This window comes from Rhinichthys klamathensis, unplaced genomic scaffold (assembly GCF_029890125.1).
Source record: "Rhinichthys klamathensis goyatoka isolate OS25496 unplaced genomic scaffold, OSU_Roscu_1.1 h1tg000279l_1, whole genome shotgun sequence".
In the NCBI taxonomy this organism is placed as follows: Eukaryota; Metazoa; Chordata; class Actinopteri; order Cypriniformes; family Leuciscidae; genus Rhinichthys; species Rhinichthys klamathensis.
Window position 1 is genome coordinate 583,878 of NW_026606798.1, and position 144,179 is coordinate 728,056.

The window sequence follows — 144,179 nt, forward strand, 5'->3', positions numbered from 1 at the left end:
TATTTTAAATTAATAATTACTTTGCAACCTCTAAAAAGTACTTTCTATATAGTAGACTATGAATGTGTGAATGAAACTACATTTGCCATGTTGTAATTATCATATGACCTACCAGTGCCAATTACGTCGCTTCACAGCCATTCATAAATCCTCTTTGTAGGTGTGGGTGATCGGGGGAATGTTTGTCTACTCTTTTATAGGGGACAAAATATCGATAGGGCAAAATATAATTGTCCTTCTCCATGCGATATGAGAATCCATACACTGGCGCCAAATATCGAATATTTGAATGAATAAAATAAGGCACTCTGAATAGCTTTCCCTCCTCCCAGCATCACTACTTAATGGCTCCTCGAGGTGGCGCTCAACACATGAATAAGGAAAATGTAAACACAAGTTAACTAGCCTAATAAAGAGAGGTTTTTAACGGGATGGCGGACAGCTATGTGAGTAAAATAATTAGGGATGCACCGATTTAACATTTTGGCCAATACCGATAATTCTTTAAATTTGAAAGCCAAGAACCGATATATTGTCCGATAAATCTAAATCCAAATCTTTATATCATTTTTTAAAGCCTGATTACAAAACCGATTTAAAAGCCATCATTCTCATTATAATTGTATGGAGCATATGACAGAATATTTTGCAATTTTCCTTTTTTGAAGGGATTCCAATCATATTTCAAGCAATTCTAAAATCATCGTGGCGAACAGTTCGCATCTGAAGTGTCTCAGCTGAAGGAAATAATCCATTATTTATCAGCTCAAATATATTGGCCAAATATTCTTAGCGGGCGGATAACGATAATGTTACTAACGAACATATATTGGCCGATACCGATATGGTGGCCGATATATCGTGCATCCTGAAAAATAATAGATGCCCAAGCCAAGTTTAAGTCCAAAGTCTGGAAAACCTGCACTTAACCTTTTCACTGGCATTTTGTTTTAATAGGTAGACAGATATCGTGATGTATCATTATAGGATTATCTAGCGATATATCGGTTATCGCTGAATTGCTGTATCGTGATGTTATCGGTATCGTGAGCCATGTATCGTGTATCGTATCGCGAGGTACCCTGTGTCTCGCACCCCTACTCTTTTATGAGTACAATGCAAGTAATAATGCAAATTATTTCAAATTTTGGATATTATTTCCTCCTAATTTTGCTCATAGATAGGGCAGCTAGTGAGAAAGTGTTGCTCTGTCTCAACATCTTCTTGGCTACAGTACGGGCAGATCCGGCGTTCTGACAATATATGCTTCCTGCTATATTTGCATGGCTCTAAGGATAGTATAAGGGCTTGGAGGCAAATAACTTTCAAGTTTACTTTGTTTTTCTGTTTTCTGTTGTTTGCGGCTTCAAAACCTTCTGAATGAGGGTACTTTTTTCAATGGTTATTTCATGTCTCTCTCTCTCTCTCTCTCTCTCTCTCTCTCTCTCTCTCTCTCAGGCTGGTGTTGATAATAACATCCTCATGCGTGTGGCCGTATTTCAAGTCTTTCCACTGGAGCTTGTAGGAATGCTGGAGATAAATAAAAAAGTAATATCTGCATAAATACATTCATATAAATCTATTTTTGTTTTAATGGAATGCCATACATTTTTATAATTGATCTTTTTTAATTAATTTATTTCAATTTAGCTCCACTTAAGCTACATATTTTAGTGAAACCTGTGTATTTCAGAACGAGATATTAGTTTCGATAAATAGTATTTTTTATTGTCTATTTTTATTATTTAAATATATTCAAATGAGCGTTGTCAAATGAATGAGTCAATATAAAATGTTACGTTACGTTACGTTATGTTATGTTATGTTACCTTACATTACGTTACGTTACGTTATGTTATGTTACGTTACGTTATGTTACGCTATGTTACGCTGTTACGTTATGTTACGCTATGTTACGCTGTTACGTTATGTTACGTTACGTTACGCTACGTTACGTTATGTTACGTTATGTTACGTTATGTTACGTTATGTTATGTTACGTTATGTTACGTTACGTTACGCTATGTTACGTTATGTTACATTATGTTACGTTATGTTATGTTATGTTACGTTATGTTACGTTACGTTACGCTATGTTACGTTATGTTACGTTATGTTACGTTACGTTATGTTACGTTATGTTACGTTATGTTACGTTATGTTACGTTATGTTACGTTATGTTACGTTACGCTATGTTACGCTATGTTACGTTATGTTACGTTATGTTACGTTGTGTTACGTTATGTTACGCTATGTTACGATATGTTACGTTATGTTATGTTATGTTATGTTACGTTACGTTACGTTACGTTACGTTACGTTATGTTATGTTATGTTATGTTATGTTACGTTACGCTATGTTACGTTATGTTACGTTATGTTACGTTACATTATGTTACGTTACGTTATGTTATGTTACGTTACGCTATGTTACGCTATGTTACGTTATGTTACGTTATGTTACGTTACGTTACGTTACGTTACGTTATGTTACGTTATGTTACGTTACGTTACGTTACGTTACGTTATGTTACGTTATGTTATGTTACGTTACGCTATGTTACGTTATGTTACGTTACGTTATGTTACGTTATGTTACGTTATGTTACGTTATGTTACGTTATGTTACGTTACGCTATGTTGCGCTATGTTACGCTATGTTACGCTATGTTACGTTATGTTATGTTATGTTATGTTATGTTATGTTACGTTATGTTATGTTATGTTACGTTACGCTACGCTATGTTATGTTACGTTATGTTATGTTCAGGTCTTTGGTAAGACGGCGGTGGATGTGCTGCTGTCACAGGGAGTCTTAGCTGTATCACACAGCTCAAAACATGTCAAACTTTACAGTTTTGAGTACATAGTTAATAAGGTAATTGAAACATAATTCCTTTTTGTGATTGTTTGGTTTATTGGCTCTGTTTGTTTTATCGTCATGCCATATGTGTTCTTTTCTCTTCAGTTTAGAATTGAGAAATTGGCTCTGGGACAGCAGTGTGAGATTAATGGTGGAAAAGGAATTGTGGGAGATGCTCCATATGGTATTCCCGTCAACATTCGTATTCATGGTGGGTGACTGATATTTTATTATATACAGTAAAAAAAAAAAAAAGTTAAACAACTGCCTTATTTCCCTCAATTTTTGCTCCAAAAAGTCTTAAAAATGTGTGGATAAAGTGTTGATTCAGTATTTATTTTTTAAACAAAATGTATCTAACCTTAAATGGGGGATTTTAAATTTGGTCAAATAAATGTGTCAATTAAAATGGCATAATCTATTTAGGTGAAACTGTCAAAGTTATGCAGTTATTTCCACCATTAGTTATTTTACATTCAGGACCTCGTGCCTGATGTGTGATGGAATATTTTGTTCCCGTTATGTTGAAAACACAGAGCAATCTCTCACTCTGACAGTCCAGGGTCATAACATGAGCCTACGAAACACCTTTTCTTCCCACTGAGCTTATTATTACATAGAACATATCTAATCTACAGTCATGTGAAAAAGATAGGACACCCTTTTAAATTCTATAGTTTTATGGATCAGGACATAATAAAAATCATCTGGTCTTTAGCAGGTTTTAAAATTAGGTAAATACAACCTCAGATGAACGACAACACAGGACATATTACACTGTGTCATTGTTTTTTAACAACAATAAAGACAAAATGTAAAAACCATGTGTGACAAACTAACGATTCAATTGTTTGTAGAACCACCTTTAGCAGCAATAACTTGAAGTAATCATTTTTCTGTATGACTTTATCAGTCTCTCAGATCATTCTGGAGGAATTTTTGCCCGCTCTTCTGGACAATGTTGCTTAATTTCTCTGAGGTTTGTGGGCATTCACTCTTAAAGGGTCAGTTCACCCAAAAATGAAAATTATGTCAGTAATTACTCGCCCTCATGTTGTTCCAAACCCGTAAGACTTTCGTTCATCTTCGGAACACAAATTAAGATATTTTTGATTAAATCTGAGATCTGTCTCACTCCTCCATAGGCTTCTATTGTAATTTCATTCTGCCGGCCCAGAAAAGTTAGACATCGTTAAAATAGTCCAAGTGACTACAGTGGCTCAACCTTAAGTTTATCAAGTGACGAGAATACTTTTTGTGCGCAAAAACCTCTCGTGAACTCACTCAGAGGCCCACACGGAAGAAAATTAATAGTTGAATAAAGTCGTTATTTTAGTTTTTGTTTTGCGCACAAAAAGTATTCTCGTCGCTTGATAAACGATTGAGCCAATGTAGTCACTTGGACTATTTTAACGATATTTTTACTAACTTTTCTGGGCCGGCAGAATGAAATTACAATAGACCTTTAAGGTCCCGCCGCAACTTTTAATTCAGGTTGAGGTCTGGATTTTGACTGGATTCTATTGTAGATTTGCTGGTGTGTCATTGTCCTGTTGCATGACCCAATATCGGCCTGATTCAGCCAAGCTTTAGCTGTCGGACAGATGGCCTCACATTTGTCTCTTGAATACTTCTATGCAGAGGAGTTGATGGCTCACTCAATGACTGCAAGATTCCCAGGTCAGGTGGCTGCAAAACAAGCCCAAATCATCAGCCCTCCACCACCATGATGACCCTTGGGGAAAAGGACATTGTTCCAGAAGTCTTGTTGTTTGTTCAGATGCACCTTTGCAAACCTAAGCCATTCTGCCATGTTCTTTTTAGAGGGAAGAAGCTTTCTCCTTGCAACCCTTCAAAACATGCCATACTTGCCCTGTCTTTTTCTAATTGTACTGTCGTTAACTTGAACATTTAACATGTTAACTGAGGCCTGTAGAGTTTGAGATGTAGTTTGTGGGTGTTTTTTGTGATTTTTCTGAGCAGTGCACGCTCTGACCTTGGGGTGAATTTGCTGGGACGGCCACTCCTGGGAAGATTGGCAACTGTCTTGAATGTTTTCCACTTATGAATAATCTCCCTCGCTGTAGAATGACGGACTTCAAATTGTTTGGAAATGGCCGTATGACCCTTGTCAGATTGATGGCAGCAACAATTGCTTCTCGAAGATCATTGCTGATGTCTTCCCTCTTTGGCATTGTGTTAACACACACCTGAATGCTCCAGACTAGCAAACTGCCAAAACTTCTAATTTTATAGAGGTGGTCATGCTTGCTGATGATCAATTAATGATCAACGATGTTTGATTAGCAGTGTCTGACTGCTACTTACCATCTTAATTCCTATGGAAGCAATATGGGGGTACTTAGTTTGTCACACATGGCTTTTCGATTTTGGCCTAGTTTTTGTTAAATAAATAATGACACAGTGTAATATGTCCTGTGTTGTTGTTCATCTGAGGTTGTATTCACCTAATTTTAAGACCAGATTAATTTTTTATTTTGTCCTGATATGTAAAACCATATAATTCATGTTTCAATTCATTCAATTTTGCAGTAAAATGATCCAGTTAGTTTCTTAGGCTTTTCGGTGACCAATCATGGCCATTCCAATAAGAATTCAGCTTGAAAAGGCTGCTCTTCTTTTTTTTTTAAATATCCAATGATTTTTCTACTTATTTTTCATTAGCCACCGCTGTAATAACTATGAAACATTACGGAAAAGTTGCAGACAGTTGAAGTGTGTAAGCGTTTCTGAGGGAATCAGTTGAATTACTGATGATTGACTCTCTTTAATTAAGTTGAGAAAAATTTCCAGATGCAATGTGACAGTTAAAGTTATTTTGTTAAAGTACAATTAAAGCACAATGTTATTATTTCTTATGAGTTGTCAATAGTGTTAATTTCGTTAACGAAAACCGTGATGAAAAATGTTCGACGACACCGACGTCATTAAACACCAACTGTGATATAAACGTAATTTATATTAGCGTCATTTAGAATGATTGGAATTACTGTGAGGAATTTCACAGTTTTAGCTTTTGAGAGAAGCTTTTGAGTTTTACCTGTTTTCATAGTGTAGAAAGTATATGATAATATTGTAAATCAGGAAACTTGGAAATGGAAAGAGCTACAAGATACACGCATGAGGAAAAATGTACTCTCACTCGGCGCCACCTATCGTACAGGTGTGAATTAGCCGAATGCTATCAATTGTTTCAAGTTAGATGTGAAAGCACCGTTTGTCTGTGATTCGCTTCACTTTATAGCGTCGCTCTAAGTGTGAAAGCGCCTTAAGACTAAATAAAGAATAGAATTGCTTACAAAATGAACACCAGTTGTCAATACTTCTCTCTACAGAGTGTCCTCCCGTATTGTTTGAGATGTCATACTTTGAGAACGGGGTTCAGATCGGAGGTCATCCCTGGCACTACATCTACACCCCCAACCACAAGAGACACCGAGGAACCCATCATATCTGCTCCATCACTGACGGAGAGCTGGTGATTACTCTGATTCACACACACATGTTCTTAGTCCTACGGAAAAAATCCTGTACATGTAGTGAGAGTGAATGTGTGTAAGCGTTGTTGCATTTAGGTTGAAATTATTATCTATTATGGTGGACATGGTAAACTTTTAGGGCAAGACAAATAATATTAGGTTTATCTGATAATTATATTACTTATAGAATTACACAGTAAATTAAGACTTTGGTTCTAGGAAAAAGAACACTTATGTTCAATAATTGACACAAGTGTCTTTTAATTTAAGCTGTATGTGTCTATATAATCCAATGATCTGTCATCAGGCTGAGAACGGGGTTCAGGACATGAAATGCGACTCTCTGGAAGCAGACTCCATCTTTTTTCACCCAGATGATTCGGGCCGAATTGTTCATGCAGGACCCAGCGCAATAAAGTGAGCATGATTATTATATATGGCAAAAGAGAGACAAAATTGCACATGAAATATGCGTATGTAACAGTAATCTTATTATAAACAGTGTCCTTGGACAGTGATAAACAAGTGAATGAGGATCCGTGACTTTGAACATTGTACCATAGGAACAATGTGGATGAACCACTTTTCTCTATAATTGCTGTTTTTAATTTTCTCTGTTACAGTGTTCTGAAGATCATGGCTGAAACTGGATGTGACTGGAAGTGTGAGATAGTCACGGACTTCTCCATCACCGCTGCTCGTGACAATAGTGTAATTGTTGTCTCTGGGTTCATTACCAGCTGTAGTAGCAACAGAATATTATTGACATTTTGATACTATAGTTTTTTTAACCGACAATCGCAGAAATACCAGCTGATATTTATTGTAAATAAGATCAATACTGCATAGAAGGCTCTTTTTTGAGATGGTCCTCACTGCAGAACATGAAATCCACGGGGAGGAGTCGGATCCAGATCCAACTCTTCCCACCTTACTTATACCTAAACCTACCCATCTCCGCCCCCTGATCCCTAAACCCACCCCTAATCCTACCCATCTCCGCCCCCTGATCCCTAAACCCACCCCTAATCCCTAAACCCAGCCCTAATCCTACCCATCTCCGCCCCCTGATCCCTAAACCCACCCCTAATCCTTAAACCCACCCCTAATCCTACCCATCTCCGCCCCCTGATCCCTAAACCCACCCCTAATCCCTATACCCAGCCCTAATCCTACCCATCTCCGCCCCCTGAGCCCTAAACCCAGCCCTAATCCCTAAACCCAGCCCTAATCCCTAAACCCACCCCTAATCCTACCCATCTCCGCCCCCTGATCCTTAAACCCACCCCTAATCCCTAAACCCAGCCCTAATCCTACCCATCTCCGCCCCCTGATCCCTAAACCCACCCCTAATCCCTAACCCTAACCTAATCCCTAAACCCAGCCCTAATCCTACCCATCTCCGCCCCCTGATCCCTAAACCCACCCCTAATCCTACCCATATCCGCCCCCTGATCCATAAACCCACCCCCTGATCCATAAACCCACCCCTAATCCCTAAACCCAGCCCTAATCCCTAAACCCAGCCCTAATCCTACCCATCTCCGCCCCTGATCCCTAAACCCACCCCTAATCCCTAAACCCAGCCCTAATCCTACCCATCTCCGCCCCCTGATCTCTAAACCCACCCCTAATCCCTAAACCCACCCCTAATCCTACCCATCTCCGCCCCCTGATCCCTAAACCCACCCCTAATCCCTATACCCAGCCCTAATCCTACCCATCTCCGCCCCCTGATCCCTAAACCCACCCCTAATCCCTAACCCTAACCTAATCCCTAAACCCAGCCCTAATCCTACCCATCTCCGCCCCCTGATCCCTAAACCCACCCCTAATCCTTAAACCCACCCCTAATCCTACCCATATCCGCCCCTGATCCCTAAACCCACCCCTAATCCCTAAACCCAGCCCTAATCCCTAAACCCAGCCCTAATCCTACCCATCTCCGCCCCCTGATCCCTAAACCCACCCCTAATCCCTATACCCAGCCCTAATCCTATCCATCTCCACCCCCTGATCCCTAAACCCACCCCTAATCCCTAAACCCACCCCTAATCCTACCCATCTCCGCCCCTTGGATCTTGATCCGACTCCTCCCGTGGATCTCATGTACTGCATTGAGGTGCTACTGTCTTTTTTGGATGGTTTGTAAACAAGGTTCTTCGTGCCCACAGGCACCTCAGGTGATTGTGACCTCTTCCGGTCGTACAGTGAAAAGGAGATTCCAGTTGTTAGATGATGACCCAGCACAAGAGGTACAGCCGAGCACCAGCCCACACACACTCTAAGTACACACTTACACCTGGTATGAAGATGCGTTTTGGTTGATCGGATCACAAGTGGACGATGCTAAATGCAGGTGTAAACGGGGTCTAAAACGTTTGAGCTTGTCCACTTGCGACCACTTTTGCGTTTTGGTCAATCGGATCACAAGTAGACGAGGGAGACGCATTCCCATTTACACCTGCTGTTTTAATCCATTTTTTTTTGTCCACTTTCAAGCACTTGTAGCGAATTACATTTACATTTACATTTAGTCATTTAGCAGACGCTTTTATCCAAAGCGACTTACAACTGAGGACTAAACCAAGCGAGTCATCGTGAAGAGGCAAAAGCAACGCAAGAAGTGCTCAAAATACAAAGTTCAGACATAGCTCGGAGTAGCATAAGCCAGGCAAGCGAGGATTTAGAGGAAAGGATTTTTTTGATTTTTTTTTATTATGTTAAGTGCTCCCGGAAGAGATGAGTTTTCAGTTGTCTTTTGAATGTTGTCAGGGATTCTGCATTCCGGATGAGGGTGGGGAGATCATTTCACCAGCATGGAACCGTGAATGAGAATGTTCTGGAGAGTGATTTTGTGCCCCGCTGTGATGGTACCACGAGCCGTCGCTCATTGACCGATCGTAGGCTTCTGGTAGGGATGTAGACTTGTAGTAGTGAGTGGAAGTAGGAGGGAGCTGAACCTGTGGTCAATCTGTAAGCAAGCGTCAAAGCCTTGAACTTGATGCGAGCAGCGAGTGGTAGCCAGTGCAGAGAGATGAGCAGAGGAGTGACATGGGCCCTTTTGGGCTCGTTGAAGACTAGACGAGCTGCAGCATTCTGGATCATTTGTAGAGGTTTAGTTGCACATGATGGAAGTCCAGCCAGAAGAGCATTGCAGAATTAGCTCAAATGAGCGGAATCTATTTAATAATTAATCATGGTTAAATGATCAAGTATTGCATACATATTTTAAATTGCCCAAAAAGGGAATACATAGCGAAATCTCCTCCCATCCGTTGTCTGATTGGCCTTTCACAAGGATTCCTGGGTAGTTAAAGTGCGTGGAGCCTGCATCTATGCGGGCTTCGCGCAAGACCGCTTCAAGGGTACAAAGGGGGCGCTGCTGAGCACACTTCAGAGTGTTAAAATGCTAAATGGGACAGCCTACGGACTCGTAGACTCGGCGAGCACGCGCAATTTAAGTCCACGAGACCGAAAGTCCGCATGAAGTGCGCCATTTGGGACAGGGCCATAAAGCTTGTAGCTTCAGATCGAACATTCAAGGGACTTTATTAGGTGAGCAGCAGACAGAGACAATCAAGCGTATAATGGGTTTTAATAAATGAAAATATAAAAACATACGACTACATTTAAACAAAGACGTATAACAGAATAACGACAGTAAATAGAGAGAGAGAGAGAGAGAGAGAGAGAGAGAGAGAGAGCGCAGATCTCAGGAAATGGCAAATATCACAAACAGTTAACCTTTGAGAGCCAGCAAAGAATCAAATCACCTTAAAGCAGGGGCAAACAATCTTGAATGCATTTAAGTCTCGATAGAAATAATACTTGCATGGTTCTTTGTAGCTGAGCAAGAATGCGTGTGTGTGTGTGTGTGATGACCCTCGCTGTGTCCGTGAGTTTGAAGCGTTCTTTCGGTTCTTCCGGAGCGCGTACATTCGCGGGAAATTCATAGTCTCAATGGAGGAATTCGATGCAGACTCTTTGGCGCTTGACCTGTGATTTACATAAATGAGTCCAATAGGTTAAAAGCTTTCTGAAGCTCAAAATGAGTAAGTCATTGTGATTTCGTCCAGACGCTACACACTTCTGTCCTGATTTCTTCGAGGGAAGGAATCTATGGTAGGTAAATGTATGTTTTTTGTTGTTGTTTTTTCAGATCTTTCGATTTAATGGGCAAAATAAGCTCATGTAATTTACATATGAATGCGTCCGGAGACGACAGAAAAACATACAGAGAGAACTAGCTTTCTGCTCTGAGCCGCAAGACCAGCCGAACGCTGTGAGTGTGTGTTAGAAATCAGCAATGGTGAGAGAACATTGTGCTTGGTACATTTTTCATCTTCAAACCAAATTTGGTTCTTCAGCAGACAAAGTTTAGCTAGCGCGCTTCTTATAATGTTCGCTCATTAGGTCAGTAGACGAAGAGTAGATGGTCTTTTGTGGCTGTTTGAACACAGTCGATCACATGAGTGTTTACACTACGAAAGCAATCCGGTCGAATGTGTTTTCAACTATCTCTGGAAGTGGTCGAAAGTGGACAAACTCAAACGTTTTAGACTCCGTTTACACCTTTATTAATTGTCATCCACTTGTGATCCGATCGACCAAAATACATCTTAATACCAGCTGTAAACAGGATCTTAGTAAAAAAAAAACGGTTATTTTAAGAACTGTTGATTGAAAGGTTCTTGGGGAACGCAACATTGTTCTTCTGTGGCATCACTGTGAAAATCCCCTTTATTTTTAAGAGTGTATAAGGGTTTGAAACATGATGGGGGAGTAAATGACAGATTTCTCAATCCAATCATCTGATTGGAGCCTTAATTGTTAAATAATATGACAGAAGAATGAATGCTGATATACGCAGAGATGTAAAGTCCACGGGTCAGAAAGTAAAAGTCCTGCCATATGTTTCTTCCACCCTTAAACTCCGCCATCTCCTGGCTGAAACACTGTGCTAATTAGCAAATACAGGTGATTGGAGCAAGATACTGAGGAGGACTTTCACTTTCTGAACCTGGACTTTACACCTCTTCAAACATAAGACTCTTTTCCACCATCGGGCCAAATCGTTCATTTTGCTTAAGCGTGTCAATCCGGCTCAGCCAGTACGGATATGGTTTCATTTTCCACTGTGGGGCTGATAGTGATAACAGAGCATGTAGAGACTTGCCTCGCGAGATGTAAATAGCGAACGCATTATGGAGGACGATCTTTTAATTTTATCAAAAAATCGTCCCGTGCTCTTGTGGAAATATAACTGGAACCGTTCCTTACCCTTCGCCTAGTCGGTGGAACAGAGTTCACTCACTCTAGTGTGTGATAAAGTCTCTGAGACGGTCTGTTATTGTCTGTGCTTTGACGTAACTTGGAGGTCTTATCTAGACTTTCAGGATGGTGAAGTACGAAGATGAACTTGATCTGTTGGCGGTGATAGACACCACTCACGCTGAAGATGAAGGACAAGCCCATCTTCGTCTGCATGACAATAAGACAGGGATTTTAATGAAGAAAGTTCCTCTAAAAGAGCCATGGGATGTGGTATGACATTTAAATGAATATTTTTTTTAGATATCATTCTCTCCATTTGTCATAACCTAACACCCTCTGTGTTTGTTTTTCAGACCTACAGTCATGAAGTGTACTTTGATAGAGACACGATTATTCATACTGTCCAGGAGAAAAATAACACCTTCTGCTGCCATGTTTATAAAATGAAGAGAAGACCTTCAGATGAACCATAAGCACATTTCATATTCCTGGATATGTTGATTACTAATGGACTGTAGTGCAACTATGTATTTGTATATCTGGTATTGTATTATAATTTGTTTATTTGTGCATTTTTTGACATCATATAAGCAGAAAACATTTGTTTTTAAATAGATGGATATTGCACTCTATCATTTGGAGTGAAAAAAGGAGACTTTTCTACACTTTTTCTATTCAGTTATTTTATTAAAACATTTACATATAACTTTATAATTAAAAACCAGTTTGTGACAGATATGCTCTTGTCATCATTGTGAAACTTGATGTTGCATAACTTTTTAATGTGGTGAGTTACAAAAGTGTGTTGTCAAAAAAAAAAGGGGCTGGGAAATAATCCTCTGTCTGTGTCCAAAAACCTAGTGAGCTGCCTATCTGGACAGCATCATAGTCATTTTGAGCATGGATCATACTTAAGGCTGAAGTCTTTTTTGGATGGCAGTGAGCTTCCTACCTAGACAGCATGTTTAGGCATATCAGACACAATCCAAAGCAGCATTTTGACTCCCGGCAATGTTGCCCAGATAGGCAGCTTTTTAGTATTTGAGACACAGCCTCTTGTTTGGGTGAGAAAGTCAAAAGTGACCCAGCCCCCCCGTCCGAAGTGCCTCGTGTCCTTGCTGTGCTGTTCTTCACACTGCGAGGAGGATGGAGAACTACAAGCAGTTTCTTATTTTATTCCTTCTGGTGTTGGCGGTCGGTTTTGGGTCGATTGCGTTCGTTTTAACATGGGTTTTGCACTACCGAGAGGGGCTGGGGTGGGACGGAGGAGCGGCTGAGTTTAACTGGCACCCGTTGTTAATGGTGATCGGGTTTATTTTTCTTCAGGGAATCGGTAAGGAGTTTCAATGTTTGCATTTCATTCAACAACCAGAGGTTCACATTCCTGAGTCTTAATCTCGATTTAAAGTAACAGTAGGCTAGCTACAGAAGTCAGTCCCGTACAGCGTTAATCCACACAAAAAAATAACCAAAGTAACAATTTTAGTTATCTTTCTTTTAGTGATGCTTTTTCTCAGAGGATTTAGTGAAACAGACGACTAGTTTCGACTAATAGAAATTGCGTTCGCTATGCGGTAAAAAGAAGAAGCGAAAATAATGCGACTTTTTGGACACAGTTTTGAGATAAAGATCGAGAGTCTCAAAACATACTGAACTTTTGTTTAAATTCTAGAAACGGATGCAATACAAACACCTTCAGGAGAGCATTAAAGTAAATAAAAAACATTGTATGTAAAGTCAGATATCTAAATGAAATTTGAGGACAAATAAAAGACACAAAAGAAGGGAAAAAGAGGAACATAAAGGGTTAAGTAGCCTACCATACATTTTTAAAGGGAAACGATACTAGAGGCAGATAATTAGAAAAACAATATCAATCAATATATGAGAGAAAGCTGGTTAAACCTTAACATTAGACTCAGCGCCGTTACAAAGGAATCGTCAGTATTTTTCAGGAATTTATCATATTTTGTATTGCAAGTGAAACAAAAAGATTTAAGCAGAATGTAAGAGAGTAGGAAGTGAGCCTATAAAGTTCTGTTTATGGATGAAAAATTTGCCAAACAAAATTAAAAAGTTAAAAATATATTCATTAGATTTGTTGGAGACTGGAGTCAGTGTAATAACAAATAATATATTTCAAATTAAAATTTGATGTAGGTTCCAGTGTAGGCATATACACTCACCGGCCACTTTATTAGGTACCCCATGCTAGTAACGGGTTGGACCCCCTTTTGCCTTCAGAACTGCCTCAATTCTTCGTGGCATAGATTCAACAAGGTGCTGGAAGCATTCCTCAGGGAGTTTGGTCCATATTGACATGATGGCATCACACAGTTGCCGCAGATTTGTCGGCTGCACATCCATGATGCGAATCTCCCGTTCCACCACATCCCAAAGATGCTCTATTGGGTTGAGATCTGGTGACTGTGGAGGCCATTTTAGTACAGTGAACTCATTGTCATGTTCAAGAAACCAATTTGAAATGATTAGAGCTTTGTGACATGGTGGAAGTAGCCATCAGAGGATGGGTACATGGTGGCCATAAAGGGATGGACATGGTCAGAAACAATGCTCAGGTAGGCCGTGGCATTTAAACGATGCCCAATTGGCACTAAGGGGCCTAAAGTGTGCCAGGAAAACATCCCCCACACCATTACACCACCACCACCAGCCTGCACAGTGGTAACAAGGCATGATGGTTCCATGTTCTCATTCTGTTTACGCCAAATTCTGACTCTAACATCTGAATGTCTCAACAGAAATCGAGACTCATCAGACCAGGCAACATTTTTCCAGTCTTCAACTGTTCAATTTTGGTGAGCTCTTGCAAATTGTAGCCTCTTTTTCCTATTTGTAGTGGAGATGAGTGGTACCCGGTGGAGTCTTCTGCTGTTGTAGCCCATCCGCCTCAAGGTTGTGCGTGTTGTGGCTTCACAAATGCTTTGCTGCATACCTCGGTTGTAACGAGTGGTTATTTCAGTCACTGTTGCCCTTCTATCAGCTCGAACCAGTCTGGCCATTCTCCTCTGACCTCTGGCATCAACAAGGCATTTCCGCCCACAGAACTGCCGCTCACTGGATGTTTTTTCTTTTTCGGACCATTCTCTGTAAACCCTAGAGATGGTTGTGCGTGAAAATCCCAGTAGATTAGCAGTTTCTGAAATACTCAGACCAGCCCTTCTGGCACCAACAATCATGCCACGTTCAAAGTCACTCAAATCACCTTTCTTCCCCATACTGATGCTCGGTTTGAACTGCAGGAGATTGTCTTGACCATGTCTACATGCCTAAATGCACTGAGTTGCCGCCATGTGATTGGCTGCTTAGAAATTAAGTGTTAACGAGCAGTTGGACAGGTGTACCTAATAAAGTGGCCGGTGAGTGTATGTAGGTTTAATTTAAATGGGAATATAAGCTAGACCAACTTCTGAACCAATTTACAAGAATATAATGTATTAATATCTTTGTGACCACAAAACGTACTGAACTGCCTACCTAGGGGATGTAATGTATCTCACTTGTTTCTTTTTCTTTCTTTCTTTCAGCAATTATTGTGTACCGACTGCCATGGACCTGGAGGTGCAGCAAGCAGATGATGAAGTTTATCCACGCAGGGCTGCATGTTCTCGCCTTCATCTTAGCTGTCATTTCTGTGGTGGCTGTGTTTGATTTCCACAATGCAAAGGATATTCCCAATATGTACAGCCTGCACAGCTGGGTCGGCCTGGCTGCTGTCATACTCTACCCAGCACAGGTATGGTTTCACACACACACTGGTACATCTTCCGTTTTGTTATCATACACATTTGCAGCATCCAGTCCACTAACATCGAAAACAGTCATAATTACGCAATTTAGTTTAATTTAGACCTTTTTCCACCCACTTTTTGACTAGTAAAATGAAATGATACAGGCTGTTTTTGCTACAGTGTCTTTGAGACTTTAATAATAGTATGTAAATTACATTTGTTATGATTGGCTGACCCCCGTATATCAGCATAGATCAGAGCCCCAAATGGCAGCTATATATTTTCATATATATAGTCCAAGTTTATACTGTGATGTATTATATAATAAAAATGTGTATTTTGCATTACATTATGATTAGATGTTAGATGCATTATGTTTGCATGTATGTATGTATGTATTTATTCAAATTTATATTATATCAATTCATTTATTTTATCTATCTGTTTTTTTTATTAATTTAATCTTGGTTTGTTTTATTTATTATTATTATTATTTATTATTTGGGTTCCCACGGGTCCTTGAAATCCTTGAAAGTGTGTGAATCTGCAAAAAAAAAAAAAAAAAAAAAATCAAGGCCCTGGAAAGTTTTTGAAAATAATCATACATAGATGTATCTTACAAGGTAACATGACGTAACCGTGCTCTCACTTGAAATGTGTCCCCACATTAAGTCCTTGAATTTGAGGGTATTGGACCTGGAAAGTCCTTGAAATGTCCTTTCAATTTGAAGTTAACCAAGGTGTGGGAACCCGATTTTTTTCTCTTTGCCATGGATTCCCTAGCACTCCCTTGTGGCCCACTTCGGATCCCCAATTTGAATGTTCATCAGGACAATTTTTTTTTTCTGTAAATGTTCTGGATGGCCTTGGGAGGGAGTTTTGTATTGTGAATCTTATGTCTACTTAACACAACAAACTCTTTTACTTCAAAAGGACAGAAGATCCTGTTCTTTATACAGCCCTTTAAGGGTTAAATAGAAACGTAATTGTTTGTTAATCACATAGCGATGCATCAATATTTTATATTTGAATAAAACTTTGTAATCTTTATGTTGTCAGAGCTCTCTGAGGTGTGATGTGTTCTTCTCTCTCATGAATTAGATAGTTATGGGCATCGCCGTCTATCTGATACCTGCAACACCAGTGTATGTGCGTGCAGCTCTCATGCCTGTGCACATCTACAGTGGCTTGTTCATCTTCACCAGTGTAATTGCCACAGCTCTCATGGGCTTCACTGAGAAACTCATCTTTGGCCTGTAAGTACAGCTTCACACACAACACAAACCATACAAATGCAAATGCACATTGTGTCATAGCAAATTTGCATTTAGCAGAGGTCTTTCTAAGTGTTGTTTGTAATGTCTTCCAGGAAAAGCCCAGCTTATAAAGACTCTCCACCAGAAGCCGTTTTAGTAAATGTTCTTGGGCTGCTTGTTATTGCATTTGGAGGTCTTGTTCTCTGGATTGCAACTCGCCCCTCTTGGAAGAGGCCAAGAGAACAAGTCACACAATCTGTGAGCAGTAGCGGCACAGACCAAGAGGACTTCAAAGCGGACACTGCCACGACCACAAGAACACACCTAGACATCGAGACACGCAGACGTAACGGAAAAGCAGAAGAGTCTGGATGAAACAGCTTTTCTAAAGGAAGAGTTTACTATCCCTTTAATATAATCTCAAAGCAAACAAAATGCTGAAATCTCTGCTGTTGTGGAAGTCTTTGAAGGGCATTTTAAACTGACAACTCTGTTTGTGCTTATCGCGTTTAATCGCATCCAAAATAAAAGTTTGTTTACACAATATATGTGTGTGTACTGTGTATAAATATGTTGTATATATAAATACACACACATGCATAATATATTTATATTTAATAAATATCTGCATGTGTGTATATATATATATATATAATTTATATTAAAAATAAATATTTTATATACACATTACCCAAGAAACACATTTTCCTTAAATATATATCTGTATATATACATATAAAGATGCATGTGCATGTATTTATACAAATTAGCCTAATTATTCAATACAAAATAATTATACAAAGTACACACACATTTATTATGTAAACACAAACTTTTATTTTGGATGCGATTAATCGTTTCACAGCCCTATTATGCTGTAATATCTCTTCTGTGTGTAAAAAGAGATGCATGTAGCCTGCCTGCTGCTTTAAAAAAAAATATTTTTTTCGATATTTTAAAGTATATATTAACATTCAACACACTGTATACAGTAGTTAAGTTCAATGACATTATACTGCATTATTACAGTCATAAGTGTTTACTCCTGATTGGCCCATTTGTATATTTGTAAAGATTGTGCTTGAAATGCTCTGTTTTAAGATAATATGCTGTTTTAATATGCTATTGGTATAGACATAAAAAACAAGTAAATCTTACAATAACATTTCTGTATAATTGTTGGGACATAACATAACCAAGATTTGTATTTTTTATTATCAAAAGTATCACTTGATGGATGTTTTGTGTATGAAACACTCAAAATCATTAAATATTGTAGCATATTAGAATTTTTTTTCCCTTCTGAAATGAAAGTATGAGAGAAACTTCATACAATAAAACATGCCTTATTTAGGAAGCCAAAAGCATGGTTGGATGAGCGACCGATTAATTATCTTCAAAACATGCCTATTGTATGAATAAACATATTGTCTTTACCTGCAGCAAAATCGTTGAGGTGCGAGAAACCACTACAAATAAGTCTAATTCAGTTTAGTCCTTACCCGTTCAATCGATTAGTTCAAAAGATAGATTTATTCGCGAATAATAAACAGCTGATATTATAAAAAAAAAAAAAAAAAAAAACTCAAGTCATGTCGATATGATCTCCACCGTCAGACAAGAATGTATTCGTCACTGAGGTGGGGACCCTTGGTCTGCATAAGCAACACAATTTCCTCTATAAGTGTTCTCTGCTCATGTGAAGTGTAAAACTAATTCAAATAAAAACATTCTGCTCGTCTTCAGCTGATGAGGGTGAGGGAGAACGTTGACAGTAGCTTTAATGGTGCGTCACACAGGCCAACAGCTGTAAAAGAGCCAGAGAAACTGCAGGTGTAGTTGTGTTGATGTTCAGAATGGAGTTAGGTAAGTCACATCAACTCGAATTATTAAAGTACTTTTGACTGTTGGAAAAACAGGTAGATAGATAAACTCATCTTCCAGGCATTTGATCGACCAGGGGTGCGTTTCCCAAAAGCCAACTATGGTCGCAAGTTCCGTCGTTACCAATAGAGTTCAATGGAAATTGCGATAGTTGGATAACGATGTTTTCGGGAAACGCACTCGCAGGGTTGCCAGAAGCCAGCAAGGTTTTCCAGCCAAAAACCGCGAGAATGCACAAAAAACCGCCCAATTTTTTTTTTTTGGTTTGTTTTCTCGTTTAAACACAATGAAGTCGTGAACAACTTTAAAATGTGTAGCTTTTGCGTCCATTCGTTTTTCCTTAACCCATAATTGAAAAATGAACGTTTGTTGTAGCAGCTAAGCCCTACCCCAAATGCTGCGCAAAAAATATATAGCCTATGGACTAGGCTATTTCAGTTTTCTTTTTACTTTTTGCCCCTTTATTAAACATTTAAAATATTCACAAATTTCCTTCCCAGTTTAAACACGACATACATACCAGTTATGTAATTTATGGTAATTTGGCTTTTTGGTAATTAAACTTACTAATTGACAACAGCTACGACTTTGCATGCTCGTAATTTCATTTGCGTGTGCAGGCTATGTTTGCTTTTCTGAGGCAAGGCTAATTTTAACAAGTTACGAAAATAACGTTAAAATAATGACAACACCTGATCGATGATGATACAAAAGACAAGGCATTTTTATTGCATCTACAGAAGTGTAAACAGCTTTCACGCACGTCTTTTTTTTTTTTTGACTGCACACTCCGCGACCCGCCAGTTCAGAAACACTGTTCAAGTGACGGAGAGTGGTACCATAGTGAATTCAGGTTGATAGGAACACTTTTCCCCAGTCCTACCCCAAACATAATAAATAGCATATAAACAAAAAGACCAGTTTGTAAATCAATAGAGGGGTTTCACTGCTTTTTTCCCACGCTCGTCTGCGCCCGGTTTCAGAAATAACACTTTTCTGCTCGTCCGGCACTTTGCAATAACACAGCATTGTTTCGGCAGTGACTTTCAGCATGTTTCCTATAAATGACGTTTGCATTTTAAGACATACCACGCGAAATCCGATCGTTCAGACTGAGGCTCCCGGGCGAAGACTGTATGCCGAAATGCGTCGGAGTGTTTATTATGACCAAGCCATAGAAATAAAGGCTTTTATTTCTGATGATTTCCACATATGTAACTTGAAACGGATTTCATGTGCTTTTTTGGACTGACAATCTACGTATCCTATGTCGGGATAACAAATAGATGGAAGAATTGCAGTAATGTTACGTGCTAAAGAAGCTAACTCGTTCGGATCTTTACCACATATTAACTTTAGTTTGTCAAAATGTTGCGCTCTCTCCTGCTTCTCTATATGAGTCCTTCTCATAGACTGTAAAAAATAGGTCCTTCTCTATATGATTTCGCACCTACCATGTGTTTTTTCCGTGGTTTATTAGTGTAACAATGTGTTCAGTTAGTACATAAACAGTGCAATCCATGCTGTTGTTTACATCCGAGTGCCTCCATAATGGCCGCGCATCCGGGTTACGTTGGTGAACCCCCTCTATATAATACTAATTCAATATAATATTTTAATTATTGCATATCAGCGATTTAAAGTAAACATATAGCGTATAATAAGGAGACAAGGAAGCAGCTTCACGCAATACAAAGTCAATGGAGACTTGCAGGGCCGGAGTTGGGCCACTTTTCAGCCCGGGAGTTTCAGGCCCAAGACCGGCCCACTTTTTCCATGGAGGAAATTGGATAAATGAAGCAACAGTTCAGCTCTTTACTATTGTGTAGTTTTTATTAATACCATGGTTCAACAATAATGTAAAGGTTTAATAATTCACTTAAGCTGAGAAGTTAACAAAAAATATCATGGTCATTATTATTTTTCTGCATGGGTATCAAATTGTGGTAATTTCCTTTACTACACCCACTTCTGAACAAACAATACATTTTGGTTTATCATACCGTCATATACTGCTCTTTCTTAAAATAACAGAGGGATTTATGGATATCTAGCCTACTTTTGTTATCCTGTAAATCAGAATATACTGTCAATAGTCTTTAAAAAATGATTTTCACCATGTTTTTTGGAATAAAATGTTATATAAATCAGGCTAGGAATAATATATTTACAAATCCCTCTGTAAATGTATTAATATTATAACTAAATACAAGACTGGAAAGTGTGGTGTAAATAGCTACTGAAGTGGAGATGTCCGACTTGGAGTATGAGAGAAAGGTCATTTTGAGAAAATGGGCTTTAAAGATTTAGCATCAGCCAATGAGATTGCGCATTCAGAGTTAAATTCCCCCTTTTACTTTCACGATTGGTTGCTGATAAAAAGGAAATGACCATATTTGGATTCGACAGCATTGTACAGGAGAGAGCGAGCTTTCTAATGGCGTGTGTGATGACAGGGTGCAGAGTGCAGACAGCGATCGCGGAGTAGCGGGATGATTTATATCGCCAACTTTTGATGAATTTATGAGAAATCTACAGACGCAAACAGACAAAATGTTGTAAGATAAAGACCTAAATGTGTATTTCGGACTTTTTTCCACCACAAGTCTGAAAAAAAGACAAATAGGCCTACCCCAAAATCTCAAAATTGACCAGTAAAAAAATGATGTTTTTGCCTGCCGTGTCTCGCCTTAATTATCGGCCGGCCCAAAAGTGATGCGGCCCACCGGGAATTCTCCCGATTACCCACTCCGGGCCTGGAGACTTGGATTGTGTCCTCCCCGACCGTGCAGGTTTGGTTTTCAGATTATGACGCGTGGCGCTCTGTCTCTATTTTTTACAGTCTACGGTCTCTGTCTCTATGGCAGCGGAGAATGCAAGTGACGTCACGTGCAGCAAGTGTGCAGCCACGCACTATTGGCTGATCTCAACAACCAATCACATCGCGAAGAAATCGTCTTTGCGTCACATAACATTCTAAATTCCTCGTCATGACGTCACAAGCAGAACTTCTGTATAAAAGCAGGTGAAACTAGCCCAGTTCACACTACAAGCGACAAAGCGACACGATACCATTCATTTCAATGGGGAGCTGGCGATTTCCGGCGACACGCGCGACAACAGCGTTGGTGACCGGTGGGCCGTGTCTGGCGACACGAAGAAGTTGAGATCTGTTTATGCAAATGCAGAGCGACAACTAATAGTGAAGTCAGTGGAGCGCGTCACTCTTCAGTGCTGAGTCTGACCGAAGTTGAACGAGAAGGTAACTTTAGCAGTCAGAAACTGTCCTATAATTTATTATATTTAACATTATGCATTTTATGTATTGATTTCATTTATATTTAGACTTTTCCTTCCAAAATATTTGTTGGTAGCGGCAAGAAAATGTATTTGTTGTCTAATTGTTGTCTAATGTATTTGTTGTCTATCTGCTGCGTTCCAGGCAGGTTTTTGAGCACGTAAATCACGACTTCCAACCACGACTCACGACTTTGTAGCGTACCTGAGCGCAAGGAATTGTGGTAGCTAGATGTAAACAAACCATTGTTGTTTTGTATGGTTTCGAGGGCTATGTGATGTCAGAGCTCGTAACTGGGAGTACATCGATCTAGTACTGTCACAGTGTCTGGTTTGTGTTTCCCCGGGTGTCCACTAGAGGTCTCTTCCCCATACTGTCACCTTCACTCTGGAACTGCATTCCCCACAATCCTTGTCTGTTCATTGCACTCAGCTGTCTTCCGTCATCATTGATTATCGCACGCAGCTGTTTTCACTCACCCTGTTAGATCTGTGTTATATATTCCCTGTCTGTGTCAGTGTTTGTTACGGAGTCCTTGTTTGATGTCACACCACTTCCAGATCTGCGTCCTTGTTCTTGTTCCTGGTTTTGTACTTGTGTTTTGGATTTTTGAACGACTGCTATTGGATTCTCTGCTTCCTGTGTGTGACTCGTGACAGAAGGACTCCGTCACACTGAATCCAGCGGTATGTTTTATGACGTCTCTTCCCCAGCCACCGAGCGGGAGAGAAGGGAGTTGTTTAAGGGGACCCGGTTGGTAAAGTTCCCGCGGGACCCGTGGAGGTCGCCGTAGAGGAGGTGATAGAGAGATGTTTCACGTCCCGTCTGCCCAGCCAGAGACTGTTCACGTCACATCTGACCAGCCAGAGAAGGGTCACGTCCCGCATGCACAGTCAGAGACTATTCACGTCCCGTCTGCCCAGTCAGAGACTGTTCACGTTCCGTCTGCCTTCATGGACCTGGACTATCTTCATGGACCTGGACTAGCGTCTGGCTCGGATCCTGGACATGCCCGTGTCTGCTGTTCCAGAGCCGGAGCCAGTGTCTCCTGTTCCAGAGCCAGAGCCAGTGTCTCCTGTTCCAGAGACACAAACCAGACACTGTATGGGGAAGATGCACTGGACTATCTGGAGCGTCTGTATCGGATCCTGGACATGCCCGTGTCTGCTGTTCCAGAGCCAGTGCCTGTTCCAGCACCAGAGCCAGTGTTTGTTTCTGTGTTTGTGTCTGTTCTTGTGACTGTTACAGTTCTTGTGGCTGTTCCTGAGCCGGTGTCTGCTGTTCCTGAGCCGGTGTCTGCTGTTCCTGAGCCATCGCTCTGGCCGCCCGAGGGGTCTTCACCGCTCTGGCCACCCGAGTGGTCGTCTCCGCCCTGGTCGTCTCCACCCTGGTCGTCTCCGCCCTGGTCGTCTCCGCCCTGGTCATCTCCGCCATGGCCGCCCGAAGGACCTGGCCCCCCTTTCCGCCCCCTCAGCCTCCACCATTCCACCTCCCGCCTGGACTCTTGTTTTGTTTGTCTCCACGTCTTGGAGCGTCTGGTAGCCGCTCCGTAGAGGGGGGGTTATGTCACAGTGTCTGGTTTGTGTTTCCCCGCGTGTCCACTAGAGGTCTCTTCCCCACACTGTCACCTTCACTCTGGAACTGCATTCCCCACAATCCTTGTCTGTTCATTGCACTCAGCTGTCTTCCGTCATCATTGATTATCGCACGCAGCTGTTTTCACTCACCCTGTTAGATCTGTGTTATATATTCCCTGTCTGTGTCAGTGTTTGTTACGGAGTCCTTGTTTGATGTCACACCACTTCCAGATCTGCGTCCTTGTTTTTGTTCCTGGTTTTGTACTTGTGTTTTGGATTTTGGAACGACTGCTATTGGATTCTCTGCTTCCTGTGTGTGACTCGTGACAGAAGGACTCCGTCACACTGAATCCAGCGGTATGTTTTATGACATCTCTTCCCCAGCCACCGAGCGGGAGAGAAGGGAGTTGTTTAAGGGGACCCGGTTGGTAAAGTTCCCGCGGGACCCGTGGAGGTCGCCGTAGAGGAGGTGATAGAGAGATGTTTCACGTCCCGTCTGCCCAGCCAGAGACTGTTCACGTCACATCTGACCAGCCAGAGAAGGGTCACGTCCCGCATGCACAGTCAGAGACTATTCACGTCCCGTCTCGTCTGCCCAGTCAGAGACTGTTCACGTTCCGTCTGCCTTCATGGACCTGGACTATCTTCATGGACCTGGACTAGCGTCTGGCTCGGATCCTGGACATGCCCGTGTCTGCTGTTCCAGAGCCGGAGCCAGTGTCTCCTGTTCCAGAGCCAGAGCCAGTGTCTCCTGTTCCAGAGACACAAACCAGACACTGTATGGGGAAGATGCACTGGACTATCTGGAGCGTCTGTATCGGATCCTGGACATGCCCGTGTCTGCTGTTCCAGAGCCAGTGCCTGTTCCAGCACCAGAGCCAGTGTTTGTTTCTGTGTTTGTGTCTGTTCTTGTGACTGTTACAGTTCTTGTGGCTGTTCCTGAGCCGGTGTCTGCTGTTCCTGAGCCGGTGTCTGCTGTTCCTGAGCCATCGCTCTGGCCGCCCGAGGGGTCTTCACCGCTCTGGCCACCCGAGTGGTCGTCTCCGCCCTGGTCGTCTCCACCCTGGTCGTCTCCGCCCTGGTCGTCTCCGCCCTGGTCATCTCCGCCATGGCCGCCCGAAGGACCTGGCTCCCCTTTCCGCCCCCTCAGCCTCCACCATTCCACCTCCCGCCTGGACTCTTGTTTTGTTTGTCTCCACGTCTTGGAGCGTCTGGTAGCCGCTCCGTAGAGGGGGGGTTATGTCACAGTGTCTGGTTTGTGTTTCCCCGGGTGTCCACTAGAGGTCTCTTCCCCACACTGTCACCTTCACTCTGGAACTGCATTCCCCACAATCCTTGTCTGTTCATTGCACTCAGCTGTCTTCCGTCATCATTGATTATCGCACGCAGCTGTTTTCACTCACCCTGTTAGATCTGTGTTATATATTCCCTGTCTGTGTCAGTGTTTGTTACGGAGTCCTTGTTTGATGTCACACCACTTCCAGATCTGCGTCCTTGTTCTTGTTCCTGGTTTTGTACTTGTGTTTTGGATTTTGGAACGACTGCTATTGGATTCTCTGCTTCCTGTGTGTGACTCGTGACAGAAGGACTCCGTCACACTGAATCCAGCGGTATGTTTTATGACATCTCTTCCCCAGCCACCGAGCGGGAGAGAAGGGAGTTGTTTAAGGGGACCCGGTTGGTAAAGTTCCCGCGGGACCCGTGGAGGTCGCCGTAGAGGAGGTGATAGAGAGATGTTTCACGTCCCGTCTGCCCAGCCAGAGACTGTTCACGTCACATCTGACCAGCCAGAGAAGGGTCACGTCCCGCATGCACAGTCAGAGACTATTCACGTCCCGTCTGCCCAGTCAGAGACTGTTCACGTTCCGTCTGCCTTCATGGACCTGGACTATCTTCATGGACCTGGACTAGCGTCTGGCTCGGATCCTGGACATGCCCGTGTCTGCTGTTCCAGAGCCGGAGCCAGTGTCTCCTGTTCCAGAGCCAGAGCCAGTGTCTCCTGTTCCAGAGCCAGAGCCGGAGGCTCTGGAAACACAAACCAGACACTGTATGGGTAAGATGCACTGGACTATCTGGAGCGTCTGTATCGGATCCTGGACATGCCCGTGTCTGCTGTTCCAGAGCCAGTGCCTGTTCCAGCACCAGAGCCAGTGTTTGTTTCTGTGTTTGTGTCTGTTCTTGTGACTGTTACAGTTCTTGTGGCTGTTCCTGAGCCGGTGTCTGCTGTTCCTGAGCCATCGCCCTGGCCGCCCGAGGGGTCTTCACCGCTCTGGCCACCCGAGTGGTCGTCTCCGCCCTGGTCGTCTCCACCCTGGTCGTCTCCGCCCTGGTCATCTCCGCCATGGCCGCCCGAAGGACCTGGCCCCCCTTTCCGCCCCCTCAGCCTCCACCATTCCACCTCCCGCCTGGACTCTTGTTTTGTTTGTCTCCACGTCTTGGAGCGTCTGGTAGCCGCTCCGTAGAGGGGGGGTTATGTCACAGCGTCTGGTTTGTGTTTCCCCTGGTGTCCACTAGAGGTCTCTTCCCCACACTGTCACCTTCACTCTGGAACTGCATTCCCCACAATCCTTGTCTGTTCATTGCACTCAGCTGTCTTCCGTCATCATTGATTATCGCACGCAGCTGTTTTCACTCACCCTGTTAGATCTGTGTTATATATTCCCTGTCTGTGTCAGTGTTTGTTACGGAGTCCTTGTTTAATGTCACACCACTTCCAGATCTGCGTCCTTGTTCTTGTTCCTGGTTTTGTACTTGTGTTTTGGATTTTGACCCCTGCCTGCATGACTACGTTTCTGGATTGCCCTTTAATTAAACGACTGCTATTGGATTCTCTGCTTCCTGTGTGTGACTCGTGACAAGTACGAGTTCACGGGTGGGAAGTCACGGGTTTGACTGCCATTCCAGTGCACTTTCACGGGTATAAGGTTGGAAAAACACGGGTTACAGGTTGCCTGGAACGTGGCATAACATCCGTGAATGTCACTCACAAACATTACTAGGCAACCAGTAGTAGGAACGCCCTCCAGCGCAGCCACTGGCGACCTGCAGCGACAAAGTCGCTTGTAGAGTGCCACACTGGCAGTTTAGTTCGGTAACTAAAGCTCCTTTCACACAGCGCGTTGATCCCGGGAAATTGCCAGAAGCTGGTAGCAGACGCATCTCAACTCAACTCTCTGACTCAGAGTAAGTTTCACCAGAGTTTGAATTTGAACTTCGCGACCGTTAAAAAAAGTGCATTTTATGAAAATGACTGAAAATACGAAATTACAAAGACTACAAACCCAAAAGGCGCACATTTTCTTTCAATGAATGAAGCTAACTTTACTGAAGCTAACGTCTGTCATTTTTTCTATAATCCAACGTTATAATCGTAACGTTACGCCGTCATGCCTGGGTGTTTTGTACCAGACTGCACACATACGAGCAACGGATCTTGCTCGTTGTTTCGCTTCCCGGGAGATGTAGTTCATTGCATGATTTTCACATAAAACTAAATGTAACTCTTCTGTTTTATGACAAACTGCGACTTTCTTGACAAACATCATATGTGTAATTCAGGGCACAGTTCAGACGGAATAAAAAGATAAGTTGTCTCTCGCCATTGACTACCATACATATTTTTTCCGAAATAAGGTCCCATGAGCCGGAAGCGCATAGGAGGGACTTAGGCTCTCTATAGGTCAAGTCAAGTCATCTTCATTTATATTGCAATTTTAACAATGTAGATTGTTCCAAAGCTGCTTTATAGTGATAATAGGAAATTAAAGTAACAGAGATTGTTTTGGCTTTATATCAGCTCTAGAATAAAGTTATTTTACAGCTAAAGTTTTAATTGATTCACTACCGTCGCAACGATCATTAGTTATTAACTTAGGGGCCGCTAACACGACACCGATTTAACAGAAAACTCTTTAAGTTCTCTCTACGCCAACTTTAAAAACGCGAACCTGTGAGAACGCTGATGGCGTGCACCAGGGGCGTAGTGGCAATCGGGAGAGTCGGGAGTTTCCCTGGTGGGCCAGTAGGGTTTCGAGGCCCGCGAGGGCCGGTCTGATAATAGTTCTACCATGTTAAGTGTTATAGCCATGCGCACTTGAGGCCCAAGCGAGGGAAAAGAGAACTTTTTTTACATTTTTGATAACGGAGCGTATATTTGCACTAAGTGCCTGTCTTTTCAGCAAAAAGACACGCGTCACGAAATAGCTACAGTGGCGTAGGTCGTAGGGTGTGTAGTACTTAAATGCAGCTTTTGACGCATTCGACCCGAGTTCGAATCCGCCTTTTTCAGGGGTGCCGCCAAAAAATTACGTAGGCTAAAAATATATATATATATATATTTGAATTTACATAAATACATTCTTCTTCTTTTTAAACATATGAACGTATTGATAAAATTGTAAATTCATTTTAGATAAATATATATATATATAAAATTAACCATAAAAATCCGTCTCACAAGACCGAAGCAAGAAACACACACAGAACTTGACGCAAGTGACGCAACCCATAGCAACGCGTTATAGCAACAACACCGACCGCGCGAACGCGCGTCACACAGCAACTGCAGGCTCTGACAAACACACATACAAACTATACTATACTTCTGCATAACGTGTCTCTTTTTACAACAAAAATGTGAATTCTGCCGGTATTCAGACAGTCCCATGCATACAGATACAGATCCGGCCTACAATCGCCTATGTAGGCGAAATTTGTTTGACATTTCTAATCGTAAACACAGCCATGTTGAAGCCTGCAGTAATGTTTTTCATTGATGTTATGGCAGTCCACTCTGCTTATTGTTTTTCGAGAATCTTGCACTCCTGTTTGTCATTGTGCACGAAACTTCATGCCAATAAATCATCAGAAATATTGCTGACTTGTGCGCGTCTCAAGCGCATTCTTTACGCTCGTGCTAATGCCTGTTAGTTGTCCGTGGATTTGCCTATATTTGGCGCTGAAAATGGAAACGTCTTTAGACATGGAAAATCGATTTTACAATCGATTCAATGAACGTTTATGTCTCAAAAATCGATCAGGATTTTTTCACAAAAGTGATAGCCCTGTAAAGTTGTTATTATTATTGTTATTTACAGTTCGTATTATGCTCTGTTCATTACTGTTCTGTCTAAATAAACAGGACATTTGCATTTACATTTGGGTTATTTTTTAATTTATATTTTACACTGGGGTGCCTTGAGATTTTATGCACTTTTGAAAGGTGCCCCGACTGAAAAAAGTTTGAGAAAGGCTGCTATAGTGTAATGTTGGCTAAAATATGCACTAGGGAAGTGCAAGCTTGCATGCGGGCTCGGCATTTATCCGTGGCAGACCAGTCCTTTTTCTTGTTTGATCATTTGGAGGGGGAGGCACTCGAAGAGATTAAGTGCCGGCCCGTTAGTGAACGGGAAGATCCCAGTAAGATCATCTTCGCCTTAAAGGGGTCATATAATGCCATTTTTGTACAAGCTAATATGATTCTTTAGGGTCTAAATTAAAAGTTTGTAATATACTTTAATTAAAAATTCTCATTAGTATTGTAAGAAAACACTTATTTTACCTGGTCAAAAACAGCTCTGTTTTCAGCACGCCGTTTCAGTGCATATGACTTTAAATGATCATGAGCTTTGCTGACTCCGCCTCTCTGTTCTGTGCGTACACGTTTGTAACACAATAACCATAACGTGTTGTTCATTGTAAACGTGGGATTATGAATTATATGGAGAACGTCGTACATAGAAAACATGCAGTAATGTACCCTGAGTGTAAACCTTAGACTCATTCATCGTGAAGCGATTTGCAAAGATATAAATATTAATATAAAGTTTAATAAAACGTTACTCTCACTTCAGTTGTTCTAGAGGTTCAGCAGGAACACGAATATCTGGTACCGATTCTTTATTCAGGAGCAGCTGCTTAGCAAATCCAGCTTTACACTGATCCTCGTTTATAAAGCAGTCTGGTGAGAAATGATTCGCGCAAACATGAAAGCATTGACGTTGCTCGTGGGGAATATTCCCTTCGAAAACAAACTCAGCCACTGCGTCTTCAGCGGTTCGGATTCAGGAACATTAAAATGACTGCTGTGTTCGTTATTACACCCAAGAACAGAACACCACAATCGCTTAGACGCCATTCTGCTCATAGACAGTGCTCCAGCATATCAACAATGACCGCGCCGGTCCGCGCAGACTATGATTGACAGGACGAGCGAGCGAGGGCGGGTCTGTGTTGAAACGCGCCTATCAATCAACAATCGCGGGAGGGGCGTCCGACCGTGTGACGTCACACGGTCGAACGGCTTGATTTGAGGCAGGGGAAAACATATAAGGAGATTAAAACAAAACCACTGGATGGATTTTTATCATTATATGATGGTTGTGTACAGGCACTGCCAACACACATTTCAGTACAATCAACTTGAAAAAGTGCATGTACCATTATATGACCCCTTTAAAAGAAATCTATGGGTGTACCCAGTCGTATGTTGCCTTGCAGGAGGCCTTCTTCTCCAGAAGGCAACAGGAGGGTGAGACCTTGGTGGAAATTTCTCTTGCTCTCATGGGTCTCCTGGAGAAGGTAAGGCAGCAGTCACCAGTCGTGTTGCCAAATGCTGAAATACTGTTGCGTGATCAATTGGTGGAGCATGTTCTTGACAGTGCTCTTCGTCGTGAATTGAAGCAATTGGTGCGTCGTCAGCCCGCCTCTACACTGCTAGACATTCGTAGTGATGCTATTAGGTGGGAACTTGAGGGTATGCTTGGAGGGGCAAGAAATTCAATGGAAAATCTGTTCCATTGACTCATGGTTTTCAATATGGGGTGCAAGGAGGCGCGCGCCCGCAAGTAGATCGGAGTTTCTTAGCCTTCAGAGATGAGTGAGCTTAGGGAAATGTTAAAGCTACAGCAAGGGCAGTTAACTCAGCTTGCCCAGAGCGTCGCCCAATTGCAGAATCCACCTCGTAATGTTCGGCCGGCTCGTGCTGGTTACGTTATATGTAGGAGATGTCAAAAACCTGGCCATTTCGCAAGAGAGTGCAACGGAGAACGTATTCCTCCCCGCTCACCTTTGATCGACCGAACGGACACCAGGGCACTGAGAAACAGGCAGCCTTTTTCGGTGCGGCGTTGGGAAACTAGTTCCCGCCGAGTTGTTAAGCCAAAATGGTTGTGATAGTAACAGTTCTGTGTCGTATTTAATGTCGTCATGCCCACATTTGGTTGTGGTTATGGGAGGCGTATTCGTGTCCTGTCTGACTGACACTGGTTCAATGGTTTCTACCATTACTGAGGGCTGTTTTCGAGAACACTTTGAGCCATGGGGCCAAGACCGTCTTAAGACTTGTCAGTCTTGGGGTTGCGAATTGGCTGTCCATCCCTTATATAGGTTATTTGGAGTTAGACGTAGGGCTCTGTGGGAAGTCGTTTTCGAAATGTGGAGTGTTGGTAGCCGGGGTCTTCCTGGTGGTACCGGATCTCAAGCCCCTGGTGTGTTGGGAATGAATGTATTGGGCCGGTGCTACCAGGAGGTCTTTGTACAGCATGGGCCCTCCCTTTTTGATTCCCCAACTGCGTCAGGTGCACCTAATGTATTTGTCCAAGCATTGCAATGCTGCCATCAGGCGAGTATTCAACCCTCTTTGGAGAGCATAGGTAGGGTAAAGGTACGTGGTCCTCGAGCAGATCGGATCCCAGGTGGCACGATTAAATTTGTAGCTGCCACTTATTCAGAACAGTATTCTAGTGGCATTGCACTCTTTGAGCCTCCAGAGTTTGGGCTTCCTGTGGGGCTGTAAATTTCTCCATCTTTAGTTCGAGTAGTCAAGGGTACCGTTTATGTACCCATTGTGAATGTGGGAACTACCGATGCTTTGTTGTTCCCTCGTTGGGTGATAGGTTCCTTAACCAACGTGTCTGTGGTTAGTTTGCCCCCTGGAGTTTCTGAGGTCAGGCCAGGAATTGTTTGTTCAGTCTCTTCTCAAACAGGCGTTTCGATCGAGCAGGGACAGCTAGATGCAGTAGATCTATCTCATGTGCCGGCAGGGGACCAGAGTGAGGTTAAGGCCCTTCTCTGTAAGTATCAGTCTGTGTTTTCCACTTTTGAGGGAGATGTGGGGTGTACAGATTTGATCTCTCATGACATTCCCCTGCTTGATGATGCCCCTATTCGGCAGAGATATCGGCGTATACCTCCATCCGATTATGAAGCAGTTAGGGCACATATTAACCAATTATTAGAGACTCAAGTGATCCGAGAAAGCTGTAGCCCATATGCTTCGCCAATTGTGCTCGTCAAGAAGAAAGATGGCAGTATACGCATGTGTGTAGACTATCGACACCTGAACTCTAAGACGAGGAAAGATGCATTGCCTTTACCTCGTATTGAGGAGTCCCTGGATTCATTAACGGGTGCCCGCTGGTTCTCCACTTTGGATCTAACCAGCAGGTACAACCAGGTGCCTGTCACTGATAGGGACAAGCACATGCTGCCTTTTGCACCCCATTCGGTTTATTTGAGTGGAATAGAATGCTATTTGAGCTCTGCAATGCCCCCAGTACGTTTCAGCGACTCATGGAGCGCTTGTTTGGTGACCAGCAGTGTCATTCACTTCTTTTGTATTTGGGTGATGTTGTATTTTCTTCTTCTGTTGAGCAGCACTTGGAATCGCTAGAAGTTGTTTTGGGACGACTGGAGCGAGAGGGGCTTAAGGCTAAGTTGTAGAAATGTGTGTTCCTTCAGTCGGAGGTGAGGTTTTTGGGCCATGTAATTTCCTCGGACGGTGTCTCCACAGATCCCGGTAAAATCCAAGCAGTGGCCCAATGGAGGTGTCCATCTAATGGTATGGAGTTGCGTTCCTTCCTCGGCTTTGCTAGCTATTACCGCCGTTTTGTGGAGGGGTTTTCTAAGCTTGCAGCCCCTCTGCATAGGTTGGCAGCGGAATTTTCGGGTGGTAAGCCCAAGCCCAGGAAGCAAACAGGAGCAGGGTTTATGGCAGCTTGGAGTGAACAATGTCAGAAGAGCTTTGAGGAGTTGAAGTTAAAGCTCACTACCTCCCCTGTGCTCGCATATGCTGATTTCTCTCAGCCTTTCATCCTGGAGGTGGATTCGAGTCATGGTGGTTTGGGGGCAGTCATCTCCCAGGAACAGGAAGGGAAGATTCGTCCAATCGCATACGCTAGTCGCAGTCTTAGGCCCACTGAGCACAATATGTCCAACTACAGCTCCATGAAGCTGGAGTTCTTGGCGCTCAAGTGGGCCATGACTGAAAATTTTAGAGAATACTTGTTGGGCAGTCAGTGTGTGGTCTTTACGGACAATAATCCGCTGAGCCACCTGTCCACTGCAAAACTGGGAGCTACTGAGCAGCGTTGGGCCGCCCAGCTGTCCACATTTAACTTCCAGATCCGTTATAGGTCAGGGAAAAGTAATAAGAATGCTGATGCCCTTTCTCGACAGAATCCTCCGGGGAATGGAGGGCTGGGTGGACTAGTGCTGGAAACTGAAGTGCCGGCTGTGTTTCAGCAAGTGCTGGAACCCGAGCCAGTGGTCGAGGTACAACATTTGGCGATTACTACCTTGCCTAGTTATTTGGGTGCTGATTTTAGTCAACTACAGTTAACAGATCCGGTTATCTCTGAGATTTTGCCCTTTTGGAAGCGAAAAGCCCGTCCAGGGATGGATGAACGTCAGCAGATGTCTATGGAGGCCCGGAAGTTGCTTCATCAGTGGGATCGTTTCGTGGAGCGAGACCAGGTACTTTATCGTATAGTCTATTGTCCTAATGGTGGGGAGGATGTCTTACAGCTGTTATTGCCGGCTGTGCTGAAGTCAGACGTGCTCACGCAGTTACATCAGTGTCATGGACATCAGGGCATTGAGCAAACTGCCGAACTGGTCCGACAGCGGTGTTACTGGCCTGGTCTGGCCTCGGATGTTGCCCGTTGGTGCCAGGAATGTGAAAGGTGTCAAGCTGCTTAAGACAGCTTGTTTTAGACAGTTTTATGGGTCATCTTTTGGCGTCAAGGCCAACCGAAATTCTGGCCATTGACTTTACATTGCTGGAGCCATCTGGGTCAGGAGTAGAAAACGTGCTTATGACTGACGTTTTCAGTAAATACACTCTTGCTGTTCCTACTCGGGACCAACGGGCTGAAACCGTGGCTCAGCTCTTGGTTAATAAATGGTTTTATAAATTTGGCATTCCAGGTCGCTTGCATTCGGACCAGGGACGTAATTTTGAGTCTCTACTTATTCCCCAGCTTTGTGGACCATAGCTGTCAACATTGAACATTGAATATAAGGGAGATTTCCCGGAATCCATCCCCAAAATAAGGGAATTTTTTTACACGATTCTTACCCACCACAAACTTTAAAAATAAAGCACTAATCATTAAAAGTCTAAAGAGTTTATAACTACAAATGAGTGAGAGAGAAAGAGACAGTGTGTGTGTGTATTAGAGAAAGTGTGTCATTTTTTAAACATTTTTTATCAGAGAATGTTTAAATACTAATATCAGCTTACGAGGGAAACGGTACGTGGTGCTTCGGGGGCTGCTGGAGATGATTAGGGAGAGGTCTGTGCTCCTTTACCGATCAAAGCGCGCGCTGACATGGAGTATAATTGTTTATACTTGACGCGTCCGCACGAGCGTGGCAAAGATTACGCGTTGGGTGCGCAAGACTGGCAGGACCCCATTTTTTTGTAACAGCGCGCGCGGCGCCGCATCCGAGGATGAACGACTTCAAGCCGAATCTGCCCGAGCATGTACGTCTCACACAATCAGAGCGTAAAAATACGGGATATTTTACGGGAAAATAATAAAACGGGAAGACAGCGGGAAAAGAGCTAAAATACGTGAGAAACCCGGAAAAAACGGGAGGGTTGTGGACTGTATGGAGTGGAGAAGTCTCGCACGACCCCTTACCATCCAGCTGGAAACGGGCAGTGCGAGTGTTTTAACCGGACCCTGCATAATTTGTTGCGCACTCTGCCGGTATCTAGAAAGAGAGATTGCCTGTTTGCCCCAAGTCCTCTTTTATTATAACACCACTCCACATCAATCTACTGGTGAGTCACCCCATTTTTTATTGTTTGGACAGGAACCGCGATTGCCCGTGGATTTCCTGTTGGGTAGGGTACAGGAACCAGTTGCTGGCAGTGTGCACGAATGGGTTCGGGAACATCAAGCCAGGTTACAAGTGGCTTTCGAGAGTGCACAAGAGCGTTTACAAATAGCCGCAGGGAGACGTAAAGCAAGACATAATCAGCAGGTACCCTTGGTGGAGGAGCAGTCGGTTTACCTTCGAGAACAGGGATTCAGGAGATCGCCATAAGATTCAGGACCTGTGGACCCTGATTAAGTAGCAGGTGGTGGGGGCTCCTAAGGAAGGTGGTGGGGTCTATTCCATCGCACCGAGGGGTGACTTGAGTAAGGGAAAGAACGTACACCGTTCATTGCTTAAGGGGTGACCCCCAAGGGGTGTTTTGGAGGCGGCACCTTTGGGGGAACAGTTAGAGCCCTTAGTGTTAGAACAAGAAGAGGAGGAAGTGGACTTGGGCGTGATACCCGGAGGTCCAGTTGCATTGGTTGGGGAGTTGGGGATATCAGACCGGCCCATGGAAACTGGACTTCAGTCACCAGAGGGCGTTTTCGATTTGGCTCTGTCTGGACCAGTAAGTTCTCTTGGTGAATTAGGGATGGTAGCAGCCGGCCCCACTCCGGTTTTGGTTCCTGTAGTGGGTAGACAGCCGGAAGGGAGAGAGACTCTGGTACGACAAACAGGACGAGTAACGGCTGGTCACCATTCTAATCTTTATCACCTTCCTCGTACCGGGAGGATTGTACCCTCCACTGACTCTGCATCTAAATCTGTAGTTGCTATTTTTAGGCCTTGGAATTGAGGTGGGGTGGTTGTCCATCGTCGGGTCGGCGATGCAAAAGCGGGGGTAGATTGTGGTGAAGTGGCGCTTCAAGCATGACTCCGCCCCATGTATATTTACAGAGCCTTATTTAGAGTATATAAAGGGCATCCCAAGAGTAGCGGGATATTGCGTCATCATTGTGTCACCTGGGCGTCATGGTTGCCGGTGCTCGACAGCTCTGTGTGTGAGGTGGGTGTTTGATTGCCATAGCTATGGTTTGGCGACTAGATTGTGTGTTTACTGACTTTTTTTTGCTCAGCTGGTGTCTGTCCGGAGGTACTGATCGAACCGCTCGAGAGGGTGTTTCCTCTGCAACACTGCTGTAGTTCCAGTTTAGAATCAAACGCACGTAGAACACGGTGTGCTGTGAGTGACTGCTGCTCTTGTTGCTCTAGGAGACTATAAGTCTGAGTGGACGTCCATGACATGCGGAGTCCCTCAAGGCTCAATTCTTGCACCACTCCTGTTCAACCTATATATGCTCCCAATGAGCCAAATAATGAGAAAGAACCGAATCTCTTACCACAGCTATGCAGACGACACACAGCTCTACTTAGCCCTATCGCCTAACGATTACAGCCCCATTGACTCCCTGTGCCAATGCATTGATGAAGTAAACAGTTGGATGTGCCAAAACTTTCTTCAGTTAAACAAAGACAAAACTGAGGTCATTGCGTTTGGAAACAAAGATGAAGTTCTCAAGGTGAATGCATACCTTGGCGCTAGGGGTCTAACAACTAAAAATCAAGTCAGGAATCTTGGTGTGTCTCTAGAGTCAGATCTTAGTTTCAGTAGTCATGTCAAAGCAATAACTAAATCAGCATACTATCATCTGAAAAATATTGCAAGAATTAGATGCTTTGTTTCCAATCAAGACTTAGAGAAACTTGTGCATGCTTTATCACCAGCAGGGTGGATTATTGTAATGGACTCCTCACTGGCCTTCCTAAAAAGACCATAAGACAGTTGCAGCTCATACAGAACGCTGCTGCCAGGATCCTGAGCAGAACCAGAAAATATGAACATATCACACCAGTCCTCAGGTCTCTACACTGGCTCCCAGTTACATTTAGGATTGACTTTAAAGTATTATTACTGGTATATAAATCTTTTAATGGGCTAGGACCTCAATATATTGCAGATATGCTCACTGAATATAAACCTAACAGATCACTCAGATCATTAGGATCACATCAGCTAGAAATACCAAGGGTTCACTCTAACCAAGGAGAGTCTGCTTTTAGCTATTATGCCAGCCGCAGCTGGAACCAGCTTCCAGAAGAGATCAGATGTGCTCCTACAGTAGTCACATTCAAATCCAGACTCAAAACACATCTGTTTAGCTATGCATTTACTGAATGAGCACTGTGCCACTGTTCGTCCGACTGTTTTTACTGTACTTTATTTTTTATTCTAAACTGTTTTAATTATTCTTATTTGTTTTGTTATTTTAATTTCTTCTATGTAAAGCACTTTGAATTACCATTGTGTATGAAATGTGCTATATAAATAAACTTGCCTTGCCTTGCCTTGTGCTTGTAAATGGTATGAGAGAATGGTCTGCCGGATATTTGAACAGAAGTCCCGCTGATCGGCCGTGAAAGTGGAGGGCTGATTAGCCTTGACGCTGCTGTTTTGCTTAGGGGTGTTTTGCTTCTGGCTGTTTTGATTACGGCTGTTTTGCTCGTTGCTGTTTGTTTTTCTTATTGCAATATTTGGCTTATATTTGGAGATTAATTGATTATTCGTTTTTGTGGGGTTTTTTGCCTTTATTTTGGTAAGTGACAGTAAATTCTTTTCGTGTGTTTATTTTGTGTTAATTGTTTATGGCTGGTAACCTTAACAATTAATGCTGTTGTTTTTTGTACATTTTCTGTATCAATTGATTTTCTTTCTTTCTTTTCTAGGAGCAGGGGTGACCCAAAAGCGGGCAGGTTAGCCATCCTGTGCATGGTGAATGGAAACTCCTTTTAAGAGTGCCGTGTAGGTTTTCTTGCAGTGGATTTCACTGGTGTGTGTGTGTGTGTGCTTTGGAGGTTTTGGGCCGGGTGTACTTATTGCGGGCTGATTCGAAGTCCACTGCTCAGCCTGCCCAGCTAATGGTGCACCCCAGCTCTGTGATTAGAGCCTGCATTTGTTTCCTTGTTGGACCTAGTTGCTCATATACAAATCAGCTCAAAGATAAATCAGTAGCCTTGTCTTCCATATCAACTGTTTTACTGACCCTAGTGGTATTTTAAACTATTTATGATCATGAACGAACTTGGTATTTCCCCAGTTGGTTAAATGCTGGGGTGGCGTAGTCGTTATTTATTAGAGCTCTGTATTGGAGAGCGCAGCCCCTCTATAACGCCACACTTATAAGTGAAGAAGGTCATAAAGTCATTACTGTTGTGCTGCTTGGAAACTTCTGGGCTTGAATCTTTATTTTTCGTTAGGTGCTCATGCGGACGCGTCAAGTTTAAACAAGGCTTTACGCTTTAACCAGCTCAGCCACAGTAACAGCTCATATTAGCCAGCTAAACTTTTACTACCCTGTTAGAAAAAATATATAGTTGCATAGTTTCATGTGGTTCTTCTCCCTCGCTGTATTATGGGTTTGCTAGTATGTGGGGAGAAATGTGCTGGTGACGTTTGTGAGACAATCAGCTGATTACTATTATTATATTATATATTAAGACCCTTGATCCTCACCTGACTATGGCTTTGTAAACTTTATCCATGATGTGGTTTATAATGGACTGTGGTACAGAAACAGTGACAATGTTACACACTCTTGGCTTACTCTGGCTATTCTCTGCTGTCTCAGACAACGATATGTTTGTCCCGTTTTAGCCACCGTAGCTTCTTCGAAAGGGAGGGGTGAGCAGTGGGCTGAGCCCTTAGTGCAACTCGCAACCGAAACGCTAGATGGCGCTAAAAATCACACACTGCACCTTTAATGTAATGAACAGCAGCTACGCTAATTATTTTCCATTTGCTTCTCTGTTTTATCTTGGGATGCCCATCCTGAGGTAACTGAGCACGTCATCTCCAGTTTCGATCTGAAGACTTCAGATTCCCCAACACCTATGAAGAGACAGCGGCAACTCCTGCGAAGACTGGCAAGTTTGCTTCAGATGAAGCAAACTCTGAATTAACATGCACCAATGCCGAATTTTTCTAAAATTATTCATTGCTTCAATGAGCTCATTGTTTATGCCTTAAATTATTACATTGTTTAAATTAAAGGTTTAGTACGATTTACTCACCCTCAAGCCGTCCTAGGTGTATATGACATTCTTCTTCCAGACGAATACAATCGGAATTACATAAAAAAATGTCCTGGCTCACAAGCTTTATTATGGCAGTGAATGGCTGTTTCTGTTTTGAAGTCCATAAAAGTGCATCTATCCATCATAAAAGTGCATCTACCCATCATAAAAGTGCTCGACACTGCTATGTGAGGGTTAATAAATGCCTTCTGATGAGAAGCGATGTGTTTGTGTAAGAAAAATATCCATATTTAAAACGGCAGACGGCCTACGCAAGTCGACTTACACCAAAAGAGTATCACTTGACGATGTATGACGTAGGATATACAGTAGGAGTAGCGCCTCTCGTGGTTCAAACAAACAGGGCTGGAAGAGCCAGGACATTTTTTAAATATAACTCTGATTGTATTCGTCTGAAAGAAGAATGTCATATGGGATGGCTTAAGGGTGAGTAAATCATGGTCTAATTTTCATTTTTGGGTGAACTATCACTATAATACATTTTTAGCTAACTGTGATTTTGTATATGTACATTTCTGAAATACATAACTTACGACAGTTACCTCTAATAACAGATCACTCTAAATTGTGAAAAGCGCTATACAAATAAATGTTAATTGAATTGAATTATGCAAGTAGTCCATTGAGCTGAGCCATCACTCACAATGCACTCTTGCAGCCAGGCATACAGAATGTGTTGTGAATGTGACCGGTGTGTGAATGTGACAGGTGTGTGTTTTAGTGGGGAAATGTGTGCACTTTAGCATTTAAGTTGACTTTTGCTAAAAGTTGTCAAATAAATTTTAAAAGTAGCTAAATTTGTTGCTAAGTACTTTTTGAAAAATCAGTTGATAGTCTGAAAAGTTGCTAAATGTAACAAAATTGCTAAGTTGGCATCACTGCTTTCAGGTTTAACGCCAACCAGCAGGGGGCAACAAAGCTAAAACATGCTGATTAGCAAACAAATGGATGGTTTTGTGAGCATTCTAGAGTTGAGAAATAACACTATAATAGTCATCATCCCATGCTGATATGTTCTCATAAGTTTGTTTGTGTGTCTGCTCATATTTATAACTGCTCCAGTGGCATAACTGATATATTTGGTCATCAACATTTTTCAGTAGTAAATCGTTTATTTTCCCGCCTGAGATTCATCTGACAGACCTCAAAACATTGAATCTAATTTACAGTTAACGAAAGACATGAAAAATAATCTTTGGGCAGTTCATGCACAGTAGGCATCTTAGTACAAAATTACAAGACAAAATAAATAAACTGCATAGTAAAATATTTACAAAGAAAATCAAGACAATCCATTCTTGGCATCTCATGCATCTTCCAAAAATATACAAACATTTTAAAGGGGTGCCATTGCAAACAAAAAGCCCAGGCGTTAACAGTCAGCCTTTACCCTTTAGTTACCAGAAACACATGGATGTGTAAAGGCATCTTCATGTCAAACGTCTCACGGCTCCCAGACCGTACAGAGGTGGACTTCCTCTGAAACTTTTCACAACTGTAGACGCCTGATGGTGCGCATTGTCCACATCAGATGCAGAGACAGTCTCATGAGTAGCTTTCGTTCTCATCCCATGTGGTCATCCATTGCTTCTTCTCAAAGGGATCTAACATGACCTTTCCGTCTTTCAAGAGACGCGTCTCCTTACGAATCCTCACCGCATGATATTTCGGAACGCTGTCCTCATATTTGGAACGTTTGAAAAATCCACACTGACAGAGAAAGAAGAAAACCTCATTAAGCATCATTTTAAAAAACGGGCACATTTAAAAAAAAATATGTATATATATATCACTCTGTGTATGCTTTGGAGAACACTGAGAGACGGGACATGCTTGACAAAACAGGACATGTAGAAGCACATCCATCGACACAATACGAAACAAAACTGAGCTTCACACGGAAAGCAACATGAGTCTTTCCCTTCCTTTTGTCAGAGCAAAGGATGAGTTAGTGAGTTAGGTCACACGTCATGCAGACACCAATCTGCTGCAGCGATCGTGTTTTACCCTGGTAAGGAGAGCTAGGCCTCAGTGGACAGTTTGTCTGAGGGCTGAGTGTGAATCTCAGCTTTGTGAATTGCGGCATCATACTCGTCCTTCTGGGCCCGCTTGAAGAAACCGCACTACAGAGAGGGCAAATTCACGGGTCATTGCAAACATGTCATGAGAAGGCTTGTACTAAAGACAGTGGAATTCCACTAACACAAATTAATTCATAAGCAGTGGCCACAAAAAGCATTTAGGGCAGTAAAACCTGAATAAAAATGAGTGAATGTCATTGAATGAAAATAATAAAGCCGGTGTCATCTGCATCTCTCATCATTTGTCCTTCATGTCTTTAATCAGTTGGGGGTTTGGTGATTTTTAGTGGATGTATGAAGATAGTTCTCAAGTTTACACAGGTGTAGAGAATTAAACTAACTATCAACATGATCCACAACTAACCCTTCTGAAAAAGAAGTGCGCTTAATTGTTTTAAATTTGCACTTGTGAAGTACTTCAAATCCTAAAAGTAAAAAAAAAAAACGTGCAGATAATACAACATTAGTTAAATAAAAGCTCACTTAAATTTTAATAATGTCAAATTAAACCTTTTACTTTAAAAATATGTTTGTGTTTTAAAGAAGTACACTTATTTTGATGTGTTGATTAGCATACTAAAGCACACACATACATATATATATATTTGTTTAACTGTAGTGTGTTATTTGATGTTACATTTAAATTTAATATATTTTAAATGTACTACATTGCAACATCATCATTACAAATGTCTAACTGTAAATATATTCCAATATGACCAGTTTCAATAGAAAGGACATTAAAGTATGACATGCAAATAACATACAACTGTCAATAGAAATGGCAATAAAGTATATTTTAGTTTAAATGCTTGGCAGTACACTTCACCATATTTCAAAGACAGTATTATTATGTAAAGATGTCCTTTAAGAACTACTTAAGTGGCTCAAAAGCACTACATAGTTCAGCTAAATGCATCTAATATAAATTGAAACTATAACGCATTTTGATAATTGCAATTAACGTGCAATTAAGTGTCTGAAAACATTGCATTAATTTTGTACTTAAGTATATTATTTATGTAATAAGTAGCCTACTCTTAAAAGTATGCTACACTGTACTTCTTTTTCACAAAGGACACCTGATAAATCAATGTCACAATATGATTTATATCCATTGGTTTGGCATTTAAAACTTTATCTATCTCCTACCAACCTACCTATCTTGGAACATGACCATGACTATATATATATATATATATGATCAAAAACGGCAGTAAAAAATACATCTGCATTGTTTATCCTTTTGATCTTTCATTCAAATAATTTGCACAAATATAACCTTTCATTGAAGTAAAAGCATTGAAAGTGGGGGGTAAATCACATTATGAAATAAATGCTTTTCTCCAAAACACGCTGGTCACAATTTTATGTTTTTTTTCTTTGATTTTTGTTTTATTTAATGAAATGACATTCATTCAAGTGTACAGTACAGGCCCGTTCGCACCAAGAACGATAACTACAGAGATAACTATATTAGCGTCCACACCAGCGAACGATATCATTCTGTTTTTCTAAGCGTGTGCTTGACCGTCACTTTAAATGCTCGAGCTCATTACATCAGGATGGATTCTGATTGGCTGCCAATGTTTTTATAATTCATGAGCTGGGTAAAATCGTTCTGAAAGTGATTCCAACGATAGCGTTTCTCTGTGCAGTTATCATTATAGCTGTGGTGTGAACTCTGCTATTCTTTAATATTGAAGATATTTTTAGAACTATTTCTTTACCGTACTATTTATAGTTATCGTCCTTGGTGTGAACGGGTCTAAAGTCTCCAAATTCTTTTTAGGGCAGTAAATACCAGAATAAATAGTTTGTATTAGAAAACAAAAACACATTCAGAACAGAGAAGTCCACATGCAATATGAGCTTTCACAACTCTTATCCATGTGGCTGATGCCGTTGGGTTTTTTGTCAGCTTTGTGTTTGGGTGTGTGAGTGTTTTATTACCTTCCAGAGTAACAGAACTAGGAGAGCCAGCATCAGAATCCCAGCTAAAACAGCCACGAGAATGATCCACCAGGGAACTCCTCCGAACGGAGTCACTGTCGTCTCCGGGAACACGGTCAGCCTCACCTGGGAATCAGACGTACAGGTGTTCAACAAATGTCTTTAATGTCACAGGCTTAAATGTGTCACACTTTAGGAAACTGTGTTACCTGGGTCTCAGCATTTTTAAGGACAATGTTATTGGCGGAGACATCCAGACTTATGGAGGCTTTCACTATTATATCAAGGTAATTGTAGGACGCATAATCCTGTTGTTGAGAGGAAAACAAAACAGATTGCTTTAACAGCCTCAGGCACTGTTTCAAGGGAACTAAATAAGCCCTCGCCATTGTCCTTACTTCAAGGAAAGTGGAATTCCACAGCCGGGATTTTAAAACGATGACTGCAGTGCTGTCCAAGCCCTGTAGGGGGCATTTCATCTCCACGCATCTGGCATCACCACTGCACGACTGTGAGAAATAATAAAGTGTTGTTTTGGTCCCATTATTCCTAAAAATGAAAGTTCACTACAAATATAAATAACTAAATCTGATTACCAGAATCTTGTGCTTGCGTTTGTCAGTGAAGAGGGATGTTTTACTCCCGTCAGATGGTCTCCTCTCCTCCAGCTCACGCTTTCTCCTGGCTGACGTCGTCTCCTAAAAGAGTCACAGATGTGTCTACTATTTGTCCATGTTTTTAGCATCAATCTCAGCCAGAAAGGTTAACTCTTAAAAATGTTTCCTTGATCTAGCATTATTTTGACCCGAAACTCTTTTTTTTTTTTTTTTTAAATCTAGTGTTCATCAGAGGGGTCCAAGCAGTCCCGGCGCCATGGGCGGGCATTGGGGGGCCTGGCCCGCCCTGTGAGTCACTAGTGCCCGCCCTGAGCGAGTCTCTCCCTTCACCAACTCCACTTCAAGTCCCACCAGTCCTAGCTTGTTTGCACAATATCTTTTTTATCAATAGGCTACTGTTATCAAAAGTTATCCTTTTGAATATAGCCTACATAACTCCTGAATAAAAATAAAAATGTGTTTGGTCTGATTTTTTTCTAATTGTAAACGGATTGATTGGTTTGTCGATAGAGAGCGCGGAAATGCATGTGATAGCGGTCTTATTAAGCGAGTCATTCATTCAAACGTTTCGTTCAAACGCCATAGAGAAATGCACATTTCATACGGATTACATGAGCAGGGAGCAGTCTGTAGTCTGTTTTCTTTCGTTTTGAACTGTTCTGTTTAAAAGTAGACATGTCTGTGAGGCAAGCTACCTTATACGCCTACACTGAGTTTCGGTTCAATTGCGACGAGCTCCAGTTCACGCGCTGGCGCCTCCGGTTCGTCATTATCGTCTGCTATATTTACTTCTTATTTATTAAATCCATCCAGGCAATTGGTTGATGAAATATTGATTACAATTAAGATTCAATTAATACAAAACGAAATTCACTTTAAAGAAAGGTTTTGCTTTCTGTTTTTGATGTCTCTGTGAAAGTTTTAAAGCATCTTTTAGTGCCGCTTTCAGAGCGCTCACGTCCTAACATTGTTTTGTCCTCATAAATGCGAACACGAAAAATAAAATGAAATGAATATTTTATGCTCAGTGGAGACTACTGTTAGCCTACTCATAATTTGTATTCTGAATACGTAATACGTTGTATTACTTTGAATGAGTGTTTATGCTTTCGAGGTTTTTAAATAAGCTTGATATGTGTTTGGGAAGATGTTTATGTTTTGTTGACATGTCGAGTTTTTTCGGTATTATATTTCGTTTTTTTGGCTAAACAGCACAAGACTTTAAGTAGGCTAACGTTAGCCATTCTGTTTGTGCTGCGTGATTTAAAGAAAAGTGCGCTCTTGCTCACACGATCAGCATGGTGATCTTATGTTTTCTCCTAAATAAAAGCTCAAAGGTTTATTTCTTACAAGTGAAGAAATTAGGACAAAAGTAGTGTAATTTTCCTATTCTATAGCTTAATATAAAATACGATGTAATGTAGACTGAGACTATAATTAACAAGATGTTTGAGCCCTCTTTAGGTACAAGTCAATGCTTTTTCTTTGTTCAATGTGCACAGTTCATGGGTCGAAGCCGGTTGAAGCTCTTAATTTTGAGCTCTCAATGTGCACCAGATTGATGCATTTAAACTTAAAATGTACAACATTTTCTTGCGGGGGAGAATGCCCCCGAACCCCACTAGGGACAGAGGTCCACACAACATGCCCAGTTTTTTTTTCAATAATAATTCACAGCACCCACTGATGACCTGAAAACACCTCTCAAACCTACTTAAAAAATTAAATCGAAATTTGCGGAGGCAGTGTGTAAACGTACCTTTAGCGTCAGTAGCCTATTATATAATTATTATGCTCTATCGATCATTGCATATCATAATCGATTCTGTTATGATGCAATGAGGTTGTTTTCATTTGTGCCCCCCTGAAAAAAATGAATGCCCGTCCGTGAATTTGTGTCTGGCGCCGGGTCTGGGTCCAAGACACTAGGACTTTTGTCGCACTTGAACCATGAATACACACAAACATTTTTTGAATGGATTCGAGGAGTTTTGTGGTTTAAATTTTAAAAAGTAACAAACAAATCCTTCCCTCGCGGGTCGATTTGAGCCCCTTAGGAATGAATGCTTCAGTTCACATAGAAAAAAATGCTCAAAATTCAAACTAAAAATGCTAAAACTTGACCAAAAAGAATTGTATAATGTCTACATGTGTATCTGAATACATACTGAAAGTAACTGACTTTAGGACCCAGCAGAACAGCTCATTTGCTCCATATAGAGCTATAAGGCCATCGAGTGGCAAGAGTCATGAAATATCATGTTATATATCTTTTTTTTTTTCACAAGAGTTCGGCAAAGACAAAGACCCAATGTAATATATTCTGAGCTGAATTAAAAAGGTTATGCATGAAATTGTGAGTTATTTTGAATTTAAGTTGAAAGAATGTGGGGAATGTGCTTAAATGACCATTTATGTATTATGTATTGATCAAATCTAGTAATTTGAAGGTAAATCAAATTAAAAAATAACAAAAAAATCTCCCAAAAAATTGCATTAAAAAAATATGTGGTATCTATGTGTACCAGATGTGGGCCGACGCTATCTTGCTGTCTGGGTCAAATGTAAACTAAGACAGGAATATATTTGGTACCTCGCTCAGTCTGAGAGGGTTTATCTCTCTCTCAGGGGAACAGCTGACTAACTGCAGGCCCTTGGTGTTGATCTTCATCAGATACAGCAGCCATTTCCCCACAGAACTTTCTTTAGGCCACTGGATGTTTAGGGATGCAGTCCCAAAAGACTTCAGAGGCTTTCCCAAATTAATCACCTGCAAAACAAAATAAAAACAAGACAAAATATTAGGCTACAAGTGGTGCTTTGCAAAAATGATATCTAAAAAGGTGTATAATTCTTGAAAGTTATTTTGGCATTTACTCTGAATTCATATTCGATCAAGCTGCCGACTTCCTCCTCTGTCTTCATGGCACTCATGCCTCTGATTTGACCTCCAAAATAGACCTGAGACGGCTTGGCAACCCTGATACACAACAGACAGCAGTCAGATACTGTAACCAACACGCCTGCTGACATGTGACAGGACGTAGCACAACTAAGACTGAAAAAGAAGCGTGCTTATTTGTGTTGAATGTGCACTTGTGTACTTAAAATGTTTAAGTATATTTTAAAAAAAAACTTGCATGAAATAAAAGGACACTTAAGTGTACTTAAAGAATGTACACTTTCATGATTGTTTCTTAACAATTAAGTACACTTTTAAAAAGTGTGCTTTCTAATAATGTCAAATTCAATGTTTTAATGATCTTTTGTTAAGCTTTAAAGTACACTTATTTTGATGAGTTGACTAACATACTAAAGCGCATGTAAAGTACTTGATTATAATTTTAACCTTAGTGTGTTATTTGATTTTACATTTAAAGTCAATATATTTTAAATGTACAAAATTGCAACTTCATCATTACAGATGTGTTTTCAAATAATTAAAATATGACAACTTTCTATAGAAAGGACATACTTTGCCATAAATGCCTGTTAGACATACACTTTAATACTGTATTTCAACAGAAGTAATTATGAAATTACACTCTAAAGTTCAGCTAATTATATTTAATATAAATACAAACTATAATACATAATTATAATTCAGTTTGCACTTCTTTTAAAGTATATTGTTTCCGTAATAAGTGCTCTTTTTAACAGTAAGCTAACGTGTTCTTTTTCAAAGGGGAGTCATTCCACTAAGTATATGATGGCAGAGATACAGTACACTAGTAGTTATTATCAGCTGCTTTTAACCTGGGGTTAAGTGCTTTTCTCAAGAGTACAGTGCTGACATATTGATTTCTGTATTTCTACAGCCTCATGGTAAACCCTGCTTGAGACTTCCCCTTTGTATCAGAAGCCTTGACCCTTAAACATAAGAGTCCCAGCGGCTCTACTGCTGCATGTTCTGCACAAAAACCTGAATGCAATGGTGCAACATGTTTAATATTACTTTAAAATGCAATGGTAGACAGAAAATATCTCCTTAATGTCTCTGCCCACATCTGCTGCTTCTGTTACTGCTGAAAAAAGAGCCTAAAAATCGTGTGTATCTCCTCCGCTCGAAAAATGTCTCAAACTGTGCTTAGATTTGCAACGATCCCACATGAGATGAGAAATAAAGTGATGATACGCACCCTTGTACAGAAAGAAGAAGTTCAATCACCACTTTGGCTTTGGCCTTCACTTTACTCAGGCCCTCCTGTGAACTCGTTCTGTATGTGGATGTCATAAACATCAATATACATTCATCATACAATTAGTTCATATATCAAACATGCTTTAATCAAGAGTGGTTTTGACATTTTTTATATTTCATACGTTTCCAGCTGAAGGTCGATCTCAACTTCTTTGGTGTCGAGTGATATCTTGCCAGTGCTCAATATGATATAGAATTTTACCTATAAAACAACCATTTTTATTAAAATGACAATTGATGAAATAGATTCATACGGCATGGTTGAAGTATTACTGACCTCTGAATCCCGTTTAAAAGGGTTTCCCAGCTCACAGTCTGCCAGAGAGCCATTCTGATTGGCAGCACAGATCACGTGTTTATCCTACAGGATGACAGAGGTTTGGTCACATGACATCAGACCACTGGGTTAATCACTGGCCGCATTTACACCGCAGGTCCATGCCTTTTCAGCGCTCATTTTTCACTGCGTGTCTTCAGTAAATCCTGACAGTCGGTTTTTAATGCCAAGAGAGGGTTAGTAAATCTGGCCCTATTTCTGATTTTTTTAATGACCAGCTTACATCTTCTTTTAAAAGTGACCTATATCCAATATCTGCATTTACACTATACACTTGGTGAAACAACCCAAGGTAGACTTATTAACCTGGAAAAGCTTAGGCCAAAAAGGAAGTAAAACCGGTCTGAGAATATCAGAATCCATGTGCTTTTTCCCTGCTTTCATGTTCGTGGGTTATTTCCAGGGCCTAAAACTGACTTTTTGCCACAACCGCAAAATGGCCGGTGACTTAAGACATTTTTTATAAATATTTATTACCAGGGATGAAAAATAGATTAATCCTTAAGTTATTCCGAAAATATAATATTAGGAATCATAATAGGAATATTAGGCTGCTGTCACTTTAAGAGCTGCAGAGATCCAATATACTGTTAACACATGCGTTTTCTTTCTCAACTGTTTGCGTTCACTTAGCCCTCTGGTATATTACAGAAACTTTCTATTTTAAGTCTTAAAGGGATACTTCACCTCTGGAAAGATGAATGTGTATTTAAAATGGGTCTTTTATGTAGAAGAAATGTCAAATTATTTTTGAATTTGGAGCTTTCTAGACCGAGAAAAGACCGAAAATGTATTTTTGGCTTATGTGGATGAAAGACAACAACTCCCAGAATGCACTTGCTTCGCTGCCCTAGGAGGCCACGCCTACCGGTAACAGAGCGCAGTAGTTAAACAACAAGTCTAGGCTAGTAGTGAGTCTCCGTGGTGAGTCTGCCCGAAAATGTGTTTCGAGATCGCCCAAAATGTCCGGGATTCGGCTTTTGCGTTCTACAGTCGCCATTTATCGTGTTTACTGTGGCGAGCGGACGAGTGAGGGCCGCGGGAGAACGGCGCGAGTCATGTTTACTGTGGCGAGCAGGACGAGTGAGGGCCGCGGGAGAACGGCGCGAGTCATGTTTACTGTGGCGAGCAGGACGAGTGAGGGCCGCGGGAGAACGGCACGAGTCATGTTTACTGTGGCGAGCAGGACGAGTGAGGGCCGCGGGAGAACGGCTCGAGTCATGTTTACTGTGGCGAGCAGGACGAGTGAGGGCCGCGGGAGAACGACACGAGTCATGTTTACTGTGGCGAGCAGGACGAGTGAGGGCCGCAGGAGAACGACGCGAGTCATGTTTACTGTGGCGAGCAGGACGAGTGAGGGCCGCGGGAGAACGGCTCGAGTCATGTTTACTGTGGCGAGCAGGACGAGTGAGGGCCGCAGGAGAACGACACGAGTCATGTTTACTGTGGCGAGCAGGACGAGTCAGGGCCGCGGGAGAACGACGCGAGTCATGTTTACTGTGGCGAGCAGAACGAGCGAGGGCCGCAGGAGAACGACGCGAGTCATGTTTACTGTGGCGAGCAGGACGAGTGAGGGCCGCGGGAGAACGACACGAGTCATGTTTACTTTGGCGAGCAGGACGAGTGAGGGCCGCGGGAGAACGACGCGAGTCATGTTTACTGTGGCGAGCAGGACGAGTGAGGGCCGCAGGAGAACGACACGAGTCATGTTTACTGTGGCGAGCAGGACGAGTGAGGGCCGCGGGAGAAGGACACGAGTCATGTTTACTGTGGCGAGCAGGACGAGTGAGGGCCGCGGGAGAACGGCGCGAGTCATGTTTACTGTGGCGAGCAGGACGAGTGAGGGCCGCAGGAGAACGACACGAGTCATGTTTACTGTGGCGAGCAGGACGAGTGAGGGCCGCGGGAGAACGGCGCGAGTCATGTTTACTGTGGCGAGCGGACGAGTGAGGGCCGCGGGAGAACGACACGAGTCATGTTTACTGTGGCGAGCAGGACGAGTGAGGGCCGCAGGAGAACGACACGAGTCATGTTTACTGTGGCGAGCAGGACGAGTGAGGGCCGCGGGAGAACGGCGCGAGTCATGTTTACTGTGGCGAGCAGGACGAGTGAGGGCCGCGGGAGAACGGCGCGAGTCATGTTTACTGTGGCGAGCAGGACGAGTGAGGGCCGCAGGAGAACGACACGAGTCATGTTTACTGTGGCGAGCAGGACGAGTGAGGGCCGCGGGAGAACGGCGCGAGTCATGTTTACTGTGGCGAGCAGGACGAGTGAGGGCCGCAGGAGAACGACACGAGTCATGTTTACTGTGGCGAGCAGGACGAGTGAGGGCCGCGGGAGAACGACACGAGTCATGTTTACTGTGGCGAGCAGGACGAGTGAGGGCCGCGGGAGAACGGCGCGAGTCATGTTTACTGTGGCGAGCAGGACGAGTGAGGGCCGCAGGAGAACGACACGAGTCATGTTTACTGTGTCGAGCAGGACGAGTGAGGGCCGCGGGAGAACGACACGAGTCATGTTTACTGTGGCGAGCAGGACGAGTGAGGGCCGCGGGAGAACGACACGAGTCATGTTTACTGTGGCGAGCAGGACGAGTGAGGGCCGCGGGAGAACGGCGCGAGTCATGTTTACTGTGGCGAGCAGGACGAGTGAGGGCCGCAGGAGAACGACACGAGTCATGTTTACTGTGGCGAGCAGGACGAGTGAGGGCCGCGGGAGAACGGCGCGAGTCATGTTTACTGTGGCGAGCAGGACGAGTGAGGGCCGCGGGAGAACGACACGAGTCATGTTTACTGTGGCGAGCAGGACGAGTGAGGGCCGCGGGAGAACGACACGAGTCATGTTTACTGTGGCGAGCAGGACGAGTGAGGGCCGCGGGAGAACGACACGAGTCATGTTTACTGTGGCGAGCAGGACGAGTGAGGGCCGCAGGAGAACGACACGAGTCATGTTTACTGTGGCGAGCAGGACGAGTGAGGGCCGCGGGAGAACGGCGCGAGTCATGTTTACTGTGGCGAGCAGGACGAGTGAGGGCCGCGGGAGAACGACACGAGTCATGTTTACTGTGGCGAGCAGGACGAGTGAGGGCCGCGGGAGAACGGCACGAGTCATGTTTACTGTGGCGAGCAGGACGAGTGAGGGCCGCGGGAGAACGGCACGAGTCATGTTTACTGTGGCGAGCAGGACGAGTGAGGGCCGCGGGAGAACGGCGCGAGTCATGTTTACTGTGGCGAGCAGGACGAGTGAGGGCCGCGGGAGAACGGCACGAGTCATGTTTACTGTGGCGAGCAGGACGAGTGAGGGCCGCGGAGGAACGGCTCGAGTCATGTTTACTGTGGCGAGCAGGACGAGTGAGGGCCGCGGGAGAACGACACGAGTCATGTTTACTGTGGCATGCAGGACGAGTGAGGGCCGCGGGAGAACGACACGAGTCATGTTTACTGTGGCGAGCAGGACGAGTGAGGGCCGCGGGAGAACGACACGAGTCATGTTTACTGTGGCGAGCAGGACGAGTGAGGGCCGCGGGAGAACGACACGAGTCATGTTTACTGTGGCGAGCAGGACGAGTGAGGGCCGCGGGAGAACGGCACGAGTCATGTTTACTGTGGTGAGCAGGACGAGTGAGGGCCGCGGGAGAACGACACGAGTCATGTTTACTGTGGCGAGCAGGACGAGTGAGGGCCGCGGGAGAACGGCGCAAGTCATGTTTACTGTGGCGAGCAGGACGAGTGAGGGCCGCAGGAGAACGACACGAGTCATGTTTACTGTGGCGAGCAGGACGAGTGAGGGCCGCGGGAGAACGGCGCGAGTCATGTTTACTGTGGCGAGCAGGACGAGTGAGGGCCGCGGGAGAACGACACGAGTCATGTTTACTGTGGCGAGCAGGACGAGTGAGGGCCGCGGGAGAACGACACGAGTCATGTTTACTGTGGCGAGCAGGACGAGTGAGGGCCGCGGGAGAACGACACGAGTCATGTTTACTGTGGCGAGCAGGACGAGTGAGGGCCGCGGGAGAACGACACGAGTCATGTTTACTGTGGCGAGCAGGACGAGTGAGGGCCGCGGGAGAACGACACGAGTCATGTTTACTGTGACGAGCAGGACGAGTGAGGGCCGCAGGAGAACGACACGAGTCATGTTTACTGTGGCGAGCAGGACGAGTGAGGGCCGCGGGAGAACGGCTCGAGTCATGTTTACTGTGGCGAGCAGGACGAGTGAGGGCCGCGGGAGAACGACACGAGTCATGTTTACTGTGGCGAGCAGGACGAGTGAGGGCCGCGGGAGAACGACACGAGTCATGTTTACTGTGGCGAGCAGGACGAGTGAGGGCCGCGGGAGAACGACACGAGTCATGTTTACTGTGGCGAGCAGGACGAGTGAGGGCCGCGGGAGAACGGCGCGAGGCCGGTGGCGTGATTACTGATGAGCGACACCTGTGAGACGCATCGGTCTCGTATCTCTCACGGAGGAGCGGGAATTTTCTTAGCAATGTTAAAACGCACATCAACCGATCACTTGTTTAGCGTTCATGTAAACACTACATTCAAATACATAAATCTCTCGTCTCAGGGGGATATGAGGGTGGAAAGCACGGTAATTCGAAAATACTACATGTTTTCTACTAATACAAAGCTTAATGCTAAATCCTGTTTAAGTTAAGATCTGAAGTTAAGGCGAGACACGGCAGGCAAAAACATCTTTTTTTTCACTGGTCAATTTTGAGATTTCGGGATATTTGTCTTCAAAAACATGTCTTCTTTCAGACTTGTGGTAAAAAAAAGTTAGGGGTGGTGATGGCGCAGTGGATAAGACACATGCCTTCGGTGTGAGAGACCCGGGTTCGAATCCACTGTGAGACACCAATGTGTCCCTGAGCAAGACACTTAACCCCTAGTTGCTCCAGAGGTGTGCGACCTCTGACATATATAGCAATTGTAAGTCGCTTTGGATAAAAGCGTCAGCTAAATATGTAAATGTAAATGTAAAAGTCTGAAATACACATTTAGGTCTTTATTTTACTACACTTTGTCTGTTTGCGTCTGTAGATTTCTCATAAATTCATCAAAAGTTGGCGTTGTAAATCATCCGTTGCTCCGCTATCGCGATCTGCACCCTGTCATCACACACACTGTTAGAAAGCTCTCTCTCTCCTGTACAATGTTGTCGGATCCAAATATGGTCATTTCCTTTTTATCAGCAACCAATCGTGAAAGTAAAAGGGCGCAAATGCGCAATCTCATTGGCTGATGCTAAATCTTTAAAGCCCTTTTCTCAAAATGACCTTTCTCTCGTACTCAAAGTCCGAAATCTCCACTTCGGTAGCACCTATATACACCAAACTTTCCAGTCTTGTACCTAGTTATATTATGAAGACATTTACAGAGGAATTTGTAAATATATTATTCCTAGCCCGATTTATATAACATTTTATTCCAAAAAACATGGCAAAAATCATTTTTTTAAGGCTATTGACAGTATATTCTGATTTACAGGATAACAAAAGTAGATATCCATAAATCCCTCTGTAATTTTTTTCCCATCTAATATGTGAACACAATGAAAAAATAATTTTGAACCTGGCTTTATCCAATACTCAGATTTCATTTTTTGAAATATATGCAAATTTGTGCATATTTAATTAGACAATGCCTAATTTGCATATTTAAACATTAAATTACAGAAAACTTGTAATACATTTTTTTCTCATCTTAATGTAGGTAATCAACTGGGAAAGTTTCATGGTGATATCTGCTAGTTAAAAAAATTACCCTATTCACCTGTAGTGTCTCGCCTTAATTTAGGATTTTTCGCAAATTTGTATTACAGAAGCAAATCTTAAGTTGATTTAGGATTCTTATCCTATCTTAAAAACGATCAAACTGAAGTCTGTGCTCTAAAGCATTCAAGATTAAGTTTAAGTTTAATTTTCAGGTCTGTGCTCAAAAAGTAAATACATGGATTATAAATACAGCGAAAATATAATTTAGTACCATAGAATTCCCTAAAATTACAAAATATTCAATAAAAAACATTATCGAACTAAAATATATTACATTCATTTCATTGAAATAATAATAATAAAAAAAAATCTGTCATTTTTGACTAACACGCGAAGAGCACCAGAGGGTACATAACTGACTATGTTTACGAGGATACTTGCCAAGATGGGCATTTTAACATATTTTTGTTTGTATATCCCTGTTCAAGCGCAAGAAGACGTGTAAGAGAGTTTCAACTACTATGAATTGAGTTCCCTTTGCGTCTTCATGCGCTTGAATATTTGAAATGGCAAGGCTTAAACTTTCCTGAAGATGCAGCACGAGTGTCGCGAGTGTTCACGTTTGTTCACATTCCTAGCATTGCATTCTTAGAATTCATAACTGATGATTGACACCGTTTCATATACTCGCCAATACCGTATTTTTTCTAATTTGGTGTTTGGTGAGTTTATTTTAGGCCCTGGTTACATCCGATCTGTGCCGCATGGGAGGAAAAACTTGGACCTGGGTCACATGAGCCATGTAATGTAAATGTGGCCTGTGTTTAAGGCATCTGCAGTCTCCTATTGTGAGGACTTCACTGTAAAGTATGGATCGGTGTTAATTGATTGAAGTGGCATCATTATTGAAATGTATAATTGATTTAGTCTACTGAATCCCTGAAAGAACCAACTGTTTCTTCAGTTGGAGTTCATAGAAATATAGCAACAATATTTTTGTTTCAATGGTGAAATAATGAATTCAAACACAAGTGATGAAATGAAATTCAGAAGAGTGCCACAACGGAAAGGTTCAGGTCACATGACTCAGATATAGACGTGTGATACACTTACAGTAGTTCTCAGAGATCTGAATCCAGAGTATGACAGAGATTCATCAAACTGCCCCACCAATTTGGCTTCATGAGCATCATCTCCATTTCTGTTCGTCACTGTGACCTCCAGGGCAATGTCCTTCTGATCACTCAGAGAAATCACTGGCACACCATTCTCCCTGAGGGACGGATTTGAGCATTTAACACACCGCACACCAACAAAGAAACCTTTTATACTGATATATGTTCCTTAAATGACAAGCAATCAATCATGCCTTGTAGCAGACTTTTAATTTCACAGAGTCAGTAGTCATTTAATGTATTAAACAAAATCGAATTATATGTATTGTTATTTGATACATTATTAAGATTTCTCAATTTCCACTTGTGACCGGCTCATATTTCTATATAGGTGTAAAGAGAGCTAGTGTGTGTTGGGTGTATGTTGCATGTATTGCTGGTACACACAGAGGTAGAGGAGGGAACACATCTTGTTTGGACTCCCTGTAGCAGAACCTGTAGTGCAGATGTAGGTTACTCTGACAGATGTTGTCCTTGCCACAACCCTCCTTCAGGAAGTTCACCTATAGGCCAGGAAACAAGTCTAGGTTTATTATATCACTTCATTTATCAGCCTTTTACAATTTTTGTCTATGCAAAACTTATTGTTGACATTAAAGTGTCCTTGTCCAAAACTGTCCTTGTCCAGAAAGGAAACAAAGACATCATCAAAGTAGTCAATGTGACATCAGTGGGTTAGTTAGAGTGTTAGGAAGACAATACAATGCTGAATAAAGTCCTAGTTTTTGTTATTTTTGGACCAAAATGTATTTTCGATGCTTCAAAACATTGTAACTAACCCACTGATGTCACATGGACTACTTTGATGATGTCTTTATTTCCTCTCTGGACAAGGACAGTATACCGTACATACATTTTCAATGGAGGGACAGAAAGCTCTCGGACTAAATCTAAAATATCTTAAACTGTGTTCCGAAGATGAACGGAGGTCTTACGGGCTTGGGACGACATGAGGGCGAGTCATTAATGACATAATTTTCATTTTTGGGTGAACTAACCCTTTAATTATATAATATTGCATTTACTATATTACATTATATTACATCAGTAATAAAAAGTACTATTTTATAAGATATACACTAGTAATTTTTAAAATGGCACTGAGGTGCAAATAATATCTGCCACTAAGTGCAAAATTAATGATAGATCCGATTTACACTAAGTGAAAATAGCAGTATTTTATTTGCACTAAGTGTAAATAGTAGTTAGATGCTATTTATACTAATAGTGAATTATGCTATTTATACTAACAGCTATTTATGCAAATAGAGGCAGATATATTGTATTGTAGTCCATTATAAATCAGTATGCAATAATAACATATTCAGTGTCTCAAAAAATGGATGCTTCTTTATTGGGACATTATTTGTCCCTGTGCCAAACCCTATAAACACATTCCCTTCCACTTTTTGAACATTTTCTTTATTTTTATTTCAAATAAACACCTCTCTGAATTGATTTATGATTGGAAAATAGGAAGGAGTTTGGAAAAAGGTGGACTAGAACTCGGTTCGGTCAGCATGTCCTGATTTTGCCGAGTTAGGCAAACATTTTGTTGAGCCTAGAACAACATTCCTGTCCGAAACTTTAGTCCTAACCCTATCCCTACACTAACCTAACCCTACCCATAACGTATCCCAAAAATCAAAGGGAAATGATGGCAGGTGAATAACACTGATGGAGAAGCACCTAACTGTGGTTGTAAGCCTAAACTTGACATAAACTTTAAACTTGTCCCTCAAATCTGATTGGTTGATTGGATTGTTGTTCCAGGATAACCAAAGAGGTTGACCAAGGAGATCACCGTGATTTTGCCAAGACAGACATGTTCCTGGATTGACATATTTTGTTGATCCTGGAACAACATTATTGTCCAAAAGATTTGTCCTAACCCTACCCATAACTAATGAGGGTAATGATGGCAGGTGAATAACACTGATGTAGAAGCACATAACCCTGGTTGTAAGCCTAAACTTGACATAAACTGTAAACTTGTCCCTCAAATCTGATTGGATGATTGGAATGTTGTTCCAGGAACAACAAAGAGGTTGATCCAGAAACATGTTGTACTTGTTCTGTGATTGGTTGCGCCACTCGCATTACTCTTCACGCAAGTGATCTTCATTAGATTTCTGTGCAGTAAACTGCGGGTATACCTCAGTGATGGTCTTGTTGGGCACAGTGGAGTCCAGTATTGGCACTAGTTGTGGCAGCGAGCTCTGCCGTTTGCCTCTCTTAGCACTCTGAATGGCCACAGACACCTCGATAGGAATCGCTCTGAGCTTATCCCTGATGCCTTCCTGAAAACCAGAGCACAGCAGATCCCACTCAGTCAACATGTATCGACATTAACGAGAGCTTAGACAGAGGCTGAATGTCATAATAGAAGTCCCTAAATCCAAAATGAGAATTATAGGTATAGTGCATCCAGAAATGAAAATCTTTTTACAATACTTTTATGGTGTAACTTTTGATGCTTGAAAGATCCAGTCCCACGTTCATTGTAGTTGCACAGAAAAGCACAACCATTACAAAATTACACAACCGTTACCATTACCATTACACAACCGTTATAATTTCTCATTTTGTGTTACTTTAAAGTTGGCATGAAAATTCAAATATCTATTTTCTAAGTGCATGTGCACATATTGTGAACGATAAATCCATGCATATGTTTCATTTTTCAAAGTGTTTTGACCTTGTAATGTTCAATCAAAAGGTCAGACTTCTCTCAGGTGACGTATGCAGAATTTCTCCAATCATTTCGTCTGCTTAAAGAGGACCTATTATGCTTTTTTTTTACATGTTCATGTTCTTTCTTTAGTGAGCATAAAAATTTCTGCAAAGTTAAAACGCACGAAGCCACTCCAAAGGGAGTTATTCTCTATATCAGTTCAACTCCCTGAAACGTCTTGATTGTTGTCATGAGTTTTCTTCCGAGAACAAACACATCACAATATTTCCAATTTAAATAATTGGCATACTCAAACAAAGAGGTTGAGCTAAGCCGTTGAGTTAAACTGTGCATCAAATCAAGGTCAAATTTGATAGTAATAGTTACTAACCGGCTGTCGGTGAACATGTCAAACTAGCGATCAGATTTTAGCCTAGGATTTGAAGAATCTTTTAGGCTTCAATCAATTAGTCTCAGACAGCTAAATCGTGGCCAAAATCATACAGTGTGCTTAAAACGGAGAAGTTTTTCCTTTGAGTTTTCCGCGTAGAGATGACACCATTGTCAAAACGATCCCCATTCACCGTGAAAACGACTAAAAACGCTGTATTCTGCTGCCAGGCCATTAGATACCGATGAAACACTATAGACTGAACACGTAATACGCATGTGCATGACATCATCGTCTTCAGTGATTTGCGCTTTTGTTGTTTAGACCGTTTTCAAAAACTTGAACTTTGAAACCCGTTTTCAAAAGTTTGCGTTTTCAGGAGCCCAAAACGCTGTTGTCGTGTAAACGAACGGCCAAAACACATTAAAAGTTTTACGTTTTTAGTTGAAAACGGTGTCGTGTAAACAGCTTCTTAGAAAAAGGGCATAATATGGCCTCTTTAACCTCGCCCCTGCAAGCTCTCGTTCATCTGCCTCCACTTTTGCAAATTCTCAACATCCGATCAACAACCGATGAACCAAGCGCCCTATACCCACATTTTTTGTTACACTCGGATGTACGTCACAATATGGAAGAAAATGTCTATCACTACGACGTCAAGGCTTTATTTACTTGTAATCTGAGTTTGCTCTTGTAACAAGCTTTTTTGTTTTGTCCTCGCAGCTCCAGAGTGCCGGTCGACTGGAAGTCCTGATCCATCTCGTTCTTCTCCAGAAACACAACTCTAGATGGGAGACCCAGCTTCCTGCGGTACCACTCTGCCTCCAATGTACAGGAAATGGCTGGAAAACAAACAAAAACTGATTTAGGATGTGTGAACCTTTAGACATCAGAACAAAGAAATGCACTTATTTACTCCAGTGAGCATATCTTTGCCGTCTGTAACAGCATTATTAACACAGAATACATTTGGATTAAATCTTAAAGCCCCCCTGTGGTGAAAATCCAGCTTTTAATGTTGTATAAATGTCTATGTGGTGTTTTTAATATGCTTTCAGACAAACCATGTGTAAATTCATAAGTCGACAGCATTGCTAAGTACTTTCTCCTTAAAACTGCAGCGAACCAAAGACAGTCTCAAAAACACGGTTTGAAATCGCTGGTGTTTCTGACGTCACAAACTACCTTGTAACCAATCAGATCAACGTGTGATCGTCAACGAGTGGATCTCTGAGGTGAGTGAGTGAGCGGAGGCGGGGCTCAATTGCATATTCATAGAACCGCGTATACTTAATGAGGCAAGGGTGTAGAGTTACATTCAAGCTATTTTAAGGCACAAAGACATTTTTTTCAAGGAAAAAACATTTCAATATGTCATTTTGGTGATCAAAGATGATTTTTAAGGGATAAAATGATTGACTACAGGGGGACTTTGAGGCCCGTTCACTCTACGAAAAAAAACTATAAAGAAAATTATAACTACATCAGTGTCCACACCAATGGACGATAAAGTTCTGTCTATTACAGTATAAGAGCGCTCTACCGCTTTAAATGCTAGAGCTCTTTTAAGTCCCTTTAATTTCTGATTGACTGTCAATGTTTTTATGGTTCATCAGCTGAAAAAAATAAAAAAACATAGTTGTAGACTGATTCCAACTTTATAGTTATAGTTATCGTCCTTGGTGTGAACGGCCCTTTAGACTAAACAATAAAAAACTGTAATAGATAATGAAAGTTTCTCATTATAAGCGCGTAAACAGACTTACTGATTTTAGGGTTGTAGGTGTGAGGGTTTGCTCTATATGTGAAACAAGCTTCCACAGTCAAGCTGCGAAGAAAAACACATAATTATCTTCACACAGGACAGACTTCAAAATGTCTAGCACGTCTATGAGCGATGCTTTCTCAGTTCTTGTTTTGTCAGTATCTCACCAAATACTGTTGCCACACGTTTTCTTCATCAAGTCAATTTCCTTCGGTGTCACCTTGATGTCTTGCTTGATGCTAATAACCGTTTTGGACCTGAACACAAGACGGATGTTGTTATAGCATCTTAAAAATCTTCAGGTAACAACTTTGATATTAGAAGTGACCTATCAGCACCTGTAAATAAAAACTGTGTCAGAGAGCGACCCAACGGCGAGATCAGGGTACGAGTTCTGATCCAGGTCCATATTTCCGGCCAGAGAATAGCCAAACATCTTAATATTGTGCTGTTTGCCCTCCAGTATCTGCAAGATAACGTTGAATGTCTTAGTGTTTGTTCATAAAGGCTTTATTAATTTGTTAAACAGCAAAGAACACACCATGTATAGACTAAAACCATATTTTTTTGGTATGAAAAAGACAGATTTAGTACAAAGTTACATCAGATGAATGTCAAAACCAAAGTACATTCAGATGTTAAAATATGTAAGTATCTATTTTTTTTCACCAATGTTTTATCCTGAAAATGGAAAACCTTTTAAACTGAATAACACTGGGAAATGCTCATAGTGCTATTTATTCCTTTCAGTTCCACCATTAATTGATCCAAGTAATTTCTCTCTGATGTGTTCCATTAAAATGGCAGACAGAAGAGAAAACGGAGAGAGACAGAAATTGGAGAGTGTCTAACCTGAGCTGGTTTGGTATTAATGCCGTCAGCGGATCCGTGGTAGATGTACACGCTACCGAACCCTGAGTCTGCATATGGAGCTCCTACAGCAATATCTGAGAAGCAAGCAAGCAATATTAAACAACCTTGAACCTGAACAAACCGAAAGAATTCAAATATTCTCCGTCCTAAACTAAAAAATCAACCCTTGCATTCAACCTTCAAAAGAATCCAGATTAATGTCTCCAATGTTCTCCACAGCCAGTCCAAACATTGAGTCTTTGGTTCCATTCAGGCGAGTAGGAGTGACGTCCTTCCACCTTCCAGCTTTATTGATGTAAACGTACACAGCTCCACCCACTTCCTCGTCTCTCTGGTAGAACTGGGGTGCACCAACCACAACGTCCTGCCAACTGGAGGGACAATACACATGATTTAGCTGCCCACCCTTGTGAAAAAGTACAGAGCCCCTAAATGTCAAGTCAAGTCACCTTCATTTATATAGCGCTTTTAACAATATGGACTGTTTCAAAACAGCTTTACAGTGATAATCGGAAAATTTAAGTAACACAGATTGTTTTGGCTTTACAGCAGCTCTAGAATAAAGTTACTGTCCAACTAAAGTTAGTTTTTTAAATGATTCACTTCCATTGCAAAGATCATTAGTTATTAACTTAGGCGCCGCTTACACAAGACCATTTTAACTGAAAACAGAAAACTTTGAATGTGTTCTGGCCACTCATTTGCAGGACAACAGTGTTTGGTGGCTCGAGAACGCAGACTTTGTGATAAGTAATAATAAATGGACCTTTTCAAAAATTAAAATTAAAATACACAGACTTTTGTGTGCGCATGACAAACATTTGCGAATTGTGAAAGAATGGTTGGGAGGAGCATGAAGAATCATTTTCACACATGAATTGGAGTCCAGACCTTAAATTCATTGAAAGTCTTTGTCTATACAAGATCTTGACCAAAAATTGATGCTTGTCTTGATGGAAATAAATATTGTGATGTTATTTCCATCAAGAGGTGCATCAATTTTTGGTCAAGATCTTGTATTGACAATGCAAGAGTCCAGCACTCTGTAAAGTCTCCTCCAGCACATCCCAAAGACTCTCAATGAATTTAAGGTCTGGACTCAGAGGAGACGATTCATGTGTGAAAATGATTCTTCATGCTCATCACAACCATTCCTTCACAGTTTGAGCCTGATGGATCCTGACATGGTCATCCTGGAATATGTTCATGATGTTCTTCCTACATGATTGTTTAAGAAATGAAAAGCTACACACTCCAATAATTGGTTAGAAGAATTGTTGCCAAACATATAACATGCTAGAAATATAATAATCACTGCAATAATGATCCAATCATAGACCATTAAGCACTTGCCTATTTAAATCCAAACAACGAGAATATACTTAAGCGCAAACTGAATGCAATGTTTTAGACGCTTAAGTACATGTTGTGTACAAATAAATGAAAATGTATTATAGTTTAAATGTATATTAAATTCAATTAGCTGACCTTCAGAGTTCTTTTGAGCCACTTAAGTAGGATTTAAGTACATCTTTTAGTAATTTCATTATTACTTCTGTCTTAAAAAAAAGATTAAAGTGCACTGCCAAATGTACTGAGAAGCATTTATGGTAAACTAAGATTAAGTTAGGGTTAAGTTATTAAGTTACGTTAAGTTGTTATGTTTAGTTTAAGTAGGTCAAGTATTTAATTATATTTTAGATTTAACATTTATAATCATGAATATACAATTTAGCACATTTAAAATATATTAACTTTAAATTTTATTTAAAACACACACTAATTAAATAACCACGTACTTCACATGTGCTTTAGTATGTTAGTCAACACATCAAAATCAGTGTAGTACTTCTTTAAAGCATGACAAAAGATTGTTAAAATAAATTATTTAAAATGTATTTTAATGTAAAACTTTTAATTTGACATGATAAGGTGCACTTAACAAGTGTGTTGTTAGTCAAGAAAGTGCACTCTCTTTAAGTACACTTAAGTGGCCTTTTATTTGATTAATATTATATCATCTGCAACAATACATTTTTAAAAAAAAATTAAGATTTGAAGTACACTACAAGTGCACATTCAATACAATTATTGGTAGGATTTTATTTTACAGTCCCGTTTCTCATATGTACTTATTGTATTAATGACACTACCGGGTAATAACTAGGTACTAACCCTGAACCTACACCTGAACCTTAACTAAACCCATGTAATTACATTATATTACTCAATTCTTTCTTAGCTAAGAACACTAAGTACACATACTGTAAAATAAAGTGCAACCCAATTATTGAGATTGAGCAGACTTCTTTTTCACAAGGGCACTCACAATCTACCCACTCCTTTTCATAATAAACAACATTTATTTTCTACAGATCTTGTATCACTCACCCATCTCCGTTTAGGTCCACCACAGCAACATCATATCCAAAGGAGGACGCGAGTCCTGGTCCTTCCAGAATGTGTTCAGACATGAGCCTGGTGGAGGCTTCGTCTTGCTTGCGCAGAAACACCACTGCACCGCTGTGATTGGCTCTCGGCGCTCCGGACACGATGATGAGTCTCCCTTTTTCTGTGATACTGTGGCCAGAATCCAGAGAGAATCCTGTACATATGCAAGATTCAGTGTCACAAAAAACATTAACATCAAAACACACACACACACACACACACACACACACACACACACACACACACACACACACACACACACACTCACCTAAGTAACTGTTGGCTGGTACTGGCACTAGATTTGGATCAAGGCGGTTTTCATCCCCGACCTCATAAGGCCCATCATCAAACAAGCCCATTTCCAGCAGAGTGTTGTTCTTCTGCTCGACGCGCACTATACCTGGAGAACAGATGTGATGGGGTGAGTGCTAAACAACAAGATTATTGGGACACAGGAAAACAGATGATTTGAGTTCTGGTTGTAAGAAACGTGTATTTAATTGTGCAAATCCCTGCGGAAAAAAAAAGTGGTTAATTGTATTGAATGTGCACTTGTAATTCAAATATTGAAAGTATATATTTTTAAAAACTGTAATGTGGATATTATAATATGTATGAAATAAAAGGCCACTTAAGTGTACTGAAAAAGAGAATAGTTTCATGACTGTTTCTTATCACACTTTTTTTTTTTATGACACTTAAGTACACTTTTAAACAGTGCAGTTGCATCCCTTTCCCACTCTACAGATAAAGCGTTGTTGAAAATCCGGTTTGCGTACCTCGAAGTGATAAAATAAAATTCTGTATCAAATTTATAGGCAAGACAAGTAGTTTGTTTAGGCATGGTTTGTTGGGAAATTACAAACCTGCGCACACATATTCAAACGAATATAGCTATAGAATCAATTTTTAATGCGCATGTGAACGCCATCCGGTCACAGGTTCGCGTTTAAAGTCTGTTTAGAGAAAACGCCGTCGTCTTAGTGGCCGCTAATGTAATAACAAATGATAATTTTGCTGGAAGTGAATCAATCAAAACCAACTTTAGCTGGAAATAACATTATTCAAAAATCGCTATAAAGCCAAAACAATCTCTGTTACCGTAAATTGTATGTTTATCTCTGTAAAGCTGCTTTGAAACAATCTCCATTGTTAAAAGCGCTATATAAATGAAGATGACTTGACTTGACACTTTGTAATAATGTCAAATTAAAAGTTTTATTTCAAAGTACTTTTTGAAACGTAATTTTTTAAAGAAGTACACTAATTTCAATGTGTTGACTAATACTACAAAACATGTTAAATCCTTGATTGTAACTGTATGGTGTTTTTTGCTATTTTTATATACATATTTTTTTTAATGTACGAATTTTTAACTTCATCATTACAAATGTGCAATTACATATATTTTTTAAATACATAGCATATACATTTCTATAGAAATTACATTAAAAGTATATTTCAGTTAACCTTATAATATATACTGTGAGTATCAAAAGCCCTCAAAATTTCAGCCAATTTTAAAACACATTTTCATTTAATAGCAATTAGCATGCTATTAAGTGTCCAAAAACATTACATTCAACTTGCACTAAAGTATATTCTTTAAAAGTGTATTATTTCTGTAATAAGAACTCTTTTTTAAAAAGTATGTTACACTGTACTACTTTTTTCACAAGGGAATAAAATTGTGTGAATTAAGTGTTGCAGTGCTCCTCCTCACCAGTGGGGGTCCCCATGCATTCAGAACATAATGCATATAAATGCATATAAAATGTAAGACACTGACTATTTTTAATGATCACTCGATCATAATAAATAAATGGTATCAATATGAGTTGGTCATGAGGTAAGACCCTGCCAAAGGTCAAAACAATGACCTGTGAGTCACTTCTGACCTGCTCTCAGCCTCATTCGACACACCCAGACCACACACAGACTCTTCAGTGACGGCTGATGTGTATTCTGCTTTGTTCTGTGAGTATTTCTATTAGATAACCTGTACCTTTTAACGTTTTGATGGACAGAATGCACATTATTTTTCAGTTTCAGAGTTGGCCAGACTTTATGCCTACAAAGTCTGTGCGTCTGTGTGTGTGTGTTTCAACATTGCTCCTAAAACGCACAAAAACACCCTTTTATGTATTGCATCAAATGTCATTCCTACCTTTCCAGTTGTACGCCCCTGGTGCTCCAAAGATGACATAATGGTAGTCTTTAGTGAAGGTGGCAGCCAAGCCTTGCTGACAGGCCCCGAATCGTTCATGACCCCGAGTGCGCCCATCACAGAATTTCCAGTTCCCCCCATCCTCGTCGGATTGGCTGTCGATGCTCAGGTCTTGACTGAGCATGTAGCAGCGTCCAGTGATGTCGCGCGCCTCCTGGGGTGTGTTCGGGAACAACAGACGCTGGTAGCGATGGGCACATGTCTGACACAGAAAGAAAGATAAAGTACGTGTCATTGTGACATTGCGTGACACAAATAATAAATCTAAAATGTCAAAATGATGACAATGTAACTGGAAGTCAATTAATGGCCCATTAGCATTCAACTCTGTTCTTGACGCACCACAATCTTGCCTCCAGGTCCTTGGCTCTGAACCGTTACACCCATCCACTGGTTCTCCTTATTCTCCACAAGAACATCAACTGTGATGGTCACCGTGAACAGAAACCAAGTCACGATTACAATTTCAAGATCTATCAGAAAATCCTGGCACTGCTGACTAGATGAGCATTTAAACCAATAAAACAACAAATTATAATCACGACAAAAGTCAGTTACAGACATCAACTGCGCCTGAGTTCTCATGTCATATTGTTAAATCTCGGGTACACAGATTTTTTGAAGCTATAAGATGATTTTGCTGCTTACCATCATTGTCAAAGTCCACTCGAGTACAGTCATCAGGATGGGTGGTGATGTCACAGCTGTACAGCCCACCCGTGATGTTTGCTCCCTGATTGGATAAAGCCCTGGCTGTGGGAGCACCAATCAACAATCTGTGCAAAGAAAGAAAGAAAGAATATATATATAATATTGACAATACAGATAAACATACTCTATATTATTAAAACAGACTATTTATGCTATGCATTTTTTGCACTTGCTAGAATATTGCATCAATAATGTAGCACCATGCTAATACAGTATATGTCTACTGGAATTAAGAGTGTTGCAATATACTGGTACTGACAAAAACTGTGATATTAAAAAATAAATTGCTGATACATCACATATTCTAATATCATAAACAAACCAGCGACAAGCAACTATCTACTTGATACTCCAATACAGTAGGGGGCGGTATTGCACATGACGCTGGTTGTCACTCACCATAAAATAACAAAAAAGTTGACGACGCAGAGGCTGCATCCGAAATCGCACTTCCCTACTATACAGTAGGCGAAAAACAGTGTGTGACCAAATAAGAATGTCCGATTTCACTGTATACTCACAAAAGAGAAGCAAAAAAGTACCCGGATGACCTACTACTTCGAGTGTGCTTCCGGTGGACACTTTACTATCCCATGAGGCCACAGGAGAGGATTTATGAATGGAGGTGAAGTGACGCAGCGTAAGGGCCCTTACATAGTCAACGCATCGGTACGCATACGCGTGCGCAAGGCTACACATCGCTACGCTTCGGCCGCCATTATGCGTCGATGCGTAGCCAAATGTGTCATCCTAGTTTTTGATACGCGACGCGCCGATGCACGCAATACTATGCGTTGTCGGTGGGGGCGACATTGCAAGTAATGTACATAAAAAGGTATATTATTATGTTTACAGAAGAAGAAGATTTGAATACAATGGCGGGCGAAGGGGAAAAGTTATGCGAGCTTGTTCGTATACATCCTTTGTTGCCGCCGATGTAAAATCAGCAATATGCACTCCTCTTCAGTTGCCATTTTGATCTGAATATTACGTGACCCGACTCTAGACTCTACTACCCCCTGCTGCGCGATCGGTGTATTGCATTTCACGCATCGCCGGTGACGCTTGTGTACTATGAAAAGGAGCGCGTAGCTCGCGACGCTCCGTTGCTTGCTCGCGTTGACTATGTAACGGCCCTAAGGGCCCTTACATAGTCAACGCATCGGTACGCATACGCGTGCGCAAGGCTACACATCGCTACGCTTCGGCCGCCATTATGCGTCGATGCGTAGCCAAATGTGTCATCCTAGTTTTTGATACGCGACGCGCCGATGCACGCAATACTATGCGTTGTAGGTGGGGGCGACATTGCAAGTAATGTACATAAAAAGGTATATTATTATGTTTACAGAAGAAGAAGAAGATTTGAATACAATGGCGGGCTTAGAGGAAAAGTTATGTGAGCTTGTTGTATTGCCGCCGATGTGAAATCAGCAATATGCACTCCTCTTCAGTTGACATTTTGATCTGAATATCCCGTGACCCGACTCTAGACTCTACTACCCCCTGTTGCGCGATCGGTGTATTGCATTTCACGCATCGCCGGTGACGCTTGCGTCTGCTTGTGTACTATGAAAAGGAGCGTGTAGCTCGCGTCGCTCGCGTTGCTCGCGTTGACTATGTAACGACCCTAAGGTCCTCGCACACTGAGTCCGAAATGTTTGTATGCGTTTTTTCGTATCCGTCATTCGGTGGCTCTGAATTGTCAAAACACCTCTCAAAATGCGAAAAATGCAGAGAATCGAACCCGATCCAAATTTTTTTATTATGGACAAAAGTTTCTAAACGTCGACGGTCGCATTTGTTTTTTAACGTGCGAAAATTTCGGACAAGAATTTCAGCAACGAATACACGTCTGGATAACATTCAGACTATGTAGAACGTACTTTTTAGCGATCGTAATGTAAGTACATACTCAAGAGAGTAGCCTACATTTCAGACGTTAGCCTGTGTGTAGCTAATACTGCCGCACAAAACCATACGTGGAGAGGACAGATTAAAGTGAAACTCTCTACCCGCATCCGAAAAAAGTTAGCGCGCTAGTGTGGGAAATTTTGTAAATACTGTAAAAAAGATAGATTTAAAGTCCTGCAGATTTTAAGTTCGCATTCTTTTAATTCAACTGAGAAATCACACCGGTCACATGATATGAATTTCCAAGGAAGAGTTCACCAAACTTGAACTTTGGAACGCATACTGCAAAATTCGCATGAGCTTGCGTTTCCTCACAAATTTGCATGTGTATGAATGAAAGACAATGGATTGAAAAGTGTAGTGTGACAACAACTCCCTTAGTTGAGTAGCAGCACTATTTAAAGTAGCAGCTACTTTACAACTACACTATTTGCATCTATAGATGATTTTGGAACCGAGTCATAGATTGGTAGAAAGACAAAATACAGGAAAGACCTTGTAATTATGACATGATTATCAGTCTTTCATAAATGAGACTGGTGCTTTCTGATGAAGAGGATCTGACAGATTATTTCATCAGCGGGTGTCTTCCTGTTTCCACGGCCATCAGCCAGCTGCAGAAAATCAATTATTTACACACACACACACACACACACACACACACACACACACACACACACACACACACACACACACACACACACACACACACACACACACACACACACACACACACACACACACACACACACACACACACACACACACACACACACACACACTGCTGTCATCACACCACAACAAAACACGCATTCAATTGTGTAGATTTTGGGGAAACCCTATAATCATGTGTCTTTTTATAAATCAACGTTGAAAAGAATTGAGTATGAGACGCTGGTGAGACGCTTGTGAAATCTGAAGAGAAAAAACTGAATATACATGAAATCAATAACTGTCTCACTCAATATCTTCATTGTATTACAGCACATAAATAAACATTATAATAAATATGATCCATCTGCTGTGTAACCAATCCCTTTTTTCCACAATTCATTCCAGACACACCTTTCCTGAGAGAAGGAAAATTCTTTCCCTGCCTATTATCACATCCATAGCAGTTTAAGTTTTTCAAAGAGTAGTCTTTAATAAAAAATGTACCAGACAGACATTAAAACGGCATGGCAGTGCAGTGAGGCACACAGTGGCAGTTTGCTTAAGTCCTTCACACACACACACACACACACACACACACACACACACACACACACACACACACACACACACACACACACACACACAGCGGTTGAGAACAGCTGGCTCAGCAACTGTTATTCTGATGAAACGCTTCCAGAACATTCTTCTTGTTTGACAGCCCTTGTGAATCAACAGTTCTGGGCACTTCAGTAAATGAAAAAAATAATAACTTGTTTCTGTCAGACTTACAGTCAACAAAGGGAACTTGTTGTAAGACAAATGAAGAAATGAAAAGAAAAACGTTGGCATCCATTTTTTTCCAGGCAGAGTTCTGAGCATGTTTCTAACATTAAAGACTGTATTACGGAGCCCCGCACATGACATACGGGGAAAGATGTCTGCGTCTGAAAGCTGTAAAATGCTTCTTCTACTGCCAGGATACTGAGCTAAGGCAACAAGGCACATCCAAATCCAATGATCGTGTCACTTCCTGTCTCCTGAGATTCCTTCATGTGAATGATTTTTGAAGGCAGCATTGATGTATCCTTCGCTGTCTTTGATATCCCACAATCCTGTGCTTCCCATTCTGTGACTGTTGAGTTAAAAAATAAAGATGGGCGTCTGAAAGTTGCAGTACTGATAATTTGTTCCCTTGTTTTAGTTCAATAAAAACGAGCTAAATAGTTCAACATAACAAAGATTTACTAAAACGAGAGAACGAACTATTAATTTCTAATTTGTGGCCATGATATAGCTATATTTTTGTCTACATGTCATGTGCGGGTTCAGTATAAAATAACTGAAAAATGTACTTGGAAGTTTGCTATATCTGAAACAAACTCTTTTGGGGATGTCATCAAAAAAAAAGGTTCATTAAGAGACTTCAAAAAGTCTACAAAAATTATATTTTTATGGGTCTATACTTCTACATAAGTGAATCAATCACAATAAAACAAGATTGTTACCATTATTATCGACAATGCTGTATGTGCTGCAAGTATGCAATGTCAGATTGCAAATTAAATTGAAAAACTGGATGAAAAACAGTAAACAAGTAAGGAATGATGTCACAGTCAGCTGATCATTATCACAAAATAATCTCCAGAAGGGTGATCCGGACCCTGACACAAAATTTGCACAAAATCTGCTGCTTAGCACAACCGTCTAATAAACAGACTGGTAGTCCAGAATGCAGAAATAAATAAACCAGTGTCATTGGAAAAGCATGCCTGTGGTGAAATTTCCAGTAGCACCTCAATGCAGTACATGAGATCCACGGGGAGGAGTCGGATCAAGATCCAAGGGGTGGAGATGGGTAGGATTAGGGGTGGGTTTAGGGATTAGGGGTGGGTTTAGGGATTAGGGCTGGGTTTAGGGATCAGGGGTGGGTTTAGGGATCAGGGGGCGGAGATGGGTAGGATTAGGGGTGGGTTTAGGGATTAGGGGTGGGTTTAGGGATCAGGGGGCGGAGATGGGTAGGATTAGGGGTGGGTTTAGGGATTAGGGGTGGGTTTAGGGATCAGGGGGCGGAGATGGGTAGGATAAGGGGTGGGTTTAGGGATTAGGGGTGGGATTAGGGATCAGGGGGCGGAAATGGGTAGGATTAGGGGTGGGTTTAGGGATCAGGGGGCGGAGATGGGTAGGTTTAGGTATGTAAGGTGGGAGGAGTTGGATCTGAATCCGACTCCTCCCCGTGGATTTCATGTTCTGCAGTGAGGACCATCTCGAAATTTCAGCAAAATGATATGTTGCTTCTTGCTTGTTTCGTGACATTTTGTTCAGGGTTATCTGAAACAGATAAATGTTAATCTAACATACATACCTCGGCAGTTCAGAAATTAAATGTCCGGTAAGTGGTGCTAAAAAGGTTAACGCTCAATTGCATCACCTGACCAATAATGTTTGCAAAAGAAAGCGTGAGATAAAAACCCATATGCTGAAGCAACCATGCCATTTTGTCTTGCTTTTACAGTCAGTCTTATCTTGACTCGTACCCGAGAGCTTCACATCGCAAGTGCAGTGCTGTGCCAGGTGAGCTATCAAGCAAGTTTACCATGTGAGAAAAGCTGTACATATCGAGCTGGTTAACATCAAAATGTATTCGTCTACAAATCATGCACTATGGTAAAAGTGTTTTAAGGCCATAAGATGGTATTGTGCAAGGAACAGTATGATATAAGTCTTTATTTATCAATAATCTGCCCCTGTAATCATAATTTGAGTGAAAAGGAATAAAAGCTCTGGATGTTTTACTGCTACTAGTGTTCATTTCAGCTGGAAACTGCAGTAAATTGTATGTACGTTTTAAGAGTTTTGCAAAAACATGATGTGGAGGCATGTGAACCTGGATCAATAATTTTTTTTAGCTTAATAGTATACCCTTGTAGTGCTTACTTGTAAGTATTACCATGGTAAAACATTACAGCAAATAGTTTTTTCCCCATTTCATTTCCACAAAGATGTGGCAGGTGGACAGAAAGGTCTGGAAAGCTCCAGCTTTCCCTTCAAACATGGTTGGGAAATTCAACACGTATCTGATGAACAACACAGGGATTTACATGCCAGAGCTGGAGTTTTTCTACATGGGAAACAGGCCAGCCATTATGGTGTTGAGAGGTTTCATCAGCGTTTCATCTGTGCACCCAGTGCCCCTTAATCTACTTTCCATGGCTAGTCCATTCAGCATGCAGGCGGACTGTGGGAAAACAGGAGACCACCAGTGGCTTACGACTGGGACACTCCACCATACAGATGAATCAAACGTTTCATTGTAATCACAAGATAATAGGCACTGTCACTCAATTGTCTATTATGAACGTCCACAGCAACACATGAGACTTTAAGAGCAACTCAATAACTTCAAACAACATTTACCACAGTGAAATTGTGGTTTAACCCACCATTATCAAAAAAATGTGTCCCAGCTAATGTGGACTTCGGTCTCGTGGGTCCACGAAGTCCCGTTTGTTATTGTGGCTTTCAAAAGTGTGTTCACTTGCAGCAGCTTTGTAATCATAGACTGCACAGCAGACTATTAACACCATGTGTCAAAGAGTATAGATTCACAAGAGGGCTCTGAGGACTGAGGTCCATTTTGGACAAGGTCAAAGATTCTGAGAGTTATCTTACACTCTTTACAGAAGATTCACAGATTATGGTTTTACAGGATTAAAAAAACTTTTGACATTCCTTCACTTTGACGTGGTAAATTGTTCTTCCTTGGGATTTCGTAGAACTGTACTTTTTGTTGTGATTACACTAACCCCGCCTGTGAAACAATATATATATTGTGTTCAGCAGAAGAAAGAAACTCATACAGGTTTGGAACAACATTAGACTGTACAGAATTGTAATTTTTGGGTGAACTATCTCTTGAATTTTTTTTATGTAGCCTAAAGCATAAAAATTTAGATTTGAGATTTTGAGAAATGAGAATGAAATTTTATACCGAAATGTTATATGTTAATTAATTGATGTATTATTGACATACACTCACCTAAAGGATTATTAGGAACACCTGTTCAATTTCTCATTAATGGCAGTTGCTTCAATGCATTCTCCTGAACTCCAAACTGAATGTCAGAATAGGAAAGAAAGGTGATTTAAGCCATTTTGAGCGTGGCATGGTTGGTGGTGCCAGATGGGCCGGTCTGAGTGTTTCACAATCTGCTCAGTTACTGGGATTTTCACGCACAACCATTTCTAGGGTTTACAAAGAATGGTGTGAAAAGGGAAAAACATCCAGTATGTGGGCGAAAATGCCTTGTTGATGCTAGAGGTCAGAGGAGAATGGGCCGACTGACTCAAGCTGATAGAAGAGCAACTTTGACTGAAATAACCACTCGTTACAACCGAGGTATGCAGCAAAGCATTTGTGAAGCCACAACACGCACAACCTTGAGGCGGATGGGCTACAACAGCAGAAGACCCCACCGGGTACCACTCATCTCCACTACAAATAGGAAAAAGACGCTACAATTTGCAAGAGCTCACCAAAATTGGACAGTTGAAGACTGGAAAAATGTTGCCTGGTCTGATGAGTCTCGATTTCTGTTGAGACATTCAGATGGAAGAGTCAGAATTTGGCGTAAACAGAATGAGAACATGGATCCATCATGCCTTGTTACCACTGTGCAGGCTGGTGGTGGTGGTGTAATGGTGTGGGGGATGTTTTCTTGGCACACTTTAGGCCCCTTAGTGCCAATAGGCCTATTTCACAAGATGGCCCCCGAGACCGGAAGTAGGGTAAACTCTTTTCCGGTGAAAGCGCTAGCAGTTACAGTCGGAGGACAAATGCGGAAACTATAAGCGGTTTAGTCCTGTTGCTTACCTTTTTTTATGGTGTTTATGTCAACCCAAAGAAGAAACAACCCTATTTATCACTTCACAGCTTTCCGTGTCTTACGGGTTTTCATGGAACAACTGGGGAGACGTTAAATCACGCCAGACACAGACGGCAAAAAGACTTCTGGTCGCGCCGCCCGCCCGAATCGCTATTCATTTTCAAAATGGACTTTGAACAGCTTGTTTTCTCTCCCAGTCATTCATATAACGTTATCTGACAAAAGTAAGAATATCAGATGTTGTCCGTTTTGTTGATAGTTTTCAGGGAGTTGTGAAAAGATTGAAATTGGACAAATTCTTGACGTTTGCTTAGTGCTTACATAAAAAAAGTTCCATTCATTTTTGGCATGACACTTGATGAATAAGCTCACATTTAACGTTAATATATCGGAAAACAATAAATAAATAAATTGAAATGATGTCTGATTGTAGGCTATGAGTTAAATCTAGTGGCTTTTGTTAAAAAAAATCATGTTATTAAGTGTTAGTCCAGGAGATTGCAGCAATCTTCCACTACTAGATTATGGCTCCTTTTTCATGTTACCATGAATGAAACTAAGAATTGTACATCTTTACAGTGAATTTGACCTAACGTTGCTAGTATGTCTAATAATGAAATTAAGGCAAATAAAAAAATATTTAGACAAAAAACATAAATGAAGTGATTGATTTTACACGTTTAAAAAAAATCATGTTACAAAATAATATTTAACTGTCTGGGGTCCCCTTATGAAAATAAAATATTCCCTATATGAATGATCAATATATGAAATGGTTTAACAGTATATTTGAAAACATACAGAATAATATATGGTGATAATATATTGAATGAAACATGTCATTCAAGTCACTTTTTGCATAGAAACAAGTCATTTTCATATATTTAAAAATGTGAGAATATATTTACTAATATATAATGTAATTTTATATTCAGTAATACACTAAAAAATATATACAGGGATTAAAGTTATCCGTCGCTACGACGGACTTCCGTTAATATCAGGTTTCCCCCTGTCCTTATGTCTTAAACAGGGGCGGTTTCTTCATTAGGGCGATTGGGCGACGCACCACCAAAGTGTAAAAGTGACTTTTTCAATCACATTCACAATCTCATTCAACCACAGAGTTACGCTAGCCGTCACTATAGTCCAATCAGCGTCATGTCACGTTCTGTAGAGTACCGCCTCTTTTTGGGCGATTTCACTATGGCTGAGAATCGCCCAGAGTGTTCCCATAGACTTGCATTCAAAGATGTTTTTTTTCTAACTGCAGGCACTGCAATGCATTCTCTATGGGTTCCGGGAGGGCTCGCACTAACGTGCTTACGTCATCATACGTATCCTTAACTTGTGCAGCGATTGGTGGGAACAAACACACACTATTAAAAATCTTTAAGATTAAGTGACAAATAATATTTGAAAACAATTTTGAATTTGAATAACAAGAAAAAATGAAACACTACTATAATATCTTTATCAAATGTGATTAAAAAAATAAAAATAAAAAAGAACGAGAGCGAGAGAGACTGTTGGGACCAGTTGAACTTGAACAACGTCATGGCGAACGCAGTCATAACACAGTCATTTATCGTGTCATTAAAATAAATACCATTCACCCCGTCGTAGTAATCAGCATACATTGAGCAGGAGCAAGTAGGAACAGGAACAACAAGATCTAGGAGGGCCTTGGGAGAAGAAGACAAGCAGAGGCTGTCTTAAGAGGTATTTATTGCTGAACATTTTAATACTCGAGTGTTGGAAAATCTCACTTTGTTTTTACAATCAGTTTAGGAAAGGATGGTAGCAGTCTTTTTTACTCCTAGCATTGTACTTTGAAATTTGTACATTTCTATTCGAACACCAACACAATCTTTATCCTACATGTCAACGATTCAGTCAACAATATTATTTGTCGCCACCTAGTGGATTCTTTAATAAAATAACTTAAACTATCTGAGTGGATTGAAAATACATTTACTGGTCAAAAACCCTTGTCAAACTCCATTTGAGCTTGAATTTTGGTAAAATGTTAATTAACGTAATAACACACACACACACACACACACACACATCATCAGCGCTGTCGGACGGAAGCCTTGTATGTCCAAAACTGTTACTTTTCAGGAAACGAAAGAAAACCTGTTTTTCCCCCAAAATAATTCCCAAGCTCTTTTAATGCTTTCCATTGGTAAAATATTTGTAAAACACATTGACAGATGTAAAGGGTGACCAATAGCATTCATTTTTGAAAAAATAGGGAAATATACAATATGGATTCTGCCTGATACATTGTTGCTGTCGGGATGGAAACCTTGTATCTCTATATTTATATTATAATAAATAATTTATTTTATAACTAAAATAAATGTATTTATTTTGTCAGGTCTGCAACACAATCTTAAAGTAGAGAAGTTGCCTTTACATGCTTAAGCTGTTAATTTATCCATTGCATGGGTGGACCTTATCCTTATCAATAATCCAAACATTTGCCCCCCCTGAGAGATTTTGCAGGAGCCGCCACTGGTCTTAAATCACCCTTTTCATTATTTTAAGGCCGTAAATATGCTTATATTTCTCAAATAGTGTAATAAATGTCTTAATTTTAGTTCGAATGGGTCGGAAGGACGAGGTGTTCACCCGCTTAGGGAGATGTGATCAAAGCCTGGACTGGAGCAAAAGCCCGTTCCTCTCTGCAAAGAAGCGTTCTATTTTCACTCCGCTCCTGATCCACTCCGGGTTTTCCAGTCCCACTCACGGGAAAAACTGCTCCGTGTTCAAACAACTTTAAAAATGATTCCAATATGTTTATTTTTTTAAACCACAAACGTCTGAATTTATAAGACTATATGTAACGGTTTGGAAAGTATTTTACACGTTTAATAAATGTCCCAGCTGCCCTTGCTTGCACAAGTAAACAGCAGGCCTGGCATAGCGCACCCAGGTAAAAAGGAAAGAAAGTTACAGAAAACAACTTCTTCAAACAATTTTAATTTGCCAACAGGTAATAATAATAAATAAAAGTGCATGACGTGCAAATCGGGTAACAATCAAGTGCAATATAAACATGTTTTGTCAGGGCATCAGTCCCGAACCGGCATCAACACTCCATTTCAACATCTGCTTCCTCCTTCACACGCGCCTGGCGTGATTTAACTTCTCCCCGGTTGTTCCATGAAAACCCGCAAAACACGAAAAGCTGTGAAGTGATCAATTGGGTTGTTTCTTCTTTGGGTTGAAACATAAAAAGGTAAGCAACCGCTTTAGTAACCGCATTTGTCCTCCGACTGTAACTGCTAGCGCTTTCACCGGAAAAGAGTTTACCCTACTTCCGGTCTCGGCGGCCATTTTTGTGAAATAGGCCTATTGGGCATCGTTTAAATGCCACGGCCTACCTGAGCATTGTTTCTGACCATGCCCATCCCTTTATGGCCACCATGTACCCATCCTCTGATGGCTACTTCCAGCAGGATAATGCACCATGTCACAAAGCTCGAATCATTTCAAATTGGTTTCTTGAACATGACAATGAGTTCACTGTACTAAAATGGCCCCCACAGTCACCAGATCTCAACCCAATAGAGCATCTTTGGGATGTGGTGGAACGGGAGCTTCGTGCCCTGGATGTGCATCCCACAAATCTCCATCAACTGCACGATGCTATCCTATCAATATGGGCCAACATTTCTAAAGAATGCTTTCAGCACCTTGATGAATCAATGCCACGTAGAATTAAGGCAGTTCTGAAGGCGAAAGGGGGTCAAACACAGTATTAGTGTGGTGTTCCTAATAATCCTTTAGGTGAGTGTACATATTATACATATATACGTATACATATACATATTATTGACATTTTTTTCACTGATATTTCATTTTACTAATAAATTTATACAAATCATTCCACTGAATTGACTAATTGTTGCTACAATCAAGCACTTGTGGTACCCCCATTCGTTTAAATGTTTTTATGCTTTTAGCTTTTTGGACATGCGCATCATAATAAATAGGCCTGTTTTACAAAACTTTAAGAATTTTCCCTTAAATGTGTTATATATCACTGAAAATGGAAGAATCTCAGCTTTAATGTGGTATGTGTCCAAAATATGGAGAAAATGACTTTCGCTTTAAACCTACAGATGGATAAGTATTTGCAGTATTGGGAAAGACGGATTGTGTTTACGACTTCATGACATGTTTATTGACCAATGTACCATCTGATATATATACTTGAATCAATTTTGTTTTATGTAAGAATGTATTGGTGACCAAACGATTGTTCTGAAAGATTATATGTTGTTGTGGCTGTTTTTTTTTTTGTTTTTTTTTTTTAAAAAGGAAAAAGAATAAAAAGAAAGTTTCAAAAAGAAAGTTCAAAAAAAAAATTTAAAAAGGAATTTCTCAAAAGCATGATTTTCTGAGCCCGAAATTCAGCAAATCTTTGAATATTAGAATTGAGCTTTTCAGCCATTCTGACAGCTCTACTATACACCCTCCCCCAACAAACTCAATTTGTAACGTGATTGTGCTAGTCTAGATTTGGCTGTGATTTAGCAGGTTTTGGATGGCAATTGGGCTGGTTTTGCTACGCAAACCTGTCAACCCTGGCCAGCATGCTATTGTTTTGGCTATTGTCAATGGGTATTTGCCTCTTAGTCACAGAAAGGATAGAGGAGACTGGCCTTGGGTCATTATTGGACAGAGCGACTAATGACTGAGACAAATCATTAAAGATGAATGTGGAGAATGTGCCCATTCAACCTGACACTCCCCTTTTCCAACCAATATAAGGAAGGACAAAAGATCTCATTAGAGATATGATGGGAAAACACAGCATTTGACTTAAAAAGCCAAAGAATGTTGCTCTGTCTTATTTCCGGGCATGAAAGGAAATACATTGTTCTGAGAAAGATTTGAGTTTGATTAGTCTAAGCATGCCACAGTAATCAGGGTCGTCAGGGGTTAGTCTGATTGAGCACAATTCCCTCAAACAAACAATGGACATTAAACATAGCTTTCTCGAAGTCAGAATGCGCATCTATGATTATCTCTATCAATCAACTAAACAGGTTTATTTTTTATAGAAAAGGTAAATACTAATTCTAAATCTACATTGTCAATTCAGGCAGTTGTACACTAAAATGAAATATTATGCACAAAACAAAAGCATTATTTTCCTTATTTTATTTTCAGATGTTATTTGGCTTAACTTCTATGTGTGTGTGTGTGTGTGTGTGTGTGTAGCTGTGTCCTCTATGTCGTAGCAGCTGGCTGCAATCTGTCACACCGTAAAATTGCTTTACCTCTGCTAGAAAAATATTTTTACTACTAAACTTAAATTTAAGTTTAGTAAATTTAAATTTACAATAAACACGACTCCAGTGTAAAGATGGACAGTTTGACTAAATTCTTATATCACAGTATGAATAATTATACATCACGTTTTTTTTTTTGCTGGGATTCCCAAATTCTTATATATTACCCTAAATTTTTCAATAATATAGTGATTGAATGACCTAAATTATTGCAGAAAACTGCAGTCTACTACTACCACTAATACCAGTACAGTAATACTACATTCACAATGTAAATATATTCATCCTGTCAGTCCACACAAGTCCAATGATTGAGCTAATAACTGTTTCAGATTTCTGCTTCATCAGTGAAGAGGGAAAATGACCAGACTCAGCTGTTTCTGTTCGTCACTTTAGTCATGCAGAAGTTTCCATCTTTCCATTAGAAATAGAGCACATCCATAACCTTTCACTAATTCTCAAAGTGTTACACAGTCCAAAAGCATCCGTGCCAAAGCTTTAGCAGCTGCGGCGTGTTGCAAACTCTGCTCAGTAGTGAGTTCATAATCATGGCAACTGTTTTAGAAGTTTATCTCTGTTCATAATGATTCTACAGAGAAATCACTCCAGTTGTCTGAGATGATATGCGCTGACAAAGCTTTATTGTGCCGGACATCTTGTGTTGGGTATTGCACTGTCGTGTGATGTGTGCATTGGGGTGCGATGGGTGTGTTGGGTTAAACTGGATTGCAATGCGTTTGCTTCGAGTTTTGTATTTGGTTTGGGTTATGCTCAAGTGTAATGCTGGTGTGCTGTATTATGTTGGGGTTAGGGGTGTGATGCGTTTGTTTTCGGTAGGGATGCGTCACAATACTCAATTAAAGTTCGCCAGCAGCCATATCACCCTGTAGCCCTAGACTGGTTGCCCACTGAAGCTAAGCAGGGCTGAGCCTGGTTAGTACCTGGATGGGAGACCTTCTGAGAAAACCAGGTTGCTGCTGGAAGAGGTGTTAGTGAGGCCAGCAGGGGGCGCTCACCCTGTGGTCTGTGTGGGTCCTAACGCCCCAGTATAGTGACGGGGACACTATACTATCAAAGAGCACCGTCCTTCGGATGAGACGTTAAACTGAGGTCCTGACTCTCTGTGGTCATTAAAAATCCCAGGATGTCTTTCGAAAGAGTAGGGGTGTAACCCCGGCATCCTGGCCAAATTTGCCCAGTGGCCTCTGTCCATCATGGCCTCCTAATCATCCCCATATATATACCAATTGGCTTCATCACTCTGTCTCCTCTCCACCAGTAAGCTGGTGTGTGGTGGGCGTTCTGGCGCAATATGGCTGCCGTTGCATCATACAAGTGGATGCTGCACATTGGTGGTGGTTGAGGAGATTCCCCCTTCCATGTGAAGCGCTTTGAGTGCCTAGAAAAGCGCTATATAAATGAAATGAATTATTATTATTATTATTAAAGGTAGGTGATTTGTTCCAGACACATTTTTTGTTATGCTGGTTAAAAGTCTCTTCGCATCCTGATAGCAATCACTAAGCTAAGTGCTCTAAATGTATTTACAGTCAAACCAAAATTTATTCAGACACCTTGAACATTTCTCACATTATCACAGTTTATTCATGGAAATAAAATGACAAGAACTTATCAAATCAGTTGATATTTCACTGGTTTTGGACTGCTTTCTGTTAGACTGTCTCACAAATGAACTAGGTTGAATAGATGTCAGCTGTTAAATTTAACGATAAAACCAATTTAGGTCAACCAATTACCAAGCGATGCTTCATTTTGTTCAGTCTGTGGTGTAAAAAGGTCGCATTAGCAATTAAAGACAAAACACTTCAGCAAAACATGGTCAGGTCAAAGTGTCTGAATAATCTTTGGTCCCAAATTTGTATAAATGTTACTGGTAGTAAGGATTTTTGGTTATAATATGTCACAGTTTACTTTATTTTGCTATCCTCACTTACATAAATGAACTATAATGTCCTGCACACACTAAAAAAATATTAAAAATGATATCTGGTGTCTGAATAATTTTTGCTTTGACTGTGTATGTATGTGTCGTCTGTGGAAGGCGTAGGACCATAAAATGTTCGTCCAATAAGTCGTTCTGAATGCAATGATACGATGTCCTCCCTGCCTGTCAGCGTATGCATTTCCACACACACATGCTCTCGCAGACATCACACGTCATCAGAGCGTTTCATGCTGTGCAGAGTTAGACAGACGTCAGTCACTGAGAGCCACAAACGAAACCGCAGCCGCCTCTTACAGTTCCTCCTGAACCAAAACAACCAGCTTATGCTGAGTTCACATCATACCTACTGTAATCTAGAAGAGATGGAAACCCCGGCTGTTAAACTCGGAGCGGTTCGTGACTGGAATTTAAATGCGTTTCAATGGCAACACTATAAACCCCGAAATGAATCTGCAGCAGTCAAGTGGTACAAAGCTTTTAAGTTGTTTGTGTTCATTATTATTGTAATGTTATGTGCTTTGAGTCTCTCGTGACGCTTTTGTTTGCTCCTGCTGCTGCTGTTCATGTGTTTTAAAGGTGTGGCTTATGTTTTCAAAGCTAGCAATTAAATTGCTAGCCTCGCCGAAAATTGCAGTAGCACCTCATTGCAGTACACGAGATCCAGGGGGTGGAGTTGGATCCAGATCTAAGGGGTGGAGATGGGTAGGATTAGGGGTGGGGTTAGGGATCAGGGGGCGGAAATGTGTAGGATTAGGGGTGGGGTTAGGCATCCGGGGGCGGAGATAGGTAGGTTTAAGGGTGGGGTTAGGGATCAGGGGGTGGAGATGTGTAGGATTAGGGGTGGGGTTAGGGATCAGGGGGCGGAGATGTGTAGGATTAGGGGTGGGGTTAGGGATCAGGGGGCGGAGATGGGTAGGATTAGGGGTGGGGTTAGGGATCAGGGGGCGGAAATGTGTAGGATTAGGGGTGGGGTTAGGCATCCGGGGGCGGAGATGTGTAGGATTAGGGGTGGGGTTAGGGATCAGGGGGTGGAGATGTGTAGGATTAGGGGTGGGGTTAGGGATCAGGGGGCGGAGATGTGTAGGATTAGGGGTGGGGTTAGGGATCAGGGGGCGGAGATGGGTAGGATTAGGGGTGGGGTTAGGGATCAGGGGGCGGAGATGTGTAGGATTAGGGGTGGGGTTAGGGATCACGGGGCGGAGATGTGTAGGATTAGGGGTGGGGTTAGGGATCAGGGGGCGGAGATGTGTAGGATTAGGGGTGGGGTTAGGGATCAGGGGGCGGAGATGGGTAGGATTAGGTATATGTAAGGTGGGAGGAGTTGGATCTGGATCCAACTCCTCCCCCTGGATTTCGTGTTCTGCAGTGAGGACCATCTCGAAAATTGCCTACCCTACATTTAACTAGCTATAGGCATCCAACAATCATTTACATTACATTTACATTTATTCATTTAGCAGACGCTTTTATCCAAAGCGACTTACAAATGAGGAGAGCAAAGCAATTAAACTAACAATAGGACAACAACATGTGAATGCCGAGACCCTTCCCAGTTTAGTCTAACGCAGTATATGCATTTTTTTTTTTTACCAACTAGTTGAATAGTGAAATCAATTAGATTTTTCATTTTCATTTTTTTAAACAGCTATTTACATCTCTTGCTTTAGTGTGCCAGTCAGAAATCAGGAAACATTTCCATACATCAGTTTTGCCATTACTTGTAAAGATCTAGTAAGATTTTTGTGAGTCCGGCACCAGATGGTATGATCCACTCAGAGATCCGATCTCACCATCATCGAGTTAGTCAAGGATTTCATGAAGAAACAGAGGAAACTGAGACAGACTAGATGTATAAGAACGGTGGTAACATCTCTTTAAGCTTCTTGGAGAAACATACCTTAAAAACGTTTTACCATTGATGAGACAAGTGCAACTGTTCTAATATGTGATCAAACGCATGTGGAGAAATCCTGACGGAAAAGCAGGGCTGGATCTCTTTCAGCAAAGTCTACGGGAAGAATATCACCATCAAAATTGAAACGTGTTTGCAAGTTCAGTTTACATTTGGTTTTCCTAATTGTACACGTACAATGCTCATCTCTTGGATACTGACTGATTCCTATTCTCGAACAGATATGCAAGTGTATAGATGCACTTATCGGCCCCATGCATACAGACAGTGAGACTAATGAGACTAACCAACATCCCTTCAGATCTGTAGCTTACAGATGTGTAAGCACTGTAAGCTACAGATGTGTTTCTACAGTATAATGCAAAAATGAACTATTTTGGATATAACAGCGAGTTTCAGTTTCAGCCACAAATATAAAAGCAGGCCTCATACATTACTCAGGAGAGTGTTGTAAACCATTGTAAACATTGTCTACTGTTTTAAAAATCACAAAATAGGGCTTAAAATATACCCACACCTGAGGAGACCAACACAAACACACAACTAGGAGCCACCATTCTCACAAAAAAGAAAGGAAAAGGGGCCTCTAGTGATCTATCTCTCATGTTACATGCACAGATGGCCTGGCGAACATATTCCCTGATTTCTCCTGTTCCAGTGTAAACAAATGCCAACCGATGCTCTAGATGCTCACAGATCTCATAATAGAGGAGTCGATGAGAAATAACACAGGAAACTGTATGAATGACAGGAAGGAAGACCTTTTGTGTGCCATTAAAGAGAAGCTACTAAGTCTAAGTGTGTCTGCTAGGAGATACAGGTACACAAACACAACCACATAGAGAAAAATTCTATATCGGTGCAACTGTGCACTTCTTAAACCTTTAACACATTTCTCATTAACCTATGTGCATGAAAACTCATAACCTATGTGCATGAATACTGAGTTACAGAGTTGAACTGAGGGAAATGCGGTCATGCAGCACCAAAAGGCTTTCAACACCAGAGCCCACTGCGATCTTACCACCAGACACACATGAGAATGCTGGACTGAACGAGGCACAACTCAAACTCTGTGTAGGCCAACATGTCAGTGCGCATTATTAAAATTACAAAAATGTTCTAATGCATTCTCATATTAAATATGGCCGGGTTCGTCATAGGTGAAGCAGTAAGACAGATCCCCATCAGCCTCTCTGTAATAAACTCCCTCTTTCCTGTCCTTGGTAAACTCTGTGTACCTAACCTTAACCCCACAGAACTGATCCTCTTTTCGGGGTAAACTGAGAAAATCCCGGCAAACTGCTGAAGAATTCCAAGCAGCCGATGCGCTGATCAAAACAGACAAATCTACAACAGCAAAAGAGGAGTTTGGAAACGCTCAGCCCAAGTCAAATGTAACCTGCAATTTATTTAAAAACAAACATATCGAGAAATACTCTGTGAGTTGTTTTGGTACAACATTAGGTCTGCTCTGCACATTATTATTTTATTTTTTTTGCATATTAAAAAAGATTATTGATTGTTTTTGAATCTGAATTTTAAGAAGAGAGAATAAATAGGTATTTTCATAAACCTGAATGAATCCAATTCGATTCTCAACCTTAAACTTTGCAATCCAATTCACATTTTCATTTATGCATACAAATACATCAGAAGAGCTTTTATTTAGTAAATATTCAGTATCTTCCACTGACCAGTTTGTAGGCCATAAACATTATGCACGTTCGTTAGAAATAAAATGTACGTAAACAGAGGTCATATACTGTAATAAGAGGGCTCTGGTGAACAACATACGCATCACACACGCACTGGACGTGTGTGCAAGGTATTTTTGCATCTGATTGAGAAATGCTTAGTTTTTGTCTTATTGATCAGATTATTTCAGGTCTACACCCTCCCTTTCAATCTGATTGAAATTTCATATAGATCAAGCTCAATTGGATTGACTAAGGTGTTTATATGAAGGCTTTTCAATCTGATTGATTCATCAATCTGATTACTAACTGATTATTTGTGTGCACGTATTGATGAAAAGATATAATTCATGCACATCGATACACCTGTGAAAATGCACACACATTACTACCCACACTCAACCGTACATGAGTAGTGATTTGAGAAGAGCATTGTACGAAGTGTATCAGATACCACTTTCACCCTGGAAATGACCTGTGTGAGCCATTGTGCTGAGAGCAGCAGCCTGGCAAACACCCAGTGATTGAGTGCCATTCACATACATTATTCAACCAACCCCACACGAATCAACAAAATCCACATCACACTGGAAATAAATATGAAAAGCCTTACAGACATACACATCAACAGAAGGAAAACAGACAGGCCTGTTCACAGGTGCGAGACATTTTCATGGATGCTGTAAACAGGTGTCTTCCACCACACACAAGAAAACTCACACTTGTTCGTTTGACACAACTGTTTAAACACCCTGGCAAACAAACAAACACACACACACACAATCCCTGTGTGTCCTATTTAGCCAGTGACCCCCCTCACACTCAGACTCTAAGTAAATCATTCAGCCTTTTCGTTAATCGCAAATCGCAAACTCTTTTCAGTCTTGCAGAGAACTGGTCTCTGCAAAGCAACATGTCATTTCTTTCCATCTTACCTAGAGACTGAATTAACAACTGGACTTTAAGGAGGTTGTTTTTTGACGTTAAAGGACAACTCCGGCGCAAAATGAACCTCGGGTGTAATAACACATTGGTACAGACTAAATCGTTCCCTGAGATTTGTTTTCATGATAATCGAATATAAAGAGTTTTATCTCTAAAAACAGTTTAGCTTATAACGCTAGTATATTGGGCATCGAGTAAGCAAAAAAGAGATCGCTAGTTAATACCATTAACAAGGCTCAAATTAGCCCCACACTAACATGGCAGCATAATGAGTGTCCTTACATGCAAACCGAAGCATTGAGAACTTTGTAAGTGTATAGACAGTTTAATAAGAAGATACTTTACACAGACAGTACAGTTAGCGCACACAGACAGGAGCCATCTTGGAAAACAGTCTCGATCAATCGAACCACGAAGGTGAGCGAACAGTACGTGTAGATATTGAAGATAAGATAAATTATATTAATTTTTTTATTTTCTCTGTTGCGTTCAGTGCTTCTCTTATGCGCTCAGTGCTTTCTTCCGGAAACAACGGACCATATGAGATTCCAAGTCACAGTTCAGCTTACGTATCACCGTGTTCGTGGTTTGACTGATCGAGACTGTTTTCCAAGATGGCTCCTGTCTGTATGCGCTAACTGTACTGTCTGTGTAAAGTATCTTCTTATTAAACTGTCTGTACACTTACAAAGTTCTCAATGCTTCGGTTTGCATGTAAGGACACTCATTATGCTGCCGTGTTAGTGTGGGGCTAATTTGAGCCTTGTTAATGGTATTAACTAGCGATCTCTTTTTGCTTACTCGATGCCCAATATACTAGCGTTATAAGCTAAACTGTTTTTAGAGATAAAACTCTTTACATTCGATTATCATGAAAACAAATCTCAGGGAACGATTTAGTCTGTACCAATGTGTTATTACACCCGAGGTTCATTTTGCACCGGAGTTCACCTTTAAACATAAGAAAAAAACTATTTTACAAGATGTTGTCCAATTTTTTCTGAATTTGTATGATGTGATTAGTACAGAAACAGGCCATTTTATAATAAAACCGCACACCTAAACGGAAGCATATGAATGACATTATTCAAATTTCTATGAATTAGCCACCATTTTGCCAAAACGTAAAATAGTTGCCATGAGGGTGTGTTGGCTTGTCCTAAACTAGTCCAAAAAGGAGCCCTGTTAGTGTCCCATCATGACAGATGTTTTACAGCCTTAGACCATAGCATCCCATCTTTAATTGTACCAGGCAGAATACAGATCTGAGAGAAAGCTTGAAAGAACATGGGTAACACTTTACTTTACAGTGTCCTTGTTACACATGTTACATGTACGATAAATGGTGCATAATTACATGCAACTAACACTAAACTAATCCCTAATCATAACCCTATAGAAAGTATTTGTTATTTTGATTAATCAGTACTTACATGTATAATTACACTGTAACACAGACACCTTAAATTAAAGGTATTTTAAGGTGGTGTAGTCACATTCTTATTCAGATAAGTACTGATTAATATTAATTAACTACATGTACTAAGAGTTAAAGTTAGGGATAGTGTTTGGTTTAGGGTTAGTTTATTTACTGTTTTTACTAGTAAGTACATGTAGTAAAGTGTAACTAGCACCTTAAAATAAAGTGTTACCAAATAAAGTGTAATCGAACACAGGAAAAAGCTGAAGTGACCAACTTGACTTGAAAACTATAAGCAAAGTTAAAAGGCTAACTTGTATGCATAATAAATGCATTTATTATAAAAGTCTTCCAGCACATACTACGTATATTTGTATCTGTTCAGTAGAGATTTCCTTCAAGGCTGTGGCCAGCATCAACTACAACGTTCAAAATAAGGCTCATACAGTGCTTTAGAGATCAGACACCATGATGATCTGATGAACCTAATGGTTATAGTTATTATTATTGTTGTAGGCTAATAAAATATCAAGAACTTTGAAATCTCTGAATAGCCACATAATCAACTCAAGAACCTTGTAGGGCCAAAAATGATTCTTAGCCTGATTGGGTTCTTTGCTGAATCTAAAGTGCTAAAAAAGAACCACTGAAGAACCTTTACTTTTGAGAGTGGACTTTGTGGTCTTGCTCTTTGAATTCTTTCAGTGTGAAAGCCATTGTCCATTGGTGACTTGTCGCATCACGTTGGGTATTGTTAACTTGTGTGTAAGAAAAGCACCAGCCTCTTCAAGCACAAGCCTCCCCCAACACACACACACGCACCGAACACACACACACATCGCTGCGTGCTGGACGCTTACTGGAGAATCACCCTTCGGACATACACTTATATCATTCACCATTCAGAGAGAGAGAGAGAGAGAGACAGAGATAGGGGGTGTTTATTTCTTTATGAACTATTAGCCAATTTCATGCATCTGTTCAGTTTTCACAGAGGAGATAGAAGTAACTGTTTAAAAATGAACGCGGCACAGGTGCAGGATGAACGGAACGGGATCTATGAAGGGGTCCGGAGCGCATAAATAAGCGGAGACTCACGATCTCGAATAATCGCAACGAAACCTAAATAATTAATTCTACTCACATTGTTTTATCCGAGGGCTGGAGCTGCCGGTGCAAGGCGAGGGAGAATCCGAAGAGGCTTCCCGGGTGACCATTCTTCCTGAGGACGTTTTGCGTGTCCAGGTTAAATGCACTTGTAGAAGTCCAAATGAGCAACGAAAAGACGCACAGGTTCAGAGAGAGCCCCTCCTCAAAGAGCTCCATTACCTGCAATTAATGTGCTCGTATGAATATAGCCCTTGTTTGCTGTAGTTCCCGCTGCACTGAGAGGACAGAGTCTGTAATCCGCACTGCACTGCGCTCAATGAGAGAGAGAGAGAGAGAGAGAGAGAGAGAGAGAGAGAGAGAGAGAGAGAGAGAGAGAGAGAGAGAGAGAGAGAGAGAGAGAGAGAGAGAGAGAGAGAGAGAGAGACCCATGGCCCCTCCTCTCACTACTGTCCCCTCAGAGCCCTACGTCACTATTGAGCGATGGACGCGTCTCAGCCGGACTCTCCCCATCATCTACACGGCTTGATTTTTTTTAATAAGGGAAAGTTAATATTCATAAGCGAAATGTGTGCACTTAGCTCCAACACTCTTGCTTCAATTCAACTTAATTAGCCTACATCTATAAATATACGAAATTAAAAATATACATACATATTTTTGCAATGTGTTCTCTAATCCTCATGCATCTTGATAGGAACAGGATTGAACACCCCTATTCTCTGTGATAGGCCTATGTGTCTGACCACAGATCATTACAGTGGATAAACATCATAAATCATATCAGAACTTCTGCATGCTTGATGTAAAAATTACAATCCATGCCACTGAGTCAGAAACGGCTTGTGTCTTGCCACCCTGCTCCATAGCCCATAGATGGACAATACTGGAGATGTCACATGGAGCAACCAGAGCTGCACATCTTGATGCTGTCGGCCTCTTGACAGCCTCCCTGACCAGTTTTCTCGTTGTCTTCTCATCAATTTTGTCCTGCTTGATAATATATTGTGCCGTAAGTTCTCCACTTGTTTATGACTGTATTTAGGCTACTGTGTTTCATTGTAGTATATCTAATGCCTTGGATTTTTTTTTTTGGGGGGGGGGTCTCACCTGAGCGATACCCTTCAACAATGAGATCCTGTTGATGCTTCGTGAAGCTCTTTGTGGCCCTTGACTCTTATAGCATATTAGAAGAATATTTCAGGAACAGCTGAAATTTATTTGGAGTCACTTCAGGTTTTGCATTATTTCATTTTTTTTTAATAATCTTTTTTTTCATTTGAAATGTGTCCTTTTGGTTTTCAGTGTCATTGTATAGTTTGCTTTTTTTTCTACTCTTGATGCGACACCAACACCTTCATTAAATTCAACGAATCCGTTTCCTGAGGTTTATAAAGGCTACACGTCTAGTCGATTAGGCTAATGAGAGCATTCTCGATTCGTGCATCTGATCATCCGCTTAAATAATGCAGAGCTGTGTTAGTCTCCCGCATATGACTGGGTTTTAGATTTGAGGAAAGATCTTGTGATCCAGCTGAAATAAGATGCGCTTGTGTCCGCCTGAGAGAAGCATCGACCCCGCTGTGTCCATATGACGCTCGGTCGATGAAGTGTGAAGCAAATAATGTGATCCTGATAAACCAGCGCACAGCCTTAGAATCAACAAACTGGGACATTAGTTACACTGGACAGTTCAAACATACATATTTTTTGTTAAAAGAATGTAAAAGGCAACGTTAATTAACTATGCCTACATCCAATTGCATTCAATTACAGAATAGCTAAATAAATAAGACCTACAGGATATGGAAAATATATATTTTAAACAAGAAATAATTGATTATTGCAGGCGCCCAAAACTTATTTAGTGATGGAGACCATTCAGTACATAATTGCAAAAAAAAAAATCCATATAACACTAAAATTGCTTTATATTTGTAAACATATTGGCAGAGAGTACACAATAACTTAATTATTGTTTGAAGGTATTTGCTCTTCCACTGAAACCCCATTAGTATGTGATGAAGCACTTAACCTGTGCATTTTGATTTGGAAAAACTCTTCCTAAATGAAACAACATGAGATCACACACACACACACACACACACACACACACACATTACACGCACACACACACACACACACACACACACACACACACACACACACACACACACACACACACACACACACACACACACACACACACACACACACACACACACACAGTCATCAGTTCTCATCCAGGCTGATGCATAAAGTGCATCATCATCATCATTTCACCACAAAGAGTATTACTGTAATGGTCTCTTTCAGGAAATTAATAAACGTCATCCATCACAGGGAAACAATGGCTATACTTCTGATCAATAGGATAGAATCCTCCTGCGGTTAAGACATGGTTTGCTGGATGATGGAAGAGTCCAAGTGTTCCCTGTGTGATCCTCTTTAACCCTTCTGTTACAGTATATTGACAACGATATATCAATCCACAATCTGACTTGTGATGCAGCCGGGAATAATAATCACACCATTTTGGTTCATTTGGCCAGAAGAGTTTCTCAAGGTGTTTTTCTCCATTCTGTCACAGATGAAGACTGGGTTCCTTGCCTTTGGCTTGCTTAGTTGGGGACACTTATTTAATATTCAGCAATAATATTGATCTGACTGCTCTGACACTATTTGACAAGAACTGAATTGAGTGGGATGATGATGACATCACATTTTCTTTTTTCCAGAGATGCTTTATAGATGAATTGAACTAATTTCATAATTAATGAGCTTTACACAGTTATTGTTATGAACTGAGTTAACACTGAACTGACTTCAGCTGAATAATGACTGTTTTCAACTGTCTTTTTAGAGCAGAACTGAAGTCTGTTTGCATTACTGAATTATTATTTTCCTGTTTATCACTGTAAAGCTGGGTCGAAACAATCTGTATTGCATAAAGCACTATATAAATAAAGGGGACTTGAAAATCTCCAGGTTGCAAGAATACTGAATTTTAAAATCCATACACAATAAAAGATAAATATGTATTAACCATTGGAAATGTTTAAAAAACAGTACAGAGAGAGTGTGAATTATGAGATTATGATCTGTCCTGCAGGGATGACATCAGAACCAGGAAGTCTAATTCGCCGCTGCATGCTTCGAGATTTTCCTTAAAAAAAAACATGTTTTTGAAAATATATATTTCACATAAAAATTGAAAATAGTATTTTTGTGCATTTTTCACAACAATACAAAACATTCTGTAACTTTTTTTTAAGTTCACGTTTTTAAACCTTTTTCACTTCAGCAATAATCTACCAAGTGTGGTCTTCAGAGATCTAAATAGATCAAACTTAAGTCTGTGCTTTTACGCATTCAAGATTTACGACAGTTTAATTCGGAAATTTGGAAAAGTGAATAAATCTAATCTTACTACAGCGTAAATATAATCTAGCACCATAAAATCCCCAAAAAAACAAAATATTACATAAAATAATATCAAACTAAAACATAGTACATTAATTTAATTTAAATAAAAATAAAAAATCGTTCATTTTTGACAGACATGCAAAGAGCACCAGAGGGCTAAACTGTAAAAAAAAAAATACTGTAAAATTTACAGCAACTTACTGGCAATTTTGGTTGCCAGTAAGCCTGTAAATTTTACAAGATTACCGTAAATCATCAACTACAATTAAACTGTAAAAATACAGCACTCCTGTAAAATCAGCAAAACAAGACCAGCGGTGAATTTACACTTCTTTACTGTAATCTTTACAGTATGAATTAAAACCTGTGTAAACTCATTTCATTTGAGGCAACCGATTATCTTAAATTGGTCAATTACCATTTCATACTTAGCTTGGGTGCGGATGTGCACCCAAAAGTTGCAGAACAAAACGTCAAAGTATCGTAAAGTTGTGTTTACCACAGGCTTTATTTTACAAAACCCCATAGGGAAATCTGGAAGGAACCAGCAGCGAATTAGACTTCCGGGTCCTGGCGTCATCCCTGCACCACTCTATGAAGGGTGGGAGGATTTTGCATCCTTCCTGTTCTCAGATCATGAAATTCTTGTGGCACGACCTTAAAGTGGAAAAAACAATTCGTTGCCACCCCGTATTTCTCCGAAACTCACTGCATTAAGGAATGCCAAATTATCCAATGCAACATGAGTCTTCGGACTAACTACTCTGCAATTACTTTTCAATAAATCCCTTGATATAATGCATATATTGTATAAATACATGTTTTTACATTGCACAAAAACATTACATCTGTAACTATACATCTAATGACACTGCTGACCTTCCCTTACCCATTAACCCATCCTTAAATTTACCCATAATCCAAACCTGTCCTAATCTTACACATGTCCCACCTCAATAGCAGCGCAAGTAATTTGTAATACAACATCAACACAATAAGTGCATTGCACAAAACTAATTTTTTTTTTTTGGCTTAAGCAGGCCTGCATACTAGTGAAAGACACCTCATACTGTAAGAAGTGTGACAGAGTCTTCCGAGCCTTGAATGGCGGGGCACGTGTGTGTGCAGGGTGAGTCGTGTCTGAAAGCACTGAGGAATGTGAATGACACTGTTGTGAGATCACTGCTGATTCACTGTGTGGGCAATTACAACCGCTCAACATGACAAAAGACTGGAGACCACCAATGTGACCTATGCCGGGAATGTGACCCTGCCAGTGTCGGAATATGAATTCGAGGCCATCAGTGTGTTGTGCATTATGAACAGTCATTGAAAGCAAACATAGTGCATTCACAACAAATCAACACAGTCAATGGAATTTCTTAATACAAGAACAAATACCAATACCAATCATTACTGGGTGACGCTATAGAATACTGTTCATTCATTAATGAATCACCACACAGGAGCAAATGAGTAACGCACTATTAACAGTCTAACTACTATTAACTAACAAGCAACTCTGATTAACAAATTAGTAATTTGTTAATCAGACGAATGGGGTAGTTCACTATTAGCTAATCAGTAACTATTTTCATACCTCACTGAAGACTAAGAACTACTGTATACAGGTTCACAATTAATATTAATAATGCCTCATGTATAATATATAAAAAACTCATTAAAAAAACAATCATCAAAAACACATACCAGTTGGTTTGTTGACCGACACTGTTTGACGCATTTGAGTTCACAGTTATAAATCAATGGTCGTGTTTATTTATTTATTTTATGGGAGTGTGAAGTTTAATGTCAGGCACAAAAAATATAAAAAAGAGGCATATACAGGTATTTCTGTCTCTAAAGAAACTGATGAATGGAAACATGAGGAGAAGTCAGACACTGCTGTCTTTAAAACCCCCACAATTACACCTGTCATCGACCAGGTGTCAGCTGTCGACAGTTAAACACTCACTTTGGGGGTTTCTGAACCAAAACCTTGTGAATCAGGACCAGTGTCTGTGAGCTGCACGTATAGAAATGACACATTGTTACTGAGGAACGTTTAAAGCAATCAAACAGCCCACCAAAAAAGGTCCTTGAATCGTGTTTCTGTAATGCCAGTGTATCCATCAGGGACAAGAACTAACATTTGAAATGCCTTTAGATGTTATGAATTGCTGAAGAGCATTTAGATGACTATACTGCACTCTCGTTCTTTCCCCCGTTCACTTAGACTAGTCTTTTACGCTAATAAGATATGAGTCAGCATGTGTGTGGAAATTAAGGTTTAATCTCCATTAGCATCCGTCAAAATGTATGCAGTCACCAAACAGACCGATGTCATCAATGCGTCTTGAGCCACGAGTCATTTCCATGGGTATCAGATCAGGACGAGGGAACAGAGAATCCTCTGACAGAATAACAAAAGCTGTCACCAGACACCTCTGCTCTGGTTTGACTTCAATAAAGACTTCTTTAACACAGACAACTCACTGCAATGGTGTTTCACCTGCTGGCTTTAAAAATAGCTACATTTAAAACTAGGTGCTGATGGGTCATTTGCAACTTTTCCCATGTCTTCTCAAACAATAATTGAACATCATATACTCCATTCTAAGTAGGTGGAGTATCAGATGAAAGCATGTTTTTTCCTTTTCAAAAAAAGGTCCTCTCTGAAATCAGATAGACAAATATACACCAACCAGGCTGAATAATTATCTGATATTTCAGTCTTTTTAAACTCTCGGTATCAGCCGATAACTGTGGCTGATTAACAAAAGTTAAAGGGATAGTTCAACCAAAAATGAAAATTTCCCATGATTTACTCACCCTAGGTGTATATGACATTCTTCTTTCAGACAAACACAATCTGAGTTATATTCAAAAATATCCTGGCTCTTCCAAGCTTTATAATGGGAGTGAATGGATTTTGAAGCCCAAAAAAGCGCATCCATCCATCATAAAAATAATCCGGCTCCAGGGGGTTAATAAAGGCCTTCTGAAGCGAAGCCATGCGTTTGTGTAAGATCTATAACTTTATAAACTATAATTACTGGGTTCCGGTAATCACTCGCTGCGCGCGAGTCTAGTTCCGGCGTGAGAGTGACCTCTGACCCGACGCATGACGTAGGATGTAGGAGTAGCGTTAGCTTTGACGCCTCTCGCGGTTCAGACAAACAGGGCTGGGCAACAAACTCAAGCTCCTCCCACATTTCTCTTTAAAATTCTCGCTTTAGGCTTCTAATTCTTGACCAGTGTTTTGTTTTCCTCTGCGCTTCTGCGCTCGTCAATATGTCATGCCTCGGGTCAGAGGTCACTCGTCGGGTCAGAGGTCACTCGTCATGCGTCGGGTCAGAGGTCACTCGTCATGCGTCGGGTCAGAGGTCACTCGTCATGCGTCATGCGTTGGGTCAGAGGTCACTCGTCATGCGTCATGCGTCGGGTCAGAGGTCACTCGTCATGCGTCATGCGTTGGGTCAGAGGTCACTCGTCATGCGCCATGTGTCGGGTCAGAGGTCACTCGTCATGCGTCGGGTCAGAGGTCACGCGTCGGGTCAGAGGTCACTCGTCATGCGTCATGCGTCGGGTCAGAGGTCACTCATCACGCGTCGGGTCAAAGGTCACTCGTCATGCGTCATGCATCGGGTCAGAGGTCACTCGTCATGCGTCGGGTCAGATGTCACTCGTCATGCGTCATGTGTCAGGTCAGAGGTCACTCGTCATGCGTCGGGTCAGAGATCACTCGTCATGCGTCGGGTCAGAGGTCACTCGTCACGCGTCGGGTCAGAGGTCACTTGTCATGCGTCATGCGTCGGGTCAGAGGTCACTCGTCATGCGTCGGGTCAGAGGTCACTCGTCATGCGTCGGGTCAGAGGTCACTCATCATGCGTCGCGTCATAGGTCACTTGTCATGCGTCGGGTCAGAGGTCACTCGTCACGCGTCGGGTCAGAGGTCACTCGTCATGCGTCATTTGCCGGGTCAGAGGTCACTCGTCATGTGTCGTGTCAGAGGTCACTCGTCATGCGTTGGGTCAGAGGTCACTCGTCATGCGTCATTTGTCGGGTCAGAGGTCACTCGTCATGTGTCGTGTCAGAGGTCACTCGTCATGCGTTGGGTCAGAGGTCACTCGTCATGCGTCGGGTGAGAGGTCACTCGTCATGCGTCGGGTGAGAGGTCACTCGTCATGCGTCGAGTCAGAGGTCACTCGTCATGCGTTGGGTCAGAGGTCACTCGTCATGCGTCGGGTCAGAGGTCACTCGTCATGCATCGGGTGAGAGGTCACTCGTCATGCGTCGAGTCAGAGGTCACTCGTCATGCGTTGGGTCAGAGGTCACTCGTCATGCGTCGGGTGAGAGGTCACTCGTCATGCGTCGGGTGAGAGGTCACTCGTCATGCGTCGAGTCAGAGGTCACTCGTCATGCGTTGGGTCAGAGGTCACTCGTCATGCGTCGGGTCAGAGGTCACTCGTCATGCGTCGGGTCAGAGGTCACGCGTCGGGTCAGAGGTCACTCGTCATGCGTCATGCGTCGGGTCAGAGGTCACTCATCACGCGTCGGGTCAAAGGTCACTCGTCATGCGTCATGCATCGGGTCAGAGGTCACTCGTCATGCGTCGGGTCAGATGTCACTCGTCATGCGTCATGTGTCAGGTCAGAGGTCACTCGTCATGCGTCGGGTCAGAGATCACTCGTCATGCGTCGGGTCAGAGGTCACTCGTCACGCGTCGGGTCAGAGGTCACTTGTCATGCGTCATGCGTCGGGTCAGAGGTCACTCGTCATGCGTCGGGTCAGAGGTCACTCGTCATGCGTCGGGTCAGAGGTCACTCATCATGCGTCGCGTCATAGGTCACTTGTCATGCGTCGGGTCAGAGGTCACTCGTCACGCGTCGGGTCAGAGGTCACTCGTCATGCGTCATTTGCCGGGTCAGAGGTCACTCGTCATGTGTCGTGTCAGAGGTCACTCGTCATGCGTTGGGTCAGAGGTCACTCGTCATGCGTCATTTGTCGGGTCAGAGGTCACTCGTCATGTGTCGTGTCAGAGGTCACTCGTCATGCGTTGGGTCAGAGGTCACTCGTCATGCGTCGGGTGAGAGGTCACTCGTCATGCGTCGAGTCAGAGGTCACTCGTCATGCGTTGGGTCAGAGGTCACTCGTCATGCGTCGGGTCAGAGGTCACTCGTCATGCATCGGGTGAGAGGTCACTCGTCATGCGTCGAGTCAGAGGTCACTCGTCATGCGTTGGGTCAGAGGTCACTCGTCATGCGTCGGGTGAGAGGTCACTCGTCATGCGTCGGGTGAGAGGTCACTCGTCATGCGTCGAGTCAGAGGTCACTCGTCATGCGTTGGGTCAGAGGTCACTCGTCATGCGTCGGGTCAGAGGTCACTCGTCATGCGTCATGCATCGGGTCAGAGGTCACTCGTCATGTGTCGAGTCAGAGGTCACTCGTCATGCGTTGGGTCAGAGGTCACTCGTCATGCGTCGGGTGATAGGTCACTCGTCATGCGTCGAGTCAGAGGTCACTCGTCATGCGTTGGGTCAGAGGTCACTCGTCATGCGTCGGGTGAGAGGTCACTCGTCATGCGTCGGGTCAGAGGTCACTCCTCCGCCGGAAGTAGACTTGCGTTTGGCCGTCACCGGAAGCCAGTGATTACAGTTTATAAAGTTATAAATATGGATATTTTTCTTACAAAAACGCAGATGAGGGTGAGTAAATTATGGGATAGTGTTCATTTTTAGGTGAACTAACCCTTTAACTTTGTCTTGCATCAGTTCCTAAAGTTACCCACTAGTTTACCAATGGTTAATGCACATTTTCTCTTTTCATCTGACTTTAGGTGAACTAACACCCAAGTTGTGTTGTGTGAGTTGTGTTGACAGCTGTTTTGGAGGAAATCTTTGAGGAAGTGTTCCTTTCTGACTTTGCGAAACAAAAGTAAACTTAGCAACAACTTCAGTAAACACTGGTGTTCTTCCTCTATTATTCAAATCAGGTATCTGTCGATCGGATAGCTATCCATTTAGTTAAATCTCTTCCATTTACACTTGACAAAATAAATACAATGCCGAACTTTCAGTTTCATTTGCAGCAGTTTGCACGTGGGCTTGCGGAAGAGAGGCTGTGGCGATGCATGTTGTAGTAGCGCTGCCATATCTGACTATAACATGTCATATAGCCTATAATAACACGCCTTTATTTATTTTTTTCCCCCATTTTGAGAGGTGTAAATTTACACAAGTGGTTTCAACGACCAGATGCAGTTACACTTGTCCAGTTTCGTCTTGAATGCGTCCCAGACCACCTCCGGAAGTCATTTGAGTGATCGGATTTAAAAAGCTATCCGATCAGAGAAAATGCACACTGAAAACCCTAATAAGTTGATTGAACTCAATTAATAATAATACATTTTATTTATAATGCGCTTTTCTCAAACCCAAAGCGCATACAATGAAATAAACAAATACAGCAAGAGCAATAAAAACAATTAAGAAAAAGTAGCCTTGAACAAATGTGTCTTAATTAATCCTTTGAATTGTCCCAACGTTGGCGCACTTTTGATTGTAGAAGGAAGTAGGTTCCATAGCTTGGGGGCTCTGCAGGAAAAAGCTCTTTCCCCCATGGTCTTGAGCTTACACAAAGGCTGATGTAATAAGAGTGAATTTGCAGAGCGGAGAGAACGTGATGGAGTATAAGGGCTAATAAGATCACGTAGGTACGCTGGAGCGATCCCATGTAATGCCTTGTATGTTAGAATGAGAACTTTAAAATCAATTCTCACCTTTACTGGAAGCCAGTGCAACTGTGAAAGGACCGGTGTAATGTGCTCCCGAGGAGAGGTACGAGTGAGCACACGAGCAGCAGAGTTCTGTATATACTGTAGCCTGTTTAATGATTTTGCTGGAAGGCCAGAGAACAGGGCATTGCAATAGTCTAGCCTAGTTGTAATGAAGGCATGTATGAGCCTTTCTGTGTCTACAAAGGAGAGAAATGGTCTAAGTCGTGCAATATTTCTCAGATGGTAAAAAGCAGTTCTAGAGACCTGTTTTATGTGTGCTTCAAAACTCAGCTGTGAGTCAAAAATTACACCAAGATTCCGCACATGTGGAGTGGGAGTTACCCTGCTGGAGTCAACAAACAGACTAACCTGCTCAGCCTTACGAATAGACACCACTGTACCAATCAACATCAGTTCCGTTTTAGAGCCATTTAGCTTCAGAAAGTTGTTCTGCATCCATGTGCTGATCTCTGCTAGACAGCTATGCAAAGTTATTAATGAGCAATGTGCATCCGGATTTGTGGTGATGTAAATCTGTGTATCATCCGCATAACAGTGATACCCAAGGTCATATTTGCTGATGATCTGCCCAAGTGGAAGCATGTAAATATTAAATAAGATTGGACCTAGCACTGAACCCTGAGGAACTCCCTGTCGCACAGGCACGGTATCCGATTTGTACATGCCCAAGCTTACAAACTGTGCCCGATGCGCTAAGTAAGATTTAAACCAACTGAGTACAACTCCAGAAATACCCAGCCAATTTTCCATCCTATCCAGCAAGAGAGAATGACATAGAGTGTCAAAAGCAGCACTGAGGTCTAGCAAGACCAAAATACTGCATACACCAGAATCTGCTGCGATAAGAAGGTCATTTACGACCCTCACTAAGGCGGTCTCAGTGCTATGCCCTTTTCTGAACCCAGATTGAAAAGGTTCAAGAAGACTATTTTGTGCTAGATGATGATTTAGCTGAAAAGCCACAGCACGCTCCAGAACTTTGGCCAGGAATGGAAGGTTTGAAATAGGCCTAAAGTTAGACAAATCAGAGACATCACAACCAGGCTTCTTAGGGACTGGTGTAATGGCAGCTATTTTTAATTCTGGAGGGATGAATCCAGAACTCAATGATAAATTTAGAATAGAAAGCATATGAGGGCAAATTAATCCAAGGCAGTTTTTAATAACCGAGAAAGGAACCGGATCTAAAATACTGGTGGTTGAATTCATAGACTTAACTGTATTTGTAATGAAATCAACTCCAACCATGTCAAAGTTCGAAAAAGTAGTGATAGGGGGATGTAAAGGCAGTGTATCAACTAACTCAACTGTGGTGATGGCGGTAAGTGAACTGTATATATCATCAATTTTACCAGTGAAATAATGTAGAAAAGAATTACACTGGTCAACAGAGGAGTAAACAATGGGCTTAGTTGGTTTAAGAAGATTGTCAACAGTCTTAAATAGAGCTTTAGAATTAGTTGCAGCATTTCCAATGATGTTAGAATAGTAGTTTTTACGTGCAATGTTAAGAGCAGAGTGGTATTCAGACTGTTGTTGAATATAGCGAAGCCTATGTACCGTCAGGTCAGATTTCTTGCACTGCCGTTCTAATTGCCTTCCAGCAGCCTTCATCAAGCGCAGCTCTGGGGTATACCATGGACATGGTTTCCTAAATGTAACAACCCGTTCCCGCACAGGTGCAAACTCATCCAAAAGTGCAGATAGCATGGAATTATAGTGCTCCACGGAGTTAGTGATAGGAAGCCCAGAGAGAGAGGTAGAAAATAACGTGAAATCTATGTTCTTGAGGTTACGAAATTTTATAGTGCGTTTAGAAGTGGCTTGTGAAGATATGACATTCATATCAAAAGTAATGAGTCTATGGTCACTTATACTCATGTCTATGCCATTCAGAGATCTAATGTCAACACCAGCAGAGCAAACTACATCCAATGTATGGCCTAGCTTGTGGGTCGGAAAAGTGACATGTTGTGTGAAATCAAAGCCATCCAAAATGTCCATGAAAGAAGCAGTTTTTCCACAGTTAGGATCATCAATATGAAGATTGACATCACCAGTCAGCACCATAGCAGGACAGAATCAATTGATTTGAGTAAACTCGTTCCCTCAATTTAATTGAGAAATGGGGTCTCCCAAAACGTGCATATTTAAGTGTACTTAACTTGCTGCTTATGTAGACTGTAACACTGAAGCAGTGTTAAAGTTAATGAGTTAATTAAATGATTAATTGAGTGATGACTGAGCATTATTGAAGACACCTGATGATAACAAGCAGAATCACTGAAGGAGAAAACCATAATTTTTAAGCCACCGTTGTGGTGATCAGTGTTTGTCTACTTGGCCTCTTGACCCTTAACTCATTAACTTTATATTTTGTTTGACGGCTGTAACTCAGTTGTAACCAGATGAACAAGTAGAAAAGGTCATCTGATGGTGGTGATTGTGTTTTAACATAATCATTATTTCATAACTATTAGAATTTAATCTTTGAAGTAATATAAAGCTGAATCATGTTCACCTTATTGATTATAGCAGCACTGTTTATATTTTATATAATATTTGTAACATTTGGATTTTAATCCAAATATTCCCTTTTAAGGTTGCTATCATAAAAAATATGTAGATCTTATTATTTTAGACACATAGAGATCTAGAATCAGCCTGTGAATCTCAACAATGGTGACATAAAGCATGTTGCAGTGCATTCTGGGTGCCACCAATCAAAACTCATTCATGGCTCCCATCATGCATTGCTGCATGAATAACTAATGAGCTTATGTTCAGAGGTGATCTGTTTATCACCATTGCTGAGATTCATACGCTAAATCTTGATGTCTGTGTGTCTAAAAATAGTATACAGTAATATGTATAAGAACAACTATAAAGAAATTGTTTGCATTATGATGTAATCATTGAAAATGCAATGCTGTACAAGGACAGTGTTGCTATAATTAATAACATAAATCTAATTCAGAAATTGGGCTTTAAATGAGTTTAGGATTCAGGTCAAAAGATTGTGAAATAATGATTATGTTAAAACACAATCACCACCATCAGATCACCTTTTATATTTGTTCATCTGGCTGTTATAACTGAGTTACATCAGTCAAACAAAATATAAAGTTAATGATCAAAGGGTCAAGAGCCCAACTAAAACAAACACTGATCACCATAACGGTGACTTACAACTTATGTTTTTCTCCTTCAGTGATTCTGCTTGTTAACATCAGGTAACTTCAATAATGCTCAATCATCACTCAATTATTCACTTAATTATCTCATTAACTTTAACACTGCTTCAGTGTTACTTATAACACTCTTGAGTGTGGACTGATATTGTCACGGTTGATCAATTGACCGTCTCTCTCTCGTCCTGCGTGCTGTTGCGTGTGTGTGGATGTGGCCGCTGATTATCCTTGATTAGCGGCGCCAGCTGGTTCCACTTGTTTGTCCCTTTATATGTCAGTAACTGCTGTTTCATGTTGTCAGATCGTTGTTTGGTCTCCCTGGCGTGTTCCTGTTCCCGTGTCTGTCTTCCTGGAATGTTGATTTCCCTGTGTCTCTCGTCGTGTCGGTTCGTTGGATTCCCTTCACCTTCACTGGACCACAGAGCACCGTATTGGGATTACCACTGGATCACAGAGCACCACCATTGGATCGCAGAACACCACCATTGGATAACAGAGCACCACCACCTGTTGTCCACCGAGGTCCCTGCGTCACCTCACATCCTGCGCTGGTGTCCGCTCGGCCATTCCTCTGTGTTGTGTCACTTCTGTGTGTGTACTTTTCTGACTATTTTGAGATAATAAATAGCGTTCTTTGCAATTGCATCCTGCCTTTGTCGTTCCGTAACAGATATAAACACTGAGCAGTGTTAATTTAACACTGGGGATTTTGCTGTGTACTTAAATATACAAGTACACTTGAAATCAACACTAAGTTAAGTGAACTTTATTGTTTAAGTACATTGAATAATCGTCAAGTTTGGTGAACTAAACAATTTAAGTCAAGTCTACATAAGCACCAAGTTAAGTACACTTAAATATGCACGTTTTGGGAGACCCCATTACTCAATTAAATTGAGGGAACGAGTTTACTCAAATCAATTGAGTTTAATCAACTTATTAGTGTTTTCAGTGTTAACTTTCAGAACTTGTACAAATGATGCTCAATCATCACTCAATTAATCACTTCATTATCTCATTAACTTTAACACTGGTTCAGTGTTACTTATAACACTCTTGAGTGTGGACTCATATAAACACTGAGCAGTGTAAATTTAACACTGGGGATGTACTGTATTACAAAAACACTTGTATATGGGTATTAAAATTTATTTATCAAGTTTAAAGTATCAGATTTAAAAATAAAAATCAGTTTATTTCCATTACGATCAATGATTGTAATATAATGAAAGCCATTTGTTTTCTGCTAAAATAAAAACGACACCTTTCACTTGAAGAAAGCATGTATGAATGTATTAATTTCACAGTCAAGAAAACAACATTTGTGAAAATGACCTTGTGTAAGGATTAATCATGATTTTGAGCTCACAGCACTTGAAATCTTAAGTTTATGAATTTTGAAGGTAATTAAGTTATTTGAACTTATATTTTTGAGTGACAGGGCCAAAATGCTAAATTTAAAGTAATGTTTAGTCAAGTACACTTGATTGTTTAAGTAAAGACAACATTAGGGTTTACAGTGATGTGACCATGTGTAAACAGGCATCCATATTTACATGTTCCACTTAGACAAATAAACATTTATAAACATCAGTAAAAACCCTTAAGTTGTGCTCAGAGCAGTGTGTAAAAGAATAGTTTGTGGGAAATATAACTTTAAACTAATTGGTTCCTGAAGGGTGAAATGCAACCTCAGACTTAAAGTGTTAGTTCACCCCAAAATGAAAATTCTCCCATCATTTCCTCACCCCTATTCCTCATTTACTCAGCCTAATATATTGTGAAGAAGTTTTCAACTGTGTTTGTCCATTCAATAAAAGTCAGTGGGGACCAAAACTACACTGTAGCCCTTGTGTGGACATATTTTAAATTTTTCACAATATCTTTTAGTGTACTGCAGAATAAAGAAAGTCGTTTTGAATGACAATGATGACAATTCGATTTTTGATCCCGCTACAGCGAGCGTTTGACTCAACACAAGTGAGCTGAATTCATTTACAAGTCAGAGAGAAATGAAAGGTTAATGTCTCAAAATGGGAACTGGAATATAGCTGCCGCATTGGCACCCATGTGAGACATTAGGGTGAGACTCAGGTTTTTTTTTTAAAGATGTGTGCAGTTTTTAAAATAATTTATTTTTGCTATGTTTGTGTTTCAATGAAGAAAACCTATGATTAGTTGAAAAGGCTTGTTTGGAGCCTGGCAATTGAATGCATCTTGGAAACAAAACACTTTCTGCTTTTCTCACTATCGGGTATTGACATAAACCAGACAAAATACAGCCATGATAACACAGAAATAAATAAAACAGCAGGTCACAGTGCCAATAATAAAACCTTGAGAACAGCAAAAGCAGAATCAACATTAGAAACTGGAATTAGCCAAAACAGTGGAAAACGTCAGCAACATTAATGCGACACTACACTTTAACACACTAGCACAGGCATGTTTACTGCTGGACTGTGCAGACACATCCATAAACCATGTGGCCTGTGATATAAGCCCAGTGAAACGACCGAGTCTGCCCGTTTTCCTTGCGTCAGTGGCTTGGTAAAGTGCTGAGTTTAATCTCAGTGAGAGCTCCTGATCGGCCAGTGTTGTGAGAGAGTGCAGGCTCTTTTGTGAAGCATGCATCGCTGTAAATCCACCCAACTCCTGCAGCACAAAAGCCCAGCTCTGGTTTACAAGTGATGGGGGTGGGGGTTCAGAACAATGAGGATGTCAGAACATCGGGACATCACTGCATTCTTTCTCAGGCCGCTCTTGCCTGTGACGCAGGGAATTGTGGGGGATCCCCTTTTGTTGCTGTTGCAGGGTGGTAAAATGCGGTCTCTCTTGAGGTCAAACAGTCCTTGAGTCAAAAGGAAAGCAGCAAATCTGCCGGATGAATGTGTGCAGGCACTGAAATGTGTTCTTCTTGGTGAGACATCCACTGGACACTGTAAGAGCGATTATCATATTTAATGATCATATTTCTATAAGTGATTATGGGCTTCTTATCGGCCTCTGTTCCCAGGATTCCACGCATACTCAAAGCCTGATAAAGGATCATGTGTTAAAGGAATGTTCTGAGATTAATATAGGCTAAGCTCTTTTGAATACGTGGCATATTGTTGATTACCACAGAAAATAAGTTGGACCGATCCCTCATTTAAATTCTTTTTTGAATAAAAATACAGTCATGCGGGTTTAAAAACAGAAATCTGTTCATGAAAGTATATAAATTCGTTCATATATGTTACTTGATATGCAAGATTAATTGTAAAATCATAATTTTTTTTGCAGTGAAACTACTGTTCTAGACATATTAATATCCTTGTGCTAGGCTACTGTGAAAGTTACCTCAATGTTTGTTGAGCCAAAATGGGGAGCCAAAATATTGTATAGTAGGCCTATTGAATGTCTACATATTCAGCACTTGCATACTGTGAAAATTCAGTGACCCAACTGCATAAGACAAACATTTTAAAAGCTCTATATGAATGTTACAGTACACTCAATAGAGTTCAAAATCAAGGTCAAATGAGAGATTGATTCTGCTTCAGCATCACGTCTTCATGTTGGTCCGGCCGGAGGACTTTGTCCACATCACAATGTCGTCTCTTGCCAGGCAAAGGGAAAAACCCTCCACACCTTCCTCATCCTCGTCCTCCTTGTTCACAACCTCTTACATGTACTCTTCCTCCTCTACCTCTTATATTGTTTTCATCCACTGTTGGTATCAACATTCAGTGCAACATTTTGAGTCAATTTTGGGACTCAGAACTGACTTGTATTATGTACAGTTACACATTAGAAATAAGTGTGAACAGTTTTGTCTACAGTGTATGTGGCATTTAAATGGCAGTGTTTCCCAAAGGAAACAGAAGAGCTGTTAGTTTTGAATGATGTATGTAATGTAGAGAACTGTGTTTAGAGTTTTGCAAAAAAGTTTGTTTTACAATAGCAAACTGAGTTTAAAGGTGCATTGTGTAATATTTAGGAGGATCTGTTGACAGAAATGCAATATCATATAAATAACTATGATTTCAGTGGTGTACAAAGACCTTTGGTCTTTATATGGTCTATGGAGGTCTATGGGGTCCACCTCAAAGATACACAGAGAATACACAGGGAAGTACAAATTAAACATGATGACTCCGACTCGTAAATGTAAGTACTCATTGATGGCCTAAGACACGAAACGAGCGGTTTGTGTGAGAAAACGAACAGTATTTATATCGTTTTTACCTCTTGTAAACACAGCCACGTCCAAGTGATCTGAGGGCGCCGGCGCTTCGGTCTTTTCCGGAAAATAAAAAAATTGTATGAGTGAGGTACACGCGCGAGAGATCACTTCCGGTGCTTTCCGGAAAAGACCGAAGCGCCCGCGCCCTCAGATCACTTGGACGTGGCTGTGTTTACAAGAGGTAAAAACGATATAAACACTGTTCGTTTTCTCACACAAACCGCTCGTTTCGTGTCTTAGGCCATCAATGTGTACTTACATTTACGAGTCATTAAATCATGTTTAATTTGGACTTCTCTGTGCATGCTCTTTGAGGTGGTGACCATAGACCTGCATTATATGACTGACAGACAAGAACGGTTTGACCTAAAAATATCAAAATTGAAAATACTGTGGAAACAAAGACACCTACATCCCGGATGCCCTTGAGGTAAGCTAAAACATACCAAAAATTAATTTCAAAGTGAACTATCCCTTTAATGAACCGTTATGTTTTTATTACCTTAGAATGAGCCATTTCTATTTACCTACACCACGGGTCCCCTTACATGTTTCTACAGTGGCCCTAAACGGACAAACGCGTTTCGCTACCATGTTGTTCCAATAATATTCGCAGTTACATATCGCTTTACTGAATAATGAAGTGAACATCATTTCTTAATTTATCTTTGTAAAGAAACCTCACTGCTGAACTGGCTACTCTCTGCTGTCTCAGACGACGACATCACTTCCTGTCAGCCACCGTAACTCCTGTTGGTTGCAATTCGTAACTTTCACTGAGTTCCGTGGATTCAAGTTCCACTTTTAGTGTCTAAGCAATAAAAATAAAAAAAAGTAAAAACTGCAAGCTTACACCTTTCTCTCCTCAGAGTCAACAACACTACCAGTTGTGTCTATGTGAGCTGTAAACAGAGGCAAAATGGCATCCTTTGCAAACACCAGATTTCTCTCCTAAATTCCCTCAACAGTAACTGGGATCAACACACATTAACTAGCTGTGTACTTTCTAATTTGTCCCGCTCCACACATGCTCACCATGTTTGAGTGACCTGGAGGAATGTAACTGCGGCCTTTGACGCTCAGGGCAGGTTACCATGGAGATGAATAACACAGCGAGGTCTGGTGCTCTCTGCAGGACATATGTATATGCACTCTGAAATTACATTTAAATATGCATCAGTGCATTATTTTATATTCATTATTTTCTGAGGCATCAACATGCTTTGACCAAAAATTATGTAAAAAACCCCCAAGAAGAACAGTTAAATCCCTCTGAGCATATTTACAACACTAGACAATATGGAAGCTTGTGTCTGACACGGAATAAAACAAAATAAAAAAGGTATAAATTATATAAAAGTATATAGCTTGGAAGAGCTTAAATATATCATAAATACATCTCTGATTGTGTTCGGATGAAAGAAGAAAGTCAAATGGATGACTTGAGGGTAAGTCAATTATGGGATAATTTTCATCTTTCAGTGAACGAACCATTTAATAATAAGTCATAACATAATGATATCCTTGCAAATCATTAGCTTATTGGTGTATAAGAAAAAAAATCGCTTATGATTATAATTATGGTTTTAAATATATAATTAAATATTCTTTTATGGTTGTTTTATGTGATTAATTCTTTCAAACATATTATTTTTGTATTAATCCATTTATGCTTTTTGTCTATTGCATCTTTTAATATCATATACTCATAGTCTATACTCATGTGCATATATTCTATTCAGACCAGACATTTAGTTCATCTCTACACTGAAAATGTGCATGTCTATTGTGGCTACTTCTCCAAAAAGCTGAGACATGCTATTTTATTATCTTTAGCAAGTCTTCTGTGTAAGTATGCGTGATATCTGTCTGATAAAAATACTTATTTGGCTCTTTCTGCTTCTTAGGTGGTAAAACCACAATGCTTAGCTAATTTGCATAATTAATTCCAAAAGGCCGATTCATAGTTCCTAATTCTCTAGCTCACTCTTGCATCTTGCATTATTTTACTCAGAGATATTTGGTTAAAGACTTCTTTATTGTTACTTTACTTACTATTAAAAGATGATTGTGCCTACAAATGTATCTAAATATTCATTGTTATATTATTTTTATCCTTTACTTGTACATAAAATAATTTTGATTCATCGCTTCTCCGTCTGACTGGATCTCACTGCATCGCTACTGATTAATTAAAGCAACTGGAAGTTAAAATGCATGGCTTTGTCCCATTGTGGTAATCAACACATTAAATTACACTATTAGTTAACAATATATGTTGTTAAGGAATTAATACATGATGACATATTTAATTAATAGCAATTCATATATTACTTAAAGGGATAGTTCACTTTGAAATTAATTTTTGGTATGTTTTAGCTTACCTCAAGGGCATCCAAGATGTAGGTGTCTTTGTTTCCGCAGTAGTTTCAATTTTGATATTTTTAGGTCAAACCGTTCTTGTCTGTCAGTCATATAATGCAGGTCTATGGTCACCACCTCAAAGAGCATGCACAGAGAAGTCCAAATTAAACATGATTTAATGACTCGTAAATGTAAGTACACATTGATGGCCTAAGACACACAAACCGCTCGTTTCGTGTCTAAGCCTAAAAATAAAGTGTGCTCCTGTTTTACAGCTTTTCGATGATGTTCACATCGCGTAATTACGTCACTTCATAATGTTCCCATGGCAACAGGGGGAAATGGCTGCTCTTGTGTGAAGCAAACGCAACAGTTTCCAACTTTCTGCTAAGATATATGTGACTTTTTTGCGACGAAACTGCGGGGATTATGAAATCATGCAAGCCCCGCATATTTTGCGCGGAAATCGGCAATTTATGCTGCGAAATTGTGGAGTATTTAAAAAAATGCGACCCCTGCATAAATATGCGGACTTTGGCTGATTATGCATTGAATTCAGCAATCGCATAATCGCGTTTTTCTGGAGGGACTGACTAATATGGTCTTACCTCATAATTGGTTTTTGTCCTGCAAATCCCTTATTTTTTCACACACAGAGACTTACAACTTTTACAGTCAGCTCAGGAAGATGGTGGCCATGTATGATTGTTATTTCAACCTTCTCATTTCTAATTGGTTAAATTGACAACCTATTCTTCCCTATTTTGTAAATCAGTCTTGCTTGTGAAACGTGCACAGAAAATGATGCATGGAAAATTATGTCACAAGCAGAGACTGCATGGCTGTGTGACACACTAAGCTTTCTGGGCCACATCTATAGCGTGGTGTTTGCATTGAGTGTTGGTCTGCAGGAGGGATCGGGGTCACAGCTCACAGAAGTTATATCCTACACTTTCACAACCTCCATCCCTCACACAACAGACATCACTTAGCATCTGCTCATTTCAACTGTGCATCTTCACATCTACAGGTGTCCAGAAATAGCCTGTAAGTCAGTCTGAAAAATACAAATAATTAGAGGAACCAATACTCAGCTGATGGAGCTTGTTTTTCTACATAAATCTTAAATGTAGGCCTTGATATATATATACAGGTCCTTCTAAAAAAAATAGCATATTGTGATAAAGTTCATTATTTTCCATAATGTAATGATAAAAATTAAACTTTCATATATTTTAGATTCATTGCACACCAACTGAAATATTTCAGGTCTTTTATTGTTTTAATACTGATGATTTTGGCATACAGCTCATGAAAACCCAAAACTCCTGTCTCAAAAAATTAGCATATTTCATCCGACCAATAAAAAAAGTGTTTTTAATACCAAAAAAAAGTCAACCTTCAAATAATTATGTTCAGTTATGCACTCAATAGTCAATACTTGGTCGGGAAGGCTTTTGCAGAAATGACTGCTTCAATGCGGCGTCAGCGTGTCATGGAGGCAATCAGCCTGTGGCACTGCTGAGGTGTTATGGAGGCCCAGGATGCTTCGATAGCGGCCTTAAGCTCATCCAGAGTGTTGGGTCTTGCGTCTCTCAACTTTCTCTTCTCAATATCCCACAGATTCTCTATGGGGTTCAGGTCAGGAGAGTTGGCAGGCCAATTGAGCACAGTAATACCATGGTCAGTAAACCATTTATCAGTGGTTTTGGCACTGTGAGCAGGTGCCAGGTCATGCTGAAAAATGAAATCTTCATCTCCATAAAGCTTTTCAGCAGATGGAAGCATGAAGTGCTCCAAAATCTCCTGATAGCTAGCTGCATTGACCCTGCCCTTGATAAAACACAGTGCACCAACACCAGCAGCTGACATGGCACCCCAGACCATCACTGACTGTGGGTACTTGACACTGGACTTCAGGCATTTTGGCATTTCCTTCTCCCCAGTCTTCCTCCAGACTCTGGCACCTTGATTTTCGAATGACATGCAAAACTGAGCAACAGTCCAGTGCTGCTTCTCTGTAGCCCAGGTCAGGCGCTTCTGCCGCTGTTTCTGGTTCAAAAGTGGCTTGACCTGGGGAATGCGGCACCTGTAGCCCATTTCCTGCACATGCCTGTGCACGGTGGCTCTGGATGTTTCTACTCCAGACTCAGTCCACTGCTTCCGCAGGTCCCCCAAGGTCTGGAATCGGTCCTTCTCCACAATCTTCCTCAGGGTCCGGTCACCTCTTCTCGTTGTGCAGCGTTTTTTGCCACACTTTTTCCTTCCCACAGACTTCCCACTGAGGTGCCTTGATACAGCACTCTGGGAACAGCCTATTTGTTCAGAAATTTCTTTCTGTGTCTTACCCTCTTGCTTGAGGGTGTCAATGATGGCCTTCAGGACAGCAGTCAGGTCGGCAGTCTTACCCATGATTGCGGTTTTGAGTAATGAAACAGGCTGGGAGTTTTTAAAAGCCTCAGGAATCTTTTGCAGGTGTTTAGAGTTAATTAGTTGATTCAGATGATTAGGTTAATAGCTCGTTTAGAGACCCTTTTCATGATATGCTAATTTTTTGAGATAGGAATTTGGGGTTTTCATGAGCTGTATGCCAAAATCATCCGTATTAAAACAATAAAAGACCTGAAATATTTCAGTTGGTGTGCAATGAATCTAAAATATATGAAAGCTTAATTTTTATCATTACATTATGGAAAATAATTAACTTTATCACAATATGCAAATTTTTTGAGAAGGACCTGTATATATATTTACAGATACTGAGATTCAGAACACATTTGACCATCAGCAAGATCATCATAGGCAAAATGTGTAATTGTTTCAGATGGAGAGCTCCCGCTCCACACCACCTCAAAGGTGGAGCCAAATTTTGTGCTAAAAAAGGTGCTTTAAATGTTCTGCTCATGCATGCTCATTTAAAGAGGCAGTAAGCGATTTTTGAAAAAGGCTGTTGAACAGTATATCGGACCCAAGCACCAAAACACACTTGTAGCCAATCAGCAGTGAGGGGCGTGTCCACTCATGATGGGGGAGGAGAGAGAGCTCAGTGCACAAGACAGACATTAGCAGAATGACTTCAGAAAGAGAGAGATGGTAGAGAAAATGCAAAAGAGGAAAAAGCCAGGGGAATATAACTTTATAAAGAAAGGTTGAGGTAATGTAGGTTGCGATCAGGCGAGAGGTAGGACCCTCGTTAATATCGGATAAGCTTTCCAGAGCTGGAGAGCCCTTGAGGAGCGGGAAAGCCTGAAAACGGACACAGAGGTTGCTTTATTTCTTCTCGATATGTGAGAAACGTTGGTTTTGCTGTGTTTATGCCTGGATTTTGCTGTGGTTATGCTGTCTTTTGCTTGAAAATACTAATTTGTCATCTTTGCTTGTTGGTTCATTTGCTTTATTGTTTTAAGCCTGGAACGTCTAAACCTCATCCGCCACCTGTTTCAAGCATCGGCTCCCAAAGCGTGTCCGAAAAGTGAGATTACATACTTCTAACAAATGTTTTTTCTTTTGGTTCCCCTTTTAGTGTTTGCTAAAACCCCTTAATCTTGTGGCATTTGTAATATATTAGTTGGACTATCGTGTTATGTAGGGAGCTGTTCATGAAAACTGTTTTTTTGGGGGGTTGGAAATGATGACTTTGCTATTGAAGGAGTAGAGGAGCAAAAATAACAATTAGACATTTGACATTTGACATGAATTATTATAGGAACACAAATTGCTTTCATTTATTGATTACATCATACCCTCAGGTGGCAGGCACAGCAGATTTCGTCGTTGCATAGTGTGTACGTGCATCAAGATAGGGGTGTGATCCTTTTGGGTAGAGGCGTGTTTGTTTTTGGTGATTTCAAATATCAACAGTGTCTATCAGAAATCACTTACTGCACCTTTAACTGTGTTTAAAAGGAGGAGGAACAGGGCAGTGCTGGACTTAATTTATCCATCACAGGAAAAAATGTAATGCTGTGCTTTGTGAATCCATTAATCTAGCCCAGGGCCGGATTTCACTTGGCAGAATCTTGCACCTCCCCCACTTGCTAAATCAATCCAAGGATATGTAGGCTTGGCGCTCCAATAATGTGCAAAAAGGAGAAATCCTCTATAGTTCAAGAAAAGAAAGCATGCTGGGAAGTCTGTGAGGTTATCCCACAGATAGAAGACGAATCACAATAGCTTGTAGAGTCTCTTTGTGGTTTTGTGTCCTCACTGTTCTGCTTTATTTGCTGCCTGTGATTGATGATGACTGTAAGAGTGGTGCTCACCTTTGACCTCTCAGTACAGTACAGCCTCAACACCGATTTGCCCCTAGTGACTGATGAATACCTAATGAATAACTTTAAATGGTTAATGTTCATGTACAGGAGGAGACTCCTGTACATGATCCTGTACATTCGCTAGTCTGTGAAGAGGGCCAGACCTGACCTCCTTGGTGGTTTATAAAGGCAACCACTGTCCTGTTGTCCGAACGGACCAGGACATGATGACCCCTTTTTTTGTCTGGAACTCTTTGAAGGCCAAAATCACCGCCATCATTTCTAGGCGGTTGATGTGCCAACTGGCCATAGGGGTCGCCCATTAGCCGAAGGACATTCTGCCATCGCACAGGGCGCCCCAGCCCGTCTTTGAGGTGTCCGTCACGACCATAGGTTGTAAAAAAAGATGGATGACACACCTTCATTCTCTTCCATTGTAGAACATTTTGTGAAGCTGCCAAAGTCCCAATATGGCGCTGACATTGTGCGCTGATTTGGGACCTGATTCTGCACAGTAGTGAGCGTGAAGTGGATTTGCGATATCAAGGTCCTGCCATCACTCCCACAGAAACGGTTAGTGCAGTTTACTGTAGAGCAACTCATTATGTCGTGTGAAATAAACATTTATGTAAATGTAGAAATTAAAGTTGAATCTCCTCCCGAAAATCCCCCAAAAAGTCCGCTGGTGCCTCAGTGACTACTTCGTTTAGAGAAGCTGTCAATCACAGCTGTCAACCAACCAAACATACGTCACACTCCCGTTTTTATAGCATCCAATAACTAACTAAGACCGAACTTATTTAAAAAAACGAACACTTAAACTTACATCAGCATGATAAAAACTACCTATATTGACAGAAACATCTTTGGAAAAGGGTTAGTTTGAAGTGTAATTTGATTGTTTAGTTTCCCTCACGTCCCATTAGACTACATGGAGAGGGCGGGGTTTATGACCTATACTGGGACCAACCACCTGGGGGCGATCGAGACGCTTTGGCTTCACTTTACAGGACTTGTGCAGCACGCTTGGTCACGACCACTTTCCTCCTGAAAACCGAGCCCAGAGTTATCCTGTCCTGGTAAAAGCGGGGGGAAGGGACCAAGGCTTGAGATTGTGTTGGCACGTGTGCCACGTATGGGGTTTGACACAGCCTTTTTAACCAAAGCTGGAGTGGTCGCATGTGGAGCAGGAACAGGCGGAAAGACAGAGGAAGCTGCCACCATGAGACCCAGCAGCTTCTGACACCTCTTGAGGGGGTGAAGAGTCCCCACTTTGAGCTGCCATGCTCCTGTGAGACCCAAGCCTGCATTTGGACTGAGTCGAAAACCGCCAGGAATGAAATTCGTTGGCTGGGGAGCAGTGAGCTTTTGCTAAAGTTGACCCTGAAGCCTAGGTTATCCAGATGGCTGAGGACCTGGGAGGAGCATAGCTCCCGTTCCGATTGGGCTGTAAGAACCCAGATGTCGAGGTAGTTGAGTATGCGGATTCCCGTCTGTAACACCTGTGTGATACTGTAATCAGTTTACGGTAAGTAATAGGTAGAAATGTTCCCTGGAGACTTCACCTAATCACTGGGCCCTCAAAAGATTTAGGTATAATAGGAGGCAGGAAACACACGGACCAGGGAAATTTAGTTTATATACATATATGTGTGTTGAGGGGGAAAAAAGAACTAAAATAACATCAGTATCAAATTTCAAATTATTTGAACCTTCGAAAATCCGTAAATCGAGAAAAATGGAAAGGAAAACAACTAAAAAACAAAGCACATCACATTCAAATTTGTGGAAATTTCACTTTTAGAACACTGGTTTCTACTCTTGTTTCCCCATTATATTTGTGCTGTTCTAACCACTTCTTTAAATCCCTGTTTAAATACTCTTCATTTTTAGTTTTATTTTCTTCCCTTTTAATTTAAACCAAGGAACATTTTTTCTAACTGTTCCACAGGTTATATAGTTACTGAATGCTACTGAACTGTGGCACTGAAATGTTCAGGTAAATACCTCACTCAAATGAAAAGAATCAACTAATTCAAATTCCACATATCAATGTCAGAACACAATTATAAATGTCCATACACTGCGAATGAGCTATGGAAGTCTCTATGGAAACGGAAGGATCAGTAGATAACGTCCTTTTTTAAAGCGCTCAGTTCATTCAGTGAGCAAGCGCTAAAATGTTATGTCCACTCACTCAGTTGTGAAATATAACGTGTGAAAGAAAACTTTTCCCAAGTTCAACCAAATCGTCTCCGTCTTCTCCGTCTAACTTGTGGGTGGAGTTACCATCACTGAATCAACCTAATTGGTCGATCTAAGTGAAATTTCATCATTTTCATTGGGTAAGTTTTTCTGTAGTATGCCTTAATTATATTCCATTTTATTGCGTTTCATAAAATCAAAACAATTTATTTGATCATTAAGGGATTTTCATTCATAATTTTTTCTTGGAACTTTGGCTGTTAATTTGGTCCTATTTTGGCCCTGGGCTACACGTCTGTCTCAGAGAGGAAGAGACTACACACATCTACACACATCTACACACATCTACTACACAGATCTACACACTTTGTAAAAGTACGCGGAGCGGGGGGCACTTCTGTGTTGAAGATGGAGTAAGAAAGACGTATTTTTCGTAGCTCCGCTGACTTTCAAATTTCATCAAAACAAGACAACATAAAGTTCGTTAGTGATCTCGAAGCCTACATAGTGTTGCATACGCTTAACGTCAATTGAAATTTGCTTGTTTAAATGCCGTCGAAAGATGTCGCTGAGGGAGAAAGTTCGGATAAGACCGCGGGCAGCGAATAACGACCCGGGGCTGCTTGCAATTGAATCTCTCCGAGTGGATTTGGGCAAGGCTAAAACTGATATTAAAGAGAGCTTGAAAGGAGAGATGATGACGCTGGAGAGAAAAATTGATGCAAAGTTTGATGCAATGCAGTTAATCATAAATGACCACCGTAAAACTCTCGAACATCTCGAACAGACCGCTAGGGTCTCCTCAGATGCTTTTATGAAACTACATTCTCAAGTTAAAAGTCTGTCCGAGGTGGTGTCAGAATAAACGTAAAAATGCATCAATCTGGAAGGCGAAGAGAGGCCTTCGAAGAGGCAAAATATAAGAAGGAGAAGGAATGGAAAGCGGTCAAGGTGCTAGAGAATTTGTAGCTAACTCAACAATAACTCAGAGAACAACGCCTGTTGTTTTGTTGAAGTTTCCTTTATTTAGCTCAATGCTGGACAAGTCTCTGAAAAAGGTAAAATGCGGAGGTTGGCTTTTCTTTTCTACTTTTTGTCTTTTGTTGTACGTTTTTCTTGCCTTCTACTTCGTGATAAGTTGTGCTGTACATTTGTTCCTGAAACAGCTAAACATGTTCTGTTATAGTGTTCTGTTGGGAGGGTGGGTCAGTGCTAAAGGTTTGCGTTACAAACCTGCGCACACATATTCAAACGAATATAACTATAGAATCAATTTTCAATGCGCATGTGAACGCCATCAGGTCACAGGTTCGCGTTTAAAGTCTGTTTAGAGAGAACGCTGTGGTCTTAGTGGCCCCTAATGTAATAACAAATGATAATTTAGCTGGAAGTGAATCAATCAATCAAAACCAACTTTAGCCGGAAATAACATTATTCAAAATCGCTATAAAGCCAAAACAATCTCTGTTACCGTAAATTGTATGTTTATCTCTGTAAAGCTGCTTTGAAACAATCTCCATTGTTAAAAGCGCTATATAAATGAAGATGACTTGACTTGACTTGACTAAAGGTTTCCATGGTAACAACTACCGGTGTGTAGGTGAATGTTTGGAGCAGATTAAAATGTCTGTTTTAATCACCGTTTATGTTTAATAATCTAAATGCAAAGGGAGCTTCATAAAATTTTTCAACCTGGAATGTTAAAGGTTTGAATGAATCACTTAAAGAGAGGGAAATCTCATTTAAAATTGCTCTCTTCGGATATTATGTTTTTGCAAGAGACTCATTTAAAACGTGTACTGCCCATGTTAGACTGAGGCGCAAGTGGATTGGACAAATATATCATTTCAATTTACACTGCCAAATCTAGAGGCACATATGCTTATCCGCAAAGGAGTTCCATTTAAAAATAATTTGACTATTTCAGATAAGAAGGGAGTTCTGTCAGGACCACTATCGTCAAATACGATTGACAATTAGCATACAGTTTGGATTGGCATTATGGTTCTGTTCTGGGCAAGAACTTATGCGCATACATGCAGCCTAGCATGGATAAGAGCAGGAGGGCAGCAATAACCCCCCCCCAGAATCAGAATGCCAAACCCTGACTGGGCGAGAGGAGCTGGGGATGGAGAAGGGTAATTAGCTCCTGAGAAACACGATAGCCCCTGATAATACTGAAATTACTATTAAAGAAATATCAGATACTATAACATCTCTAAAAGGCTGAAAAACTCCTGGTCCAGATGGATTTTGTAATGAACTCTATAAAGCCTATAACAAACTACTATCACCTTATTTATATAGGGCTTATACAGGCATTTATAGATGAGCCCCTGCCGCCCTAGACGAGGCAAGTATTGTTGTAGTTCCAAAAAAAGGTAGGAACCCAGAGGAACTGGGTTCTTATAGGCCGATCTCACTCCTAAATACAGATCAAAACATTTTGGCACGTAGATTAAACACTGTAATTAGTAACTTGGTGCATCCAGATCCGGCTTTATACCAAAACGTAACTCTTCCTCTAATCTTAGGCGTCTTTTCAACATTATGTACTCTTCCAGGGGCTTGGAGCAAGATTTAGCCATTCTGTCTTTGGATGCGGAGAAGACATTCGATCAAATTCCCGCGACTGCTCAACTGGGGTATAGGTTGCCAGGTTGAGATGACAAATGGGTTGAAATTGTATATGATGTGTGGATTGTGTGAATATAATGCAGATCTGGCAACTGGTCAACATTAGACAAACATATTGGTCCGATTATTCATAAAGGAGTTTGGGCCATACAAATTACGGGAGTTTCCCGGGAGAAATAACAAACCGGGAGGGGTCCGGGAGATAGGGCTAAAAAACGGGAGAAACCCGGGAAAAACGGGAGTGTCGACAGGTATGACATAGAGGTACAAGACAGGGTTGCTCGCTGTCGCCACTTTTGTTTGCATTAGCGATTGAGCCTTTAGCTGAGGCCATTAGAGCCCATGCTGGTATTAAAGGCTATAAAACCAGAAATACTGATAATAAACTATCGTTATATGCAGATAATTTTATTTATTTATGAGCCCAATAGCAGCATTCCAAATATCCTTAATTTGATTCATTCCTATGGTACATTTGCATGATATAAAATGAATTGGGGCAAGAGTGTGTTGATGCCAGTCACTGTCAAATATACTGGCTTCATCGCTTGCCCTTTAAGATTGCTTCAGAACAATTCACATACCTAGGAACAACAAAAAAGTTTTCCAATTTAGTTAAGGCTAATTTTCAACCCCTGTTGTTTAAACTTAAATCCATGATTAATTTCTGGAGAACGCTTCCTATTTCTCTTCTAGGCAGGGTAAATGTAATTAAGATGATATTTCTCCCACAATTTCTGTACATGGTGCAGATTCCTGTGTTTCTGGCCAAACCCTTTTTCAAAAAATTGGACTCTATACTGGTTCCTTTTGTTTGGGATTATAAAGCCCATAGGATTTCTAAACAGCATAACCCTAAAATACAGGGTGGGCTCGCCCTACCCAAGTTTCTTTATTACTTTTGAACTACGAACCTGAGGGCTCTGACTTCATGGATAGATTTGACTATGATAGGGGAGATAGGGGAGAAGTGGCTAGTGTTGGAAAAGGAGGAATGTCTCCAATATTAGGTATGGCTAGTTCACTTTATAATCACAACAATGTTATTCAGAACTCTATTCGTATTTGGAAACAGTTAAAAACACATTTAAATTCACAAAAATGTCGTTTTTCCTCTCCATCTCAGCTAACCCCTCCTTTTGCCATTCGATGTTAGACAGTGCATTTGAGATTTTGAAAAATCAAGGGTTACGAAATAAAGGGAATTTATACGTGAATGGAAAATTTGCTTCCTTTCAGCAGCTGTGTGAGAAATATGATATCCCTTCTAATCATTTATTTAGGTACCTTCAAATCAGAGACTTTGTGAAGTCTTACATTCCTAATTATGTCGCTGCTACTCCTGTGTATCTGGATGCAGTTTTGGAAAGACGCCATAGAAATGGTAGTACCATCTCCTTTCTATACAAGGCTTTAGAACAGGTGAAAATTCCTTCTATGGAAATTTTTTTTATCTGCCAGGGAAGAGGAACTTGCAGTGAAATATGGGAATGCAGTCTTGAACTTGTCAACAGGTGTTCCATTAATGCAAGACATTGTCTCATTCAGTTTCATTCAGTCATAAACAGATGTTTTTTTGTGACACTAGAATACCTCATACCTCGCGAGAAGTGAGGACGCTGGCGTGTCTGTCACCGCTTCACTAATCGCAGTTTTCTTTTCTTTCTTTCGTTCCACAAAACTTGAGTTATTATGCTTCTTTGTGTTTGACGATCAGGCAACTAGGATAATGTGTGTTTTGGATCTGCAAATATCTGTATTGCCAACTGTTTGCGCGGCGCAACTACGGCTTGTCTAACGTTACTCACTCATGTCGGCTGGCTGTTGGGTGTTTGCTCGGGCTGGTGATCCACCACGGACGGACAATTTTGGATTATATTTCCTGGTTCCACGGATTGGATAGCTCTGTGTCACGAAACCCGGACTATTGACTGTTCTCTCTTGTCTCTGCTGCCGACGTGGTCGAGTGTTGGATGCATCCTCTCCGGCCGCTGTGGCGAAGCTAGCTGGTGCTTCCTCGTACCAACATGTCGTTAATTAAATACTCCTCCCTGGAACTTCTGAATCTCTTCTGTAACATCTTACCAAACTGCCTTGATACCATCAAATCACTCAAACTCTTGCGTCGCCCCCGCTATGTACATAGAAGCTCCCGATGTAAGTTTGTTTACATAGATCATGTTATTCCCACTGTTCTGTCGGACAGACGCACTGTCGCAGTGAAACGACGTCATCACAACAAACCTCATATGGGCTCTGTCAATCTAAACCTAAGGTCTCTGGTTTGTGTTGATATTGCTTCTTCTACACTGCCTGCCTTAGCACTTATTAACAGGCCTGCAATGTTCATGTTATTGAACACTCGTTCCCTAAACAATAAAGCACTACTCGTACATGACATCATTACTGACAGAAAAATGGATTTTCTCTGCTTAACAGAAACTTGGCAAAATCAGCAGGATTTCATGACACTCAACCAAGCCACCCCAGCAGGCTATGTGTACATCCAGAAGCCTCGTTCGACGGGCCGTGGTGGTGGTCTGGCTGTTATACATCGAGCTGACATCCCAGTGAAAGAACTTGCAGTGCCTAACATCACCTCATTTGAGTGTCTTTGTTTTACATTGGCTGGGCCTGCTCAGCTTCAGGTGGTCCTTGTTTATCGCCCACCACAAACAACAACCATCTTCATGGCCGAGCTATCAGAGCTACCCATTTCCGTCTGTTCCATGTCTCCTTCCACACTTCTGCTCGGGGACTTCAATATTCATGTCGACTCTAGCAGCTGTCCTTTTGCTGCTGAATTCCTGTCACTGTTGGACTGCCTCAACATCATTCAGCATGTTAAAGGTCCCACTCACACCAAAGGTCACACACTGGATCTGGTCTGCTCCATTGGTGTCACTCCCTCCCAGCTGCAATGCATTGATCTAGCTATCTCTGATCACAGTGCCGTCCTCTTCTATGTTCCAGTCCTTTTGCCCAGGCAACACCTCAAACGTACCATCACTTTTCGGAACATCAAGTCTGTTAATACATCATCACTATCCAGAACTGTAGGGACCCACTTGGCCACAGATCCCCCAGAACCTGGGGTGGATAGCTTAGTCACACATTATAATACAGCGTTGTCTCTCAGCCTGGACTCTCTTGCTCCCCTCAAGACTCGAACTGTCTCCTTCTCCCGTCCTGCCCCCTGGTTCTCTACCCAACTTCGCTCCATGAAGGCCACTGGTCGCCAGCTGGAAAGGCTCTATAAAAAATCGGGCCTCACTGTCCACCTTGAGGCCTTTAAAGACCATGTGAGGTCTTATAAAGAAGCTCTCTCCAAGGCCAAAACACACTACTACTCAACTCTCATTGGTAACAAGTAAAAGCAACCCAGAAAGCTCTTCTCCACCATAAACTGGCTGCTCCGTCCTCATGATGCCCCCTGTCCCTTTGACACTCCTAATATTGGCTCTACTTTTCTGGATTTCTTTCAGGCAAAAGTGGACTCTATCCACCAACAACTGACGCCTCCTCATGATCACCCTCCCATAACTCACACTCGTGATGGCGCCAATTTCCCTGCTACATGTTTGCCACAGCACTGCCTCTCATCCTTTTCCATTCTGGATGCGGCTCAAGTCGCTAAGTTGGTTACCGGAGCCAATATCTCCACCTGCTCACTGGACCCCATGCCAAGTATTCTGGTCAAGGCATGCCTCCCTACTCTCTGTCCCATCATGGTGGATATCATAAACAAGTCTCTGGTATCTGGCTTGGTACCCTCTGGCTTCAAAACTGCTGTAGTTACCCCTATTCTCAAAAAGCCCAGTTTGGACCCGGCTGACCTTAATAACTACCGTCCGATCTCCAACCTTCCCTGTATGAGTAAAATCCTTGAAAGAGCAGTTGCTGCCCAACTCCATCATCACATGTCCCTCTATGATCTCTATGAACCCTTTCAATCTGGCTTCAGAGCCCATCACAGCACTGAGACTACCCTTATCAAAATCGTCAATGACCTCCTCATCGCCGCTGATTCTGGACATATTAGCATCCTCATCCTTTTAGATCTCTCAGCAGCCTTTGACACAGTGTCCCATGCTATCCTTCTTAAACGTCTATCTGAATGTGTTGGCCTCACCGGATCAGCACTCTCCTGGCTCCAGTCATATCTCTCAAATAGGGAACAGTTTGTTACTTTTAGAAACTACAGTTCACCCCCGGCCCCAGTCAAACAAGGTGTGCCTCAAGGCTCTGTGCTTGGGCCCCTCCTTTTTACCATTTACATGATGCCCCTTGGCCAGATAATACGTCACCATGGTCTTAGTTTCCACTGTTATGCTGATGACACACAGCTGTATATCAGCACCAAACCATCCACTCAGCTCCCTCCACCATCGCTTATTGACTGTCTGAATGAAATAAAAACCTGGATGTCATCTAACTTACTCAAGCTGAACAGCAGCAAAACAGAGCTATTGGTTGTGACTCCCAAGCCGCTACTCTCGAGGGTAGGTGGTCTACTCCTCAAAGTGGATGATTGCTCCATCTCTCCTTCCAAGGAAGTCCGCAACCTTGGTGTCATTTTGGACTCCACTCTCTCCTTTCAGTCACACATCAAACTCATTACTAAATCTGCTTTCTACCACCTCAAAAATATTTCCAGACTACGACCATCACTCTCAGACCCTGTGGCTGAGTCACTCATTCACGCCTTCATCACCTCTCGCTTGGACTATTGCAATGGTGTCCTGTATGGGGAACCCAGTAAGATTCTTGAAAGACTACAATACGTCCAGAACTCGGCTGCCAGGGTTCTAACACACACTAGGTCTTGGCAGCACATTACACCAATCCTCACCCAGCTACACTGGCTCCCGGTCAAATTTCGCATTACTTACAAAATCCTGCTCCTCACGTATAAATCTCTACATGCCACTGCCCCCCGGTATCTACTGGACCTTCTCCATCCCTATATCCCCTCACAGAACCTGCGGTCCATTGACAAGGGCCTGCTCTCTGTCCCCCACACAAGACTGCGGACTTTTGGGGACAGAGCCTTCAGCGTCGCAGCCCCTACCCTCTGGAATTCCATTCCTGCAGACATCCGAAACACTCCCTCTCTGGACATTTTCAAAAACCCACCTTTTTACAAAGGCATTTAACCAGGACTGATTAATTATTATTATCTACTTATTTACTTATTTTATTTTATTATATTCTTTTCCTTATTCTTTATTCCTTATGTAACTATATGTAAAGCGTCGTTGGGTCCCGTGAAAGGCGCTATATAAGTATAAGTTATTATTATTATTATTATTTAAAGTGCCCCATAGGCTTCATTATTCCAAGTGTAAACTGAATAAAATATTTCCAGAAGTGTCTCCATTATGTGACAAATGTCCATTTTTATATGCCAGCCTGTCTCATTGCTATGTTATGTGTCCAAAACTTTTACATTTTTGGAACAACATTTTCCAGGTTTTTTCAGATACTTTGGACATGCATTTCGAACCCGATCCTATATTTATTATGTTTGGAGTTTCTGAAGAATTTGAGACATACATTGGTACAACAACAGTTTGTTTCATATGGGTTAATCTCTGCTAAAAAAATATTGTTATGAAGGTAATGGATGAACCCAAGTGCAGACAGTATATAACACTCAACATTAATTTATTGACAAAAACAGGGAAAACAAAACCCACGAGGGGGCAAAACAAGACTGGAACAGGAATGACTAAACTAGACTGAGACTTGACAAATAACTAGACGATAAACAAAACAGCAAACATAGAATCAGGATTTCTCTCTGGACAATACTCTTGACAAATACTCACAGGGACTCTCACAAAGTTTCACACGCAGATAAGAATCACAATGAACCAGCACAAGACAGCAAACACAAGGGGATAATAAAGGGAACACTAATGACAAAGACAGGTGAAGCTGACTAGACAAGGACAGGTGAAACTGACTAGACAATAATGACGAGACGAGGATAACAAGGGGGCGGGGTGACGTAACGAGACAACACAAGCACATGGCTCAAAACACAAGACCATGTGCTTGCACACAAAACATGATTCTGTCATGATCCTGCCTCAAGACTAGAGAAAATCAAGGACATGAGGGCAGAATCATGACAAATATATTATTATTTCATATTATTTCATTTAGGAAGAAAAAAGGAAGTTCCAACTCTCTGGTACACTACATTTAGAAAAAAGTAGGTACACCCTAAAAGACAAGATTTTGTTATTTGAAAAAGTTTGGTCCCCTTTTATTTCTTTTCTGCAAGCTTGTGATTAATATGTTTATCATAACTTCATTACCTGCTTTTTGAATAGCACTTTTAGGTTGAGTTTTGGGTGGGGGTTGGATGTGTTTTCTGTCTGGTTAGTTGATTTTTAATTTTATTTATTTATTTGTATTGTTTCTCCTTATTTATTTTAATTTATTTTTTAAAAAAATCTGTTTAATTATTATTACCCCTATGTTTTTTTTTTCATGCATACTTGTTAGTATGTTTTTATTTGTTTGCATTTAAAAAAGTAAAAAGTGTAATTACAAATGATCGTCTGTTAAAATACCAAATAAAAAGATTTAAACACAAAAGTACGCGGAGCTAGAGAGAATCTGAATGGAAGGACTGTATATTGGTACGACATCCCATCAAACGTGAATCTCAAGGGCGGTCTGTGATGGGGGGCTCTGGATGTGAAAGTAGGCGTCTTTCAGATCCCCTGACATAAACCAATCCCTGGGGTGAATTTGCGCGAGAATTTGTTTGATAGTTAGCATTCTGAAGAGCAGTCTCATGAGGGCGCGATTCAGACATCTCAGATCGAGGATGAGCCTGAGGCCGCCATCCTTCCTGGGGACGAGGAAGTAGCGGCTGTAAGAACTTTCTCCACGGCGCCTCTTTCCAGCAGAGACTGAACTTCGGCTCTGAGGACATGAGAACTGTCGCCTGAGACCGAAGTGTGAATCATGCTCATGAAGCGGAGTGGTCTGCGAGCGAATTGAAGCAAGTAACCTTGTTCTATTATCCCCAAAATCCAGCTTGACAATCCGGGTGGATTTCAATCCACCACGTCTTGGTGGACCTCTGGGAAGAATGGGGCTGGACGTTGGCGAGGAGATTGTTAGTGGCATCCTGGCTGCAGGAACCATTCATCAATTCGGCTGCGGGTGGGCTCTTCCATCCGAGACATCTTCTACAGCTTTTGTGAGGACTTGCGAAAGCTCTGTGTCCATACAAGACCGCAAGTCATCAGATTGTTTAGGCGGCAAAGGGGCGGAGTCATTGCCGGAGTTCGCCCACACTTCGCACTCAGAGACATCGTGTCTAAAGGTGATGATACACAGGGCAACTTTTTGAGCAATGTTGCTGGGCAATGTTGCCGTCAACGGGCAACCAGATGAGACACAGGGCCCACGACCGACCTAAATTATCCAGATTGAAATGTTTTGCCCAATTTCAATGGGAAAGTGCCCAAGCAGCAATCGCTCAGCTAGATTGCCCTGCAACATTGCTCAAAAAGTTGCCCCGTGTATCATCACCTTAACTCTTCGTCAGATCCACCAAACAAGACCATACCACTTGCGCTAGATGAGGGGCATTGATCCTCATGGGTGAAGAGTACTCGTCACGTTAGGGGGAGAGGTCAACTCTGCCTTGGCTCGAGAAGGGAAGGAGATGAGTGAGCGGCCGGTTTGCTGAAGAGCACGATTTAGGTGCGCAATGTCACAAGGTTCAGCTTCTCGCACTTGCTTGCAGAGTGTCGTTGTTCCGCTGCCAGGCTCGTTTAATGCCGAGAAGAGGCGAGGAGAGTGAGAAGAGACTTCAGTCTTCTTCGGAGCAGCGAGAGATGATCTTTGGGCATTGGCATTGGGAATGGGCATTTCTGCATGGGTCATATAGGCAGCCAACCCTGCCCCTTTCGGCAGGCTGAAATGCCATTTGTCATGCTCAGGAGTCCAAGTGATTATTATTATCTCATACGCAAAATCTCCTACATGTTCGTAGGTCGAAATTAAAGTTCAGAGGTGACCATGCTTTTAGCTGCCCCGGAACAGTTCACCACAGTATACACTATAATCATTTTTTTATTAATTTAAAGTACATTTAAAAACATATATTATTATATTAGCTTTTGATCGTGTACGAGTGTTGCTGTAGTTATTAATCTGAGGGTTTATTCTAGAATGGTTTTTGCAAATGTTTTAAATTTGTGATTCATTTTTGAAATACTTTTATTTTTAGTACTTTGTACAGCACTCTGGTCAATTATGTTGTTTATTATTTGCTTTATAAATAAATTGGAATTAGAATTTAACCACCCAAACAGACACCATGAGAGGAGGCGGTATGATTTTGAAATGTGTTCGTATTGTTTGAATTTGCCAGGTGCCTAAATATCCACTGTCCACGCCATCAGGAATAGCACTTCTGTTACAGTTTTTTGCCAAATTTTGACAAAAAAAGAAAATAAATAATAAACTAATATGTTTGCCTTCGTAGTTTTGATGTAAATTGTGTTTTCAGTGTTTTAAAAAAAACTGGTATTGAGTTTTGAGTTAAAGCGCTTTCCCCACTAGACTGAAAAGATAATTAATTTATTTTTAAATTTAAATTTGAACTTGGTTTACATGTGTCATTTTATTGTTTAATGTTTGTGTGAATCGTTCGTTTTTGTATTTATATTTAATGGTATAGTATATTAAATTTAGTCTAGTCTCTGGTGTTACAACTGGTAACTTGGTCTTGAGTGATCCTGGTGTTTTCGTGACATAAAATAATAAAAGAAAGTAAAAGAAAGAGAAATATAAACTGAAGTCAAACCTTTCACAATGCTGTTTTTATGGCTTCAAAGCCAGCTTTTTTGAGAATGAGATTTTATGGCAATGGAATTGGAATCTGATTTTATTACTGTTTTGGGTGCCAGCACTCCTTTTAGTCCAAAAGAGAGTAATGTAATGATTGCAATGCTTTGTGTCTCTCAAGAGAAGTGTGATAGAAAACAAGGTCACTGTTCCTTGTTGTGGCGACAGTCCAGTCTAATTCTTATCAGTCTCTTTGTCTTTTCAAACTAATAACTCCCTAAAAGACACATCGGAGTCTGAGAAATCGCCTAAGCAGACGAATGAGAGCCATTGTAAAATGTTCTAAATAATAAATGAGCTTTTTATGATTGATAAAACATTCATGATGAAGTCAGTCCCTTTACAGGATTTCCAAACAGATGAAACAAAGTAGTTGTGACCACCTTGGAGTCCAGATGAAGTGACCGCCACCATCATTTGCCAGTCATACTTCTCATTTTTGGCTCTTGTTTGTTTCTCTGAATCCTCTCACATTAAACTAAGATTAAATATTGGGTCCCACTTTATAAGAAGTGTCTTTAACTACTATGTACTAACATTTAAATGAATCATTTGATACAGTATACATTGGACTGACATTTAAATAAAATAAATAAATAACTGCATGAATAGTCATAAGACCACATTAAAAAACACAGAGAGGTTGATTTTATGATGACATCATCATTTAAACGATTATACTCTGTTAACTCAACCATAAATATGGACACAGCTCCAGAGCATTGACATGAGCCGGTATGCCTGCTCCCTGTCGCATCTCGTTTTCTGCATCTGATCGAACAATGTGTCAGCTGGCCTCGTGCCGCAGATCTCAGCACTCTTGTACGACAACATCACATACACACGGGCTGATTTTAAAACATTATGCAAGCAATTAACTGAGTTTGAGCACATGCATACAAAACATTATACAATTGTTTTAAGCCTATTACCACCTAGATCATAGTTTTAAAGCTTTTTTTTTATCAGTTATCGAGGTTGAGCTAACAACCTAGTGCATGAAAGTAGGTTTTTGAAATAATCTCCAATATTTAAGGAATGATTGGATTGACAGCGGTGGTCCTGCTCAGAATGAGGAGTTATACCAAATGGTATGAATGTCGTGTGCGGAAAATCTGATATACAATCCTTTATTCCCACTGGTGGCCGATTTCTTTCGAATTTCTCACAGGCATCTAGGGCTGTGAGTCAAAGAGGCCCAGCGAGTTTTGTTCCGATCGGCCTCTGTTAAACACTTGAACTTCACTGGCCGATGGCAGCCATGTTTTTCGAGATACACAAATGTTCTTGTTGACAATTGTGGCACCTTAGACAAAGACACCGCATGCCTTCTTTCAAGTCAATCGGACAGACAGTTGCGTAGCTATAGCTTTCTTTCGTGTTTCTTTTTTATTTTATAGCGCCACCAAGTGGCCACCACATCCTTTTTTAAATGCAACCACAGACAGAGGCCATACACAGGTGTACAGAGTTTGGTGAAATTATATATATACTGTATCTATAATATAGCCGTTTTAGTAAAAATGGCGACGTCCACTTCGAACGTTTTGGCGTCCCATCGCGGACGTAGCCTAAATCGGAAAATTTCTTAGGATAGTTAATGACAAACAGACTCCAGAGAATCTTTCTGCACTGGTTTGGTTCCGATCGGGCGAAAAACCAAGGACGAACTTGCAAAAGTTGAAAAAAGCCAAAATACCAAGCCAAGGTGACGATCGAATTCGAGACGTGCATTTTGTTCGCCTTAGGATTCCAATGATTTAAGCCACATTATCAGCCATTATGTACTTTTGATCGCTGTAGCGCCACCATCAGGCCGATTGGGGCGAGTCTTGGTGACGTTGTAGACGGGGTGGGGTACTACTATCCCTCAAAGTTTCAAGTGTCTGCGACTTACGGTTAGTCTGCCCGATCACTTTTAGGGGAGAATTACTAGTGTTTCAGCGCTATGTGCTTGAACCCCCAAAAATGCTGTTATACATATATCTAAAGGTGGTATCAATGTCAAAGTCATGTGACTGACTCTGAAGGAGCACATCAAGTATTAAAGGTGTTTTTGTCTTTGTCTGTGGACAATAGCATATGTACATATAGCAGGCACTTTTACCGCACATTCATGAAAAATAGCTAATTTTCATGTAAATTATGTATGTAATTTCATGGCTCTTCAAATGCATGAAAACCCTTCCTGGGTGTATATGAAAGGCCCATCTCATAATCCTCTGTTTGAACATTTGCTCATCAAACACATACACACTCTCTGTCCTCTTGAGCAGAGTCTCTTGGTTAATGGTTTGTTCTCATTCTGCAACTTGTTAAACTTCCTAAGAAGTTAAGCTAAGAAACCACAAACACTTAGCTTCTCACCTGGAGATCATCAACCACAAGTGATCTTGTGAACACTATGAAACCAAGTTACATTTGCTTTTTCAATGATGACAATTCAGCTGCTGTGAGTTTGATAGCAGCTGAGTATTTGATGACCACATCTCAATGCTGGGAAATATGCTGACAACTGTCTTCAAATGTGCTTCATTTGCACATCTCTGTTAAAACTCGAATAAAGAGATTCATACATTAATGACTAACATCACCATGAGGGTCTTCATAATTGATCACTGTGAAATAATGTTTGCAATGTTTATAGAAAAGAAAAACTTTTGCATCCAAGAAGCTTTACAAAACTCTTGGGATGGAAATAATGTGAGGTGCTTTTGTGAGCGAATGTGAAGTTTCTCTGGGGAACACAATACAATAGCGAGAGAACACAAACGCATCGAAATATAATTTGTCCTCCCATCTCATATTTTTGTCCATCACCATGTCCATTGTCCACTTAGGCTCTCTGTAGTTATCAGTTGTATGGTAATCGTCTACTTTAAAAAATGGAATCCCCTACCATAATATTTCTGGATTTTCTTCATTACAAGCAAGCAAACAAATGACTGTGATATCCATCCATATTGGGAAAGTCAAAAGACACCACAATGACACTGCTATGCTGGAATCACCTTGTGAGAAGACGCATCAAACCACTGGCTTATTTCCAACTTTTATCACTGCTGATACATGCTGACCTCAGTATCCAGACAAGAACACTCAGATATGAGTCAACACTGACACCACAGACAATTTTAGGCTGACAGATAACTAACTAAAATGTCCTTGCTAAGGCAACAAGACATATCAGCAGACTGGATTAGACTGGGAAAATGTGCTTGTTCTTTAGCGTGACCTCGATTCATCTGTATTTAAGCAAATATACAACATTTAAAGGAGGATTCTGGGTTTCATAACAAGATACGTTCAATCGACAGCATTTTGGCACAATGACTACTAAAAAACACATTTTGACTCATCCCTGTTTTTCTTTAAAAAAAAGACAAAAATTGAGGTTACGGTGAGACATTTGCAATGAAAGCAAATGGGGCCATTTTTTAAGTCTTTAATGTGAATGTTATAATTTTATAAAAATTCTCTTAAACTAAGGTAAGAGCTGTAATTTTGTTTAAATCCTTGTTTTTGTGGTTACATGGTTTACGTTGTAATAGCAACAAAGTTTGCAAAGGCCTATACCCATACAGAGAAAATGTTAGGTTATTCAACCTATTTTTTTCACACTAAAAATCATATGAACAAAGTTCTATAAATAAAGGTGACTTGACCTATTTTTTTATTTTTATTTTCATTTAAGAAGACTATTTTCGTATCTTGCATAATATATGGACCAGTCATATCTCATATTTGCATAATAGGCTACTTAACCTACAGCACGATCACCCTCAAGGGCACTTCAAACCTCCTTCACTTTTAATACTAGCCTATAATACACAAAACAATAAACTCGACGATGAATAGGCTACACCTATCAAACTGAATAAATGTACTAATACATATTTGGCCATGTAGAGCTAGAGCATGTTTTCATACAGATAGAAAGTCGGTGCAGACCTACAAATGGCAAGGTAAGACACTGTTGGTTTTTCATTGCGCGGAGAGCAGCGCCACCTGTTGGCTCGCAGCAGTAACTGCTGAATATTCAATAGCCTATTCAATATGCCCTATTGAAAGGGCTTTTCGTTTTTTTTTTTTTTTAAATTAAATTAAAATAATTTATAAATAAAATAACGTCGAGTAAGCTACAACTGCAACGTATTAAACCTGCACAGTTAAACATTTTTTATTTGATTATTTTGTGCAGACACAAAGGCTTAGCTAGACAATGTTTCGTTTAGGCTACTGTTTAATTTATAGTTTCAGAGATTCATATGTGTGCAGTGGCGGCTCCAGACAATTTTGATTGGGGGGGCAATGGGGGGTCCTGGTCATTTCAAGGGGGGTCCCATGAAAACCACCAAAAATACAGTAGACACGGCTAATAACGGCATATTACTGCTACTTAACAACAAAAACAACACCGCATATCAACTACTTTGTTTTTAATTAATTAATCAATTGCATTTTGCAAACAATAGGCTATGCTCGAATTTTAATTGCCATAGCCACACCCATGACAGAAAACATATTTACAGTTATCTACGGTCATACTCGGACTTTTTGATTGCCCTACTTCTGTCCAGTCTCCTCCTGTCTTCTTCTCTGCCATTTGCCATCACAGGAATACATTTTTTTTTATATATATTAAAATATAGCCTAATTATTTTAAATTCCATTATAATATTTTATAATATTACAGTTTTTTATCAAATAAATGCATCCTTGGTGATCCATGAGAGACTTTCAAAAACATAAAAAAATATTACAGACCCCAAACTTTTGAACGGTAATGTACCTAACAGTGTTTAATCTGTGTCATAAAATAGATCACCTCATTCCTTTTTTCAAGCGTCTCTCTGTCTAATCCAGGTCTAATCTTGATGTCTCAGCCATTTCGTAAATTTTGTCTTGTGCCTGCTTAAGTTGTAGCTGTAATTACAGAATTGTCTTGAATCAGGATTGAAATACTTATACTCACAAAAAAAAACTAAAGTTTAAAGGCTTTGGTATAATGCCCTTTTCATACGATGTAAAATAAGTCGTTGGTGTCCCCAGAGTGTGTGTGAAGTTTTAGCTCAAAATAGGCTACCCCACAGATAATTTTATATAGCATGTTAAAATTGACACTTTTTGAGGAGACTGGATACAATGAGTGACCACAGATCCATGCACACTGTGAAAAAAAATGACGACAGGCAAAACAAAAAGCCGCGTCTTTTGACACAGAATAGCCTATTCAAGCCACTGCTGTAAACCCCAATGTTATCATTAATAAAGAAATCAAGTTATCATAACTTAACATTACTTGCAATAGCAAGTTTTTGCATCAAAAATTAAACAGTTGTGTTTAATGTACTCATTTGGCAGCAATAATCTTTCAGATTAAGATTTTAAGTTTTATGAACTCAAAATTTCAAGTTATTTAAATGATTCGCTATATGTCTGTTTAATATGATTGGCCGAAATTCTGCCTTGACAACACGCTGATTGGTCGATACACAAGACAGTATTTTTTTTGTTCATCGTGAATTTGTTGATGCAGGCAGCAGGCCAGAGGGACTGACACTGCATAAAACAGTCATTTAGGGGTTAAATCGGCCCGTCCATCACGTACAGACATTTCAGGCTTCGCATTTGGAACGAGACTTTCAATTCCTGACACCTGTAAATGGAATCTTTTTTTAATCGACGACTGTCTCGAGTCTCGACCCTCGAGCCTGTTCTCCCCCCTCCCCCGCAGCAGCCCCTCTGACTCACTGCAGTTCTTCTTGCGCGCGCAGAGCGTCCGGTATTTTCTGAGTCTGAGAAAACGTATGGTAAGTGTGAATTCATAAAACTATTTTAAATAACATGTTTGCCAGAACATAACATCACAATTTGTTCAATGTTGTAACAGTTTTTTTAACTGTATTTTCTAGCCCGACGTTGTTTTCGAGCCGTTTATTCCCGCCCCTGCTCCATTCAATGCTTGCGCGCTGATAGCGCCCGGTATTTTCTCTGAGATTTACATCAGACTAAGGTAAGTGTGAATTAATAAAATCATTGTAAATAACATGTTTACCATAACACAACGGCAAAGTTTTTAAATGTCATATTTTTTTCTGAACCGTATTTTCTAGCCCATTGCCTTCAGTTACTGCGTGCACTGACAGCGTCCTGTGTTTCCTTTCCAGACATAAATAAATATCAGACGAAGGTAAGTGCAAATAAAAACCTTTTCATAAAACCTTTTTAAATAGAGTATTTAACTAAACATAATATTGAGTGTTGTTGATTTAAATTGAGTGCGTTTATGTTTGAGTTGTTAACGTATTCTCCTTTGACAAATCAGCAGACACTTCCTTCTCAACTGTTCTCAGAGGCTTCAGAAACAGTAACTCACTGAAGGAAGAACTGCTGCTGACTTTTGATTTGTGTGAGGCAAAGAAGGCAGAAAAGGTGTTTTTTAGCAACATACTTAAAATTATATCATAATTGTTAAAGTGCAGTGTAAATTTCACTCCTTTTGTTTGTTTCAATGTTCTAGTAAGTGTAAAAATCTACCATGTACTTAGTTTTATTATGATGTAATTTACTGTGTATATTTATGATTGTTTTTAGGCCAGGTGGTAAATGCTGCCATTCTTCACGAATAGGCTACTGCTGCTCTTCAAAGATCTGAGTCATCAATAAGGTAACGCACACAAAGAGTTTTTGTTTGAATACATTTCAGTTTCCCAAGTTATCTTGTATTTTTATTTAGTTACTGAAACGGCAAGAAAGCACTTTGACTTGCTTTGATTATTTCCATTCTTGTTGCTGTCCAACTAGCAAAATTGCTTTGTATTGTTTTTATTATTATATCACTCTAACCGGTGCTTAAACAATGAGTACTGTACAATGTATAGAGAAAATGTGTCTTAATTTTATTTATTTATTTTAATCACAGGATCCTCCGATCCCTGCCCCAACCATTCATCTGAAGGACTGCCACTGTTGGTCCAAAGGGTCTCATTGCCGCAGTTTACCCAGGATGAGATCTCGCTGATGTTAGCCTGCAGCACTGACACATTTTTTGGTTTTCCAGCATATTTTTAATATTTGAACCCATTCTAAAAGTGACTGTAAGATGTTGAGATCTATCTATTCACACCGAGGACAACTGAGAGACACACAGAACTATTACAAAGGGTGAAAGATAAGATAAGTTAAAGTAGATGACAATATTTACAATAACAGACAATGTCTGTTGCTGTTCATTACACTGTGTTTTTAATTGTTCTGGTAAATTGTTCTGATCTGGTCAATTTCACTTTTAAATGACCGATTTCTAAAGAAATTTTTAATCAATTGATTTAATTTACTACAAGTATTGTAATTGTATTTTTTACTGATCAAATGTTAATATACAATGTTCAGTCAGTATGCATTATAGAAGTTAAGATATGTAATGTAAGCCTAATAAAGCTGTTGATGTGAAAAACAAAACTTGGTTTAATGATTTATAATTTATTTAAAATGTATTTAATAATAAGTAAACAACAAAATATAAACTGGAAAATTTGAGTTTACTCCATTTGCCTTTTAAGTTATCTTTACTTAAACATTTAAGTTAATTCAACAAGAAGACCACATTAGGTCAACTCAATTAATTAAGTTTGAATTTTCCCATTACTCAAAAAAACTTACGCAACCACTTTCCTCAAATCATTTGAGTAGTCTCAACTTATTAGGGTTTACAGTGTGGTAGCCTACTGTTTGAATCACGAGCAACTAAAACCCCTGGATGCTAGCTGCCCCTGCGATCCAAAATAACGACGCGGGTATGATTTTAGTTGAGGCTGTCTTGGTTTCTCGGCTGGGCCATGGCTTAAATCCCCGTTAAATCCACTCAGCCGTCAGGATTCCCACCATCCGTGCCCGCTGTGGCGTAGCAGCTCTTGCGGGCTCGCGGGAGCGCCTTGAACGCTATGACGCAAGGCGCAGCGACGTTCATGGGGCGTCGCAGTGATTCTATGTTTATATTTTTTTATATGTCGAATAAATTATTCATTACTATTGTTCTGCGTAGTTTGAAGAGAAACATTTTTAAATCTTTATATATTTATTAATCAGGAAGGGAGTGGGGGGTCACATGGGGGGTCAAAGCGTTTTTTGGGAGGGTCTTGAGACCCCCCAAGACCCCCCCCTGGCGCCGCCACTGTATGTGTGTCGAAGCGCACGCTTCCAGGGTCAGTGGAGGCATGAGACAGCGATTACCCAGTCTAGGTCTTGAGTGATCCTGCAAATAACGAGGATATTTCGAGGGCCAGTAAAGGTTCGCCGTGTTGCCAGCAGAGAGCACAATAACACAGAGAGGTGAAGCTGCGCGTCGGGGACATTCACAGATCAAGCGGGCCCTCACTGCCCTGCTCTTCCTTCCTAAAGAGATAACGGTGACTGTGGTGCTGGAGAGAGGAAGAAGAGAATGAAGGCTATTTATTTCCCATAGGCTATTGTTATATACTGTATATATATATATATATATATATATATATATATATATATATATATATATATATTTTTTTTTTTTTTTTTTTTTTTTTTTTTTCAGAAGCACATTAGACAATTTCCCCAAATGGCATTCTATTGCATCGCATTTCATACAATTTCTGCAACAATCAACAACCACAGTTTGAGTTCTTCGTGGTTTTGCTGCTTTTTTATTGACCAAATTAAAATAATTGTATTGAATTAGTTAGTTAGTTAACTTAGGCCTGGTTTCACAGACAGGTCTTAGATTATAAACCAGAATTAGGCCTCAGTTCAATTAGGACATTTATAGCTTTATATATCTAAAACAATTACTGGTGTTCATCTTGATACAAAACAATGGCATATATGCAGATTTAAGATAGGCTAATAGTGCAAGTTGCTTTCAGTTAAAACAGCTCAAACGCATTTTAATCTGGGACTAAGCTTAAGCCTCGTCTGTGAAACCGGGTTAATAATTTAACAGAATGTTTTTTGCGGTTGTTCTTCAGGTGACTGATAGTCTGTCTCTTTACGATGCATTTTCGGTAAATTCACGTCTTGAATTTTACTTTGCTTCTTCGAGGCCTAGGCTATGTGAGCTAGACACTTTATTTAGCCAAATACTCTCAATCAATGTTAAACCCATATCCATATGTCTAAAATGATAGGTAGGCCTAATGTTTAGAATAGGCTACGGTTTAATCAGTGGCGAAAACAATTGTGTTGTTGCAGCGCTAGATATTGCTACCGACAGACCAGGTTCGATGTCATGATCATTCTGTGGGCTATCTTACGACCAATTCGTACGAGTGATTAAAAGGTGGCTAATTCGTACGAATTCATACGACCTCACTCGTACGATTTGTCTAAACACACGTGATGGGTAGGTTTAGGGGCGGGGTCAGGGGGTAGGTCATTCGTACGAAATCATACGAATTTGGTAACTCGTAAAATATGTACGAATTAGCAAAAATCGTACGAATTTGTTCGAGTGAGGTCGTATGAATTAGTACGAATTAGCCTTTTTTTATAAGATTCATATAATTTACATTTAGGTAAATTATATGGATTTACATGAATTATATAAATTATTATATGAAAATTAAATGAAATTTTATGAATTATATGAAAATTATATGAATTTACATTTATATTTCTAAAGGTACCCTTTTGAAAAAGTACCTATCTAACAGAAAGTATGGATATATGATATGCATAAGGCTAATTAGTCTATGCAAATTTAATAGGATGTGGATACAAGTTATTATTATTGTATTTAATTAATAAAGTTATTAATTGTGTATTAATTATATGAATAATATACTTCTGCATTTGTATAAATAAGGCTGTGCTATTTATTTATTTTTGCCCATGTATACGGTTGTAAGGATTCGTGTAAAGTTTATATAACCCAATGTTGAGTTTTATTATTTTTGTGAGTTGTACTCACACATTGGATGATTTCGTTTATTGCAGTTTTTCACTTCTGAAAGTGAAAAGTAAATAAAAAAAAAATGAATTTGACTGTTCTTATTTACAGCAGTGAATAAGTGCCATTAAAAGAAAATAAGGTAGGCCTAGCACTGTTTATTGCTGAATTTAAAGCTTACTGAACTTTAAATGATTTTTGGATATCTACAGTTTTGCGTATACACACAACATAAGATTGGCCCCTCTGTATTAATTCTGGCCCCTCTTGTGCCCCCAGTTGAAAAAATCCTAGAATCGCGCCTGGTTTATAGGGTGACACACCAGTACCCTAACCGCATGCGTTTTGTTTTCACCGACAGGTGTCGCAGCAGGGCAGGGTCCCACGCATGCCATGCCGAAAAGAGCGGCTCCTCGGTGTCGTTTAAGAGCTAAAGAAATCTGAAGTCAAAAGTCTAATTGCTGGGTTGAAATCAACTCCGTTTAAGGAAAAAACAATTGCAAAATGAGCACTTCCATGGTACTTGCTTTTCAGGCCATCTGTAAAAGTTCCTGAAGCGCAACACATACCGTGTTGGTTAAACCTTTTATTAATAAATCAACAAACATTATAGGTTATACTGATTTACAGAAGAAGACATGTATTCAGAATAAGGACCTGCGTAAAAGATATTAGGCAAGGCAAGGCAAGATTATTTATATAGCACATTCCATACACAATGGTAATTCAAAGTGCTTTACATAGAGGAAATTAAAATAATCAAAAGAAATAAGAATACTTAAAACAATTAAGGTTTCGTGGCCATTTTAATTTGATCACGCCAAAAATTGGTAAAGCGTAACGCTATAAAACGTAGGCTATAAAAAACGTTGTCAATGTTTTTTAAGAAGGTCATAGCCAAAATGTGTGTTTCATGTAGTATAAAGTATTGCAGTTGACCATCACCACGCAAGATGCACACATTTCATGCATATGTGAGCTGTGTGTATCCCGCATTGATTGGCTGCTCCGCGCGCACAGGTTCATCCTCCCCCATGACGCGCGATAAATGTCCGTCCTCCCGCATCTCTGCTGACACACAATCACACTTCTGCATTGCGTCGCGCCGTCTGCGTTTGTTTTCTTCCAGAGGGGAATGTAACTTAACTCAGAAAACCTTTTAAGTTTTGTGCGCCTTTAGAAGAGTTTTTGTTCATGGGTTTGTTCTTTCGTTGGACGTGCGTTTAAGTTTTTTTTTTTTTTTTTTTTGCGTTATGAAAAACATAACCGGAGTTTTTGACAGCCTCAGTACAGATATGCATTCAAACCAGATTACCTCCAGCAGTTACCACAGTCTGCACAAATCCCAGGAATCCCCGACTCTCCCGGTCTCCACCGCTACCGACAGCAGCTACTATAATAATAACCAGCAGGCCGGACAGTGCGCAGGCTCTCCATACGACCAGATCAGCTCTTACCAGTACCAGAACACCAGCATGAACAGCGTCCAGTACAACACCAAATCATATGAACTGGGCTTCGGCAACGCGTTTGGCCCCTACGGCGCGTACGGCCCCTGCTCCTCTCCGACTCCTGCAGATGCTGGTAAATATCTCTCTCTTGTGGCAGTAAGCGTTGTAACATTAAAATGGAAATCTTACTATTTATTTACAGAGTATCAGTGAAGGAAAAAAAACGTTTATTGATACATAAATCATGATTTTGTAGAGCTGCTTTTAATTGCGCGTGCATGTAATGAATGCTAATATTTGAAACGTAAAAAACGTTTTTATTATTGCATTGCATTGCATTGCATGAATGTTTTATTTTGAATTCAGATCCTTCAGACGTTTTGTATTGTTTGTTTTCTCTCCTAGAAAAAGAAGAAAGTGAACCTGAAATTCGAATGGTTAATGGAAAGCCAAAGAAAATCAGAAAACCGCGAACTATTTACTCGAGTTTCCAGCTGGCGGCCCTGCAGAGGAGGTTTCAGAAGACCCAGTATCTGGCTCTGCCGGAGAGAGCCGAGCTCGCAGCATCACTGGGACTCACACAAACACAGGTACACACAAGCTTTACACGTATCAATAAAACACCGACAATAAAATAGCCGACGCTTTAATTAGGATTTTGTTTAATATAATAAATGCTCATTAATCTCTGACAAAATTGGGATTCAATAATAATAATAACAACACTCTAAAAAAATGCTGGTTTGTTTTAACACAAATTTACAAAATTGGGTTTAAACAACCCAGCATTTTTTAGAGTGAACACTAAAAACAACTTTTAAATCCTAATAACACTCCTTAATTCCTATATAATTTAACATTAAAGCGAACATTGTGTGTGTGAGGGTTAGGGTTGTAATGTGAAATTATCATCCAATACACATGGCAGCCTGATAATGAAAACAATTGGTAACACTTTACAATAAGGTTCATTAGTTAACATTAGTTAATTAACTAACATGAACTAAACATGAACAATTCATTTGTTACTGTATGTGTTAATCTTTGTTAATGTTAGTGAATAAAAATGCAGCTGTTCATTGTTTGTTCATGTTAGTTCACAGTGCATTAACTAATGTTGGTAAGATTTTAATAAAGTATAGTATGTTGAAATTAACATTAACAAAGATGAATAAATACTGTATAAGTGCAGGTCATTATTAGTTCATGTTAACTAATGTTAACTAATGAACCTTATAGTGTTACCAAACAATTATATATATATATATATATATATATATATATATATACACAGCATAAGTGCTGTCAAATCGATTAATCGCGATTAATCGCATCTAACATAAAAGTTTGTTTATATGTCTATGATAAAAGTTTGTGTTTATATAATATATGTGTGTATTTCTCTGTATATAGAACATGATTCAACAGAACATTGGTATTGTATAAAGCGCTTGGTTTAATGCTACTCTAGATACTGAATAGTTTGCTTGTTTTCCAGGTAAAAATCTGGTTCCAAAACCGTCGTTCGAAGTTCAAGAAGTTGTGGAAAAGTGGAGAAATCCCACCCGATCAGCACGTGGCATCCAGTGAGTCTCCACCTCTCCACTCACCGCCGCTCAACACGGCCTGGGACTTCGCGCACAGCCAGAGAATGAACCCGGTGAACACGGGGGGTTTGTCCCAGAGCAACAGCCCCCCGAACACTGCCACCCCTTCCTTTCTGACAAACTACTGGTACTCATCCACGAACTCTGCGGCCCATCTACAGCCACATCACCACAACACATCTCTCAGCGCAGGCACCATATTTTGACTCGACTGACTGGGGCAAAATCATTTTGTGAACTTGCAACAAATGACTTTCAGGCCTGCCCTGGTGAGACCTCTTCACCTTTGCCACGTTGATCATTGCCGGTGCGTTTTGGGGCGTAACACTGTATGCAATGTCGTCAACAAGCAGACACTAAAGAATCAAACATATACAATTATTTTTGTATTTATTTATTTTTGTTCTATGGGTGGTACATCAATGGATTAAAAGCAGTTGTTCGGTGAACTACTATTATCCAAAGCCTAGCGAACTCACGCGGACATTATTGGAGTGAATATTAATGCAGCAGGGTGTAGCACATGTAGCACAACCTGAAGCTGTTTTGGTGCCTTTTGAAAATAACTTAACTGTCCTTTCCCACCGTAAATGTGTTTCATGCGCCTGTCTTTAATTTCAGACTTTTGTTCGGTTTATATTTAGTATACGGAAGGTAAGTTTTGGTGTTCTGTACGTGTGTTCCACCGCTGTTGTCTTTCCTATAGATTATCATAGAGGGTTCTCACTGTTTTTAATAATACAAAAGGACAAAACACTAATGAAAAACACTCGAAAGCTACTGATTGTCCTGAAGCCATGTTCACATGTAAAAGGATATTTTTTTCTCTGGAGTACTTTGTTTTATTTATTTTGAAATCCGAATGAGCGTTTCTGCCACTACAATGATTAAGACTTATTTAAATAAAATGTTTCATGTGAATGCATTGTATTTGTATCAATTCATTGGGGATTTCGAATGTTTTCTCTTTAGTTCACTGTTGGTATGGGGGGGGGGGGGGGGGGGTTCTCGTAGATCTGTCCACGCCTCCCTCGTTTTGCTTCGGCGCCAGTTGAGTCTCTAGTCTTTAATAAGTCTGGCTGGAGACGCTATGCAACGTCTTGTAAAAGTTTCACACAAAACCCACAAATTCACCTTTTGTTGTCTAACGTGACAGGTGTGTCTTGCTTGCTCTGTAAGTAGGTCAAGTGAGTTTATGCAACTTTTTCGGGTTTAAAAAATACCAGGAGCGCTGTTCTTTAAAAAAAAAAAATAACTAAAGGCAACTGGTCTGACTTTCCCTAATTTTTTCGGACACATAAAACTTGAAGACAAAGGCTCTGGGAGCCCGACAGAAGCGAGGCGCGCTACAGAGCCTCGGGCTGGGAATGAGCGCGCAAACACGCGCCGGCATGAAGGCGTTCGGCTGGGTTCAGACTCTCTGGAGTCACAGCTCTGCGCTCCAGACTTTTTATGAAGTCAGCGCGGACAAAAAAAAAAAAGAAAAGAAAAAAAGAAGCAGGCTCACAAATGCCCCGAGCTAAACAACATGGAAACATTTCTCACAACTTCCACCACCCCACGCACAATCCAAGGCCTTTGTAATATGGACTCGGCTGCGTATAGACTGCATTAATTTTCCATGCCATATAACAAAGGACAACTTGTTAATTTGTTTAGAAGCTTCGTAGAAAATAAAATGCCGAATACGTTCAGTGGAATCTGTCATGCAACATGCTCAAACTGGCACTGCAAATGATGCATGCACATTTAATGCAACTCACTCAAAGCGAAAGGTTATTGCTCAAATAAATTTTTTAGTAAAATCGACGTTGATGCCTTAGTTTTTTTTAAGTAAAATCAACTTGGATGTTTAAGTCATGTCAACTTAAATTAAATTAAACTGCCTTAAAATGTTGAATTTTGTATAGGCTAACTTATACAAATATTGAAAATTGCTTAACTTATTTTGATGAGTTAAAGCAATGTAAAAGCATGTTGCCATAACTTATTGATCATATTCACTTGTAAATAAGAACATGCTGTTTTAGACGCTGTTATAACAAAACATGAATGAAGTTATTACAGTGTCCTGTTATTAATTATGTACGACAAGTGTCACTAAAGTGTCAATAATTTTTTTTTGTTGGTTTAACTTAAACATTTTAAGTTAATTGAAATTTTAAAAAATGAGGAAATGAAGGACAATGAAGGAGATTGGTTTAATCAACGGAAACTCAAAATATTGTGTTATCTGAACCGCATACATTATATTAAGTTGATTTGACAAAAGAAAAAATGTTCAATCAAATCATGAAAATATATTTTTTTACAATGCAGTTTACTTCTCAAATGAAAAGCTAAATGTTTGAACCACACGTGGCTTTCCATTCTTTTTAAAATAATATATTGCGGGTTGCTTTTCGAGTTACATTAATTTGTTTATTTGAGAGTTGAAAAGCTGTAAAGCAGACAGATGTAATGAGGATGTATCCTGTCAGTGATTGCCACATTACAAGATATTATGGTGTCGCCCCGGGCTAAGACGCCCGTGCTGAAATATGTCCCGCAGAGATACACAAGATCCGTTCAGCAGAATAAACACGACAGGACACGGGAATATGGGCCATGTTTAACCAAGAGCGGTAAAGGCCTAAGCCGCGCCTCAGTGTTAATGCAGAACAGTTTACGCGCGCCGTCCCTTGAGACAAGCTTAACCCGATCAAGAACAATGAAATACCACATCAATTCATGTGAACTCTTATTCCAAACGTAGAAGAAGCCAGACTCTTAAGCACATGCACCAACGGTGTTTGCACCTCTTTCTGTCAGCCCGTGTTTTTGCTGTCTCGGTATATCTGGCAAAAATAGCCAGAGTCCGTGTTAACATTGATTAGGTCTCTCGGAATGGACAAGTGTCACACCTTGCAAATGCAAACGAATATGAACTTGTATTGCATCTGTCTGGAACACATGCTCTGTCTGCATGCCTTTCTCTCTGAAAGATTAGCAATGATGTGGGTTTAGACACTTCCGGAATCCTGTAGACAACTTGAAAAATGCCATACCCCATCCCTAATTTATACTCTGATCTGTAATTTTACCCACAATTGCTCCAGTTGAGCATTCTGGCTCCCCGATCTGAAAGCCTGCAATTACTATATAATTCTTCGCAATTTTAGATGTCCTAATATGGACTATAATTTTTGCGCAAGACAATTTCCAGCTATTTCAAGCATCAACATTGTCAAAGTTGTATGTACATAATAAATGGTAATATCAATGCATAGTTTTTAGCATAACATCTTGACTCGCGCGATAATTATATCCGTTTGGAGCCTACGCAAAATTAGCCTGAATTGCATGGTAACTGCTGCTTTAAATTTTTAAAAATTACTCATAATTTTCCCAAAGATTACCAAGATCTCGAGTGCACAATGTCATCAGCGTAATGAGGAGTAAACATTTATGCTAATAATCAGCAATTTTTTTCCATCAGCTATAAAGAGGGAAAATAAAGCCGGATTTTTCATTCCTGCTCGGAGAGCGTCTGTCAGCTCTCGAGCCCCGCTAGAGGAGCACATTCTGGGACCCAAAGAGCCGGGACCCGTGGCATGACTTCTGGATGCTCTTTTCACATTCTTCCCTGTCTCTCAAGAGCGAGATTAGACATCTTATAGACGATGTTCTCCTTTAATATACCGTAAGGTAAGAAGGATGCGCATGCATTTTATATATAGGCTACATTTTATTTGCTTATTTTGGGGGGATTTGCATGCCTTATTATGCGTATTGTGAGGTATTATGATAAGAGAAACGAAGTGGTTTGAAATTAAGATTTGTCGTACTTTTGCGTGCATTTAAGACATTTAGGCTATAGAAAATCCGCCGTAGCCTATTTCTATAATAAGTAGGCTAACATTAATAAAAACCGTTGTCGCTATAAGCGAATTGGTTGCTTTGAACGAATGTGTTGCCGGCTGAAAGATCTTTTTCGGTTGTCTAGAGAAAACAACATATAGCTACAGCATTGAATCAGGCTAACGTTAATAAAGTCTGTCTGAAATTGCGAGATGGTTTGTCTATAGAATCCAGTCGAAAATAAAGCAGCCCTTGTTCTATAATTTCACCTCTGCCTTCATCACTCCGACATTGTGCTTTTGCTCATTTTGATCCCTCTTCCCATTGACAAATCTCTCGGTATACACCTGCAAGCAATTTGCCAGCCTTACTTATAACTACCGCTGCGCACCTATTTCACTCTTTTTTTTCCCCTTTTCTTTTTTCTCCCCCCATCGCACAGCAAATTTTCTTTCAGTACGCTATCTCTTTTGTTAACAAAAGATTCCACGTGCGAAAAAAAATTGCTCATAATTATCCCGTAGATGGGAAGCTGCATTAGAATAAGTAAGGAGGGAATGACTGTAATTATGTCTGGTTTGATGGGCCCGGCGCGTAATCAAGAGGAGAATAGAGTGAAATAACGCTGACCCTCTCTGCTCCACAGCTGCATGTCGGAGAAAGAGACAGAACAGCACGGCTTCTTCTTTTATTCCTTCACAACAGTTTTGTTTTTGGATATGTTTTGGAAAAAAATGTATGACATATTTTAAATTTGTCAGAGATTGTCAGACAGTTGTCGGGCATAAGATTAAAACAAATGTGTTGCAATGATTCATATCAGTGTTAGCCAATTATTAACAAATTTTCATCTAGAAGGTTAGACAGGTTATTTATCTGTATTATGAAAATATAGCGAGGCAGCTGGAAATCCCTGAGAGAACGCATTGGGACGAAAAAAGGTTACCCTTTATTTTAACGTGTCTTTGTTGCACTGTATTTACACATTTAAGTACTGAGTAATATTAAGTAACTACGTGTACATAATATCGGGTTTGGTTTATGGTTAGTTGCATGTAAATGTGCATAATTTATAGTTATTACTATACATGTAACATAATGTAACAATGACACTGTAAAATAAAGTGTTACCAAAAAAAAAAAAAAGATGAGATTTAGTTATGATAGACACTCTATCAAAAACATAATACGAATTAATAAACATTATGATTCCACGGCAGAGACTGTAAATAATAATGGTAACGCTTTATTTGAAGGTGACATAGTTACACGTTACATGTACTTTCTATAGTAATAACAGTAAAGTATGCATAATTACAAGTAACTAACCCTAAACCAAACTCTAACCATAACCGTAACTCTATGGTAAATAAATGTAATTAATATTACACAGTAGGCTACTTATTTGAGTAAGTACAATGTAACGTCACCTTAAAATAAAGGATCACACTTTTTTAAGGTGTCATTATTACAAAGTAATTATATATGTATGTACTGTGTAACATTAATTAACTTTACATGTACTTACTATAGGGTTAGGGTAGGATTAGGATTTGGTTGAGGGTTAGTTGCATGTAATTATGCATAATTAACTTTTTATTACTATGGTAAGTACACGTAACATACGTAACAAGGCCACTGTAAAATAAAGAGTTACCAAATAAAGTGTCACCAGAATAAAGCTACTATATTGCATAAACAAAGATAACAACAACAACAATAATAATAATAATAATAATAAACGTAGGTATATGTAATGTATTGTTTATTTTATTTTATTTGCAGTGTTATC

The 144,179-nt window shown here is 40.7% G+C and overlaps 4 protein-coding genes across 7 annotated transcripts in view; 3 read left to right on the top strand and 1 right to left on the bottom strand.

The window, feature by feature from the left end:
• The window catches only part of dcaf17 (ddb1 and cul4 associated factor 17), a 14,358-nt gene extending 2,194 nt beyond the window's left edge, over positions 1-12,164 (top strand). Inside the window, exons 6-14 of the mRNA XM_056268976.1 lie at positions 1,459-1,548; positions 2,772-2,879; positions 2,970-3,075; positions 6,221-6,363; positions 6,672-6,781; positions 6,988-7,075; positions 8,539-8,619; positions 11,756-11,911; positions 11,995-12,164. Coding sequence (XP_056124951.1) covers positions 1,459-1,548; positions 2,772-2,879; positions 2,970-3,075; positions 6,221-6,363; positions 6,672-6,781; positions 6,988-7,075; positions 8,539-8,619; positions 11,756-11,911; positions 11,995-12,114 — 1,002 coding nt within the window. The 3' untranslated portion in view covers positions 12,115-12,164. The remainder of the gene's footprint in view (positions 1-1,458; positions 1,549-2,771; positions 2,880-2,969; positions 3,076-6,220; positions 6,364-6,671; positions 6,782-6,987; positions 7,076-8,538; positions 8,620-11,755; positions 11,912-11,994) is intronic.
• A 554-nt stretch (positions 12,165-12,718) lies between these two features.
• On the top strand, positions 12,719-17,144 carry LOC130102874 (plasma membrane ascorbate-dependent reductase CYBRD1). The gene is made up of 4 exons (XM_056268981.1): positions 12,719-12,974; positions 15,190-15,398; positions 16,495-16,649; positions 16,763-17,144. The coding sequence occupies exons 1-4, from the start codon at positions 12,788-12,790 to the stop codon at positions 17,022-17,024; spliced, it is 813 nt and encodes a 270-aa protein (XP_056124956.1). The 5' UTR covers positions 12,719-12,787; the 3' UTR covers positions 17,025-17,144.
• A 22,712-nt stretch (positions 17,145-39,856) lies between these two features.
• Positions 39,857-87,917, bottom strand: itga6a (integrin, alpha 6a). Of its 4 annotated transcripts, XM_056268985.1 has the most exons (26): positions 87,626-87,917; positions 65,719-65,846; positions 65,413-65,492; positions 65,011-65,272; positions 63,112-63,243; positions 62,784-62,997; positions 60,570-60,763; positions 60,372-60,466; positions 59,858-59,985; positions 59,687-59,776; positions 59,521-59,582; positions 58,427-58,596; positions 56,846-56,989; positions 55,077-55,192; positions 54,628-54,787; positions 47,736-47,819; positions 47,581-47,660; positions 47,397-47,474; positions 46,135-46,237; positions 45,851-46,027; positions 43,237-43,338; positions 43,039-43,149; positions 42,850-42,948; positions 42,641-42,766; positions 40,614-40,729; positions 40,185-40,316 (listed from the first exon to the last, which is right to left on the bottom strand). In XM_056268985.1, the coding sequence occupies exons 1-25, from the start codon at positions 87,805-87,807 to the stop codon at positions 40,628-40,630; spliced, it is 3,219 nt and encodes a 1,072-aa protein (XP_056124960.1). In that variant the 5' UTR covers positions 87,808-87,917; the 3' UTR covers positions 40,185-40,316; positions 40,614-40,627. The 4 variants fall into 4 exon arrangements, with proteins under 4 accessions (XP_056124959.1, XP_056124957.1, XP_056124960.1 ...); XM_056268984.1 differs by lacking the exon at positions 40,614-40,729 and having other exon boundaries at positions 39,857-40,316; positions 87,626-87,916; XM_056268983.1 differs by having other exon boundaries at positions 62,784-63,243.
• A 48,633-nt stretch (positions 87,918-136,550) lies between these two features.
• Positions 136,551-138,811, top strand: dlx2a (distal-less homeobox 2a). The gene is made up of 3 exons (XM_056268986.1): positions 136,551-137,073; positions 137,346-137,530; positions 138,439-138,811. Exons 1-3 carry the CDS (start codon positions 136,743-136,745, stop codon positions 138,751-138,753), a joined length of 831 nt encoding a protein of 276 aa, XP_056124961.1. The 5' UTR covers positions 136,551-136,742; the 3' UTR covers positions 138,754-138,811.
• Positions 138,812-144,179: the final 5,368 nt, after the last annotated feature.

What these genes read in the sequence shown, in the direction of transcription:
- LOC130102874 (XM_056268981.1), top strand. Translation starts at nt 12,788, where the DNA reads ATGGAGAACTACAAGCAGTTTCTTATTTTATTCCTTCTGGTGTTGGCG. An exon ending in TCATACTCTACCCAGCACAG is followed by an intron (nt 15,399 to 16,494) that starts GTATGGTTTCAC and finishes CTCATGAATTAG; the next exon opens with ATAGTTATGGGCATCGCCGT. An exon ending in GAGAAACTCATCTTTGGCCT is followed by an intron (nt 16,650 to 16,762) that starts GTAAGTACAGCT and finishes AATGTCTTCCAG; the next exon opens with GAAAAGCCCAGCTTATAAAG.
- itga6a (XM_056268982.1), bottom strand. Translation starts at nt 87,807, where the DNA reads ATGGAGCTCTTTGAGGAGGGGCTCTCTCTGAACCTGTGCGTCTTTTCG. An exon ending in CTTCTTCTTTCTGTACAAGG is followed by an intron (nt 46,238 to 47,396) that starts GTGCGTATCATC and finishes GTTGTGTATCAG; the next exon opens with GGTTGCCAAGCCGTCTCAGG. An exon ending in AACGCAAGCACAAGATTCTG is followed by an intron (nt 43,150 to 43,236) that starts GTAATCAGATTT and finishes TATTTCTCACAG; the next exon opens with TCGTGCAGTGGTGATGCCAG.
- dlx2a (XM_056268986.1), top strand. Translation starts at nt 136,743, where the DNA reads ATGAAAAACATAACCGGAGTTTTTGACAGCCTCAGTACAGATATGCAT. An exon ending in TCCGACTCCTGCAGATGCTG is followed by an intron (nt 137,074 to 137,345) that starts GTAAATATCTCT and finishes TTTCTCTCCTAG; the next exon opens with AAAAAGAAGAAAGTGAACCT. An exon ending in TGGGACTCACACAAACACAG is followed by an intron (nt 137,531 to 138,438) that starts GTACACACAAGC and finishes CTTGTTTTCCAG; the next exon opens with GTAAAAATCTGGTTCCAAAA.